The sequence below is a fragment of the Papaver somniferum genome, chromosome 7 (assembly GCF_003573695.1).
Source record: "Papaver somniferum cultivar HN1 chromosome 7, ASM357369v1, whole genome shotgun sequence".
Lineage (NCBI taxonomy): Eukaryota > Viridiplantae > Streptophyta > Magnoliopsida > Ranunculales > Papaveraceae > Papaver > Papaver somniferum.
Genome location: NC_039364.1, coordinates 11,812,178 through 11,956,356, shown reverse-complemented (window position 1 = coordinate 11,956,356; position 144,179 = coordinate 11,812,178). Strand labels below are relative to the sequence as shown.

General features: G+C 36.9%; 10 protein-coding genes and 2 long non-coding RNA genes across 15 annotated transcripts; 10 read left to right on the top strand and 2 right to left on the bottom strand.

Annotated features, from left to right (window-relative positions):
* Positions 1-6,140: 6,140 nt before the first annotated feature.
* Positions 6,141-9,677, top strand: LOC113295608. 4 transcript variants are annotated; one of them, XR_003332872.1, is made up of 6 exons: positions 6,141-6,394; positions 6,679-6,994; positions 7,347-7,419; positions 7,523-7,676; positions 8,332-8,510; positions 9,074-9,677. It is a non-coding gene; the product is annotated as an uncharacterized LOC113295608 (long non-coding RNA). The 4 variants fall into 4 exon arrangements; XR_003332873.1 differs by lacking the exon at positions 7,347-7,419 and having other exon boundaries at positions 7,551-7,676; XR_003332874.1 differs by lacking the exon at positions 7,347-7,419.
* Positions 9,678-32,856: 23,179 nt separating this feature from the next.
* On the top strand, positions 32,857-33,570 carry LOC113294117 (germin-like protein subfamily T member 2). Its single transcript, XM_026542536.1, has one exon. It carries the CDS (start codon positions 32,857-32,859, stop codon positions 33,568-33,570), a length of 714 nt encoding a protein of 237 aa, XP_026398321.1.
* A 1,425-nt stretch (positions 33,571-34,995) lies between these two features.
* On the bottom strand, positions 34,996-35,551 carry LOC113293118. Its single transcript, XR_003332057.1, has 2 exons — positions 35,515-35,551; positions 34,996-35,419 (listed from the first exon to the last, which is right to left on the bottom strand). It is a non-coding gene; the product is annotated as an uncharacterized LOC113293118 (long non-coding RNA).
* Positions 35,552-41,925: 6,374 nt separating this feature from the next.
* LOC113294116 (germin-like protein subfamily T member 2) lies at positions 41,926-42,735 on the top strand. Its single transcript, XM_026542535.1, has 2 exons — positions 41,926-42,570; positions 42,688-42,735. The coding sequence occupies exons 1-2, from the start codon at positions 41,926-41,928 to the stop codon at positions 42,733-42,735; spliced, it is 693 nt and encodes a 230-aa protein (XP_026398320.1).
* A 12,079-nt stretch (positions 42,736-54,814) lies between these two features.
* Positions 54,815-55,507, top strand: LOC113294115 (germin-like protein subfamily T member 2). Its single transcript, XM_026542534.1, has one exon. It carries the CDS (start codon positions 54,815-54,817, stop codon positions 55,505-55,507), a length of 693 nt encoding a protein of 230 aa, XP_026398319.1.
* A 2,998-nt stretch (positions 55,508-58,505) lies between these two features.
* LOC113294114 lies at positions 58,506-60,207 on the top strand. Its single transcript, XM_026542532.1, has 5 exons — positions 58,506-58,835; positions 59,135-59,234; positions 59,322-59,631; positions 59,774-59,864; positions 59,971-60,207. Exons 1-5 carry the CDS (start codon positions 58,506-58,508, stop codon positions 60,205-60,207), a joined length of 1,068 nt encoding a protein of 355 aa, XP_026398317.1.
* Positions 60,208-63,831: 3,624 nt separating this feature from the next.
* On the top strand, positions 63,832-64,548 carry LOC113294113 (germin-like protein subfamily T member 2). Its single transcript, XM_026542531.1, has one exon. It carries the CDS (start codon positions 63,832-63,834, stop codon positions 64,546-64,548), a length of 717 nt encoding a protein of 238 aa, XP_026398316.1.
* A 30,317-nt stretch (positions 64,549-94,865) lies between these two features.
* LOC113294112 (germin-like protein subfamily T member 2) lies at positions 94,866-95,594 on the top strand. Its single transcript, XM_026542530.1, has one exon. It carries the CDS (start codon positions 94,866-94,868, stop codon positions 95,592-95,594), a length of 729 nt encoding a protein of 242 aa, XP_026398315.1.
* A 1,582-nt stretch (positions 95,595-97,176) lies between these two features.
* LOC113292754 (germin-like protein subfamily T member 2) lies at positions 97,177-98,166 on the top strand. The gene has a single exon (XM_026541622.1). It carries the CDS (start codon positions 97,210-97,212, stop codon positions 97,924-97,926), a length of 717 nt encoding a protein of 238 aa, XP_026397407.1. The 5' UTR covers positions 97,177-97,209; the 3' UTR covers positions 97,927-98,166.
* Positions 98,167-114,048: 15,882 nt separating this feature from the next.
* LOC113294110 (germin-like protein subfamily T member 2) lies at positions 114,049-114,765 on the top strand. The gene has a single exon (XM_026542529.1). The coding sequence runs from the start codon at positions 114,049-114,051 to the stop codon at positions 114,763-114,765; it is 717 nt and encodes a 238-aa protein (XP_026398314.1).
* Positions 114,766-115,856: 1,091 nt separating this feature from the next.
* On the top strand, positions 115,857-116,639 carry LOC113294109 (germin-like protein subfamily T member 2; the record flags this gene model as incomplete). Its single annotated transcript, XM_026542528.1, has 1 exon — positions 115,857-116,639. A coding segment is annotated over one exon (687 nt), but the record flags the coding sequence as incomplete, so codon positions are not given.
* Positions 116,640-125,246: 8,607 nt separating this feature from the next.
* Positions 125,247-135,861, bottom strand: LOC113294108 (probable LRR receptor-like serine/threonine-protein kinase At4g36180). Its single transcript, XM_026542527.1, has 6 exons — positions 135,479-135,861; positions 134,733-134,919; positions 134,502-134,600; positions 126,837-127,130; positions 125,944-126,398; positions 125,247-125,838 (listed from the first exon to the last, which is right to left on the bottom strand). Exons 1-6 carry the CDS (start codon positions 135,859-135,861, stop codon positions 125,247-125,249), a joined length of 2,010 nt encoding a protein of 669 aa, XP_026398312.1.
* Positions 135,862-144,179: the final 8,318 nt, after the last annotated feature.

Genomic DNA, 144,179 nt, shown 5'->3' with positions numbered 1-144,179 from the left:
AGTTGTGATTTTGTTTGATGTCGCATAATGGGTTTTAGGAACTTTTGATGCGTCATTATTGTGATTTACATCTAATGATTTATAAAATCTACTTTTGGCAAATAAAATAGTCAACAAAAGAGCTAGAATTGTTATGAGTCATCATATGAACCAATTGAATGTGATTAGTGGTGAAATCCTAAGTCTCAGTACCTCTCGATATTCGTGACAACCTTGTGAATATATTTTTAGTATTTTTATTCTTAGTTCTTAAATCAAACCTTTACACAATCCGAGTTGAACGAACTTTACTACCACTTTCAAAACTACATCAATGGTGCCGACTAGTTTCTAACTCAAATCTTCGTAGCACCACCTAATGATGTTATCACTATACGTATTATAGTGATATTAGCTAATGTATCTTTCCAATTTTCTCACAATGAAAGTGTTGTACCCCAAAACTCTTGCTACTTTGTTTGAAATAACAGTAAAGTGAATATGTATGATTTTATATGTGTTTTTCCAAAGAAAAACTCAAACTGGAACGTGATACCTGATTTAAAGTTAAAAAAAGCCAACGCGTCGCGTCTTGCTCACTTCATATACCTTTGCCACAATTGTCTTTATTACAGTTGAGACGACAAAAATTATTGCGTATTCGTTCAAAATTACTTTTTAGCCCGCATATATAGAGTCCTGGTTCCTTCGCTGACATTATGCATTAACTTCGTTCGTTCTCTGGTTCAACCGAAAAGATTCTAAAAGACTCCCAGTAAAATAACAAACTTCTTATAAAAGTTAATGCAACCACCCACATGCCTCCAAAACAACCTTCCATATCATTTTAAATATAGTGAAAGAATTGTTCAAAAACTTTAGACAAAACATTTTTTTTTAACGGTAAAAAATTTGGTGTTGGCGAGTTTCTAACTCAGGTCACTTGTATTATCACCCAGTGACTTTACCATTATACTAAAGTGATACTAGTTATGTAGTTTATCAGTTTTATTTCCATTGCTCATAGCATACATGTGTATTTTGTCCCGTTTCATTTGTCTTTGTTTTTCCATGATTTTGATTAATATGTATGCAAATGAGAGATGCATATATGTTTTATACTCCTGGGAAAGAAATCTTAATATCAAAGACTAAAAGTGAATAATAATAAATCAGTTGCTCGTGAAACTGGGTATTGTAACCTCTGGGCTCATGACTCATGAATGTACTTCCACAATTTTTTTTATTGTGTAAACAGAAAAAAGGCAGCACTAATCTAATACTATATATTTTTTGGCATGCAATTTCTTTTTTAAAATTAAAAACAAATATAAAATATTTATTACTAATCTGTGAATATATTAGATAAAAAATATTCGAGCAACGTGATAGCTAGTGATTTCTTCTACTGAATAAAATTGATAGATATTTTTTTCCATGTAAAATGATTTTTATTCTTTTGTAAAACATATAACTTTGTAATGACTCTTTCTTCGCCGATACTGTCCCTACTTAGCCATTGCGATTATCCGGGAGTGTGGGGTTTTCAACGGGCATCGCAACAATATTCTAGCAGAAACTTCTCGGGAGGTTACCCTTCCCTGGACTACTCCTTTTCGAGCACGTTTAACGACAGATTTTGCTGCCAACTCTGGAGCCAATTGTGTTGAAAAGGCCTCTGTATAATGTTGACGTTCCCAGGAGGTCACCCGTCCCTGGATTACTCCCTTTCGAGCACTCTTAACTGCAGAGCTTTCTGCCAACTCTGGAGCCAATTGTGTTGAAAAGACCTCGGTATAATGTAGACGTTCACTGCCTCCTGTATGACAAATATATGGTGTAACCTCCCAGCATACTCACGCACCCGAGCACAAGTGAACCGTCCCTAGTTGTATCCCAACTAACACCGATATTGTTCTCACTTACCTACTGTGGTTATTCAACAGTGTGGGATTTTTAACGGCACCAGGACCATTCCCATCCAGCTTACCTTCCCACTCTCGTCCGGTAACCCGCCGTCGGCTATCGCCACTTATCCACCACGGTTATCCGATAGTGTGGAGTTTTCAACGGGTATCACTTCAGTAATCCAGCAGTATCTTTCCGGGAGGTCACTCATCCTTGGATTGCTTTTTCACGGGCACGTTTAACTGAAGAACGTTTTCCCAACTCTGGAACCAATTGTGATGAAAAGGCCTTGGTATTAGAAAAGAACAAACCATTACTTATATTTCATTCGTCCAACTAATGTTAAACATCGAGGTATTATAAACTAAAATCGTATGTATAGATTATTCAATAAAACAATAAAAATTCTTCCCTAATATCTGGAAAAAAAAAACCAAACCGACTACAAAAATCACCGGAAAGGATAGATTTACAGATCGAAATTCTCATAAAAAATCCCATAAGAGAAATAAAAATAGGGACCTACATTACACTGCACCTATCCCAATGTTACGAACGCTCTTAAAAGCATTGGACCGACACTCAGGATATAATTGTGGAAAGTCTAGCACTTTCCCGTATCTCACCCTAAACATGGGATCCCGTGTTTGCTTCATGGGGTCGGGGAGTTGGGCGGAAAAAGAAAAAAAAAGTAAATTAGTATTTGGGTCGTAAGTTTTGGTATGGTTTAGTATTTGGGTCCTAAGTTTGTCCTTTTTTGATTTTGAGTTGCTCGACCGTCTGTTAACCTCTGGTCAAACAACCCAAACTCAAAAACGAACAAATTTAGGACCCAAAAACTAAACCATACTAAAAATTACGACCCAAACAGTAATTTACTCTTATTTAAAGTTCTCGAATTTAAAATCAGTTCTTACTTTTTTTTTTGTCCCTTTCAAATTGTTGTAACTCTTTGCTCTTTCCATAAAACTTAATTTTCCAATATCAAGTAGAGCCCTAAAACTGTTCACTTGAGGGTAAAACAAACCAAAAATCACACTACATAAAAACAAATGAGAAAGGGGAAATCTAAAATGAGAAAAGTTAACTGCTATCAGTATTAGATTGAATTTCTCTGTTGTATTTCCTTTTCTACAAAATATCAGGTTAACCTTAGAAAAGGCTCGTCATTTAACTCACAATAAGAAAGTTGGTGATATTGCTTGATCTTGTGTGTGCCTTTTCTTTGATAAAATCTCGGTGTCTTCAATTCCTTTCGGTCTATGTTTGTCGACGTCGCGGTTTAATTTGTGATTTTCAATTAACAAAATTTAATTTACGGATGAAGCAAATAAAAAACTACATGTAGTAATAAAAGTCTCTTAAACACCATATATATCATCAAGTATTATACATTTGTGTACGTCTTAAATTTTTTTAATATAAATATGTATCAACGGAAAAAACGTGAATAATATGTAATAGTTGGTGATTAATTTTTCTATTGTTATATCTCTATTAGGGACTCATGAATAACTAATGCATAAACTTCACCAAAATTTTCAATTTTAGGTTGAGTTTGCGATGGAAAAAAATGATTCGATTCGAATGAAAGAAAGAAATAAATTAAAAGAAAATGCATGTTATATGTGCTAGATGTTATAAGGTTACTAAAGGGTAATCAAACACCACATTAAGTTAATAGTCCCAAAGAAAAAACCAAACTGAAATCGTATAAAGTTTGGTGACCTCTTGTAAAATGCATAAATCCCTTCAGCAGTATGATAATCTTATAGGTGGAGTGTATGTACGTGCAGGTGATGCCTTTATGACATGTTATTGTCAAAATTCAATTCCCATTTCTATGAATGTATTTGCACGTCAATATATATGATTCATAAATGTTGTCGGGGGAAGTATGTGATACCTTTTTAGGTTCTTTCGAATTGAATACTTAAAATTTTATGATTTTCTTTAAGCTCATTGCATAGAGTTTAAAGAACTTCCGAGTCATGTATTGCATAGAGAAGTCAGACATATTATTTAAAAGGTAAGGATCTTTTAGCTTTTCTTAGAAATGACGTTATTGTAAACATAAATCTTAAATCAAATCTAGCCATATTTACACCTAAATTCTATCATAAAGATGAAATCTAGCTGTTGAATATCTACATGAGAATCCTAAGATTAGAGTCTAATGTTAGCAAATTTATTTTTCCGGATCTAACGGTTGAATTCTAATCCTAAAAAATATTAAAATCTCATGGCTTCAATTCTAATCACTTTCAAATTATATTGTGGGGCCTAACCTAAAATTTTTTGTAGGTTGGGCCCGCTTATGACAACTCTAGTTTGGCGGATAGGGGATGCTTTGTTGTGATTTAGACATTATGATGTGCTTTTACTTTGTGTGGAATGGTGATCCATTTATATAAATTACTCTTTAATTTATAACAACCAACTGCCGTTATTTTACACTTGTATTTTTAAGCCGGATTCTTTGGGCCGGTCTATATGAATTATTTGAGGAATATCATTATGTGACAGGATAAGATATTTTAAAGTAAAACGAAAAACCTCTTAATCAATTATTTTCCTTAATAGCTAATTTATGCCCGATTAACCGGTGATAATTCCGATGATTAAAAAATGATTAATTAACTTCACCCTGAAATCATCAAAATTTGAAAAAAAAATTGATTTTTTTTTTTTTTGAAAATTATGAACTCTCGATAGATGTTCATGCACCATTAATACCACCAATTTTGGTGAAGGGATTGTAGATATTAATACCAACAACCGACAACAGCAACATAAATGCCAGAATAACTTAAAGATTTCATTTGTAACGATTGCATCAATTAATCATCTTGAAATAATAAGTCAGGCATACAAGCAAGTGAAGCAACCATTTCAATAACAAGTTCATGGACTATATTTATACTGCAGCCACGTCGTTTTGAAAGAAATGAAAAATAAACAGTGGACTTCCTTTTGTAGTATCTCTTTATTCTTTTATATGCAAAAGATTTCGATTATTTTTACTTATATTATTTACTAACAATTGGGTTTTCATAAATCATAGAATTGATTGTATAGGCAGATTGACATTAAAAAAATATATACGAAAAGTGAAGAAAATAAACATAGAGCATCAAAATTTGAATTAAAACATTACTGAGGCGCCTAAAATGTACATTCAACTTGATTTCATATTCCTATTGTTCATTCAACTTTACATCTTCCTCCTTAAAGGATTTGAAAAAAAAAGCTTCCACATTAATATGTTTATACCTCTTCTTCAACTTCACCTAGCAGGTTTATGTGCAGTAAACCTTTGGAATATCAACAATGTACATAACTAATTGGGGATCGTCAGATAAAAATCACACAACATAAGTATATTTGCATCATTAAATAACATGAAATCCAATCAATAAATAGTCGAAACGATCCCCAACCCACTACAAAAGAGAGATTCAAAAGTAAAACTAAATTTGAATTGATACAGAAAATTAAATTAAATCAAATAAAGTTATTGTTATCATATAAAATCCTATATTGAATAATTGGAAAGATTATTTCAAAGATGATAGAGAAATTACACTTTAGGTTGAGAAAAATAATTAAGAACCCTGACTTGAAGATACCCAATCAAATAAAATTAATAACATATTTCTGAAACAAAAATTGAATTAAAAATTATAATTGCAGAAAATTTTCCCTAAAGAAATCGCTGCAAAAACAGTAGAATTTTTTTTTTATTTTGGCTTGGAGGGAGATATTATTCAATAAACATAAAGAAGCGTAAGTGATTCAGTGAGTATAAATCTATTTTTTATCCTGTAATTCAAATTTCAACTTTGCCTAAGAAACTTGCATCCAAAAGTCATTATAATTACAAGAAACCCACGCATATTCTTACTGAAATACAAATTCTAGCACCACACCAAATTACCGGGCCGTTACGAATTTTCCGTTATAAATGGACGTTACAAAAACTTCGTAACAGGCAAAAGCCGTTACTAATGTTTTTAAAATTCTTAATGGAGGGAAGCCATTACGAATGTTTTTCTAGGCGTGCCAGTCACACGCTTGGTCACACTTGGGTCGTAACACCTTTAGAATGTGTGTGCTCCATTCACATGCGTGGCAGTATGTTTCCACCCACGATGGGTTATACTAGAGGATATTTCCTCCATGCGTGTGCCATTCACATGCATGCTTTTAAGGATATCTCAGCAGTTCGACAGATCGGGATTCATTTTCAGTTTCATCACACAAATCGTTGATTGTTGATGAATGAATCCGTATAGATGATGAGGGTGATGGTGTAATTGTTGATGTACGAAGGAGAACCAGTAGGAGTTGTAGGTTCTCTGTGTGAGGTGATGAATCCAGGAGAGAGTTAGGGTTAGGGTTTGTTCTTGAGGTGAAGAAATCATGAAAGGATGATAGATCTGTTGAGAACCCCGATGATTCATGGTGGTCCTGTTAAATCAAGTGTTGATTCAACTCAGCGAAAATGGTAAGTTGATTTAGGGTTTCTCAAATTAACTCTGAGTTGTGTGTAATTGATGTATAAATTGAATAATCTGTGAGGGGTTTGTTCTTGATTGAAGTATGGATGGATATGTTTAGGGTTCATTTTTGGATTTCACAGGGAATTAGGGTTTACTCTTAGCCGAGTAATCAGATTCTTTTTTGAGTAATCGGATTCTTTTTTGTAAGAAATTAGTATTTTGTTTATTGATATGATTGTGTGTGTTTTCATTGGATATTTATCAACTGTTGTTCTTGTTGTTGTTGCAGATGAAGAGGGAAGATAATAAGAAACTAATGTTGCCTTCCGAGGGTATGATGGTGCCGAGGAGGAGGAATAGGAGAATGAGAAATTCAACAGTGTAATTAAGGCGAAGAGATGAGAGGAAAGGGGGAAATTTATGAGATTAAGGGTTTAGGATAAAAAAAGGTGGAATCATTGGGTGGAGGAAGGAGAGAAAAAGGAAGAATTGTGCTATTGGAAGTACAAGTAGAAGCAGAAGTACAATTTAACGTGTTTATAGCGATTGTTGGTTGATCTTGGTTGTAGTTTGTAGAACATGGAGATGAATTCAACCCAAATAAGGTACCAATAATGATTTTTTACTTCATATGATCTATTTTTTCATGTTGTTTCAGGCATCTCGCGATCATTTACATGATTCAACTGTGAACTTAAAGTACAAGTTTACACTTTCATATTGTTGTTGAATGATTTTTTTGTTGATTATAAGACCTCTCAGGGGCTTGCTTAAGAATAAGAAAGATGAATCTAATGATCTAGGTGTTTGTTAATTGAAATTGCATAAGTATTGCACACCAACTGCTCGAAAGCATATCCCAGTGACCAATGTTTTAACTCTCGATTGGTATGAGCTTGCGATGAATTTTCCCCTTGACCTAACTGATTCCAAAAGGATCTTTATATCCAAACATAGGAGCAATGAGCCAAACCCAACGATTTGAAGAAAGGAATTATAATCCTACCACCTATTTTTTGTGAAGAACAAGGTAAGTCGATATGGATGTGTGATTTCTGAATTTGTGTTTTTCAATGCTTAAATCGATTCCCAATAATGAATTTTGTTTTCCTGAACAAATTGCAAAATCTCAGTTTGTTTCTAAATCAGCTGAGATTATAGGGTTCGATTGTGATGGTGGACATACATGATTATAAGATTGAAGGAAGGAGGTTACATAATCCCTAGTGCAACCGTTGTACTTCATTTAGCTCTTAACCTCGCCATAACAGAAGAACCCAGATGAAGGTATCCAAGCTCACTCTATCTATTACAAGATCTTTTTCATTTTTGAGTTCAGGTTGAATCTTATCTTTCCAGTAAAAATTCACTACATGAATAAGCGGATACCACTTCTCTTCGATATGAAAATGGTAAGGTTGAATATGAAAATATAGAAATTAGAGAGGAATTCATAAAGATTTGTATTTTGATTATCAAGAACCGAGATTGAGAATGCCCATTTATAAAGAAGATGTTTCTTTTTGATATTAAGTTTATAATGTGTTTACATGGTGTTGAATTAAGAAAGCCACTATATTCATTCTGATGTAATCTTAGGTTAGCTAAATATGCGTTATGGAATATCTTTTACTGCTTCAGTTCAGCGTATGTTCTAAGTACATTGGAAGACTAATTTGTCGGCTTCCTTTGACCCAACCTATAGCTCTTTATCTTTGGATCATTCTGTTGGGGATTATGGTCATGGAGTGCATATTTCTCTTTTGTTTTACCGTTGAAGATGTATGCATAATTTTTTGCTTGATGTGATGAAGTACAAGCATATTTATGCCAGATCCAAAGTGACATAGTTGTCATATTTAAATGGGTTCAGCTACTTCCCTGATATAGTTGTCTTATTTTTGTTATCTGAGGTTCTGAAGAGAGTTGATTTTTTTACCAGTATCCAGAGGATTTTTGGATTTGATGGAAAGGGCTAGGGTGTGATTACATATTATCAGGTGGCCATAGAGGAGGCTGACAAGATGTTAGATATGAATTTCGAGCCACAAATAAGACATACCCCAACGAGGTGCTAGCCAGACCATGTTATTTCATGTCACCTTTATAATGGAGATACAGGTCAGTCTATGTGTTTATTAAGTTCCCTTATTTGGCTTAACTTTTAATTTAATCTGTGCATAGAAACATTTTAGATGCCGAGGTTCTTCACCTATCAGATTATATATGCTTCTAATCTAAATATATTTGTGTGTGTCTGCATTTATAGCAACTTTAGTATATCTATTTCTCTTCTATACCTAGAATTCTAAGACTACAAAATATATATCAACCATGACAAGACCTTCTCCGTGCCTAGCATAAAAATTTGATGTGAGATTCTTAACTACATGTGAACAACGCAGACGGCCATGGCAATTTAGTTCGCAGTCAATATATTGATAATTAATGCTATAGCAGAACTTCCTCCATTATGCACTGTATGCACTTCATTTCTTATTGCAAATACATCTAACTGTAATTTACTAATTAGTAATTTGATATAGATAATGACTCAACTTCAATTTCTATTATATTGGAAATTTTGGCATTGTGAAGCATATGAGGTTTGTTATCTGCTACCAGCTTTTATTTGATTTTATAACTAGGTTGTTCTTGTTCACAATGTTTTTTATTTTATGAAGGCATGCATAAAATGTATGGCGTATGCGAAGCTGCTAAGAAAATCGGGCAACGTTAGACATTACCATGAATAACTGCATCGGACATACGTGTTGCCGCAAACCACAAAGAGCTTTTCAACCAACTAGCAAAAATGTATTCAGCTTTGCCCGCAAACGGTCTTTTAACCACAAACTCTCTGCAGAACTTGTCATTCATACTCACCGGCCCACCTAGCAACTTTACGCCGTCAGAGGGTCTGCTGATATCATCTGTGGAAACACCCGACACCAAGCCTCTGTCATCAACTGTAGGCCAATAAATCTGCGTCTTAGTCACATTAAGATGTAGACAAAGGGCCGGCCCTTCCTGCTGTACTATCTCCAAGGCCTTAGCCACCATGAGTGTGTCTCCAATCAAGGTCCCGTCGTCCAGGTATCAGGCCTGAAGCTCCAACTGGCGCTATCTAGCAATGCTATGAATAAGAGCATTTGGAAATACATGTTTTTGATTTGATCCATCAAAAATTTGGTGCCTGCGAGTTTTAAACTCAGGTAACTGGTATCATCATCTAGTGACACCGACATCAAACACAACCTTTAATCATATTAATTCAAAAAAAAAAAATCATAGTGAATAACAAAACTCCCTCACCTCCGAAAGACTCTTAAATAAACGTAAATAAGAAGAAAAGCAGGAAAAATGATGCTATTAAAGTTCAACTCATCCATGTTTTATGCGAGGTTTTACTAGTATTGGAAGTGTTATTTCAAATTACTTAATGTCACAAAACAAAGACAGTACATGGTTAAAATAGACGTTAGACTCACGTTTACCGAGGTCGACTGAACTCTTCAGTTGTCTAAGACTCTTAACCATATGGTGGTGTAGCTTTGCTTGTGGTGGCAGATGTGAAAGTATTAAGTATAGAAAGGGGATTGCTTGCTGGGGATTGGATTGGAAGAAAGGGAAAGAAACAAAGAATCGGATTGGAATTTGGAACAGATGGGATAAGGGAAGGTATCCATGAAATGAGGTGGTGGTATATAGTGTTTATTAACACGAGTGTTTGGTGGATAAGGGTGGGCCCACCTATGACAACACTAGTGTTTGGTGGACAAGGGGTGGCTTGGTAAGGTTTGATTTCGAACACGTTTTGACACCAAATTCGTTTCTACATAGACATCCAAATTATTTTTGATATAAAATGAGCAATGTTGATTGTGCATTCTCAAGAAGAATGAATTGTCACGAATCGGTCATGTTATCATCATTGAGCTAACAGTGAGCAAACAAGGCTTCTGGTGTATATAATCGATCGGAATTTATCTGGACATTTGCATGCTATTTTTTTCAAATAAAAATCGAAATTAATCGAAATCCTTTGGTTGGAGCAACAACTAGCTCTATGATTTTTTCTTTTCTTGACGGCAAAGAGCAAAATTTATTAAGAAAAATTTCTGCATCACTAAAGCAGTGATAAAGAAATCGGAGAAAAATTACATGGATGCATAAATTACAGTATCCCAATTACATAAGCAGGTGTAAAGCGAAAATTCCTCAAAATTATCTGTATGTAGCATCCAATTGAATAACAAAGACTTGATCTCCAAAATTATTTGCGTAACAGGTCTACTCAAGTTACAATACAATCTGTTGTTTCTTTCGCTCTCCACACTCCACCAAATGGCAAACGGCAAATACCTCCACAAGTGACTCATCCTCTTCTTACTTTTCTTATTTTTCGAAGCAGTACCAAACCTCATAAGTTATGTTGCAATGTAAGAATAAGTGCGCATTAGTTTCCTCATGAGACCACACACCAAACAATTATCATCTTGAACCATTAGCTCTATGAAATTAGATGTTGTTTTTTCCTTTTTCTGTGTAAATGGCTTTTACTCTTCTGGATGGTGAAAAAATATGATCATGTACGTACTTTTAGCTTAATTCAATGAAAATGATTCTTTGTTTATCGCGTATCTATTTTCATAAAGATAATCTTTAACTTGATAATATGAAAGAGCTCGTTACAGCTACTTTCTTGAAAGAACCAAGAATAAAATATCACTTTAAATAGAAAATAACAACATCATTGGAAAATAAAACAAGAATCTAAAAATAATCTTTAACTTGATAATATGAAAGAGCTCCTTAAAGCTATTTTCTCCAAAGAAAAAAGAATAAAATATCACCCTAAATAGAAAATGATAACGTCAGTTTCCTCCCACATTTCAAAGTATTTCCATCTTAACCCCATTGTTTTTTTCGCCTAGTGATATCCGTGTTGTTGATATACAGAACGTGCACCAAGATGTAAGGGTTGTCACATATACATGTCACTAACGGCAAACATGAGTGATATCAAATTAATCATGGTAACAAATTTGTCATTGCGACTCCATGAACTCATAATTCTTGAACGCACTTGACCACATAAATTCTTTATTTTAAACATGAGCTCAGTTTGTAAACGAAAAAGAGGAGTCGGATTGGAAGATATGACAAAGGGAAGATAAAATCAATGAAATTGGGGGATTTTATATAGTACAAGCTTTAACCCGCTGCATACGCACCGGCATAACCCAGTTGTGACAAACCTCATTTTACTATACCATTTAGTTTAAATTTATCTAAATGTTCGTCATTAACTAAACTGTGGATTGTTTCCCTTGGGATAATTCAATTGTATTTGTAAGTTGGTGAATATTCATGAGTAGTTGAAATGCTTGCATCCCTTTGCTTCATTCTCATCAACATAAGATATCTTTTTCTATTTTCATTTGATCAATAAGGTCAATTAGTTCTACCATCGCTCACATAAAGAAGAGGTTAATTATAACTAATATATGTAGAACTCTTCAAATAACATCGGTAGCTTATTCGGTTTTTTCCCATCCCGAATGAAACTTGCATAATGTTTAAGAACGTCTTTCATGAAAAATTTACTTCTCGAGAATTAACTACAACGCTTTCTGTGATTTTAACTTCTTTGTACCCCTAATATTTTACACCAAAAATGGGCCAACTTAGGCCTAAAAAACTCCTCATGTTAGCCAAGTGTGGACAAATTGGGCCCCAAAAGCATTGTATGTGCAAGCCCATGTGCAAACAAGCCAAAAATGGCTAACTAGGCCACACTAAACACAAATACATCAAAGCCCATGTGGAAAGGCCCAAATCAGGTTAGGGGTGCCACAATCCTCAATAACACGTCAGCTGCCATGTCAATAATAGTGGCCAATCAATAACAGCCACATCAGAAATGAGAGACACGTCAGTGTCCGTATCGATATGCCACGTCATCGGCCATGCTGCCGTGTGATAGACACATTTTTGTGTCCGATTTTTCTCGTATCTATATATTGTTAGGATCATTTTTGTACTTATTATGGTGTTTTATTTATTTGTAGATATTTTTGGACAATAACCATTTTTGGAAAAAATTAGCTCCAAACGTTGTCGGAAAGCACCCGGAGGACACTTGCTATTCGGACCTCGGTTTGGATAAGGGGCACCCACAGGACACCCCTTAAGGCAGTTGCTAAAGGCACCCCTACTCTATATAGCGGGCGCCCCCTTTCTTCACAAATTCAAATTTCAAATTTGGCGGGAAAAAATTAGCATGCATGTAGATTAGGGTTCACATTCTTGGGAAGATTTAAGGAGATTCAATCTCGGATTTTTGTTGGGCTGGACTTCCTAGAGCATAACTGGGTCGGTATATGTGACTGGATCGAATAAATTGGGTTAGATCGATCGGGAGAAGGAAATAGAGGTGTTGTGGTCAAGGGTTGTTGTTGGAGTATTTTTTTCGACAATTCACGGAGATTAAAGGCTAGAAAAGTTTCCCCAACATTCGTAGTTATCTAATAAAAAGTTTGGAAGTATTGGGAGTGGTCAAATACGCGTGAAGAGAGTTTGGCAGAAAGAAAACTCCGAAACTTGTTGTGGAGATAAACCAAGATTTTGGGGGAGATTTAATCGAGTTGTGGCCTATAAAAGGAGATGGGATAAGTCATATAAGAGGTACGAATCCTTTCATAGAAGTTTAGAACACCATAGAGCTCCAGAGATCGAGTTGCAGGAAAATACCTTATTCTACTGCTGCTGCTGAAGAGGAAGAACACGAAGAACATTGACGCACAAGTAACTGTCGCAGAAAACTATCGTTGTTTCGCAGCAGTACCTATGTGTCGTTCATCACACATGTTGCATTAGGTCTTTAACTACTATTTATCCCTGTAACAGTGATTCTGCAACACCAGCAAACTGTTGCGAATCGTCTGTATTATCACTTTTCATCTTTTTAATCATCTTTTGAGCAATAAACAATTATTTTGAGATCATGATTAATATGAGGAGCTAAACCCCATTGCTGAGGCGATTGAGGAAGCTATTTTTCCAACAAAAAGAGGTACAATGTATTTTATTTAATTTATTGCAAATATTATTATGATTATTTGCTTTGAACTATTATTGAATATGATTTTTATTTGAGTGATTGTGATCTATTTTGATGGAGTATGCTTAGTTTATAGACTCTTGATGCTTCATACTTGGTATTTACAATTATTACTTTTGAAAATCTATTAGTTGCAATATTTTAGAATCAAATTAAACGAGAAAATTGCATGAATATAAATATTTGGACCAAATCACTTTGAACTTGGAAAATAGTGGAATCTTAGCCTCGGTGTACTTTTAATATTGATACCAACTTTGTCGGTGTTTGTTATAATTATTAGCGAGTTTTCTATTTAGTTTTGAATTTAAGTCTAAAGTTATCCTTCACAAGTTCGAGAATCAAATCACTTTTTACCACTATCTAGAAACCACATCATCGTGGCACGCGCCACGTCATCGAAATACCCGTTGAAAAATAACACGACATCAATAAATGCCACGTCATCAGTATCGTCCAACCAGAAGCTGCCACGTAAGCGAGAAGAGCACATTCACCAGAACAGGTGGCAATGATGTCAGCAAGATATGACGTCAGCATGGCGTTATCAGGCGTCAGCAAACGATGACGTCAACAGGTTTCAACTGGCGACGTTGACGAAATATTCCTCGAATATTCCGTTACGGTATAATAGCGTTGGCATATCCCTTACACCTTTAGCATATTCTGCTACAGTTTTGACGCCGTTAGGTTTTACCGTCAGTTGCGTTAGCATGACGCCAGCAGATGACGTCACTACGACCTCAGCTCGTCTTCTCCAGTGCTGTTCAACAGCAGGTCGCCGACGCCTTGCCGGCGACGGTCATCTTCTCCGGCGTCGAATCTATCGTCTTAACCGACCATATCCTTCAGCGTACCCCGGCCAGCCAGATTGTCTTGATCCAGCGTAGTGCGTAGCAACTTAATCCCCGTAGTTCTGTTTTGGTGTAGCACGACACAACTTAATTCCATAGTTCCATTTCGGTATATCACGATGTAGTTTTCTGTGAAAAACCTAAAATAACTTAAGCGTCGAAGGGTTTTCTGCAGGTACCCCTCCCCTTTACTGTTCAGCTGAAGATTAATGCAGCAAATCGATTCTCAACAAAATCATCACCAAATTCGTGTTTGGGGTAGAAGAAATTTTACCATACAAACATTGTCCCCAATCAAGGTTTTCGAAAAAAGAGAATCGTGTTTTACAAAATCGAGTTGTGGCAGTAATCAGACAAACTTCACAAAGGGCGGATTCTGTTAGCGATTCCCAACAGCGTAGGAGAAGCGAAGCTGAAAGGAACGAAATGGAGGTTCAGTCAGCCCCAACAGTACCCATTAGAAACAAGCTGGGTCAAAATCGTGCTCATGACAGAGCTCTGGATCATGATCGAGATCGAGATCATGCTCATAAAAGATCCCTGGATCGCGGACGAGATAGTTTCCATGACAGAACTCCAGATCTGAATCAGAGAAGATAAAAATAACCGGTGATCGAAGACGAAGGAATTGACGTTGATGGGGAAAACCCACAGGTTCGACGAAACAGAAAACGTATATTCGGCAGTCCGTCAAGGAGGAAAAACGATCGACAGGACCTGCGAGACGGACGAACTACGACTCATAGCACATAAGAAGAAATGTTGCACAATCGGCTGAACAAGTTGGAGAAAGAGAACGCTCTCCTAAGATTAGAACATGAGAACCAGTCCCGACCTAGGTCTGGAAATTTGAACAACCAGAGGGGTCAGTCTGTATGGCAGTGCCTTGGAAGTCGAGTTAGTCCGCAAGCTGCAGACCGAAACAGAAAAGTGATCGATCTTGATCGGCCAGAGAAAAATCTATTGGTCACTGGAGATATACCTAAACGAAGTCATGTACGACCTCTGCGAGCAGGGACCCAGCCAGCTATAACTCCGCAGACTACAGCCAGAACTTCCACAAGTTCAAAACGTCTCAAGAATGATGAAGATGAGGTTCGAGATCGACACGACTAGAGAGAATTTTCGAACGATTAATATGCTCGTTCGGAGCAAGGCATATATGGAAAAGCACCCACTGGACCCCGAAGGAAAAGAATGATATCTACATCTCATATTTCAGAGGACCCAGATTATGAGCAGGGAGACAGTTCCTTTGATGGAGACGCGAACGCAATAACAGATGCTCGCCTCTGCAAGATGATAGAGAAAGTAATGTCGAAAAAGCGTTCCATAGAAGAAAGGATAGACAGGTTGCACCGAACCGCAGGAGCTCCTTTCAAGCTGAGCATCAGAGAATTCCAACCGCCAATAAATTTTCAAGTTCCAAAGCTGCCAGAATTCGATGAGAAAGAAGATGATCCTGATCAGCATATTTTACACTATGAAACTTCCATGACTCTGTGGTAGTTCATCGATGAATTGATGTGCAAAATGTTTCCACGGTCATTGGCTGGTGGAGCAATAAAGTGGTTCAATCAACTCCCGACACAGTCTATTGGTACTAACCATGAGCTGGTTGGAGAATTTTGCTCTCACTACAAGTACAACAGACGTGATCGGAAGGGATGCCATGCATTGTTCCTTCTAGTAATTCGGAAGGATGAGAGCATCAGACAGTTTACTCGGCGCTTTAAGCAAGAATTGGCCGATGTGGATGGTGCCAACAACCAAGTCGTCATTGAAGCTTACAAGCAGGCATACTAGTACGATCAAAGAGGCGTGTACGGTTCCTTAGTCAAGAGACCACCAAAAACTTTGGAGGAACTGTACGATCGAGCGGAAGAATATGCTCGAGTGGAGGATGACTTCAAAGCCAGATAGTCGAGATATGTTAACAGATCATATAATCATCCAAATGATGGGAGGAAAGAAAAGTCGAAGAACCGTTCAAGCGGGCAGCAAAACGATCGAGGTGAGGTTCGAGAGAAAAACCAAGGAGAACCAATGGAAACTGGATATCAGAAATATCATGATATGAAGCTGAAACCGTTGAACATACATCTTACAGAGTTGTATGAGAAAATAAGCAAGGATTTGAGCCCCCCTCGTCCTTTACCAGCAGAAACACGTGATAAACGTAATAAGAGAAAATACAACAAATTCCATAAAGACCATGGTCACAGGACTGAGAATTGCCTCTCTTTACAGATCGAGGTTCAGCGAATGATAGACGCTGGAAAGATACATGACTATGTGAAAAAAGATTTTGGTAAAGGTCCTGGACAGTTTGGCACATCACATGTGATTAGCGCACATGTGATTAACGTCAGTCACGCTAGGATCCATACAATGACCAGGCGGGCATCGGAAGATGAAACCAGAAGAAAGCTCAGGAAGTTAAAATAATGGTACTTGACAAATCATATCGATCTTATCATTGAAAACAGAGCAGAAATTCAGTAGCTTGGATGCACAAAGATCGAGTTCTCTGAAGCAGACATGATAGATGTATATGCTCCCTACAATGATGGTATCGTTATAACTGCTTGGATTGGAATGTTTTGTGTACACCGATTCTAGTGGATACAGGAAGCTCAGTGAGCGTTCTTTTTTCAGGAGCTTATTCCTATATGAATCTTCCGCACGACTTGATCGAGGAGGATGAAAATACAATTATCGATTTCAGTGGCGAAGTCGCAAAGGCAATTGGAAAAGTGAAGATACCTATAACAGTGGCTGACAAGTCCGTTTTAGGAATTTTTTTGTTTCTTGATTGTCGAGCTCCCTATAATGCGATTGCAGGACGAGACTGGCTACATGATATCGGTGCAGTCACATCATCATATCATCAATGTATGAAGTTTATTTCCTCTGAAGGAGTCGTGAAAGTTAGGAGTGACCAGATAGCCACCCACAGGTGTCACGAGAGTGCTATGGAAGAATACAAGAAGTCAGTAGTTAGCGGGAACCAAATCATGCGAGTCGAGCAACAATAGCAATTACAAAATCCTCTCCCTCCGGAATCATATATAGGAGAGAACGCATCTAAACCCCCAACAGTTGAGAAACTGATCGAGGTCCAGATTGGAGATGAGGAGAACAAAACAACGTTCATAGGGGCAGATCTGCCTGTATATGAACGTGATGGTTTGATTACATTGCTAAGGGCAAACACCGATATTTTCGCATGGAGTTTTGCTGAGATGCCTGGGATAGATCCGAATATATCCTTCCACAGGCTAAATATAAATGAGAAGTTCAATACAGTTCGTCAGAAAATCAGGAATATGGCGCAAAGCAAAAAAGATGGAGTTACTTCAGAAGTCGAAAAGCTGTTGGAAGCAGGCTTTATTCGACCAGTGCAATATCCTCGCTGGCCGTGAAATATTGTACCCGTTCCAAAAAAGAATGGTAAAACTCATGTCTGTATCGATTTTACTGATTTGAATAAAGCATGTCCGAGTGATCCGTACCCGCTGCCACAGATAAGAGATTTGGTGGATGCAACCTCAGGGTATGAGAGACTGTCATTGATGGACAGTTTTTCAGGGTATAACCAAATACCTTTGTTCGAGGAAGATGAAGATCATACTGCGTTTGTGACTGACAGAGGAGTTTATTGCTATACTGTAATGTCGTTTGGGATAAAGAACGCATGGGCGACTTACCAGCATTTGATAGACCATATGTTAAAGGATCGGACTGGGAAGTCGATGGAAGTGTGTATCGACGATATGGTAGTGAAATCTGAGGAAAAGGGGTCACATTTTCTTGATCTGCAGAAGACGTTCAACATCTTGAGGCAATATCATATGAAGCTCAATCCAGCAAAATGTTCATTCGGGCTGTCATCGGGAAAGTAGCTTGGATACTTGATGACGCACAGAAGAATCGAGGCGAATCCGGAGCAAATAAGAGCCATCAGAGAGATGCCATCCCCAAGAACGAATAAGGAGTTCCAGAAGCTAGCAGGACGATTTGCATCTTTAAATCGTTTCATTTCACGCTCTTCGGATCGATTGAAACCATTCTTTGATTTGTTGAAGAAAGCAGTGAATTTTGGTTGGATGGATGAGTGCGAAAAGCTTTCGATGAGATCAAAAAATATTTGTCAACTCCTCCAGTTTTGGTGAGTCCAAAAACTGGACAACCTATCGGAGTTTATTTGGCTGCAAAGGAGAACGATGTAAGTGCAGTGCTGTTTGTCACAGATCCACATGTAAAGCCTGTTTACTTCGTCAGTAAATCTTTGACGGAGGCGAAAACACGGTACAAGAAAATTGAGAAGATAGCACTTGTATTGTTGCATGCATCATGTCGCCTAAAGCGTTATTTCCAAGGGAGGCAGATCGTAGTCTACTCAGAATACCCGCTGAAGAGAATCCTGGAACGTGCTGATAATTCCAGCAGACTAGTTATATGATCCAATTTTTTGGGGGCGTACAAAATCAAGTACGAAACTAGAACTGCAGAGAAGGAACACGCCCTGGCTGCACTGCTAGCAGATTTTCCCGTGGAAGATATAGAAACGGTTGCTGGAGAAGAGGATGAGTTGTTCAAACCCATAGAGTCATCTACTGATCATACTAGGGGCGAGTCCGCAATGAAGGTTGATACACCTGAACCATTATGGACCGTATTTATTGACGTATCATCAAATATCGGTGGAGATGGAGTTGGATGTGTCATCCTTACTCCCGGAGGTTCGAGGATCGAGAAAGCGACCAGGATGGGTTTTCAAGCATCAAACAATGAAGCTGAATATGAAGATGCAATTATTGGTTAAAAGGCTGTCAAACAATTAGATGCGAAGAATGTGAAGCTGGTAACTCATTTTATGCTAGTAGTTAACCTGTTTCTGGGGACCTACAGAGCCAAGGAAGAGAGGATGGCCCTATATTTGGATCATATGAGAGAGTTGGCAATTGAATTCGACCAGTTCTCTATTGGGCAGCGACCACGGCTGGAAAGCAGGAACGCAGATGCTTTAGCATATCTTTCTTCCACGGTCGAAACTGATACCACCCTTTTCGTTGTAGTGGATTTTCAAGAGTTACCTAGCATCTCCGACAACCACTTTGTTCTGGCTCTCAGACACGCTAGTGGCGGCGAGAGGGAAACTACTTCAATACAGGGAGATACCGAGAACGTTGACAACAATATGGATGTTGACAGTCCAGTGATAGATGATTCAAGCAGTCCTTCTGAAAAAACTTCAGACTGGCGTCAACCTTATGTTCGGTATTTGACAACTAGTAAACTCCCAGAAGATGAGCATCTCGCTTCAAAAGTGAATAAGAATGCTTGGAGATATTCAATGATCGAGGGACAGCTGTACCGCAGACCTGTAGCTTTGGAGTCATTTTTTCGGTGCATATCGGCAGAAGAAGCAGATATTGGCGGAGGCTCATGAATGAATATGTGGCAACCATTCTGGAGGGTGCAGTCTCGCGCACAAGATACTTGCCCATGGATACTTCTGGCCATACATGCAGAAAGATGCTAAAGAATACGCACAGAAATGTGTGCCATGCCAAGAGAACGCTCCAATCCCTAAAAGGCCCGCCAACGAATTGCATCCAGTTTTTAGTCCCTGGCCATTCTCTATGTGGGGACTAGACATCGTCGGACCACTTCCTAAATCTACTGGATGCGTTAAATTCGTACTAGCCTCTACTGATTATTTCACCAAATGGTTCGAAGCAGTGGCACTGGTACATGTTACCAGACATGATGTGAAAAGGTTCATATGGGAGAACATCGTCTGCAGATTTGGAATCCCAGACGCGATAGTATCAGACAATGGGAAGTAGTTCGATTCCGGGGTGATCAAAGACTTTTGCAAGAACCTGAGTATTCGCCACAACTTCTCATCTCCTTACTCTGTTCAGAGCAACGGGCAGGCGGAAGCGACCAATAGCGTTATTATGGACAATCTCAAGAAAAGGCTGGAGAAGGAGAAGGGAAAGTGGACAGAAGAATTCCATGGAGTCTTATGGTCCTATCGAACAACCTCAAAAAGATCCACTGGATTTTCACCATTTACACTGGCTTATGGGACAGAGGCAGTCATACCCACCGAGGTACATCTCAAGACTATCAAAACTCGTGCTATCAAATCTGGGAAAAACGACAGCATACTGGCTCTGGATAAAGAGTTGCTAGAAGAACAAAGAGAAACAACCTTACAGCAGTTGGTCCGATACCAGCAGAAAATCAAGCTGAGCTATGATCGTAAAGTCAAAGAACGGTCATGCTTATAATTCGCAACCGAAGTCTGTCATTGCTAAGTTGTTGCTAGTTACAGGAATACCCCTACCCGGTATTGGTTCTGATTCTAATTTATTGGTTCTGGTTCTAATTTAGCAACAGAAAGACATCGTTGCTAATTTTTTGCAACAGAAAAAGAAAAGGTCAAGTCTTTATTGACCTGGTCAAAATCCATTCCCCCCACATTTAGACCCCTGCAGTTACCCAGTTTCCCATATTCATCATTCCACGTATATACAAACTATGTCATTCATTCAATGGACATACACAAATATACAAACTATGACATATTCATTCAATTTCATTTTCACATTCACCATTTTGAAAAATTGATTCTTCAATTGAAGTTAATAAAAAGTATGAGTATTTGATACAAATGTATACCAAGTATCACAACAAACTATGTCATTCATTTAATAGTCATACACAGAAACATACTTAGTTCCTACGTTCAGTGCATAGAAAGTTAGAAATTCCTAAGTTCTTCTAACTTAAATCTCTATAAGGAGATACTACATTAACTTACAAATCTTGCAGCTGCTAAGAGACCTAACGCTATTGTTTTAGCTATTCTCAATAGTCAGCTGCCCGGATTTTCAACACTTCCTCTTAACCTCTTTGCTTCTACCCCAACAATTCCTAATTATATTTTGGCTAAGAACTTCCGGGTTGATGAGAAGGTCATCGCTATCATAAAGTCTAAGTTTGCTCCCAATGGTTCTTTGGATATTTCAACTTGGGAAAATATATAGGCCTCTAAATACTGCTTTTACAAGTTGAATACAGGTAGCATTATTTCTTCAATAATAGTATCGGCCTCCAGATAGACTGTTCTTTGGCTTTTACACCAGATCTGATGTGTGTGCATGTCGAGTCTTGTGTGACAGTCTGTCGAACGTAAGAATCAATAATAAAGCGAAGTATTTTAAGTTTAATCCTTGTAATCACGGGTGGTGGTACAAACCACCTTCCCTACTGGTTGGTGCCGAGGGGGGGAAAAAGCCAAAAGAATATGTCAGGATGAAGGATCACCATGTTCAGATAAAAAATAGAATCTACAATTAAATTCAACCTTAGCACCAATTCAAATGGGATTTCTGAGTCGCCACCATCACCACATTCCGATGTAATTAAAACCCCTTTCCAATCCAAGACAATTCCGATGTAATTAAAACCCCTTTCCAATCCAAGACATGTCTTGTTCTGGGTCACTGATAGTGGTCTTTATATGCTTTTGCACATCCAAATACCAACTCTAGGGATTTTGGTGGGTATTTTTTTAGAACCCCAATGCACCTTATACATACAGGAGTCATGCATGCATTTAAATTATCATTTTCCAAATTTAAACAGCAGTTGAGCTTGGTTTATCACCAATTAGGTGATGCGTCCAATTATGACTATCTAAAGATAGTTGAGAGTACCTCAGTCGTCCATCACAAGTTGGTGATTCGTACGTCTCCCTATTCCTTTTTAGGGTTTTCCTTAGTGACGCATGAGATAAAGACTATGAATCTATGATCACATGTAGTAAGCATATCCCAAGAGACGCACTTATTAATTGCCTTGGTAGGTAATTGACACTGGCCCGGCCGGTGACGCGTCTCCCTATCTATATATTTTTGGTTTTGCACAGTGATGCGTGACGGGGATATGAGTACATGCAAGCATAAGCCACGAGATGCGATCATTAATTGCCTAAGTAATTGAAAATGGAGATCAACAATAAATAGATAGGCTGTGCTTTCTCACCAGCAAAAAAAATCAACCAACTTCTCAACGAAAGCAATGGTCACAGAAAATGGAGACGGGACAATCGAGAGAAACTCCATAGTACATCTACCGTTTCGAATTGTATCAACAATCGATTTCAATAATTAATCTTTTAGTCATGAATAGAATTTTAATTTCTTACACCATGTTCCGTATTTATTATCGAAACGGAAAATGAATTATTTGTCCAAATATTTTTAAAACATGGTTCAAATGGACGAGTAAAAATTAGTATGGGTCAAATGAACCAAAAAAATAACAAGGATGAAACTGGATTCATCCTGGCTTAAACTTAAAAAATAGCGAGGATGAAACTGTATGCATCCTGTGTAAATTAAAAATAAGAAAAAGTATTTGAAAATTGGAAGGATGAAACTGTTTACATCCTGATTATTTTTACATTTTTGTCCATTTAAACAGTATTAAAATCTAAGTGTCCTTGTCATCCAGGAAACATTGGTTTTGGTCTTTTTAACCAATTTTGTGTTATCGAAATTACTACTTTCTTTCAGTGAAGGCGCTGATACATTTTTCTTATATAACTAGCTGGAAATGGGAAGACGTACCTAAATAAATAATGGGATAACATAGTTTTCACAGTAAACTCATAAACATTTCGATACACCAATTTTCAAAGAAACAAAGGCATGGCTGCAAAGTTTAGTATTAAAACTATATCATCTCTCTTCCTACGTCTGTGTTTAACTGTGATCCTGTATTTTAGTTTGTCATGCTTTTCGACTGATCCCGACCCGCGCCAAGACTTTTTTGTTTCTGACTTGAACTCCAACATTATTGTTAATGGGGTACCCTTGCAAGCCGGTGTCTCAAGTTACATCATATGATTTCTTCTTTAGCGGCCTGATGAATGGAGCAAGCACAGCGAATCCTTTTGGGGCTGGATTCAAACTTGGTGATGTGACCGCCTTCCCTGCGCTAAACCACTAACGACTTACCGTAAGCCGAATCGACTTGGAACCAGGTGGAATCATTCCACTCCACACACACCCTCGAGCAAGTGTGGTGAAATATAAAGAGTTGTTTATTATTCCTAGAGGACTGTGCACTTCGTCAGAGAACATTGGACGGGGGAGCCGGTGCCCCTGTAGTAAGAGTTGATACCAGTGACCTGAATTCGAAATTTTCTAGCATCAAATCTTTACCGATCAAAAAACAAAAAGACGTTGGACAGGAGAAGGCTATTGTCTTATCTATTTCAAATGGGTGCTCCTTTATATACCTCCTACAAACACTAACAAAACCCCTTTATCTTGGTACCCCTTATTACGAGATATATCCAGATATATTATGCAGATGCATAATCTGTTATGCAGATGTACCATATCTGTTATGCAAATGCATAATCTGTTACGCAGATGTACCATATTTGTTATTCTAGCATATCTGTTGTATTTGTACATTACTTGGCTTGTACATCAAGTTATTTCCTTCCTGTTTTATCTCTGGTTCTTGTATATAAGACCAGACACATGCATAATTCGTTTACACCTTTTACCTTAATCCAATATACCATGACAAATTCTGTCATGGTATCAGAGGCAGTCAAGATCTAAATCAAACCGTGTTTCCGCTGCAACAAAAAAACGATAACCAGTAACCAGTATCAGAATCATAAAACTCAAAACCCTAGTGTCATATCTTCTTCATCACATCCCAACATGTCACGTGAAGATTATCAACCCATTACTGTGAAGTTTGATGGAACAAATTACAATCACTGGTCTTTCTTAATGAGAAGTTTCCTCAAGGGAAAAGCCATGTGGAAATATATTGACGGCAAAGCTAAGAAGCCTGCAAACGGAGTCGTTATCACTGACAAAGGAAAAGATACAGGAGAAGAAACTGCAGAGAGCTGGGAGATCAATAATCACAAAATATTAACCTGGATAAGCAACACAGTAGTAACATCTATAAGCATGTAACTGACAAGCTTTGAGACTGCCAAAGATGCATGGGAGTTTCTCTCAGAAAGGTATACTCAGATAAACTTTGCTCAACGTTATAAGTTAGAACAGGATATTCGATCTATGAAACAACAGATGGAACAATCTGTCTCAGATTTTCGCTCTGAGATGTCAATCATATGGAACCAGTTAGCACTAATGGAACCGAACTGGACATCTGATATAGAGTTATGGCAAAATTACAGAGAAGAGTCTCGATTAGTTCAGCTCTTAATGGCATTAAGAGATGACTTTGAGACTGTGAGAGCCTCAATCCTCCATCGATCACCTCTTCCGTCTGTCGAAGCCGCATTGTCATAACTCATCACTGAAGAAACTCGGAAAAGAATCAAACCAGACATACCAGCAGTGTTTGCATTCAATTCACGTGCAAACTTTAACACTCATCTCAACTCTCAGAAAACTCATCGTGATTTCTCACAAATCCAGTGCTACAACTGTAAGAAACTAGGCCACCTAGCCAAGAACTGCACCGTGCCATCAGTGCAAAGTGGATCACAAAGCTCAAACACACAAACAATCCAGTAAGGATCAAGCTTCCCAATCCAGTGCAACTACTGCAAGGAACCAGGGCATACAGTAGGAAACTGTACATCCCCTACTTCCAGAAATATGAGAGAACGAAGAAAGTTTAATGAAACTGGATACACATCTGCACTATCCAGTTATGCAGCTGCATCACCATCCAGTTATGCAGCTGCATCCACACCAAACAATCTAGCTGACATACAAGAGATGCTCAAGCAAGCACTCTCAATGGGTAACAATAACTCTACAGCAGCATCTGCACTATCTACTTCCACAAGTAGCTTTTCAAATGGATCCCAAGACAGAGAAGCTTGTTGGGATAGGCCGTAGAGTAGGAAGATTGTATCTTCTCGAAAGACTGATTTCTCCTAGGATGTCAAAGAGTGAGCTTGCCGCAACTGCAAATTCCTTTTCTCAGTCTGTGTCTCCTTTTATGTCATGGCATTCTAAGTTAGGACATGTGTCCTTTTCTCGTCTCACTCATATTATAAATAGTGGATTGTTAGGAACTATTCAGGTTGATAAAGAACCTTATTGCATCTCATGCAAATTAGGAAAACAAACTGCTCTTACTTTCAGTAATAATATAACTCATTCTGTCAAACCTTTTGATCTCATCCACTCAGATGTATGGGGAAAATATCCTATTATCTCTAAGGGAGGAGCACTATATTATGTTACTTTCATTGATGATTTCTCCCGTTTTACCTGGATATATCTTTTCAGTTCTAGATCAGATTTTTTAAAAATTTACACAACCTTTTCTAGAATGATCAAGACCCAATTCGGAAAAACCATCAAAACATTCAGAGCTGATCAAGGGGGAGAGTATATATCAACTCCTTTCAGAGAATTCCTTGCAACAGAAGGTACCTTCTCCAATCATCTTGCACTGAAACTCCACAACAAAATGGTGTTGCAGAGAGAAAACACCGCCATATCATAGAGACAGCTAGAACACAACTCTTGTCAGCGTCAGTCCCTTCTAACTTTTGGGGTGAGTCAGTCCTGACTGCAGTCTACAACATAAACCGTATTCCTTCCATAGTTACAGAAGGAATGTCTCCATATGAACAGTTATACAACAAAAAACCAGATTACTCTGAGCTTCGTGTTTTTGGGTCAACCTGCTTCGTTCTTCTTACTGAGAGAGAAAGAACCAAACTTAGAAAAAAGACTGCTATATGTGTATTCTAGGCTATGGCATAGAACAAAAAGCTTATCGGTGCTATGATACAGAGAGTCAAAGATTACGTATTTCCAGACATGTTACATTCTGGGAGAATATACCCTTTTGGTCTCTTCCCACTAGTAAATATCCAAACCTAGAACAGTTCTCTCATCTAGATCCTTTTGAGGATATGCCTCAGTCCAATTCTCCATCAACATCCATTCAGCTTCCCTCCACAGATGTTACTCTTCTTGAATCTAGTGAAGCAATACAAGAGCACTCTATGGTTAGTCCTGACACAGCTTCTCCAGAAGGGGATCCTATATCTGACAATGTTACTTTACCAACAAGAAATCGTCGACCACCAGTCAGGTTTGCAGACTATCATTGCTCATTATCATCGATTTTATCTGTGCATGCACCAACTTCTTACAGGGAAGCATCTGTACTACCAGTATGGCAACACTCTACGGATGAAGAATTAGTTGCCCACAAAGAAGCTCATACTTGGGATATGGTTGTACTACATCCAGGAAAGTCTGTAATTGGAAGTAAATGGGTATATAAAGTTAAAACTGACTCAGGCGGCAAGATAGTTAGATACAAATCCCGTCTAGTTTCTCAAGGATACACTCAGGAGTATGGTATAGACTATGAAGAAACATTTTCCCCTGTTGCCCGTATGACTACAGTTCGTACTCTTCTTGCTGTTGCTCGAAAATGGAATCTACATCAAATGGATGTGAAAAATGCCTTTCTTCATGGAGATCTTCAAGAAGAAGTGTATATGCGACCTCCACCTGAAATGTCTTACTCACCTAATCAAGTATGTAGGCTCCGTAAACCTCTCTATGGACTCAAACAAGCACCTCGTGCTTGGTTTGAAAAGTTTTCTAATGCTGTTCTACGATTTGGGTTCACTCAAAGTGCATATGATTCAGCCATGTTTACGCGTTCAACAACAAGGGGTATGGTTATTCTACTTCTCTACGTAGATGATATGGTTATTACAGGTGATGACATGAAAGGCATTGATGCTCTTAAAACACATCTTAGTTCATGTTTTGAAATGAAGGATATAGGCTCCTTACGTTACTTTCTTGGTTTAGAAGTTGATCACTCATCTGATGATTGTTTCATCTCTCAAGTAAAATATGCATCATACATTCTTCAACGTGCAGGATTAACGAATAATAAAACTGCAGCCACACCTCTTGAATTGAACAGCAAGCTTAGTCCTTCTGATGGAAAACTTCTTTCTAATCCTACCTTGTACCGTCAGCTTGTGGGAATTCTAAACTACTTAACTATTAGGATACCAGACATCAGTCATGCAGTGCATATAGTTAGTCAGTTCATGGCAGCTCCGCGATCCACTCACTATGCAGCTGTACTCAGAATCTTACGTTATATCAAAGGGACATTGTATCAAGGAGTTACGTTTTCATCCACTTCTGATCTCTGCCTTCGTGCATATTCAGATTCAGATTGGGCAGGAGATATTACAGACAGACGCTCAACTACAGGCTATTGCATATTTTTAGGCAGTTCATTAATATCTTGGCACAGCAAGAAGCAAAACGTAGTTTCCCGCTCTAGTGCTGAAGCAGAGTATAGAGCTCTTGCACACTCAACCTCAAAAATTGTTTGGCTGCGATGGCTTCTAGAAGATATGGGAGTTACTCTGTCAGAACCAACCCCATTGTACTGTGACAACAAGGCTGCTATTCACATTGCTCATAATGATGTTTTCCATGAACGTACAAAGCACATTGAAATTGACTGTCATTTTTTACGTCATCAGTACAAGAAACGGATCATCAACTTATCCTTTGTTTCTTCTGAGCTGCAACCTGCTGATCTTTTTACTAAGGCGCTGTCTTCTGCACGCCTTAAGCTCTTAATTTCCAAACTCAACATGTGCTCTACCCCATGTTGAGTTTGAGGGGAGGTATTACGAGATATATCCAGATATATTATGCAGATGCATAATCTGTTATGCAGATGTACCATATCTATTATGCAGATGCATAATCTGTTATGCAGATGTACCAGATCTGTTATGCATATGCATAATCTGTTGTATTTGTACATTACTTGGCTTGTACACCAAGTTATTTCCTTCCTGTTTTATCTCTGGTTCTTGTATATAAGACCAGACACATGTATAATTCGTTTACACCTTTTACCTTAATCCAATATACCATGACAAATTCTGTCACCCCTTAATCTTATCTACCCACCCCAACAAAATCACTTTCTTGTCCATCTCCATTAATAATCTCATTGAAATCCATTTTGGCCAATCAGGTCTAAACCTAAGTTGAAAAAATAAATAAAAATGATGTGAATTCTGGATTGGGGTTCAAGTGTATAACAATAGTGATGTATATGAAGGTGTATACAGTATATATATTACTTTACTATCGTATGAGTACATAGGAGACACGAAGGTGATTACTGATGAGAAATATGATTGGTATAACGTTGAAAAAGGGAGAGAGTTGTTATCATGGGAAGTATATAGGCTAGGGCAACAGGATTCAGGGTTTTAAACTTCCGAATCAAGGTACAGAGAAGGGGGTAGATTTATCAAAAAATATGGAATTTTTATAAAAATTTTCGCTAACTAATTTTAACGACTTTTTCAACCGCCAAAGGAGTACCACTAACGTTTTTAGGGGTATATAAAGGAAACCCTTTCGAATAGTCAAAAACGCCTATTTTTCACACTTCCTAATAACTTCTTCGCTTCTAACCCCAACAATTCCAAATGATATTTTAGCTAAGAACCTCCAAATTGATGACAAGGTAATCGCTACAATAAAGTCTAAGTTTCGTAATAAGGAAACTAAATTGCTAAAAATCCCGGAGATGCTCCCAATGGTGCTTTAGTTTGTAGGTACAGAAAATATCTTCGCCACGTATGATATGACGAAGGAACGAAATCAACAGTTAAATATTGTTAAAAAGATATTATTACCAAATATCGAGATAAAACATTTATTAAAATGCTCGATAGGTCGTATCCACTGGCAGAAAAATAAATTGAAACTTTTAGCAAAATGGGAGTTATGAAGTACTACCCACTAAGTGAAAACACTGACGAGGTAGTAATGACAAAGAGAACGAAGACATCGAATGAAGAAGATAACTCGTCAAATCTACTTAACAAAGAATACCTAAGCGAAGAAAGAGTGTCTCCCAGCGAAGGAAGATTATCAGACACGAAATAGTGACAACTGTACATATTAGAAGCCGGGGTTATCGCCAATATGATAGTAGCACTTTGTAATGAAAATTGGATTAGTGAAATAAAAGGTAAAATAACGTGAAATGTGTGAATTCTAGCGAAGTAAATATGAGATGTATTACACTTCACTGATCGCTTATAAAAGGAAGCCTTGGGGAAAATTAGAGAGGGTTTGAGTGATTTTGTATAATGAGAGTTATATTGTGAGAGAGATTTCTTCACTTTCATATTAGGGTTTGGGCTGTAAACTTAAGGAAACTTTAATAAGAACATCAGTAATCTTTCACTTCGTTTTTCTAAATTAATACCATGTCTTAGTTTACTTTTTATTTTGATTTTTTGGTAGTTACATTTTGGCACCCAGAAACAGGGATTTGAGTAAGAAAGTTCACTCTCACATGTATCTCGATAAGCTTTTATTCCTTAGTTTTGATGGATGTTCTTCATAAAAGTGTTATTTTGGTGCTTTAATTTGAATTTCATAATATTTTAAGAGTTAGATTTTAATTACTTAGAGGTGTTGGATTCTAAAGGAGGAGTTCAGTCACTGCCATATCAATATATCTTTTCACTATCATCGTCGCCACATCAGCGACAACACGTGTTCCGTGAAAATGATGTTTTGTCAATAAGTTCTTCGTTTTAAGTACGAATTGGGTGATTTTTGGATCGTTGGATTCGCATCTAAAATCCCTACAACATGGAAGCAAAAATTGTTGTGTTATAGAAACTTTTATATGCACTTGGGGCAGCAACATCATCGAGTTCGAGGTTCGTGGATGGCGACATGATCGAGTTCAAGATAAAGATTTCTTAACCCTTCAGTATTTAGACTTGCATCACATCGCAAGCACCTAAAGCCTCACCTTGCATGTAGGCACTAATTCTTGCTCTTATCGCAAGCATAAAATTTCGCCTTGCACATGAGTACAAAAACTTGCACCTTGGCAAGCTTAAAGTCTCGTCTCGACAACGAGCCCGATGCCCGATTTTGGTCCATCTAAAATATCGTCTCACCCGCGAAACTAATGCCCGATGTTGGTCCAAAGAGTCATACTCAACACAAGCAACATCCATCCTTCCCGAGCAGCGAGCGCTACCACCTTGTTACGTTGCGATCAAAAGGTTTGCCACAGCCGAAAGCGAACTTCATTCTACAACTAAAGTCTCGACTAACTCCCGAACGTCACAAGTCCACCACGTGGAAAAAATTCTCGCCCATCACGTGAGAAAATTTCATTGCAGGTTATCACAGTTGGGGGCGTTTTTGTAATATCTTTACAAAAGCTTGGGGGCCAGTTATGTCATCTAAAGTCGACGCAGAAGGAAAAAAAAATTCTTAACCACCAACAAGTTGGAGGTTAAAAGGGGGCGAAGTATGTACCATCAATAACTTGATAGATCCCATTAATCAAGCCCGTTTAGCACGTGAAGGAAGATTCCAAAAATTTCCACAAGCCTTGTTGACCAAGTTGCTTGCACATGAAGTTTGTATCAGAATTAGGGTTACATAAACGTCTCGTGAGTTATAACCCCAAAGGTGTCACTATCCGTCCATAAAAAACCTATCAAAACAAAAGTAACACAAAAACCCTAAAAGTGTTTTTTGCAACCACTAACTACCAGTACTAGCAACCAACACCACATCCACCAACAAATATCACTACCATCACCATAAAAAGTACCACCACCACCAACCACCACCACTAACCAGAAATAGTGTCACCAAAGTTTTGTTTCACCATAAACTTATTGTTTCGTTATTAAAACCTTTGGTTTCATGATAAATAATAGGCAAAAATAAGTTGAAACCAAATTTGGTTTCATCATAAAAATTGATGAATTCAATTTTGGTTTCATCTTAGAATTTGATGAAACTAATTTTGTTTGGGGTTTTTGTATCAATTTTGAGAAATTTGGAATTTTTCTATCAATTTTGTTTAATATGAGGTTTTAATGGATCCCAACATTTGAACATAGTTTTTATACTCCAAATTTTGTCACTTTGGTGTTTTACTACCAGTTCTTTTAGATAAACTTTATAAGTATATGTATCCTAAACCCTAACAGGATATGGAAGAAATACAATTGTATTATGATCATCAATGAAATCACTCCCTATGGGATTCTATTTATGGATGTAGGAATCACTTGCCGAACTACGTTAAATTTTTGTCTCCTTTATCATCTTTAATTTATATTTCCTAGCCCTAATTCACACCATCATCATCAAATCAATTGTGTTTAGTGCCTAAAAGTAATTTTGGATGCAAACATAATAGAGTTAACCGAAGGAGAAAAATAAAACCAAAAGAAAATATCACGAGGAAGGAACACCATGTCCAGATGAAAACATAAAATCCACTATTGTATTCAACCTTACCAGCAAAACCGCCAAAATGAAAATCTCGTAAAGATTTATTGTTTAGTCATAATGCAGTTTGATTCAATCCTGAAGGGGTTTTTGAGTCATCACCACATTCTCATATAAAACCCATTTTCAATCCAACACCTCTATTATAGAAACGGAAAATGGGTTATTTGTCCAAATATTTTTAAAACATGGTTCAAATGGACGAGTAAAAGTTAGTATGGGTGAAATGAACACCAAAAAAATAGGAAGAATGAAACTGGATTCGTCCTGGCTTAAACTTAAAAAAGAGCGAGGATGAAATTGGATACATCCTGATATAAATTAAGAATAAGAAAAAATATTTGAAATGGATAGGATAAAACTGTTTACATCCTGGCTATTTTTACATTTTTGTGCATTTAAACGATATCAAGATGTCTTTTTAATCCAGGAATTGTTGATTTTGATATTTTCAACCAATTTTGTGTTCTCGAAAACGGTCTTTATATGCTTATGCACGGTGGAATACCAACTCGGGGCTTTTGGTGGGTATTCTTAGCACGCCATTGAACCTCATACACACACTCATGCATGCATTTTATCATTTTCCTAATCAATTTCATCAGCAGTTGAGTATAGTTCATCAGCAGTTAGGTGATCCGTCCAATCATGACTATATAAGGGTACGAGAGAGTACCTCACTGGTTCATCACAAGTTGGTGATTCCTCTCTCTACTTTCTTTTTTGGGTTTTGAACACTGACGCATGGGACTAAAAAATAATTAGGTGTATAAATTTTCTTAACATAGAAAACCCAATGGGATTGCTAATCATTTATAAATAGCAAACTTTAAGGCTGTACGTTTCCTCATCAGCCTCTCAAATCAAACCAACTTCATAACGGAAGTAATAGATATAAAAATCGGTGGGGAAAAATGAATGAACACGTTACAGGTGCTCCTCATACACACTAGCTGGAAATGGGTCGATGTTAAAACCATATAAAAAGAGGCATAAGCAAACATAATTATATAGAAAACTCATACACATTTCGAATTTTCGATCTAGAGAAACCTGCTAAGCAATACCCTAAATCTCGAAAAACCACAGCCATGGCTGCTATGTTTTATATCAAAACTACATCGTCATTCTTCCTAGTTCTGTGTTTTACTGTGATCCTGTTTACTTTGTCATGCTTTTCTGCTGATCCCGACCCGCTTCAAGACATTTGTGTTGCTGACTTGAACTCCACTATTCGTGTCAATGGGTTCTCTTGCAAGCCGGAGTCCCAAGTTACATCAGAGGATTTTTTCTTTAGTGGCTTGACAACTGGAGCAAGCACAGCGAATCCCTTCGGGATTGGATTGAAACGTGGTGATGTAACCACCTTCCCTGGGTTAAACACCCAAGGACTTACGGTAAGCCGAATCGACCTCGTACCTGGTGGAATTATTCCACTTCACGTTCACCCTCGAGCAAGTCAGGCTAACCTTCTCATAAAAGGGAAAATATATTTCGGGTTTGTAACTACTACTGATGTTTTATACGCAAAGGTTATGAAACCGGGAGAGTTGAATATTATTCCTAGAGGACTTGTGCACTTTGCAGCCAATGTTGGTCCTGGGAATGCTGTTGTGTTAGCTATTCTCAATAGTCAACTTCCTGGATTTTCAACACTTCCTTTTAACCTCTTTAATTCTACCCCAACAATTCCTGATTATATTTTGGCTAAGAACTTCCGAGTTGATGAGAAGGTCATTGATATTATAAAGTCTAAGTTTGCTCCCAATGGTTCTTTGGCTATTGCAAAAAGGGAGGATATATAGGCATCTAGATACTGCTTTGGGTTTTACACGAGATCTCGTATGTGCATGCCGAGTCTTGTGTAACAGTCAGTCGAATGTAACAGACAATAACAAGCGAAGTATGTTAAGTTTAATCCTTGTAATCACGAACGGTGGCACCAATCACCTTCTCTACTGGAATCCTTACTGTCTATCAGTATATGAGCAGGACTATGTAAATTTCTTTTTTTGCATTATCCCCTTGCTTTATACTGATGAACTATATTTCCTAATCAATTTGGGTTTCCATAAATCTTATGATTGAGTGCATCATGCAATGAGTTTTTAATGAACATGGGGCGAGTATTCATTTTTGGGATGATGAGTGGGGTGGTGAGCAGTCTTTGAAACTTTCTTTTCCTGATTTATTTCTTTTTCAAGAAGAAAAAATGCCATGGTCAGTGATATGATTTCGCCGGAGGGTGCTTGGAATTTGCATTTCTCAAGACATTTGAATGAATGTGAGTTACATGATGTCGCTAATTTACTTCAGCTCATTGGTGAGCCTACAACTACAGAGAATGAAGATTCAAAACGATGCAGATATGGTGATAAATATTCGGTGGCTAGTGCGTACTCGGCGCTTGAAACAGGGGGATTATTAAGTTTTCCAGACAAGCAACTATGGAATTCAAAAGTGCCTTTGAAAATCTCCTTTTTAGTTTGGAATCTCTGTTATAGTGGTGCTCCAACCCTGGATAAATTGTATGACGATGGCTTGGTTCAAGATCCTAATTGTCTCCTATGTGGTCGGATGGTGGAGTCGAATGAACACTTATTCCTGCAGTGCAGTTACGCTTCTGAGGTATGGACTTACTTTCTAAATAGTTTTTGTATGAATTGGGTTTTGTCTACTGATGTCAAAACTAATCTTTGGAATGGGGAGTCAAAAACGCAAAAAAATCCAACAACACGATTATGAAGATTTTGGAGCCTACTTCATTTCACTACGGGAAAAAACATCATTGACCACACAAGATAAGAGTTGCAGTACCCCTACGACAACTCCATTTCATGCATTGTGGAACGGGGGTATTGTAGAAAGTCCAAGTTTTTCTACAATGGATGACAAGTGTTGTAAAGGGTGATGTGATTCATGGTTCGACAATAGTTTGTCAATGTTGTGATTCTCTTTCGATTTTTTTTGATAACCTAACACAACTCTTGCTTGTATTGTAGAACAATCGCGGACAACATAAGTAGTATATCGTAGAAACATATACAACAACAATTACCAGTATTATGAATAATATTTGCACAACACTTGTATGAATTGTCGAACTATCTTGGACAACACCTGGTTATGTCGTGAAGACATTTTTCACAACCTTTGGTATGTGTAGTTGAAATATGGAATACAACTCTTATTAGAAGTTGTGTGCATAAAACTATTTTGAAAAAAAAAAATTATAGCTGAAACCGAATTGCATGAATTGCCGAAAGTATTTCACATTCACATTAACATGCCAGTGTAGCACATTTACATTCATTCAAGTTAACCTACCACTCCAATTGCATTACCTAGCTAACTTCAAATCACCTTGTATGAAAGTGTGTTGCGCAACGAAAGAAAATAAAATGATAGATTCTTTGAACATGACTAAAAATATCATATAAATCGTAAAACACATATTGGCCTTCCCTACAAATATGACAGTAGCATACACGTTCCAGTATGGTAGTCTGGGTTACATTGCTAAATGGAAATGATCCGTTTTTGCTGCACACTCTCTTCTTGGTAAACCTAACACCGATTATGAGAAACATAGTGGTAGATGATACCGTAGAGGCACTGGCTTAGACATGAAGTGTCGTAGTTCTCAACGAAAGCCTACAGGAGAAGAGTGTCATTTAGCAATACAAAGTAACAGTCAAAATTTTATAATACAAAGTAACAGTCAACCTAAGAGTGTCATTTAACAATACCTTACACTGAAACTAACCTTTCCAAGTCCTAGAGAGGGTTCACCGTTATGTTGTGGACGGGGGATGACAATATTCATCAATGTACCTGCAATCGCAAAATGTACGAGTTAGAAACAAATTATTCTGAAGGTCCAAAAGTGTAAACTAGTGGTTTTATTGGGGCGTGAAATCAAATATTTCCAAAGGCTGCGAAACACAAAAAAAAACAAAAGCTCGAATATAAGAAACAAAGACATTAACTTACCAAATTTTCCACCTTCTACCCTCATATCTTCCAAAATATCTTCATACTCTTCATCATCTTTAAGCTCATCTGCAGTAACCACCTCTTTCAGGCATACGACCTTGGTAGCAATGCCACCTCCATTACGGCATTGTATTGCGGCATCTCCATCACCAACTGCAATCCCATTTTTATCTCAAGACTCAGTTTCAGCCATATTCATTTCAACTAAGAAAAAATACAAGAAAGATGAGCTGTAACTGTAGGATCAGTTGCTTGCAACTCTACCTGAATTCCGTCAAGCTCTCTCTTGAACCTCTCCTATGAACTCGCGTAAATCATCTTGGTCCTCACCCTTGTGGTATCATGAGACCTTCAAAACACAAAGTAAATGTAGAACAACCTGTCCTCCAGTAACCAGAAACAAAATATTTTTGTTCTACAGAAAAAAAGTGCAGAACAAATTGTGATCGAAAAACAAAGAAAAGATAACAGCTAACCATCTCTCCTGATTTGGGTAAAAGTCCATGCCACTTGGGAATTGCATGTGCACGCTCCATATAAGCTGCATTTGTTCCACATAAGCTGCATTTATCCGGTCATGTACATTCACATGAAGATTCTAGAAGGATCAAAGCCAAGAAGAGGCCACTGTAAACTTACAAGTGCCGCAACACGCATATCAACCCCTTTCCTTTCCATGGCTTTTGTCAATTCTGCCACCACATCTTGACCGACCTAGTTACACAGATTTTAAGAGTACCAAGATTAGACACTGGTCTAGGAAACACAAGATTGAAATAGCACCCAGGTTAATATCTTTACCGCATCGTCTATTGAGAATCCTTTTGTCCAATTAAGAAGAGTTCCATAAGCAATGGATGCCTGCTTTACCGGGAAAGAGAATGTAAAACCCAATTCCCTCTGCCTACCAGGAGCAAGATGAAATTCTTCACCTTTAACTACTCGTCGTTCCCTTCCACCCAATTGTACACGCAATACACGGAAGTTTGTTCCACCAAGGTCCAGTGCATAAAGTAATCCATGCTCGTCACTAGAAAACAGAACAGAACACATCAGTTAACTGGATAATAATATTTCAAAACTATTCGCGCTCTCAACAACACAATGTAGAGAAATGACTATGTTAAACGCTCCAAACCAGTACAACATATGAAAGTTTTCCCACTTCATTGCTGGTAATAAATTCCATCTTTAGAACGCCAATTCCATCGGTAAGTAGAAAAAGAACCTTAGATTTCAAACCAATTCACTGGCCCTTCCCACATGCAAGTAATGAGACATGAAGTGGGATAATTCTAGTCAAATAAAGAGAGATAAAGGCACTCTTGCAGAAATTGGTAGGTCAAGAATCGTGTATCTAACTCTGATATATGAGGAACTCAGCAAATTGATGGACTAAGCAATCAAATTATCGGCTGAAGCACAAATGTCCGCTAAAGACGAGGCTAAATGAATTAAAATCTATCAGAAAAGAAATAAGAATCACTAGTAGCCATGATATTCAATTGTCAAGTCTCCGTCAACTGTATCCAACTTAAGGAAAATTTCACCCATCTCCAGTTACTCCAGTAAACATCCACACTTACATGATATTCTCTTTTTGTTAGACAAAGAAGTCAAACAATACCATTAGAAGAAAGAAAGCACAAAAAGGAGATTGCTACTGTAACAACACTATTCTTAAAATTTCTATCTGAAATTCCCAAAATTAAAAGTGAAAACTTCCATTCAACATATATAGACCTATAGAAAAACATCAAATCAATCGAATACCAATTTACACATGCAAATTAACTTCCCAAAAATATACCTATCTTTTTTACCACAATTTCAAAGTTCCAAAATGAATATCTCTACAGCAACAAAAAGAAACCCATAGAAATTATAGAAAAAAGGAATCACCTGTTACCCATCAATAGCAAGATTTTCATCAAAACATAAATTTTAGAAATCACCATTAATGGAAAAGCACAAAAAGCAATCACCTTTTCCAATAAAATTAAAAACCCAAAATTCAATATGACTAAAAAAGAAAAGAAAAAAAGAAATTAGAGGTACCGACCCAGTGGGAAGATTATCAACAAAACTGATAAGCATCTTGACCTTACTACCACCACGGCCTCCTTTGCTGCCTCCTCTGCCTCTACCACCACCACGGCCTCTAATTTTTCAAATCAAACATTCCCATCTCTAATCCTTCCCTAAAACCTCAATTTCAATTTCAGTCACTTGATTCAATTACATCCAAGAACCCTAATATCTATTTTGGGAAAGAACAGAAACCCTAGCTTCTCTAATCTTCATTAAAACTCACACATCAATCACTAATTCTTCCTCATCATACTGTGTTCACAAAACCCATCTTTAATTTCTCCATTTATAACTCAATTAACGATTTACTGAGAAAACCCTAGTTCTCGATTCATAACAGGACTCAATCTTCTTCATCATAATTAGCAGACACACCAACTCCTTCTTCTTTTATACATCCTCACGATTTAAATTTCCTCAAGCCATACCTCAATTTCACCTCTCGATTTTCAACTGAAGAAGAGCAGAGAAGAAGAACGAAAAAGAAAAAAGAATAAGAGAGAATAAGAAGAGAAAATGAGTTTCAAAGAAGCCATTGCAATTTGAAAGAACCGATCTACAACTTCCGTAAGTTTTTTTACATAAGAGAGTGATCGAGAAATAGATTCTGTGGTGATTTAGGGTTTTCTTTTGCAAGGGAGGCGGAAGATAAGGTTAGAGACGAAGATAAGAGAGGAAAATGAAGAAACTGTGAGAAATTTTCTTTTGATCTTCTATATACCTATCTTTAAACGGCCAAGATTTGATTAAATATGGTCATACAGATTAGGGATATCTTTGGACGGTGGAGATTTGATTTGAGACTGTCATACGGATCAAGGAAAGTGTGTTTTCTTTGTGTGTTTCTTTGTGCTTTCTCTATGTGCTTCCGGATTGAATTTCGACTAGTCACATAAGTCGTGAAGTAATTTCGACTATCCATACATGTCATGAAGTAGCTTTAGTTCACACCGGAAGACTCGGGTTCTCAGGATACACCATTGAAATCGATAAATATGAAGCTCTTTGTGTGTTTTTTTGTTCTTTTTTTGTGATTTCGATTTGTGCTTTTGTGCTTTATTTTTTTGCTTTCGGTTTATTTTAACTAGGGTTAGCAAGATACATCATCGAAATTGATAAATATAAAGCTCAGTGTCGACTCGAACTTCAAATGTGGCATAATGGCATACAAACTATGAATCGGGAAGCTCCAGGAGGGTTCTGACTTCAAGCTTAGCATAATACATCATCGAAATTGATAAATATGAATCTCAATGTCGATTCGAAATTAGGTATAACGACAAATAAAGTATGAATCATGAAGCTCCAAGAGGGTTCTGACTTCAAACTTGGCATGATACATCATCGAAATCGATAATAAATATAAATCTCAGAATCGATTTAAACTTAAAATATGGTATAAAGACATAGAAACTATGAATCATGAAGCTCCGGGAGAGTTCTGACTTCAAACGTAGCATGATATATCATCGAAATCGATAAATATGAAGCTCAAAGTCGATTCGAACTTCAAATATGGTATAACGACATAGAAAATATGAACCAAGAAACTCTGGGAGGGTTCTGACTTCAAACTTAGCATGATACATCATCGAAATCGATAAATATGAATCTCAATGTTGATTCGAACTTCAAATTCGGTATAACGACAAACAAACTATGAATCATGAAGCTTCAGGAGGGTTCTAACTTCAAACTTGGCATGATACATCATCGAAATCGATAAATATGAATCTCAGAGTCGATTCGAACTTCAAATATGGTATAACGACATAGAAAATATGAACCAAGAAGCTCTGGGAGGGTTCTGACTTCAAACTTAGCATGATACATCATCGAAATCGATAAATATGAATCTCAATGTCGATTCGAACTTCAAATTCGGTATAACGACAAACAAACTATGAATCATGAAGCTTCAGGAGGGTTCTAACTTCAAACTTGGCATGATACATCATCGAAATCGATAAATATGAATCTCAGAGTCGATTCGAACTTCAAATATGGTATAACGACATAGAAACTATGAATCATGAAGCTCTGGGAGAGTTCTGACTTCAAACTTAGCATGATACATCATCGAATCGATAAATTTGAAGCTCAATATCGGTTTGAACTTCCTAAGAACGATGAATTCATTCATCTACAACTAAGATTCCATCGGAATATTCTACGAAACCTTAAACACACCACAAATTTGTTAACTTCAACATTGAACCTGGCTACGAGCTCAAAATCTGGCCGCGAGTAGACTACAATAAGTCGGAAACTGCGTAAGAACGATGAATCCACCCATCTACAAGTAAGATTTCATCGTAATATTCTCCGAAACCTTAAACACACCACAAATTAGACACTGAACCAGGCTCTGAGCTCGATAGTTGGTCGCGAGTGGACTATTATAAGTCCAAAACTTTATAGGAACGATGAATTCACCAATCTACAGATAAGATTCCATCAGAATATTCCATTTACAGGTAAGATTCCTTCGAGATATTCTACGAAACATTGAAAAAATCATATTTCTGCATATTGTATGCGTACCCGGATCCAAGATCGAAACCTGGCCGTCGAATCCCCCAAACCTCATTTTTTCCCACATTCTATATTTTAACTTCAACAACACTTATAAGTGTTGTTATACGTTTCTATTAAAAAAAAAAACTAAACTTGTGAACTGTAAGGATGGTTGATGAGCTAGACATCCATGCATTAGGTTCATGTTCGAATCTCCCCTCTAACGTATTTTTCATTATCATATTTTTGTGTTCTTCAACAACACTTGTGATAATTGTGATAGGCTAAGTCACTACACTTATGAAACAAAGTTGTTATACCTAAATGTCGTCACAACAGTTTTGCTAAAGGAGTTGTCGTTTGTTTTCTTAGCGCAACCCCTTATTCCTAAGAGTTGGTAGTGATGATATACGACAACTCTTCCTTTGAAACCAGTTGTAAAACATAGGACTTTCTACGATGTATAGCGAAGTGTTGTAAATCTCCAGTTGTAGATGTATATTTTTCCCGTAGTGTTTTGCTATCTGGTGGTGTATTTGGAATAAACGGAATGCTAGGCTATACAATAATTTAGCCAAGGTTTCAACTCAATTGATTGCTGATGTTAAATGCTTGTTATTCAATTGGGGTTTAGCTTTTAACATGATTTCTGGTTATAATTTGTCAAATTTTCTATGTAATTGGGATGTAGTTGTGCACTCATCACATAACCTTTTGAGTTTTTGATGTCACTATTTTGGTGACTCAAAATTTTTAATCTAATTTTGCCCTTATTCTGTAAAAAAAAAATGTCTAGAGTTTTGAGTCATTCAATTTTTCCGGCTAACTTTAGGTGTACCCGTGGCATACAAAACCCCTTTTCAATCCAAGACCTTTATTGTTCTGGGGCACTGACTATTCTTATCGTTCTCCAAATTTACGCAGCAGTTGAGCTTAGTTATCAACAATTAGGTGATGCGTCGAATCATGATTCCGGACTATCTAACAATAATTGATACTTGAGAGTACCTCAAGGGTCCATCACAAGTTGGTGATTCGTACGTCTTTCTATTCCCTTTTTTGGGTTTTTCTCAGTGACGCATGGAGCTATGACTGTGATCATAAATAGTAAGCAGACAACAAGAGACCTAAATACGTAATCATTAATTGCCTAGCTAGGTAATTGGCATTGGTCCGGTGATCCGTCTCATATTCTCTTCTTTTGCGTTTTGCACACTGACGCATGATGGGGCTATGAGCACATGCAAGCATGAGCCGTAAGATGCGATCATTAATTGCCTAAGTAATTAATATTTTCCGGTGATGCATAAACTGCACAGTACATCATTTATCGGTTTCCATTTGTATCAACAATCGGTTTCAATAATTAATCTCTTCGTCATGAATAGAGATTTAATTTTTAAACCGTATTCTTACGGTCACTAGCTTAAAAGGGGCAGAGGTTTAAACCTATATAAATAATGGCATAAGCAACAACAATCTTATAGTAAACTCATAAACATTTCGATCTAGAAAGACCTGCTGATCAATACACCAAATCGCATAGAAACAAAGCCATGGCTGCTAAGTTTAGAATTAAAACTGCATCATCATTCTTCCTAGTTCTTTGTTTAACAGTGATCCTGTTTTTCAGTTTATCATGCTTTTCGGCTGATCCCGACCCTCTCCAAGATTTTTGCGTTGCTGACTTAAACTCCACAATAAAAATGAATGGGTACCCTTGCAAGCCGGAGTCTGAAGTCACATCAAAGGATTTCTTCTTTAGCGGCTTGATGAAAGGAGAAAGCACAGCGAATCCCTTTGGGATTGGATTGAAACTTGGTGATGTGACCGCCTTCCCTGCCATGAACACCCAAGGACTTACAGTGAGCCGAATTGACATCATTCCTGGTGGAATCATTCCGCTTCATGTACACCCTCGAGCAAGTGAAGCTAATTTTATTATAAAAGGGATAGTCTATTTTGGGTTCATAAGTACTACTGATGTTTTGTACGCGAAAGTTATGAAAGCCAAAGAGTTGTTTATTGTTCCTAGAGGACTTGTGCACTTTGCAGAGAACGTTGGACGCGGGAACGCTATTGTCTTAGCTATTTTGAATAGTCAACAACCAGGATTTTCAACACTTCCTCTTAACCTCTTTGCTTCTATCCCAACAATTCCTAATGATATTTTAGCTAAGAACTTCCTAGTTGATGAGAAGGTAATTGCTATAATAAAGTCCAAGTTTCGTATCCAAACTAATTAAGTTGCTAAAAATCTAGGGGATGCTCTCCATGGTGCTTTAGTTATTGTAACTTCGGATGATTCACTTTTCTAGTGTGTTCATTTTGAGTCTGGTTACATAGTTTGCCGAATGTTTGAGTAAGTTTTACCAGATCAGAGTCAATACAATAAACCAAGTATTCTAGGCCTAATTCTTGTAATCACGAAAGGGCGGAAGCAATTACTTTTTCTATTGGAATCCTTCTTGTCTTTGACCAGGATCATGTAACTTTCTTATTTGATGTGTAATAAGGACTCATGCATCATCCGCTTGATTTATTTATGAACTAAATTTGGGTTTCCATAAATGTTAGTGTTGCATGTATCATGCAATGAGTTTTTCGTGAACTTGTCTAAAGTTTTTTTGTATGAAAGTTGTAGGGGTAAAATATCGCACACATAGTCATCATGCGAAGTGGTATCATTATAAAGGAGCGAACTACGTTCACGCGTAGCATATCCAAAATGACGGAACTAATGACATCATGAATTCACGAGTAAAGTGTGAGCTCTGTGCGAAGTTCATAGAGTATGTGCGAGAAGATCCAATATAAGCGTGCGAGTACGTCACATGCCAGATCCGAAAATGGGGGCTTTATTAGCTGTCGTCCACTACGTAAAACTCCTATATATAGGACCAACTACCACTGTGTTAGGAGAAAGATCTTCTTGGAGAGTTGAGATAGAACTTTAGGAGAGAGAAAGTTATTTTCTACTCAAGTTAGGATTTTATCTTCCTTCTTTGTATTGATTTCTAAACTTAATAAAATTCCTCCAAGTGTTCTTCATAATGGTTTCATAGTTTGTTCTATAGATTATCTAAGGGGTGTGGTTGTAGGATTTCCTACAACTACATTTTGGCGCTAGAATACAGCTCGGGGAAAGGATTCCACCTTCTTGTGAAAATCTTAAACTGATTTTTCGAAAAGTTCTTATTATTCTTGTTTTCGTGAAAGATTTCGATTGTTTTCGCTCTTTAAGTACACTCATGGAAAACACAGTCTTCATTTAGGAAGGAAGTTTTGGTTTGCATAAATCTGTGAGGAAAGTGTTTTTCCAGGAAACGATGGCGAGGGAAACAACATTAGAAGGAGAAAATGCAATACCAATAAGGAGGAGTAGAAGGATTGTAGGAAGAAGAAGAGGAGAAATCGCAGAGACATCAAGGATGGGAGAGAGGAACAACAGATTTCGACCGCTCAGATCTCAGATCCAGCAGGAACCAAAGGAGAACGACCACAAAAACTATAATGAAGTAAGTGTTCACACTACGAATACAGATACTGAAGATCAAAACGAAGGTAGAACGCAGGAGGAAGAAGCAGTAGGAGAAAATAAGGAGAACATGACCATTGCAGAACTCAGAAAAAGATTGGAAGATGAAAGAAGGAGAGAAGAGGAAATGCAAGCGAACTTGACACGACAAAACAATGAACTACGAGAGGAGAACCACAGATTGTAGGAACAAAGGCCAGAAACTAAATCCAGAACAACACGTGCGAGCTCAAGATCAAGAACAAGTCGAAGTATCTTCAGGCGAAGCAGATATGATCACAGAGAGGATAATCAGAGATAATTTTTAGATAATAATTTGGCTAATAATCTTCAGGTAGGCGACAACATACAGGAGGAACGTGAACGCATATAATATCGATATGTACAGGCGGGTGAGAATGAACCCAGGCTAGTACTTCACATAGAAGATAGACCGGAGCGAAATGGAGAATATAACCGCATCCAAGACGACTCATAATAGGAAAATGACCCAGAACAAGAAAGAACGATACTCCATGGAAGAGAAATGCTGAGACGACAAAACGAGAGAGATAGAGCCGCACAAGAAAACGCAATAGATGAAAGAGAAAGGTGGAGAAGAAGAAGAGAAGAGGCCAAACAACATGAATTAGAGGAGGCTATGCGTCAGGCACGAAAACAAACTGAGGCAAGCACGCTTGAAAAGACCAATGCATCAACAGGAGAATCCATTCTCTAACGGTTAAATTTTAAGAGAAATAGTAGAACTAAAATAATTAATGGCAAGAGGAAAAGATGGAGGAAGAGGGCAGCTAGAAGAGGTGATAGAGGAAGCAGCAAAGACATTCGCACGAAGAATACGATTAGTAACAATACCAAAAAAGTGCACACTACGCACATTTCCTAGCATCTTCGATGGATATACATGTGCAGTCCAGCATATAAAGGCGTACAGATTAGCTTTGCTACAATATGAGGATAACAACCCGGTCTTATGCAAGTATTTTCCGGCGAGCCTCACAGGAGAAGCTTTGAAGTGGTTCGACGGATTGCCACTGGTTTCAATAAGATCATTCCAACACTTTCGGAGTTTGTTCTTGGGACAATACATCAGCAACAATATGCTAAATCCAGGAATTGAGAAAGTATTCATCCTGCGAAGTAGAACGAATGAAAGTCTACGAGCTATGACCACTAGATGGAGGACAATGTGTAGCGACACGGCAGGATGAGTGGATGAAAGCAATTTCCTCCTAGCATACATCAATGCATTATTTCCAACTAACTTGTTGTATACAAAAATATTTAGGATGAAAGACAGAATAACGATGACAGAGTTGCGCGAGTACCAGGAAGAGTACATCGCTCTTGAAGAAAAGCAGAGAGATATGGAGTCTTACCAGTTGCAATTAAGAGCGAAAAGGAAGGAAATGCAAGTCTATTACCAAGAATGGCAAACGCTGTTGCGGGCACTTCGCAGGGAAATAAAGAGAAAATAATCGCAGAAGACCAACAAAATCAGGTAGCAATGAGTAACAAAGATCAAGAAATGTACGAGCAAGAATACATAGAAAGGCAATAAAACAATCATGGAGGAAACAACAAAGTTGCAAGATTCGAAAATCAAGAAGAAGGATACGGGGGAAACAAGAGATACTACAATTAAGGACCAGTAGAACCCATGAAGAAATCAGGATGCCACCTCTTAACATAACAGTGGAAAATTTTTGGGAAGTTATTATAATAATGGAAGAGATAGCACCACCACCTAATCTCGGGCAAGAACCACCATCTGGGAGAAGAAGTAAAAAATTATGTGCTTATCATCGTTTCCACAACCACTTCCTAGCTACAGCACTACCGCCACCACCACAATCAACAAGAGGACAATTATCTGGTATGGACAAAGGAAGAAGCACATTTCTGATGGAAGTGGGAGCGAATGCTAAGTACCTATAATGTAATTCAATGATACACTCATTCAAAAGCATAGAAGACTTCCATGACAATGTGTTGAGTCGAGTGTTTGCAAGGGATGCCGAAGGAAAGGAAGTACTCAACTTAGTAAAGTTTCCAAAACTAGAAGATTGGAAAAAGCAGCAAATTGCATTTAGCGCAGAGGAGGTACCACGAGGTGGTGAACTTCATGAGAATCCTCTTATGGTTAAATTAGAAATCATACCAAGGATGAGAAAGGAAGATGATGAAGGCACGGAAGATGACACATGGGCGAGAATACTAATAGATCCTGAGAGCTGGGTCGACATATTGTTTTATCATGCATACAAGGCAATGGGTGGAAAGGATGAAGAACTGATTCCGTCTACTTATAAAATCTACGGTTTCAACGGATCTACTAACAAGCCCATAGGGAGGTGACTATGCGAATCCCTTTTAAGACAATCTCCACAGAAGTAACCTTTTGTGTCGTGGATGTAGAATCTCCATACAATGCATTAAATGGAAGACCATGGTTACATATCATTTTGGGTCTGACTTTCACATATTATCAGTGTAATAAGTTCCCATTACCCCAAGATGACGGAATCATCAGAGGAGATACTAATGAAGCGAAAACATGCAATGAAATTGATGTTGAGAAAAGTGAAGTGCGTGCGAGTAAAATAAGAAATTAGAAGAATGACGCAGAAGAAGACAGGAGGCGATAAATATTGATGGTCGATTTCATAACCAAGGAAGAAGAAAATGATAAAGGTGCTGAATCATCAATGATAGCAAGTGATGGGAGCAAACAGAAATACGTAGAAGAAGCTAACGCTCCTCAAATTACCTATATGAAATGACATTCGCAAGAGAATATGCGTCATACAAGGCGAGAAGAATTTCAATCAGGAGAATTGGTTATCGGCGAAATACCACCATACTGAAAACAAGGGAATAAGAAGGGAAAGATAACATGGGCTGGACCACATATGTGATGAAGAAAAACGTTGGAAAAGGCATGTATGAATTAATTGAGATGGATGGAACTAATATGGAGAACATGGAAAATCGACTTTATAACAAAAAATATCTAAAGAAGTGTCACAGTTAAAATGATCTAGATAATATTGCTCGTGCGAATGTTATCCTGAAGTATTAATAAATTATTATGTCTGCAAATAAAGGAAGAAAGAGGAAAGCATCATTGTACAAGCGAAAAATATTAAAAGGAAAATTATATTTCTTCTTAAAGAATACGTCTCAAATATAAGCAACAGAAGGAGGCAACGATAAGCCCTCAAAATAAGACCTCACTACGGGGCAATAAAACTAAAACTTCTAACTAAGGAGGCTAGGCATCCAATTGTGGCGTTCACCCTAGTTCGCATTTGTGTAAGAGGCAATATAAATAAGCCCTAACGCGCGTTGTAATTGGGGAAAACCTAGTAATCCATGGCTCGGGAGAAATCCATACAAACCCTGGAACCTGAGTCATGGATATTAGGGGCGAAATAAAATCCCATCTGGTAGAGACTCCTTAGTCGAAAGACTAAGGTACTAAGTTCTCTATCATGGAGTGTAGAAACTCGATCATGGCACCGAGTTACACGGTTCAGCCAAGGGCGTCGAGGGCATCTGGAGCATACCTCGCCGCTCTTGGCAACTACTGGCTATGATACACCCGGTCCTCAAGAAACCCCAATTAGGGTGCGGTCTCGAAAGAGGCCGCGCAAACAACCGGTTGTTGTATCACTGAATGGGAGGATCCCGCTCTAACCTGGTAAGGGTACGCCTCCTTGAAAGGTGATAGACGCATTTATGTGTCTAATTTATCTCAATTGTATACATTGTTAGTGCTCGATTTTACTTATTTGGTTGTTTTATGCTTTTGTAGGTGTTTTTGGAATAATAAGCTTTTGCGGCGAAATGGCTCAAAATGTGGCATTTGGACCTCCGTTGATAACGTACCGGAAGTAACCCAGAAATACCCCGGAGGAACCCCGGAAAAAGTGTTGAAAACATCCCATAAGGATTGCTAAAGGCACCTCTAATTTGGATAAGGGGCACCCCATTTCAGGACATGTACTAAAGGGACACCGGAACTGGATAAGGGGGAGTTCATCTTTATAATTTGAAATAGAAAATGGCGGGAATGCATGTTACAGCAAACCAGATTTTGGTTTGAATTATAGTTCGTGATTTTAAGAGATTAAATCACTGAAATCGATTGTTCTGAGCCTGTTATAGCATATAAGGTTCGTTGAGATTGATTGGACCCAACCAATTGGGCTGAATTTCCCGGGAGAAGTAAAACAGAGTTCAACAAGGATACGTATTTTTCTGATTATTTTCAAAGATTTTGTGAGAGTTTTACGCCAGGATATGGATGTAACTGGTCCTGTTCAAGTCTTAGTTGGAGTTTGGAGAGTTTAGATAACTCGGAAGAGGTCAGAAGATGCATACAGGGAGGATTGAAGAGAGATATTCTCTTAACTGCACGGAGAAGAAATCTTGAATTTATACGAGATATTTGGGGTCTGTGGGATATATAAGAGTTGGTTCAAGTCATAAAGAGGGTTAGAAAGTTTTAGGGAGGTTTTAGAGGGAGTTTCTGCATAGAAGAGAAAATCAAGTTACAACGTGTTCCAGTGCTGCTGCTGCTCGAGGAGGAAGAAGACGAAAAACAGACTCGCAGAGTCAGTCGTTCTTCAACAGTCTTAAAATCAATACCCGAGTGTCGTTATTTTACAGCAGTGGAAATTTATCGTTTATAGACATCACTTTACTTTGTAACAGTGACGTTGTAACGCCTTTACAGCGTTACAAACTTCATGTTTTACTATATTTATTCAATAAAAACACATATTAGCCATGGATACATCTTGTGAGAGTGTTTTTGGGATGAGGAGCTAAACCCATTAGCCGAGACAACGGAGGAAGCCATTGGCACATAATTGACTGGTATAATTCTAATTTTACTATTTATTTACAATATTATTATTTGATTATTTGCATGGGATTGAATTGAAATATTAGTTTTTATTGAATAGTTGTGAATTAATTTGATGAAGCATGCTGGGTTTTAAAAACTTTTGATGTTTTATACTCTTTGATTACAATTATTACTTCAAAAAATATATTCGAGGCAAATATTAGAATTATTTTTAAAGATATAATTGCATGAATATTATTTAGAGTTTACTATTTATTTGGTCAATGGTGGAATCCTAGTCTTGGTATTTTTCTCTAGATCTTTGAATTATTTTATTTATTTGCCTGTTTAATTTAAATCTAAAAAATTATTTTCTTCACAAGTCTGAAAAGACCCCATTTTACCACTATCACTACAATCACTTTGAAAAACCATCAAAACGGCAACCAGGGGGAAGATAAGGGCGACACTCTCCATTAGGGAGATGAATTGTGTCAAAAGACGTCAATATCATGGGACTATAACTTAACCAACAGTATAGACCTGTCATATTGGCGCATAAAAATATCCTGCAGAGGTAATAATACGAAAGATGATAAGGCGAGATCAAAGGGTCATTGTGCGAAAGCGTAAATACCTGCTGCGATTTCGTCGCCCGACAAAAATGAATACCCTGGGGCAAAAATAAGTCATATTAACAGGGAGGCTGATTAAGACCTCTACTCAGGGAGGCTCAATAAGACCTCACAAACAAACACAAAAGACCGCGCCAACATTATTTTTGCAAGATAAAATGGAAGCAGATGCAAAGGTATGAGCAAAACATAAATTACAACCATGAATGATTTTGAATTACAAAGGTATTGTACATAATCAAGGACTTAACAGCAGCAATCGTACTCCCGCGAATAACAGAGGCAAGAATGGGATTATAAACACAACAAGAATATGTTATTCGCGAAAGCACGACATCCTTATGATAAACATGTCAGAGATATAGATAATTCGCATACATATGATAGACTCATGTAAAGATATAATTCGCATACATATGATAGACTCATGCAAATACTGTTATATTCGCACCAGTAAGTTATTTCTGGACTAACATAAATTATTAGAAAGGAAAGTGTTTATCTTTTGGTAAAATAACCAAGAAGAGAATAAAGAAGCATAAGTAAGGAAGGAAGATGACATCCATTAAAAAGCTGAAGAATAACCAATATATGTGCAAAGAGGAAGAAACAACAAAATAAAAAAAAGGACATAAAAGAGGGGGGAAAAGTGGAACTTCAGAATCACGATCTTCCTCATCAGAGTCTCCACACCAACATCACTATCGAAAATATCGGAAGTTTCTTCATTGTCTGAAGGATCCTCAAACTCATAATGTGGTGGAAAGGGAATGTGATGTTTAGAACAGATCTCGCCCACTTCCTTTATAATAGCCCCATCACATATGCGAATAGCATCTTTGGTTAGATTGGAAACGGTGACTTTGATTTTTTTCTTGATTCGGCGGCACTTGTTATTACGAGCTACAAAATTCGCTTCCAATATTTCAATTTTAGCGGAGGACTTCGCCTGTAGACTTTTAATATCTCTCAGATACTTCTTCTTCTTTTCAATAAATTCCTTCTCGGCAACTGCGATGAGATAAGGATAAAGGTCAAAATCGCACGTGAATAAATCAAGAGATAAAAGCAAGGCCAAAGTCATAAAGCAAAGATAATGAGAAACCTTCTTTTTCGGAAATGATGGTTTTAAACAGAGATGCATGGTCAGATTCTAAACTATCATTCGTAGCCAACCCCAGCCTAGCATTATTAAGGACTTTAGCAGCCCATTCAAACTCAACATTATTCTCTATTAGAAGATGAGAGAGAAGTTCATTATCACGAGCGAGAAGAGTATTCTTCTCACTTAGGGAACGATCCCTTTTTATCTGAATCTTGAGTTGAGCTTCGTGAAATTCCTTCAAAGCCTTCGCGCCGTTAGCAGTTATTTGATCTTTCTCTTTAATAAGATTATTCTTTTTTGCTTCTAAAATCCTAATTGTCTCTTTATACTCTCGAGCGCGATGCTGAAAAGTCATATTAGAAAGCAACATCGACCTATGGTCACAAATGAGGGCGTCGTATTTCGAACTCAATTCCTCTAAACTAAGATCCTTAAAACCACGCATAGGAAAATCATTCAAGGAAGCATTAAGACGCTCAAGAAGGGCATCATTATCCTCAGGAAGACTGGCCGCTTCTTCGGTCAAATCATAAATTTTTGCAGGTTTAAGTAATTGAAAATAATATGAAGAGAATAAAAATTCGCAAAGTATAAGGGAGCGAAAAGAAACAAACCTAGTAGACGATTGTTTTTTTGGCGAAGTGTATCTGCCTCTTGTGTCTTACTCGAAAGTTCCCCTTTAATATTCGCACACTCAACCTCCAAGGAATGATTCTTTCTATGCAAGTCAGAGGCAACCGCATGAGAAGCTCGTGCCATCTGCAGTGACAAACGGACAAGAGAATTCAAAATAGTTAAAGTATAAAGAAGAAGCATTAACTCAAACAAACTCCAGTTTACAAGAAAAAGAGAAAACGCACCATTGAACCCATAGCAAAATAGAAATTCTGGAGATATGGCTGAGGCAGATCCTCGCAGGGATTCATGACTCAAATATGGAGCATTGCATATGGAAGGAACCATTTCACAGGTGCGAACTAAATCGTCATCACTAACAACTTCGAAGGAGTGTTTGAAGATGAGAGACAGTTGGGCCATGGGGGAAACTGAAGTAGACTCATCAGAGAATGGTAACTCATTTAGTTGAAGTAATATTTCTTTTCTTCTTGGGATTATCATTCTTATTGACATTCTTCGTAGAGGACTTTGAAACAACCGTCTTTCCTTTGACTTTCGCTTGAAAAAGAACTTGTTCTTCGCCCGCAGAAAGATATTCATTATCAACGCCATCAATACCTAAATCGTCCAACTTTGCACACAAATAAAGATAAGAAATATAAGAAACAATATTGTTAAAATGTGAATAAAAGTATTTCTTACTTCATCAGTGATCGAACGTAGCGCTTCCATTGTGGATGGCCTTCTCTGAACCCTAAAATCTTTCTTCAACTTGGCAACCTGAAGATGGAGAAATTGGTGAAACAAAGAAAAAGAAAAATGAAGTAAAGAAAAATTGGTGAATGAGCGAGCTTAGAATGACATACCACCTTTTCCCTCTCAATCCAACTGAACTCCCATGGAGAACAGACTAAAAAGCCCTCAGGAAGAGGATTTATCGACTTATCGTCACCAAAACCAGTAACATATGGACCTTCGAGAATGACGGGATAAACATTCCAGCGGGTGTCGTCAGATTTTTGTGCGGCGCGATTAGTTGAATCATGAAAATCAACATCTCGCATAATCCTGTCTTTTTGTTCGAGACCATCCTTTATTGCCAATTTAATGGCCCAGCGAGACGATTCACACTTCATGATAACAACGTCATACTGACCGAAGAAACTCTCGACTGTATAATCAGAAGGGTTAATCTCGACGTCAGCATACTCTTCCTTCCAGTAGTCTTTGGGATAAAACGATCCTAATCCAGCCGCACGACGTGCGAACTCCACCATAATCCTAATGGAATCACCACTGAATTGATAGATCGCACGTTTAAACTTTTCATGCGATATGAATTAATAAAACAAAGGAATTCACGGGTTAAAGAGAAGAACGGGAAGACCAGAGAGTGATTTGCCAACTAAGATAATCACTTTACGATTATCCCACTGATCAGACTCAACCCATTTAGGGCTAAGCGTCAAGGTAGGTCCCGATGAAGGAGGAGCATATAACTTAAAGCCTTGGTCCCCAAATTCAACCTTCAATCTCTCAAACTGTTCCACCATTCTCCATCCTGCCTTGTAACCCATTGATATTTCTTAAGAATGGGATTATAAATATAGGAAGATAATCAAGAGGATCAAGATAATTGAGATGATCAAGAAAGCGAGAGGAGACATTAACCGAAAAATTGAAGCATCAGTTGGAAATAAAGCGAAAATAAAATGTGAGGAAAGATCAAGAATCAAGATTGAACAAAAAGAAATAGCAGTAAGAAAAAAAAAGCTGCAGAGATTGAAGAGGAAGGAGAAGAGTAAAAAGAAAAATATAAAAACGAAATAAAGGTTTATAAAGGATTCTGTTTCCCTTTTTTCGAAATATCACGCATCAATGGGTGAGAATATCTGAAGAGATAGTTGAAAGGATTAATCGCGACGTGTCGAGAGGAACACCGATAAGAGTAACACGTGGAACAATCCATCCCGATATCCATAATTATTGTCAGTTAAGGAATATGAAAAGCTGGTAGGGTGCGACAAATGCTATGCAAAGGCGCGATAAGGTGATTAAGAAGAATTTCTCTCATTGCTCTTTCGAGAATAAAGATCGCTAAGAGAAGAGGCAAAATGTAGGGGTAAAATATCGCGCACATAGTCATCATACGAAGTGGTATCATTATAAAAGAGCGAACTACGTTCGCACGTAGCATATTCAAGATGACGAAACTAATGACGTCATGAATTCACGAGTAAAGTGTGAGGTCTGTGTGAAGTTCAAAGAGTATGTGCGAGAAGATCCCATATAAGCGTGCGAGGACATCGCACGCCAGATCCAAAAATAGGGGCTTTATTAGCTGTCTTCCACTATGTAAAATTCTATACATAGGACCAACTACCACTGTGTTAGGAGAGAGATCTTTTTGGAGAGTTGAGATAGAACTTTAGGAGAGAGAAAATTATTTGTTACTCAAGTTAGGATTTTACTTTTTTCTTTGTATTGATTTTTAAACTTAATAAAATTCCTCCAAGTGTTCTTCATAATGGTTTCATAGTTTGTTCTAAAAATTATCTAAGGGGTGTGTGATTGTAGGATTTCCTGCGACTACAAAAGTAAAATCTGACACCTAGAAAAATTGGGCAACCTTAAAGTCATAATCTAACTACATCTAGATATCACGTCTCACTTGTTGAGAATGATGCTGCTCCAAACAATTCAACGTAAAGATATGCTCACTAAATTAACGTTAATCCTGATAGAATCGCTGAAACAAACTATAATTCGGTATTGACTTAATTACGGTTTCATTCGATTATCTTTCCCTGTTCCCCTAACTAGTCCTTCCATTTATATTTCTCTCACTAGCTAACTTCCCAAAGTTCTCTATGAAGTGAACCAAAGGGGAAAAACAAGCCAAAAAGAAATGTCAGGAGGAAAGCTCACTGCCATGTCCAGATGAAGACATAAAATCTGCCACTGAATTCAACCTTACCACCAAAACCCCATAGAGGATTATTATTGAATCATACCTCCGTTTGATTCAATAAAAAAAAAAGAGTTTTTTTGGTTGCCACCATTACAACATTCCCATACAAAACCCTTCTATAATCCGAGACCCGTATTTTGGCGCACTGGATAGCGGTCTGTATATGCTTTTGTACGGTGAAAAACCAACTCTGGTGATTCCATGCCAATTCACCATATATATATATATATATATAAGTCATGCATGCATTTTATATATCGTTTTCCAAATTTAAGCTGCAGTTGAGCTTAGTTCATCACAAGTTAGGTTATCCGTAAAATCATGACTATCTAATGACCGTTGAGAGTACGTCAGAGTCAGGTCCATCACAAGTTGGTGGGGCGTACTTCTCTCAATTCCCTTTTCTGGGTTTTACTCGGTGATCCATGGGGCTATGACTATGATCAGATATAGTAAGCATGTGCCAGGAAACCCAATCATTAATTGCTCAGCTAGGTAATTGACACTGGCTGGGAGATGGGTCTCTTTATTCTCTATTTTTTGGATTTTGCACAGCGACGCATGGGGCTATGAACACATGATAGAAAAAGACGCGATCATTAATACTAGCCGAAAGGGGTTGAAGTTAAACCTATATAAATAATAACATAAGTAACATATTTTTTATAGGAAACACATAAAAAATTCACTTAGAATTCACTCAATTCTCAAAAAAACTAAGCCATGGCTGGTAAGTTTAATTTTAAAACTACATCATCATTCTTCCTAGCTCTGTGTTTAACAGTGATCCTGTTTTTTACTTTGTCATGCTTTTCTGCTGATCCCGATCCACTCCAAGATTTTTGTGTTGCTGACTTAAACTCCACAATTAAAATTAATGGGTACCCTTGCAAGCCGGGGTCTGAGGTCAGATCGGATGATTTCTTCTTTAGCGGCTTGATGAAAGGAGCAAGCACAGAGAATCCCTTTGGGCTTGGATTGAAGAGTGGTAACGTTCACAACTTCCCTGGGTTAAACACCCAAGGAATAACGGTAAGCCGAATCGATGTTGCACCTGGTGGAATCATTCCACTTCACACACACCCTCGATCAAGTGAAGCTAATTTTATCATGAAAGGGAAAGTCTATTTTGGGTTCATAAGTACTACTGATGTTTTGTACTTAAAGGTTATGGAAGCTAAAGAGTTATTTATTGTTCCTAGAGGACTTGTGCACTTCGCAAAGAACGTTGGACGAGGGAAGGCTATTGTCTTAGCCATTTTTAAAAGTCAACATCCCGGATTTCCAACACTTCCTAATAACTTCTTTGCTTCTCATCCAACAATTCCTAATGATATTTTATCTAAGAACTTGCTAGTTGATGAGAAGCTCATCATTATCGTAAAGTCCAAGTTTCGTAACGAAACTAATTGCTGAAAATCCAGCGGGGATACTTTCAATGGTGATATGGTTATTGTAACTTTGGACATCTCTCTAATGTGTTCATTTTTAGTCTGGTTAAATAGCTTGGACTTCTGGACTATTACTTTCTTATTTGGTTTGTAATAAGGGATTCATGCATCGTCCTTCTTTTATTTATGAACTACATTTCCTAATTAATTAATTTGGGTTCTCATAAATTTGTCCGGTAAACTCTAGGTACATGCAGGAGTATTATAATACTTAAGTCAGCGCATAATCCTCTAACGTGTTCATTCACTTTACTTCCTAATTTTCTTTCACATCACCCGTCAGTCCAACCATTTATTTCTGTCACTAATTTCCAAATTTATCCGAGATGGAAGTGAACCGGATGGGAGAAGAAAATCCAAAAGAAAATGTCACGACGAAGGGTCCTGTGTCCAGATGAAAATATAATATCTGCGATTGAATTCAACAATTATTTAGTCATAATGCGGTTTGATTCAATCCAAAGGTGTTTTTGAGTTGCTAGTACCATACAGTCTATCCATACAGAACCCCATTTTAATCCAGGACCAGTATTTTGGGGCACTGGACAGTTGTCTATACAATAAAGGGTTTTGCACAGTTAAATATTAACTCTGGGTCTTTTGGAAGCATGCATTTTTGTCATTTTCCTTATTTTAGCAGGTGATCGAGCTTATTAGTTCGCAGGTTGGTGATGCGTCAAATCATGTCTATCTAAGGATAGTAGAGATCACCTCAGTCAGAAGTTGGTGATCCGGTTCTTTGTTGGAATTTTTTCAGCTATGCACCCATTTGATAACCTGTTTTCTGATATACACCCATTATTTTTGGATATTCTAATATACATCCATTATAACTGAAAACGTTAGCACCCAACATATACAGATCTAGCTGTATATCTGTCGATTGGAATGGACGACTTGGATTTATCTAAGTTACAGAATTACGTGTTTACCCATAACTCAGAAACAAAAGGTTGAGAAGAAGATCGGATTTCATTCTACCATTTCAGTCGTCTTCTTCTCTCTTTCGGCTGCTGCAGGTCTCTATTCATGAGATACGAATTGAGTTTTTGTTACAAAAACGACGATTTCGTAAACTAGAATAAGAATCTAACAAGATTTCAAGACGCTATGAAGAAAAATCCAGAGAAGAAAAAGATGAAGAGGTGGGTTTTCTTGAACTGAAACCCTAATTATTTTGCACCAGTTTTTGATGATTTGTAAGCCCTAATTGATGAACCCATCTCTGTTTTTATTAAGGTTATGAAGATAGATGTTTAATTTTTTAATTTTTTTCATCTTCTCTCGATTTGATTTGGGATTTTATTTTCTAATTTTTTTGATTTGATATGGAGTTTTATTATAGATAGTGCTATTTATTGAATCGATTTTGTTTTAATACAAAAATATTGTTATCTATTGCAGATTGTGTTATTTATTGATTTGATTTCTTTTATATGCAGTGCAATTGTTCCGTGTAGGGATATTAGTGTTCATGTGGTGGATTCTGAATTGTGTCTATCTTTCCCCAACATATGTAGAGACCTGATTAATCTGAAATTGGTTGAGGAATGATGACCCAAATATGTCAGAATACTTAGTGATGGATGAAGATTTTGATAGGTTTTGGAATGAGGCTGTACCTAGATATTGAACTTGAAGTGTCTGCAATTTGTGTTGAAGAGGAGTATGATGCAGTTAATATGAAGCAGTCAGTAGTTGCACAAAAGAAGAATTTGGGTGAATATACAATGGAGTCACCCAGGAGATCACCTAGACTAGCAGCTAAAATGGAAAAATCAGTTCAACAAGTGTGTTATGAACAAATGGGTACTGCAAGAAAGCTTTTTTTTGTAGATTTGCTGAATAAGGTTGAATGTGATGGGTTATCATGTTTGAGTCAGGCTAGTGTTGGTGACAACATGTGGAATGTTGGGAGTAGCAGTCAGCCTTCACAAGTAATTGAAGATGAAGGAAGAGAAACATTCAATCATGATTATTTGACAATGCTTGTGAAAGACCAAACCTTGTTGCCTGATGATTACAATGTGCAGTTAGAAAATGTAGATGTTGATGAATGTCCCTCTGTGGAGGAAATGGAGCCTCCAGTATTGTTTGATAGTGATGAAGATGAGAGGGATTATAGGGAGTTTGGAACTTTTTATGAAGGTGAAGATGACGACAATGATGAAGAGGAGGTTAATGAAAAGCATGGAGGTAATGATGCTCAATCTGAAGAAGAGGAAGATAATGAAAAAACATGGAGGTAATGATGCTCAATCTGATGAAAAGGAAGCTAAAAAACCTGAGTGGTTTCAAAACTTTGTAGAAGAACACAAAGTCCACTTTGAAAAGGAAGAAGAACAACCACAGTTCCCTGTGGATGAAGAGGTGGAACCAGTTGATCCAAGTATTATGCTGGTCGGTACCATATTTGCTAAACAGGAAGACTTTAAAAGGCATTTGAGGGCTTTCTGTGTGTTGAATGAAACTCAGTTTTTGGTCAAATCTAGTTGTTCCAGGAGATTGAAGGTTATATGTAGATTTCATGAGGAATATAAATTTCCTTGGTTTGTGTTTTGTTCAAGAAGGAAAAAAGGTGGTTACATGTCTGGAAGAAAAAAATACATGTGCTGGTTACAAGTCTGGAAGAAAAACATACATGTGCTGGTGATCCATCTGGGATAAATAAGTCTGCAAACAAGTATGTTGTTTGTGACTGGGTAAAGGGTAGGCTTAAGACCATTGCTGGGAAAGTTATTCCAAAGCCAGTACAAATAAAAGAAGACTTTTTTACTCAAACCAACATTGATATACCATATCAAACAGTATGGAAGGAAAAAAATTTAGTTATAGAATCACAGTATGGGAACTATGAAGAAAGTTTCAATAATGTACCAACTTTCTGTAACATGGTGACCAAAACAACTGAAGATTTTGTGGCTAATTAAACATATGTACAAGATGATGATCGTTTTGAAAGAATGACAATCTGTTTTGCAGCAGCACTTCAAGGATTTAAAGATGGATGTAGAGCAGTAATTGGGTTGGATGCTTGCCATCTTACTGGCAAGCATGGTGGTGTGCTAATGGCTGCAACAACACTAGATGCACAAAATGGTTTAGTACCATTAGGGATTATGGTTTGCAGGGCTGAGACCATAGATAATTGGACCCTGTTTCTCCAACATTGGGCTCCACATATCACTGATCATAAGTGTCCAGTTACATTCATATCTTATAGGCAAAGGGATTACATGAAGTTGTGCCTGCACTGTTTGGAAAAACTTCTCATAGATATTGTTATAGGTAATGTACTTGTATCTTAAGTTATTTTTTCAATATGTCTTTCATATGAACTGCAATCTCACCTTTGGAATGCATCCTAAATTTGGCAGGCACTTAAGTAAGAACTTCAAGAAGAAACTCGAAGGCTATGAACTGCAATTTTACCTTTGGAATGCAGCACAATGTTATAAGAAGAAACATTTTTTTTGTAAGTAGTCTCACTTAGTTATAGCTTGTACCATTTATTAAGATTTTAATTTTGTTTTCTGAAATTAAGACTTTAATTTTGTTTTCTGAAATTAAGACTTAGTTATGTTTCCTGTAGGAAAACATGGAACTTTTGAAGAATGAAAATGAGGAAGCTTTTATGTACCTTATGAGGGAAAATTCTGAATCTTGGTCAAGGGATTTTTTTGATAGCACAAGTAAATGTGAACATATGAATAACAACTTTTCTGAGTCTTTTAACTCCATGATATGTAATTTAAGGGACCAACCTATTTGTATGTTAGGAATGATGTATGGAAAATTAGTCATGGGCTTGTTTTATAAGAGGAGGAATGAATGTGCAGGGTGGACAGATGGGCAGTTGGTTCCCACTACAGTTACGTTAATTGAGAAGATGATGAAATTAGCTGGTAAGTTCAAGACAGTTGGATGTGTGGCAGGAAAGATATATTCAGTAACTAACAGGGACACAAATAAAATGCTTACTGTTAATATTATTAATCAAGTATGCAGTTGTGAGCAGTGGCATATGAGAGGATTTCGCTGCCAACATGCAGTTTGTGCTTTGAAGACAATTAGTGCTGATTGGCCAAAGTAAGTGTATTAAGTAAATTTTTGTTGTTTTGTTTTTGTCATCAATTTTTGTAGTTTTTTTTTTGTCTTCAATTTTTGTAGTTTTATTTTTGTCCATTCATTATCTTCAGTCCATTCAATTTTTGTTATTGTGCTTGTGTAGATATTGCAGTCCTTACTTTAGAGTGGAATCATATAGATCCACATATGCACCAGTGGTACATCCTTTAGATGACCCAAAGGACTGGGTAAAGGTAACTTCTTTATTGGTTGTTTTACTTTAAATGCTTTAGGGTTTTATTATATTTTAACTAAAAAAATACTCCCATCTCAAATTGGTTCTTTCCAATCTCTCTCCAGGTAGATATGAAGCTCAATACTCCCATCTCAAGTATATCTGCAGGAAGACCAAGAACTAAAAGGATAAAGTCATATGATGAAGCTAGAGTTGAAGTGAGAACTAAAAGATGCTCCAGGTGCAAGGTAGTAGGTCACAACAAATCAACTTGTAAAGGAGATGAAGTTGGACAAAACCCAAAGGGAAAGAGACCAAGAACTCAAGTAGATGCTGCTGATTTTAGTTTCTCATATCCATGACAACCAAGTAAAGCAAAGAAAGTGAAGAAGACTGCAGGTGAATCATCTAAAGTTGGTGCATCCAAGAGGAAGGTTGCACAAAATGTTTCACAGACTGTTGGACAAACTGTGACACACCCTAAGTATGGATCTGTTTAACAAAATATCACACAATGTATTCAGAACCAGGGGAAGGCTAAGAAGACAAAGAAAAATTGATTTTTTGAATGTTATCTTTTGAAAAACTTTGGATCTGTGTCTTTTTGGGTTGTGTTGATTCGGACATGGAAATGTTTATGTTTTGAACAATTTCAATTTTTCTTTAGATTGAAAAACTCAATTGTTAGTTTTGATTGAAGAAATTTAATATTTCACTGACTGTTGGACAAACCGTGACACACCCTAAGTATGGATTTGTTTAACAAAATATCACACAATGTATTCAGAACTAGGGGAAGGCTAAGAAGACAAAGAAAAATTGATTTTGTGAATGTTATCTTTTGAAAAACTTTGGATCTGTGTCTTTTTGGGTTGTGTTGATTGGGACTTGAAATTTTTTATGTTTTGAACAATTTCAATTTTTCTTTAGATTGAAAACCTCAAGTGTTAGTTTTGATTGAAGAAGTTTAATATAAATTTCCTTTTTATTACATAACTTGTTGCAGATAAGTTTACATATGAAGTTTTCTAAGATCCCTACATATTGTGTGCAGATTCATAACTATTTTTCTTGCAGCAATAAAAACAGCATTTGAAGCCCATCTAAATGCTTGACATTCACTGCACTTGAGGTAAGATATGTCTCTGTTGTGTTCATTCTTCCATGATGATAGCTTGAGTTTTCCTTTGCAGTGTGCCTTGAAGCATGGTTGATTATGCAGTGGACAATCTTTCATCATATGTGCAACTCCACAAGCAGAGAAACTACAATCTGTTGGTAACTTCAACATCAAGCTTTTTGTAGGATCTTTGGCATCATCAAACCATTCAAAATATGTGCAGGTAACATTTGAGCAATTCAAAAACATTTTTCCATTACTATCAGCTGTGGTGGATTGTAGTATTTGCCTTATACCATTACAAGGTACATGTTTGTACCTTGTGTACAGCCATGGACACACTTTTGTCTCATGGTTTCCTTGTTCACAGATTGAACATTCAGTCATGATTTTCTTCTCACTGTTTTTTCTATTGCTAATACTTGATGGGTCTTTTTGGCCTCCATTCATGGATTATTTGTGTGATTGAATGTGGAAAAAGGATTAGGTTTCATCATTGGATCTTATAGCAGTGAAAAACATGAAAATTTAGGGTTGTAATCGTGACCGTTTATTTGAATGCACAAGAAAATCCACCTGTTAACTGAAAGTTTTATTGCAGGTCATGTGGCGTGCACGTGCATGATTTTCTGAGTCGAACAGGTTACCAAATCGGTTGATCTGGACCCAAGTTTAACCCATAAGAAGTTTTCTGTCTTTTTCATGTGATGCCAGATGTGGTGCCAACTACACAGATAACGGCTGTTAGCCGTTTCATTTTAAAAACAGACGGAATTATTGTTTCGTGTGTATATTAGAAATATCCCAAAAAACTGGTGCATATTGGAAAAAAGGTTATCAAATGGGTGTATATCAGAAAAACGCCCTTCTTTGTTCTCTTATTTGGGTTTCCCTGAGTGACGCATGGGCCATGACCACATGCCAGGCTGCCCCATATCTGATGGTAATTAATTTTTAATTTATAGGGTCTTCATTACTGTGTACTGTCTAGTCTTCATGAATTTTCATCCGGGATATAACCAGGTTCAAATTTAAATTTTTAGCCCCAAGCATATGCCAAACAACGACCGGTTCCGGATTTGGCATTTGTTGTTGCCCTATTGATTAATGTAGAAAATATGATTTCAAAGACTTAATAAAAGAACACAAAAGTAAACTCAAACAAAATTTCTCTTAATTAATGTAATTAAAACTCACGGTTTCAAAGTCTATTTATATGTTTACAAACTTGACTCCTAAGTAATAAACACTTTTCTAATTTAATCAAACGCTAACAAAGACTCTTCTAGAATATTCTTACTTAAACAGACTCTAAAACCAGTAATACTTGTAACCCAAGCTAACTTCTAAATACCGTACAACGTGTCAATAATACTTGTTGATCCATTCACTTTATTGTCAGCATTTAATTGTCAATTATTGTCAATAAACAATAATACTTGTTGATCCATTCACTTTATTAATTTTACATGATTTTTATAATTTTGACCCCATTAAAAATAAAATTTCAATTTTATAAAGCATATTTATCCCCACAAGACGTGTAAATTACAAAAATTATAAGCCTAAATTTATGGGATTTTAGAATCAAGTGGGATCGGCCGATCCCATTTATCCATACATCCCTCCGTCCCTGCCTTCTGTCTTCTTCCTGTATCATTGTTTATTCTTCAACAATTAATATAGAAGGGTGGTACTTTTGTTAAATATACTACAAGGTAAAATCTCTCGTTTCTTAGTTAAGAATCAATTGCATCGATTCTTAACTAATCTCTAGCTGCACTTAAGATTGGTATATCTTGGTATCATTGCATGGATTCTTAATTTGTTGCTATAGAGAGGAACCAATTTCGGGCGAACTGCAGTGGCCCCTTTATTACATCCAGCTACGACTATGGTACCTAACTTGATAAATATGGTGACTAAACTTGACCCTTTGTATCTTCTCGGCACGTTTCGTTCATAGGGAACATTGTTATGCACCAAAGTATATCTTTTAGAATTTTCGTAGCGCATTTGAATGGACAAAATCAGCGATGACCTGCCTCAGGCTATAATTCTGTTTGGTAAATTATAAATTCTTTTAAGTAATCATTTGGTGCTTTTTACTCTTCGTTATTATTTAGCACCTGTGCAACATATATAGTCATGCATAGAGTGATGGAACCATGCATATTCCACCCGCAAGTTATATTTATTTTTGTCGTTTGCTCGTTACACTATAGTTCATATCTTTTGGTATCTTCTGAAGGTGGTATCTTTCGCGCCCTTTTTTTTTAATTCCCAGACATAATTTATAAAAAAATTCAAAATAGAGTGGCTCTACCAGCACCATTCAGTCATCACATGCATGGATTTTATCATTTTTCCAAATCTGAGCAGCAATTGAGCTTAGTCTCATCACAAGTTAGGTGATGCGTGGAATCATGAATATAAAAAGGTAGTTGTAAGTACCTGATGAAAGGTCCATCACAAGTTTGGTTAATTAGTTTTGCACATGTCTCTCTCTATTCTTTTTTTGAGTTCCGCACAGTGACGCATGGTCTTAAAAGGTAACTTTGGGTATAAATTTTCTAAGCATAGAAAACCCCCAGCAGGAATGGCTAATCATATATAAATAGCAAAATATAAAGCTGTACGTTTTTATCATCAGCATCTAAAATCAACCAACTTCAACGAAACTAATGGTTATAGTTGGAGCGTAAAAATTAATGAACACGTTAAAAGTGCTCATTATAGACACTAGCAGTAAAGAAGGGCAAAGGTTAAACCTATATAAGAATCATAAATTTTAGAGTAAACGCATAAACTTTTCGATCTACCAGGACCTGCTAATCAAAACAACAAATCTCAAGGAAACAGAGCCATGGCTGCTGTGTGTAGTGTTAAAACTACATCCTCATTCTTCCTAGTTCTGTGTTTAACTGTGGTCATGTTTTTTACTTTGTCATGCTTTTCTGCTGATCCCGACCCTCTTCAAGACATATGTGTAGCTGACTTGAACTCCACAATTCGCGTCAATGGGTTCCCTTGCAAGCCGGAGTCTCAAGTTACATCAGAGGATTTCTTCTTTAGTGGCTTGATGACTGGAGCAAGCACAGCGAATCCTGAACGGTTTGGAGTGCAACGTGGTGATGTATTCACCTTCCCTGGGTTAAACACCCAAGGACTTACGGTAAGCCGAATCGACCTCGCACCTGGTGGAATTATTCCACTTCACGTACACCCTCGAGGAAGTCAGGCTAATTTACTCATAAAAGGAAAACTCTTTTTCGGGTTTATAACTACTACTGATATTTTGTACGGAAAAGTTATGAAGCCTTTTGAGTTGAATATTATTCCTAGAGGACTTGTGCACTTTGCAGCCAACGTTGGACCGGGAAATGTTCTTGTGATAGCTGCTTTAAATAGTCAAAATCCCGGATTCTCAAGAATTCCTTCTAACCTCTTTAACTCTACCCCAGAAATTCCTAATTATATTTTGGCTAGGAACTTCCGGGTTAATGAGAAGATCATCGCTTTCATAAAATCTAAGTTTGATTTCAATGTTTCTTTGGCTACTACAACTAGGGGAAACATATAGGTCTCCCTAGTACAGTGTGTGCGTTTTAAGTACTCTTGTTAATAATAACGCCTAGTATGCTAGGTCTAATCCGTGTAATGACGAATGGGTGGCTAAAACCACCTTCTCTACAAGAATGTTTCCTGGCTATGGGCAGGAATATGTACGTAAATTTCCTATTTGGTTTGTAATAAAGGACTCATGCATGCATCGTCCCCTTGCTTTATATTTATGAATAACATTTCCTAATTAATTTGGGTTTCCATAAATTTATCAAGTAAACTCTAGTAGATACATGAATGCCCCATACTTTCAACGTATATCAACCTTTTACCTACAATTGTTAGATCAGAATTTCTCTCTTGCGTGTTTATTTCATTTTACCTCTCAATTTACTTTCCCATCTCCCTCCTAGCTAGTCCTGCCATTTATTTTATCTCCAATTACCAAAAGTTCTTTAAGATTGAATTCGAAGTGAACCCAATGGAAAAATACAAAGGAATGGTTGTTTTACCCAAGAGATCTTTCTAGGCATAAGCATACCGAAGCTGGGTATGAAGATGTACCTTCTCCAAGGAAAAGTGGTCGTCCTAGAAAGGATCATGACCAAGCGTACAACAAGTCAATTCAAGGGTCTCTACGCCTCTTCTCAAAGTAGGTGAAACCGAGCTGAAGGAAAATGTAGTTTTAGTGGAGACCCAAGCAAGTTTAGAAGGTTAGGAGTTTGTTAAGTAAGTGGGCGCCTAGCAATAAATCCATTTGACAATAAAAGAGACTAACGGTACTAATCCTTCCCCTGGGATCTACAATTGAAATTCAATAAATCAATGCCTTTCGGACAAGTAAAAATTACACAAAATTGGTTAAAAAGACCAAAATCAATAATTCCTAGATGAAGAAGACATCTAGATTTTGATACTGTTTAAATGAATAAAAATGTAAAAATTGTCAGGATGTAAACAATTTCATCCTACCCATTTTCAAACATTTTTTCTTATTTTTAATTTATATCAGGATGCATCCTGTTTCATCCTCGCTATTTTTTAAGTTTAAGCCATGATGAATCCAGTTTTATCCTTGCTATTTTTTTTGTGTCCATTTCACCCAAACTAATTTTTATTCGTCCATTAGAACCATGTTTTAAAAATATTTTGACAAATGACCCATTTTCCGTAAAAATTAATTAATTGAACGAGGTTATTAATTTAGCGAGTTAAAATTTAACTTTGTTAAGTCTAATTAGGATCAGAGAACTATATTATTTTAGAGAAATTAATAAATAATCTAAATATCAAATTAATTTAATTCCAATTGTACATAACATATGAAGAATATTTGAGGGAACTCCTACTCATTAGTCCATATGTTTGACATGATTGTGGATATATAATTATGTCGAGAAAGCTATCTTTTATTTGTTCAGAGAAATTTCATCATTTTGCTGTTTTAGATAAGCCCCCATCCAAAGTTTCTTTAAGTTTTATACCCAAAGCAAATGCTAAAGAAGGTGGCACTGCATTTCCAATTTGCCTATGCTTATTAGTCGTGTTTCCAGCGAACTTGAAACTGTCCCGAAAACCCTGCATAACAAAAAGATAACCGAGGCCTTAGTATTGTGGTCTTATTTCTTGTATTTCACAATTAATAAATGTAATCCAAATTATTATTTATTTTATAAGAATGGAAGATATATTAAGAAAAGAGAAATTTACAAAGGAGTTCTACCAGTGGTAGATTAAAAAATGAGAAAACAACACAATTACATTAAAAGAGCATCCAATTATTAAGAATGGCGCTAGAAAAATTCAGATGAACTCTTTGACCCGATGCATTTGCCCAAACAAGGATCATGGACTTGGCCTCTATACAAGATCAGAATCTGTCTTGAAATTTTAATTGTTCTCGGATATTATTGAACTTCACAACTTAATAAGAAAAAGTGTTACAAGGATGAGAGATCATAATAATAATATAATGAAAGCTGGAAAATAAAACCATGACCTACTAAGGATCTAGCACATTCACGAACCGTAACAATCCTGTCCTGATCAGGGTGAAAACACATTCCAACTTTACCCATAGGTTGAGGGTCAGTGACAGAGGTCGGAAAGTTGCCACTCCAATCTAATCTTCCAAACAACCCCTTCCACAACACAAACAATAAAACAATCATCCACAAGGTTTCAGACTTTCAGTTTTGTTGACTTCACCATAAATAGAGAAGATCCAACATAAGCATGGTGGGCACTGAAACAATCAATTTAGTCAGCTTTATAACATGTTGAGGCCTATACTTGACGTGGGATTAGTTAGAATAAGGTTGCATATAATAAGCTCCAAATCAAAACCCGAAACACAGATAACGCAGTCAAATCTTAAATTATATATGTTCGAATATATATACCGAGATGAATATCGAGATTGTCATGTTCAAGATGAAATGGTCAAGACTCAAGACTCAACATAGCTACCAGAAGATCGACGGATATCAAGTATTAAAGAATATCGACGGAGATCTGATCAACTTTTAAGAATAAAATATCTTGTGTAATTAGGTGGTGTTCTAGATAAGAAAAATATCTAGTTAATTTCATATATTAAAATATATTCTCTAGGAATACGATAATATCTTAATGAATTCTTTATTCACTCTATAAATAGAGACTCTCAATGTAATTGTAATCATCCCAGTGACATCAAAACTGGTGATCAATAATATTTCACTCTTTGGGGTTTTGTCCGTGGACGTAGGTCGAGTTGGCCAAACCACGTTAAATCTCTTGTCCCATTTCATTTTTCTTGAATCGAGGATCCCTCGATACTCTTAATTTATTATGGTATCAGAGCGGGGAAATCCACTCAAACTGCTTCCGCATATCATTTTCATCGATTTTGTTCGGGCAAGAATTTTTGTTTTCTTTCTCGATTTCACTTTGGCACTGTGATTCATCACATATTAGGGTTTCGTGTCTACAAGTTTACTTATTATATCTGTTTTTGATGAGATCATAATTTTTTTTTTCACCATATGGTTCTCAAGTCGAGCTGTGGTCGATAAATCAGTGTCCAAGTTAAACACTTCGAGTCTCTCCGTGTTCAACTTGCGAGGGGATGTTAGAATATATATACCGAGATGAATATCGAGGTTATCAAGTTCAAGATGAAATGATCAAGACTCAACATAGATACCAGAAGATCAACGGACACTAGGCCAAATGTGGGATTTGGTGACGATTTGAAATTCTCTACCATGACGGTTTTAGAAAAAACGTCACAATACATTGTTGGTCAGGTATAGCTGACGGTTCCTAAAGTTGACCGTCACAAATTGTTATCACAAATCATGACGGTTGACATAACCATCACGGAAACTACCTACTGAGACGGTGATTGATGTAAACTATTATAGTTGACCTATCCTACGGTGACACTTATAAACTGTCATGTACATAAAATATATGACGGCAGTTGGTGTCTATGCCGCTCAAATAACGACGGTTTTGGTAGTAAATGTCACAATAGCTTGTAGCAAATTGTGACGGTTTAGGACTAACCCTCACAATAGTTCACAACGACGTTTGCCTATCAAAATCGCTGCAAATAGTGCCTTTATGTATAATGATAAATACACGACAATGCAAGAAAATTTTGACCATAGATATATAAATATATTATTGACCATAAATATATATTATTGACATAAATATATATATATTGCACTAAATATATATTTACATTTTGACCATAAATATATAATTATGTATACATACTAACCATAAATATATATATAGTACTAGCAAGGATATTTTGACCATATATATATATATTTATATTTACTGGGATAGTGGATCCACTAATAATTCTTCCACAAGAATATGGGCATGGACGCACGGTACTCTTTACTAAAAAAAAGTAATTTGTGAGCTATTGGAAAGATCTGTAACAAAGGAAAAAATTATGCCTCGTTCATATCCTCCCTACGATTTCCCATAAAGGATCCTATTATATATACCCACCAGCAAAAACCCTAACTCGATTTTTTAAAAGAAAAAAACCTAATTCAATTTTCTAATTCCCGGCCGCTCTGGCTCCTGTACCATCTACTTCTTCCTCTTCTCATGTTTTGATATTCCTCCACTATTAATCACAAATCCAATCACAAAAAAAAAGCATCGCTTTAGAAAGCTTGTTCTTCTTCATAGTTTCAACTGGTAATTTCAATACGAATAAGGTTTTCATGATTTGTTGTTTTATTTTAATTTTATTGTGTTGATCAGCACAAAGGCCTGAATTTTCTAAGTTGGGATCCCATGGTGATTTTGCAGAAAGACATTTTTGTTTTGTTAGGAAAGGAGACGAAAAAGAAGAAGTTGCGGCCACAGTTGCTAAGTACCCTCATTTATTTCTTACAATATTTCGTTTTTTAGATTTGAAGGATTTTTAATATTGGATGTCTTGATCTTTGCAGATTCAACTTGGTTCTGATTTGTTTTTTTTTATGGTTGAAACGAAAGGGTATGTTGATTCATTTGCATAATTGCTGGTGAATGTTATTAAAAGGTTGTAACATCACTCCAGCGTTTTTATTACTCCAGTTTTATTGAATCAGCTTCCAGGTCTTGCTTTAGTCTCGAGTTTGCTTTTGGTGTAACAGAGACGTGGAATTGATTGATTAATGGACACTTTGATTGAAGGCATCAACAACCCGCGGATGCATTATGCAATTTTAGATCACCGTATGGCGTATGATATATAGTTGATTGGTTGAAAGGGGGAGAAAAAACAATTAGAAAATCAAGGAGTTGCGAATAATCTAGAATCTCAAAATATCTGTATATTATGTATTAGCACTACTAGTAGTAGAATAGGTAATTGCAGTTTATATCTTTTGGTACTCATTTAATCTTGTATTTTTTTTCCTTCATGTTTTATGTAAATTTTGAACTATTAGCAGTGATTTCCATTTAAATCAGTTTAACTCTCTGGTCCATTCTAATCAGGTTGCTAAAATTATGGAACGGAAAACACTAATAACCCGCTAATTTTGATGGTTATGATATATGGTAGTTTTCTACGGAACCAGTTCCTGTAATTGTCTTAACGTCACTGTTAATAAACAAAAGTGTCAGTGAAGGATACGTAAACTGACGGCTATACAAGAAAACCGTACGCTTTTCAACATTATAATGACAGTTTGTCAGGAAAATAGTCATTATAACATCGTTAAGCTGACGTTTTTAATAAGAAACGTCGTGGATGTCTGTTCTAGTGACGGTTTTGACAGTTCATGACAGTTTTGATGGTTAATTGGTAACGGTTATGTGACAGTTCAGAAGCGTCAGTATAAAATGACCCCTACGGTGACACCGCCTTTGGTGGCACTTTCGAATTTCACGTGAACTGTCATGAAATTGATACTGTGACAGTGTTAAAATGTCACCTATGTGGATTTTTCTACTAGTGGGATATCAAGTATCGAAGAATATCGATGGAGATCTGATCAACTTTCTAAGAATAAAATATCTTGTGTAATTAAGTGGTTTTCTAGATAAAGAAAATATCTTGTTAATTTCATATATCTTCTATATTCTAGTTAATTAGGATATATTTTAGTTTATTAAGATATATTCTCTAGGAATATGATAATATCTTAATCAATTCTTTCTTCACTACATAAATAGAGACTCTCAATGTAATTGTAATCATCCCAGTGACATCAAAACTGGTGATCAACAATATTTCACCCTTCAGGGTTTTGTTCGTGGACGCAGGTCGAGTGGACGAATTACGTTAAATCTCTTGTCCCATTTCATTTTTCTTGAATCGATGATCCCTCGATACTCATAATTTATTAATATAAAGATTTGTCCAAGATTGTTGAGCTTCATAAATCTTGCATTCTCCATGCTTAAAAGTACCTTTAAATCTAGCAAGTAGACAGAGACACCTTCCCAACACTCCCATATTGATCTTCTAATAGTGTCGTTGGTAGTTTTACTTCTTCAAATCTCTCTTTTCTCATTTTCAGTGAGTCTGTCCTCTTGGAGACCACTTCATTTACCTCCGATAACCAATGAATAACTCCATAGGAAAACACCTCAGTCTCGATATAATGATTCAACTCATCATTGTCAGATTGAAAGTTGTTCCATGAGTTGAACTTCATAGAAAAAACGTAAACTGACTGCTCTTGTGTAAAAACACTTAACAAGTTTTAATCATCCTTCATCTGATCATAACAAAAACCATTAAAAGCACAGTGGTCATAGTAATAGTCATTATTAATATCCATAATATGTTTTTCGTAATTTTTTGTGTCATCCTCTGCGGATGGGTTCGACATAAAATATAATTTTCACAGAGAATTCCAAAGCACCAAACCATTGCATGAGCCTAACAATATAATCTTGTATTTTGAGGATTTGCAGGGGAATCCATTTCAACAACAGAAGCATTAGAGGATGATGATAACGAATCATAAATTACGAAATTAAAATTATTCTCATCATAACTTTCAATCATTAGATGATGGTTGTAGTTTTTGTAGTAAAGTTAAATTTGTTTTTAACAAAATCAGGATCCGAAATTAGTTGAAACCAGATTTCCGTGGCGAAGGCACTTACAAACAAACGTTGATCTCAGTGGCGAAGGCTTGACAAGTTATTTTGATCTGCACTTCCTTCTTCAACTTCGGTTTTTGGGTTGAGAAAAATAAACCAGATTTCCGGTGCGGACAGAAACTAAAAGGTGTATGAACGGACTTGGAATAGATTTTGTTATCTAGATGTTAAGACTATCTGTTAACATAAACTTTTTTATTTCCAACTGTGGCCATATCAAAATCCTAGTTTATTTCTCTCAACCATACAACCAAAGTTGAAGAAGAAGAAAGTGGAGATCGAAATAATATGCCAAGCTTTCCGGACGAGATTTACCTCAAAATTCTCATGAAGATGCCACTGAAATCAACGTTTATCTGTAAATAGATATGTAAGTTTTGGTTTCAATTCATTTCAAATCCTAATTTTATTAAAAAAAAAATTTTTAACTTTACTACAAAGACCTCAACTTCCATTTTGTAACTACTGAAAATCCAGTAGCACACCCAAACAGGAAATAAACAAGATCTAAGACATAGTAAATATTTTGGATATGAAATTCTTTATTGATCTACAACCCAAGATAGTTAAAGTACAAGTTTTCGATAATTTACAGACTTCGCGGGTTATCTTTCCAGCCGAGTAACCTTACTTCGTCTACCTGATCTCGTGATCGGTATCTTGATGGTCACTTCAATTGATGCGTCGTGTTTTAGGTTCTTTATGCCAGGTACTTCATTTTTGGGATGCCTCCTTGCGTACAATTTTCTCACCTCGTGTCGTTAATCGTTGGCGAGGTGATTCTGACTTTTGATTTGAAAAGTCACTGACTAGGGTCTTGGGAAACGATGCAAGATCTTTGGGTTAGATTCTTCGGACTTATTTCGTGCCTTCCAGTGCGACCATGTGGCGATCCTATTTCGTGTACCTACATTTTATCTTTTCTTATTCTGTTCGAGTCACATGAGAACGGAATAAGAACCGTTTGAAGTTCCTTGGTTGCCACGTTCTCCACCCTCTTGCTTCCACGTGGCCACGTTCTCTTGGCAACCGGCTGCTACCGGTCAGGATTCCTCGAACATGTCAACAACCGGTTTTTCCGGTTATCTTCTTTACACTACTAATATCTCGTTTTAACCTGGTTTTGGGTTTCTTCTCCCTTTTATTCTTTGACTCGAACTCTCGTCTTTACCACTCCTTCTCCTGCTTCCGCCATTGTTGTCATGCTTCTTTTCTTTCAATTTTCTTCGCTTTTCTTCTGTCTTCATCGCCCCAAAGAAAGCTTCAACAGCTACCCCATTCAAAACCTTCGAGGAATTCCAAGCCAACTTTCAGAAGATTGGTTTAACTTTGACCCCCGCTGTCGATTATTTTATAATTCCTTCCATCTCTGCAACTCAAGTCATGAAACTGACTTACAGGTGGATTCAGTTCGATATTTGGTGTGCAGACAAGATGATTGTCACCGCTGGCTAGTTGAGAGTCGCATTATCTTTTCCCCTCTACAATCCTTCTAACCCTGCCTTCCTAGAGATTCTGAATAGGCTCCAGTGTGGGGATTTCCAGCTTTATGGAAATGAAATTCGCATCTCCAACGAGTTTATGTTTCGCTCAAAGAATGGAACCTCGCAAGTTTCGTTAATGGTTGATGAGTATGATCCTCGTGACTATAATTTGGACTCTTTTATGGCCAATTATTCCGCTAGGTTCACAAGATCGAGGAAGCATCAGGAGTGGGGTATTGAGCTTCTCCGAAACACCATCTCTACCCCGTGCGAGATGACCGACTTTGCTCTTCTTGTAACGAAAATTGGATGATGTTTCCTCTGGTGGTAGAGGGACCCTTAGTCTGGGGTGTTGATGAGAAAGGGATTCCTTGCAAGGGTCCTCTTCCCAAGAATTGTTATCTCGCCGGCTGTGATACCTGGAAATTTCATTGGTCCGTGCAAACTAAGGTATTGTTTTGTCTCTTATATATTTATCTTGCTTTATGCTTTGTTCGCTCTCATATACCTTTTCCCTCTTATTTAGTATGAGATGCCTGTTACTGGTCTTCTCAAGGATAAAAACGAAAAGAGTGTTACCGTTAACTCTCATGCTCCCAAACAGGTATCCACTTCATGTGCTACCTTCTTTCCCCCGAAGTTACACTAGATTCTAACCCTTTACTTTTCGTGGGATGATATTCCCCTTGTCAAGAAACATGCTTCTGAGCCAACTAAAGTCCTACGAAAAAGATGTGATTATCATACTCCGCCTTCCCCTTTAGATCAAGTATCTTTACTTCGTCGATAGCCATTACTTCGTGTGTTTCAATCCCGTCATTCTAAAATCGTACTGAATTTATTATTTAGCAGACTGGTACCTCTCATCCCCCTTCTTCTGGCAAGCCTAAAATTCAACATAGAAACTTGGACTTGGCTGGTTTGACCGCAGTTAGGAGCTCTGTTGTTCCTCCGATTTATCATGCTCTTCCTGAGCATCATTCTTCTCGCTCTCACACAAATGCTCCTCCCAAAGTTGTTGATCCTTCTGTTCCACCTCCTTTGATCGTGCATCTTGAGAAATCCTCTGAGGAATCTTCCCCTTGTAAAAGGGAAAGCAAAAGGTTTTGTCCGTGGTGTCTAATCCAATCTACGATCCGGACATGAAGTTCCCGCAAGATATTTAGCATAAAGCTCGTGAAGAACCTTCCACAAGGTCTCGTGCCCCGGAATCTCTGGTGACTTTTAGTGCCGATGACTTTCTCTCTCAGGATTCAACCGTACTGCTGAATGCCTCCATGAACTTGACTCTCCAGCAACATATTGCTTTAATGAACTTCGTGATCTCTTTATACTTCTCTAACTACATCTTCATAGCATTTCGAGATTCGTATCTAAATTCTGGTTTGTCAATTCGCGTGAAGTCAACCGTCACATGACCAACTTAGTGGAGATTCGACTTGTTCGCGAGAAAATGAAGAAGGATTATGCTCAAATCAAGGCCTTGATGAAGGAGATTAACGAAGAGAAGGAATACTCTAGCAAGCAAGAGAAGAAGATGGAGAAGCTTCATAGTAAGTTCTTCCCTTTGTAGATCCATCTCTTACCTTTATCTTCGTGTCAGTTATTTTTTTGTTTTGTTTTTTGTCAAGCTCAATGCATGAAAAGTCAAATGGATGCTTCCGAAGCGTCTGCCTAACTTTAATGTATTCGTGCTGAAAACCTGAATCTTTCGACTCAGAATGATTGTTATGTGACTGAAAATGAGATTTTGAATGAGAAGGTCGAAACCCTTTTCTCGCAAGTAGATCGTATGTCTATCAATTTTTATCGCAACGAGGAATTGAATCATCATCTTCATGAAGAGAATGAACACCTCAGGTTAGAGCTACAACGAGTCAATAATTCTTTCACCACTTCAAGGAATCTTCACTCCTCGTAATTATCTTTGATTAAGAAATTGAAGGAGGATAAGGAACGTACAAGCAAAAGGAAGAATCAATTTGTGGTTGATCTTCGTAAATCTCGTAGCGTCTTTACTGGTTTGAATGAGGAGATCGATTGTTGGAAGAAAAAGGTGGACTATATCCAGGCTCAGCTAGAGATCTCCTCGCGTTCAAAGTCTGTTAAGTATTCTTCTCAAGTCAAGTATGTTGAGCTTTGTAAGAACCATGGTACCCTCGTCATTTATCCTAACAAAGATACTTCAAATTAAGGTCATGATAAAGGTTGGGATGATTCTTATCCCGAGTTATGTACTCAACTCCGAGAGTTGAATCTAGAAGTCTCCAGACTGGACCATTTGTATTATCATATCCAGGAGACTTTGAATACTGCCATCTTACATATGGAAGGTAGTTCTAGTTGCTGGTCAAATCAAATTTCAGGTTTCTGATAAGATTTCAATTTGTCTTTGCATAATCTGAAGATCGCTACAAGAATCAAGTCCTCCACCTCTCTCCTGACAGGGATGAGTCTCGCAACGGCGCTTCTCGCCTTAGAGACGATATCAAGAATTTGAACGCTGATATCAATGAAATGATGGAGGAAACTTCGAAAGTGGAGAAATTATATCGTAAGAATACTCAGAACTACCTGGTATCTTTCTTCAACAGTTTCTGCGATGAGCACGGTATTCCCCATCCCACTTTTCCTCTAGAGATTTTCTCTGACGACGAGCATCCAGTCAACGACATAATTATCTCAAGCGAAGAAAAGGTTTTTTTTGAAGGTGACGAGGAGCAGAAGACCAAAGGGGAAAAAGTCGAAGATGAAAACCCCGCAGATGATTTTGCTTTTACAAGTTTTCCTGGACAACCCTCAAATACTGATGTTGATACTGGTGCTGATCTTAGCGGGCCTAGTGGTGACGTCCCTGAGATAACGGTCACTGATGGCATCCCTCTTCCGCGTCAATCTTAGCTTCTCTTCTTCTGTATTTTAAGTTTCAACCCTAGTTATTTTGGAAATGATTTCATTATCCGGGTGATCTCAAGCTTGGAGAGGAAAAAATCTTTATTTTATATATTTCAAGATGTTAAGTAATATACTTTCGTTAAGTATCTTGATAAAGAGAATTTTCAGCGATGTATCGCACGTTCCTTAACCGTTTCATCAATTATATACTTGCCGATGAAATGCTTAAAAGAATAACAAAATATAAAGTATATACTTGCCTCTTATTATTCTTTGCATTTCCGAGGCATGAAATGGATTAGTTTTATTTCTGAGGCATGAAATAATTCTAGTTTTATTTCACGTGAACTTTGGTCCCTTCTACTCGCCCCAATGTATACTCTTATTTTAGGTTCCTCATGTGCCTTTCGTGTTGTCTTTGACTTTTGATGTTTAAACCTTTCTCCACTGTCCTATGTTACTTGTCGTTGATTCTTTGACATATTTCATGATGATCTTGTTTCTGATCGCCTTAGTGTTTACTGGGTTATAACTGGTAGCGGTTTCAATTCTTCTTCTTATTCATGTTTTTCTTTTCGAGGTATTATTGCGCCTCCTAATTAAGGTCTTATTGTTCCTCATCCTTTTTGAAGGATCTTAATTCGATGAAGTACCAGGCGCTCATTATTCTTTCAAATAGTAATCAATCAACCTCGTCTTAACATTTGTTTCGAACCTTATCTCGCGACAATGTGACAGTCCTAGATATTCCCATGAATGTTAGCCCCATGAAATTGTCATGTTTTATGGTCACACAGCTCCCTAATCTGGAGGGTGCCATCCCTTTGTATTCCCCATGATTTCCCCTTCAAGGAGGTTAACCCTAACATGCATGTTGGTCTCCTCCCATCCAGTTATTACGACATTCAGTTGTTTTCGTGACTTCTTATCCCATTCGCCGATATGGCTTGTGGTTACGAATCACACCAAAAGTGGGGTTTTCTTTGGGATCGAGTGCATCGTGGACAAGAGTTTCCATACGGTCATGGCCGGTAACGCTTCAGAAGTCCCAGGCACCCGCAACTCAACCTAATACGTCGGCGGCTTGGTCATATTTCAGCACCCCTTACTAAAGGACATCATAAAAGAGACCCTCAGCGGATAGGTCTTATCATTTCCCCTAGCTTATTTCTATGAGAGTTGTTCAGGACGTGCGTTAGGACTTCCCTCTTGCACTTTTCCTGCGAACTAGGGTGCACGCCGTGGATTCTCAGCCTTCCTAGAAGAAGGTTTTAAGTTTCCCTAAAAAAAGTGTACTTCTTGGGTCTTATTTGCCTCATAATGCGAGGTCTTACCTTTTCTTGGTTGTGGTTTGCTTTTCTTTGATTATTTCATAAGCATGAGAATTGATTCATCAAAAATATGAAATATAATTGCATATCATTTTGTAAATCTGGTACATTGCTTAAATGATTAATTCATTAAAATATGTACAATCTTCTTGTTTCTACAATATTTCATTGGTCATTAGTGTTCTTCTTCCATGCAAATGTGTTCTGACTTATGCATTTTCAACTCCTTCATCCCTATTTCGTTTCTGATCTTGAAGAATACCGAGAATAAAGGGTGTCTTGTTGACAACGCATAGATGAACGAGTGCACTAAGTCTTCTTCTGACAACCTTCCTTTCAGCTCGCCGCAGATCGTATCCCATCTCGCCACAATACTTCGCAATCTTTCATTTTCCCTTTGTTTTAACGAGAATAACGTCGCTATTTCTGGTTTGCAAGGCTCACTTCTCGCACACTTTTTCATCATTTCTGGACGCCCCTGTAATCTAGATGTTCTTCCGGTTACCGGGACAATGCTTGTTGTTTCTCGCTTACTCATCATCAATTGTTGTTGTCCCATATTCCTTTTCTCTGAATTCTCTCTGCAATTTTCTATGGATCTTTTTAAATCTTCTAGTTCATCTCGCTCCCCTCGTCCTTTCATTTTTCGCCAATACTCTTTATGCCCTTCTGCTACTAATTTCCTTCCCGAAACTTTCTCTCCTCTTTGGGTGTTGTGCTCCACTTGTTTTCCTTTTATGTGATTGTTCTTGATTAAGAGTTTCCCATTTTTTCTTTCTAGCCTTATCTGCTCTTCTTCCTTTAATAGTTCCAACTCCTTGTTTTCGTCGCAAGTGTCTTTTGTCCTGTTTTTTGAACTTAGTGCTTCTTTACCTTCGACGTTTCCCTCAGTCTCTGGTACCGACACCCTTTTATGTTTGGTAACGTTTTCCTTTGCTCCAGCTCGTGGAGTTTGTTTTCCCTTGGCAAAGGGAGTTTCTTTTTCATTTTGCGTTGTTTCGCTTTCGTCTGTAATTTTCCCCTTCTTCATCTTCCCACTTCGCTTTATTGCGGTCCTCCTTTTTAGACTTGACGGTCTGAGTTGATTAAACCACTCCTTACACGCGTCCTTCATGTAGTGTAGTAGCAGTCTCTCGATTCAGACGAAACTACTTTATGGATTATGATATGGTGCTTCTCTCTTTTCGTCTCATCATAAGATCATCTCTTGAGATGATGACACGTGGCAATCATGTATTTTACCCTCAGATATTCCCCAAAATCCTATATAGCCGTTCATTTATATCACATCAACGGCTAAAAAACCCTGCATGAGTTCTACTACTCAGCATCTTGATATACATAGAGTTTCGACAACCTTAAACTGTGTCTAAAAAGTAACCTGTTGAAATGATTAAAACTAATCAAAAGGAGACACAAACAAAGAAGTGGCAGGTCTATTTGGTGTATAGACATTTGAACCTCCACCTGGTTTAACTTTAAGCAAGTTGTTTGGCAGACACTTCACAGTAGAATCAACAATACGTTTAATAGAGGTAGTCATCTGCTGTCTCCAATTAAAACTTCTCAAAGATAAAGATATCTTCAAACAACAGGTAAGGTATAAATTAGGAATTAATTCATGAAGAGAGAAAACTTATCAGACAGTTCTACCCTTTTACAAATATCAACACTACGTTGTACACAATCAAGAATGGTGCATCAAACAAATAGTACTCAAGAAATCAGATAAGAGAAATGAGCAACCACCAAGCGAAGCTGCAGGATAAACTTTATAACATGCTCTCAAGTTGCACAATAAATATTTGTGAACATATTATAACAAAGATAACCTTGACAAATAGTGGAACACATAACTCGACGATTGGACAATATCATAAAAAAACCAATCAATCTTTCTTTTGATAATCATAAGTGTTAGGTATTGCAGCCGTACCGTATATCCTGCTAAAAATCTTAACCATGCGAGGATGGATCGTTACAAGGATGGTTGTAGTTTTTGTAGTAAAGTTAAATTGGTTTTTGACAAAATCAGGATTCGAAATGACTTGAAACCAAGACTTACATGCACACTCACAAACAAACATTGTTTACAGTGGCACCCTCGTGAGAATTCGAGGTATCTTGTCTGGAAGGCTTGACATGTTATCTCGATCACCACTTCTTCTTCAACTTCGATTTTTCGATTGAGAAAAATAAACTAGGGTTCTGAGGCGGCGACAGTTTGAAACTAAAAGGTTTATCAACGGACCGGGGATAGATTTTGAAAAGTATCTATTAACATATATCATTAGGTTAATAAACTTTTTTACTTTCCAACTGTGGTCGTATCAAAACTCTAGTTTATTTTTCTCAACTAGAAAACAAAAGTTCAAGAAGAAGAAAGTTGGGACCGAAATAATATGCCAAGCCTTTCGTAAGACATTTTTCTCTAAATTCTCAGGAGAGTGCCACTTAAATCAACGTTTGTTTCGAAATGCGTATATAAGTCTTGGTTTCAACTCATTTCAAATCCTGTTTTTATTAAAATAACATTTTAACTTTACTACAAAAGACTACGATGACCATCTTTAAATCTTTATGATTGGTTGTCATCGCCCTCGAATGTTGTTGTTGTTGATATGCGTTTCTTCTGCAAATCTTTAAAATGCATAGTTAAATTATTAGACTCATGCAATGGTTTGGTTTGCTTCTGGAATTCTCAACGAAAATAATATTTTATGTGGAACCTAACCACCGAGGAATACAATAAAGTACAAAAATTGAATTCGGATATTAAATGACTATAACTACGACTGCTGTGCTTTATATGCTTTTCGTTACGACCTCGGGACGGATGATTACAATTTTCTATCTTTTCTTACACTTGAGCAGTCAGTCGACAGTTACTCTATAAAGACAACTCAGGGAACATCTTTCAATTCGACAACGATGAGTTGAATCATTATATGGAGGCTGGGGTGTTTTTCAATGGAATTGTTCATTTGTTACTGAAGGTAATACGAGAATGTTGCAAAAGGTGCCTCTGTCTACTTGTTAAATTTAAAGAAACTTTTAAAGCATGGATAATGCAAGATTGTTGGATAATAATCTTCGTTACCGATTCTCCAATAATACAACTCGTGTATTATCCACTGATCTGTTACAATATTTTGTAACACGGTCTTCATCCATGTATTACGTTTCGTAATACCAGCAGAAAAAACAAGAAAAGAAGGATAGAAAGATGATCAATCACAAAACTTAAACAAACTTATTTGGGTGTATTGAGGCGAGTAATCTCTTTTCTTAATACATTTGATGCCCAGTATATAATGCTCTTACAGATTTAGCGGCACATGTCTCCAACATTCAACAATACCTCGCAGCACTTCGAAAACATCGAACAGCGAACGCGAATAGATGTAGCACAAACTCTTCTTTAACTCTTGAAGACACATGCAAACTCTTAAACTTCTAGTACTAGTTTTATAATTCTAAAAACACATACATGAAATGGAGAATATGTGGGGTTTATATAGGTTTATATGTGACCTTTGGAGAAGTCCTTTCATGAAAAGTCACATCCCTTAGTGGAGAGACACATCTCTTGAAAGGGTTTATATGAATAGACATAACACTTTACAAATTGGTTATAACTAACTTAATTTCTATTCAAATTTCCAACAAAGATTATCGAGCTCAAGAACCTTGGACTCATCTTTATACTATAACATTTTAGAGTGCATCAATCACATGCTGAGGCCTATATTTGACGTGGGTTTTGTAAGACGCAAATGCTGTAGTGACAAGTTAAAAGAAAATACCTGTTTTTTAGGAAGACATATTTAATCCGGGCGTTTAGGAATTTTCTGACATCGGATATGATCAGACAAGACCGATGTCTGCTCGAATTTTTTTCTGGAACCAAGACACGGGTTCATTTTCGTACTGTAAAAAACAGAGACAAAGATTAAGAGAACAGGGAAGTAAATGGACTGTTAATAAATAAACATATTTTATGAACTTGATTATAACTCCATCTCAGTCTTAGATGCACCGTTTTGAACAGGTGGGAGATCTCTAATGGTATCTCGCACAATTATTGCACGGAAAGGGGTTCCAGTAATGTACTCTGTGCAGCTACACAATGCACACCTCCTGGCACTGCGATTTTCAGCGGTGGATTATTGAAAACATGCATTGGCTCAGGCCATTCAGGTAGATTCTCTTCTTGAGAAGATGCCCAGATAAACCCCCGCTTTCTAGACTGAGAAATACCAAACGCGCCAGCTTCTAAAACACCAAACCTTACCTATAACATGGGATTTTAGTTTTGATTCTACACACGCAAATTAGGTGAAAGTGCTCAGGGTATAAGAGACAAACAACAGGTACCTGATAACCAATTGCAAAGAGTGAAGCTAAAGCTAGGTGGAATGTCTGTCCTTTCATGAATGACCCGAAGTTCTTCACGTTCTTTAGAAGGTACAACTTAGGCTGAAAGTAACCGGCGAAGAATGAAAATGCTAAGATCTTCTCACACTGGACCTTACTCCATGTACTTTGATTAAATTATTCATTCCATACAAGAAAACATTGTTCACTAAAAGTGTGAAGAGTTTAAATAATATATTACTCCTTTGTGTTTCTGGAAAAGAGTTAATATCAATTTTTCATTTTAGCCTAAGAAAAAAGCCAAATTGGAAAAGTGATCGTTATTTTTTTTCCGGAAATGGAGGTAGTATTAATTAGGCTAAACAAGTTTGTGTACTAAAGCAAATCCCAATGAATTATTTCAGAAATTCTACTAAGAAGTAAACGGTAAACTCAAGAGCTCTGTACTCAAAACATAATAGAGATGTTCAAGCAATAACCTTCGATACAAGATGAGTAAATGGACCTTGTTATGGCTAGGTGTATAGAAACAGTTAGACAGGCACAATGAGAAAACAAACAAGTAGATGCCATCACGAAATGAATTAAACAAACTCTAAGAAACGTAATATAAGTAATACGGAGTACATTCTTGTCGGAAAGCCCTAATAAACCAAGTGTCAGAATCTATGAGGACAAAAGTTACTTCTGGTATACCAGCAAATTAATGGCTTATGCTTACTGTGGTGGGATCCTATTCCCACATTGGTTAGATAGGGCTTAATTGGTAGTTTATAAGTTTATGGGTTCCTCATCTAGTCAACCGGTTTTCGAGTTGAGTTCTACCCATGGGCTTATGACGAGTTTAGAGTTGAATTCTTATAAGAAAATTCACACGAACTAGGGCAAATCACAGATGATAACAAACCCTAACTCTGACTCCAAAAACCAAACATACATATTTATTTATTATATATAGAAAGATATATATAGAGAGAGAGAGAGTTTGGGTAGAGTGAGATTATACCTGAAGGGTCAGCAGCACCGGGGGCGACGATTGGTTTGGGATGCAATAGAGCTGCAGTTCTCATTTTGACAAATGAAAAGAATCCCTAGAAAATCAAAAATGAGTGACCAAATTGAAATATGACCTTAAGAATGTTCGATCTTGGGAGACCGAAAGGAGGAACTGAAATATGGAACCCTTGTTGTAAGATATTCAGTAGATTTACATTATAATTGATAGAGTAGAAGAGAGTGATGGCGGGACTAAGTTTTCGAAAAAGTTTATGATTTCGATAAACATAATTGAAAGGGTTTCACCTATTAGCGATTTAAAAAGGGGTAGTACAAAATAGTTATCTTTTTTTTTTTGGGAAAGTATCCACCAAATCCTATTGTCTAGGGTTTTCACTATTGTCTCCAAATCCTGATTCCCTGAACTTCATCAAGGTGTCCACCAAATCCTGATTATGAAAATCAAAGTTTCTACAACAATGATGGGTTTCCACAACCATAACAGCAACCACAATTCCATGATTACTGTATGATGGAAGAGGGCTGCTGCTCAGCAGTGGTTCCAGTGGGTGTCGTGGCGGTGGAAGTGGCGGCGTTTTGTGGCAGTCAAAATAAGATTGAGCTAATTTTGGGCTAGGGTTTTGCACTAGGGTTAGTTTTCCAACGACTCTGCGTTGGGGCTTGGGTTGTGTATTCGGGTTTTTTTCTTTTTAGCACAAGGGAACTTATTTTGTTATTAGCGTTTGGGTTTTTTACATTTTTTTTGTATTGTATATTCTTCGATCTTAAAAAATTTCACTTCCTAAAAAAAGAAAAAAAAAAAAAACTCCACAATTCATATCAATGGCTTCCCTTGCAGACCGGAGTCTCAAGTTACATCAAATGATTTTTTCTTCAGTGGCTTCATGACTGGAGCAAGCACGGCGAATCCCGAAGGGTTTGTAGGAATTTGGCCTAGATCAGAGAGAGAGAGAGTAGATAGGATACACAGAAGAAATTAGAGACTACGTCTCTGTCAAATTGGTGGTATTTCATTAATAGCAAAGACATGCCTTTATTAGTTTAGCATTTTCAGAAGAGTAATGCTACACTTACAGTCAAAATTTCCAAAAAAATAAACCTAGTGGAGATTGAAGGGCAGTTTAGCAACCTATACGTTGAGATATGTGTGGGCAAAATGTGAGACTCAATCAGTATGTATGTGAATGTATTCTCCGTAAACGTAGCATTAATAGAAAACCAGCAAGAATTTAAGATATCTTTGCTTTGCTCTTTATCTCTTACAGCCATCAGTGTGTTTGAAATTGTTATTGTTGGCTTTCGTTTTTTCTTAATCCGATGATGTCCTCTTGGGTTTCTACTAAGGAAATGGTTGACTCGTATTAATTGATTTTGGTGAATTTAAAATTTGAATCACAGTAATATCCCCATTGTCAAACTGATCATGGTGACTATTAACATCTACGCCCCGTTTAAAATTTCTGATGCCCGATGATTACTTTCTGATTACAGTAGTTGAGATTTAGTATTTTAGGTTTTAAATTTTATTAATCAGTTGGCATGCTATTCGTCATTTACAGACCTACGGAGAATATTCTTGACAACTTATATAAGTAACAACATGCTGAGGCTGGGGATTGGGACCCTATTCAACCTAAGGCAAAGAGCGGTGGAGAGTCTGCGAGGACTGGTAACAAGACGGAGGACAGTATGTAGCGAACTCGCAGGAAGAGTTGATGAGAAAATTTTTATCGTAGCCTTTGTAAACGCCTTAATCCCGACTGACCTGCTGTACAACCAAATATTCATAATCCTCAACTCCTTGACAATGAATGGATGAAGGGAGTACCAAGAGGAGTACATAGTGTTGGAGGAGACGCAGAGGCAAGTCAGCGAAGTAACACCGATCTCAGCGAAGGAAGGAAATTCGAGGTTATTACCAAAAACAGTGCACGTCGTGGAGGATGATCCGAAATAGCTTTGTCAAGCGGAAATCGAGAATGGATCGATCAACAAAGATATGAGGAGTCAAGACGAAGGAATTATGAGCCGCGATGTCATAATGAGGGGTATCAACAAAGAAATAATCGAGGACCTAGATTTGGGGAGCGAAGGCCGAGTGCACTAGCTTTTTAATATGTAAATCTTCCTAGACTCAATACAACTGTGAAAAAGGTAGGAGAAGCGATAGTGTTGACGGATGAGATCCCACCCTCACCAAATTTGGGGAGATAACCACCTATGGGGGTAGGAGTCATGAGTTCTGCATGTATCATCGTTTTCATGGACATCACACGAATGACTTTCGAAACATCAGAAGAATTATACTTCATATGGTAGAACAGGAAAAACTCGCACATTTATAGGAGAATTATGTGCGTCCACCACCACCACCACCTCGTGACAATCAACAAGTGTACCGAATTGAAATATATCGGGGAACCCAAAAGCTGAATTGTAATTCGATAATACATTCAGCCAAGATCATTCAAAATTTCCATGAAAACATACTCAATAGGGTGCATAAGAGGGACTTCGAAGGAAACGATATATTCAGTATCGCGAAGAAGGATCCATTAGAAGAGTGTAAAAAGAGAGAGATAACATTCTCAGCGAAAGACGCACCTGAAGGAGGAACTTCACATACAGACCCATTGGTCGTAACCCTGAGATTTGGGAGATACTCGAAATGGGAGGAAGACCAAGTCAAGAAAGAAAAAATTTGGGCTACAGAATCCTGGTAGATATGAAGAGCTCGGTTGACATATTATTTTACCATGCATTTAAAACCATGGGGTACAAGGATTCTGACCTTGTGCCATCGACATACAACATATATGTATTTAACGGGGTAGCATCAAAGCCAAAGGGAGAACCGGTCGTAAAAAAATTTGCGGGGGAGTTGGAAACGAAAGTTACGGTCTGCGTGATAGATATACACTCTCCTTATAATGTTAGGCCGGCTATGGATACATGGGATAAAAGGAGTTTCTTCGACATATCATCAGGTTATACGATTCCCTATGGCAAGGAGGTAGGAGAGATCAGAGGAGATCTAAGAAGAAATTTAGACCAAAATAAGAAGGTGTGAGAAGCAAAAAGGGCGGAGCAGCTTATGGTATTCACAGTTGGGGTAAGCGAAGGGAAAACTGCGTCCCAAAAGGGTATAAAAGAGGAAGATAAAAATTTGGGTGCCAACGAAAAGGATCACAAGGTGGCTCCGGAAGAGGAAACTCATATTGAAATAAAGCAAAGTGGGAAGACGAAGAAATGGAAAATAGCAGAGGAAGCGAATAAACAAAAAATAAGAACTTCCATTGCCAAGGAAAAAAAACCTCACGAGGTGAACCAAGGGAAAACGCTACCAAACGCAAAAGGATATCAATATCAGAGACTGATGGAAATGTCAAAGGAAAGGGAGCACGAAGTTCAAGAAGCATGACGAAAGACGCTTGCGAAGAAGACAAACATATGGAACGATTAAAGGAAGAACTCTACCAAGAAAGACGAAGGAAAGAATACCTGGTAAGGGAGAGGATAAGGCTAGAAAGACAAAATGAGAAACTCATAATCAAGAACAATTACCTAAAAGGAAAACAAGCGGAGCACAACACCCAAAGAGGAGAGAATGCTTCAGGAAGAAATTTAGTAGTTGAAGGGCATCAAGAGCATTGGAGAGAAATGAAGGGGCGAGGAGAGTGAGACGAACGAGAAGATTTAAAAAGAGCCATAAAAAATAGAAATTGGGAATTCAGATAAAAGGAGTATCGGACACAACTATTAATGATGACCAATAAGTGAGGAGCAACAAACAATGTATCGGCAACCGGAAGAACATCAAGATTGCAGGGACGACCAGAAATGATGAACAAATGTGCGAGAAGTGAGCCCTGTAAATCAGAAATAACGGCGTTACTCTCGTTAAAACAAAGGGAAACAAAATCTTGGGAAGTATTGTGGTGAGATGGGATACGATTTGCGGTGAGTTGAAAAGAAGGTTGTCAGAAGAAGATTTAGTGCGCTCGTTCATCTATGCGCTATCAACAAAGCACCCTTTATTCTCGGTATTGTTCAAGATCAGGAATGAAATAGGGATGAAGGAGTTGAAAACGTATAAGTCTGAACACATTCTTATAAAAGAAGAATACTAATAACCAAGGAAGGATCGTAGAAACCAAAAGATTGTACTTATTTTAATGAACTTATTATTTAAGCAATGTATTATATTTACAAAAGGATGGCAATGATATTTTAGAATTTTAATGAATAAGTTCAAGGATATGAATTCTCATGCTTATGAAGTTATCAAAACAAATAAAACCATCAAAACAAATAAAACCACGACCCAGACAAGGTAAAACCTCGCATTAGGAGGCAAAGAAATCTGAAAGTAAACAGTTTCCAGGGAAACTTAAAACCTTCGCCTAGAAAGGCTGAGAATCTACGGCGTGCACCCTAGTTCGCACAAGAGTGCAAGAGGCAAGACCTAACGCACGTCGCGAACAACTCTCAGAGAGATAAGCTAGGGGAAATGATAAGACCTATCCGCTGAGGGTCCCTTTTATGATGGCCTTCAGTAAGGGGCGAAAAAATATGACCAAGGCGACGACGTACTCGGTTGAGCTACGGGTGTCTGAGACGTCTGAAGCGTTACCATACATGTCCGTATGGAAAGTCTTGTCTACAATGCACTCGATCCCAAAGCAACCTCACTTATGGTGTAACTTCTTAACTATGAGATATATAGGCGAATGGGATAAGAAGTCACGAAAACAACTGAATGTCGTAATAATTGGATGGGAGGAGACCAACACGCATGTTAGGGTTAACCTCCTTGAAAGGGCAATCAGGGGGTATATAAAGGGACGACACCCTCCAGATTAGGGAGTTGTGTGAACAAAAAAAAGACGTCAATGTCATGGGGATTACATTTATGGGAATGGATAGGCCTGTCATATTGTCGTGAGATTGGGTTCAAAAAGAATGTTAAATAGAGGTTGATGGATTATTATTTGAAAGAATAATAAGTGCCTGACACTTCGTCGAATTAAGATCCTTCAAAAAGGATGAGGCGCAATAAGACCTCGAAAAGCAACATACGTATAAGAAACAGAATTAAAATCACTACCAATTATAACCCAGAGTAACACTAAAGGCAATCAGAAACAAGATCATCAGGAAATATGTGAAAGAATAAAGGGCAAGCAAAATAAGTCAGGGGAGAAAGGTTTAAACAACAAATGCAAGGACAACACGATAGGTACCGGAGAGAACTTAAAATAAGAGTATATAATGGGGCAAGTAATAGGGTTCAAAGCTTATGCGAAGTATCAACTAATATTTTTCATGTCTCAGAGCATAAAAGAATAAGAGGCAAGTATATACTTTATGTTTTGTTATTCTTTTGATTATTTCCGCAACTAGTATATACTTGACGAAAGGATTATGAGAGGTGAAATACACTGCTGAAAAATCGCAATATCAAGATGCTTAACAAAAGTATACTACTCAAAAAACATCCATAAATATATAAAAATAAAAGGATTCAAGATGTATTTCCCCCCAACATTGGGAGCACCCAGACTGTGAAATTGTTTCCAAAATAACTAGGGTTGAAATTAAAATATGGAAGAAGAGAGGCTAAGATTGACGTTGAAGAGGTATGCCATCAGTGACTGCTATCTCAGGGACGTCACTACTAGCCCCTCCAAGATCAAACCCAGTATCTGCATTAGAATTTTAGGGTTTTCCCGGAAAACTTGTATAAGCAAAAGCATCTTTGGACTTTTTCTCTTCGGCCTTTTACCCCTTTGATCTTCTGCTCCATGTCACCTTCAGCAAATCCTTCTTCTTCGCTTGAGATGATTCTGTCGTCGAGTGGATGCTCATCGTCAGAAAAAATCTCTAGAGGAAAAATGGGATGAGGAATACCGTGCTCGTCGCTGAAATTGTTGAAGAGAGATACCAGGTAGTTCTGAGTATTCTTACGAGATAATTTCACCACTTTTGCAGAATCCTCCATCATATCCTCGATATCAGCATTCAAATCCTTAATATCGTCTCTAAGGCGAGAAGCCTCGTTGCGAGATTCATCCATTTCATGAGAAAGGTGAAGGACTTGATTCTTATAGCTCTCTTCAGATTCTGCAAAGAAGAAATGAAATTTTATCAGAAACCTGAAATTTGATTTGACCACAATTACGTGCAGCACCTAGAACTACCTTCCATTTGTAAGATAGTAGTGTTTGGAGTCTCTTGGATATCAGAATACAAATGATCCAGTCTGGAGACTTCTAGATTCGACTCTCGGAGCTTAGTGCATAACTCGTGATACAGATCGTCCCAACCTTTACATGATCGAACTTTGAAGTATCTTCGTTAGGATGAATGACGAGGGTACACTTTCTCTTACGAAGATCAACATACTTGATTTGAGAATATGACTTAACGGATTTTGGGCGCGAGGAGATCTCTAGCAGAGCCTGGAGACACTCCACCTTTTTCTTCAAATAATCAATCTCCTCATTCAGACCAGTAACAAAGCTGCGAAATCTACAAAAATCAACCACAACTTGATTCTTCCTGTTGCTTGTAAGCTCCTTATCCTCCTCCAATTTCTTAATCAAAGAAACTGACGAGGAGTGAAGATTCCTTGAATTGGTGAGAGAATTATTGACTCGCTGGAGCTCTAGCTTGAGGTGTTCATTCTCATCATGAAGATGATGATTCAATTCCTCATTGCGAGAGAAATCAATAGAAAAACGGTCCACTTGCGAGAAAAGAGCTTCGACATTCTCATTCAAAATATCATTCTCAGTCACATAACAATCATTCTGAGCCGAGAGGTTCAGGTTTTCAGCACGAATGCCTTCAAGTGAGGAAGACGCTTCAGAAGCATCCATTTGACGTTTTATGCATCGAGCTTGATGAAATACGAAATAAGAAAATAACAGACATGAAGAGAAAGGCAAGAAACAAATTTACAAGAGGAAAAACTTACTCTGAAGCTTCTCCACCTTATTTTCTTTCTTGTTAGAGTATTCTTTCTCTTCGACAAGATCCTTCGTCAAGGCCTTGACTTGGGTATCATCCTTCCTCATTTTCTCGTGAACAAGTAGAATCTCCACTAATCTGGCCATGTGACGATTGACTTCTGCGAACCGGCAAATCCAAATTTAGAAACGGATCTCGAAATGCTATGAACACGCAGTTGGAAAAGTATAAAGGGCTCACTAGGTTAATTAAAGCAGCATGTTGTTGGAGAGTCAAGTTCATGGAGGCATTCAGCAGTACAGATGAATCTTGGGAGAGAAAGTCATCAGCATTAAAAGTCACCAGAGATTCAAGGGCGCGAGACCTCGTGGCGGGATCTTCGCGATCCTTGTGATAAATATCTTGCAGAAACTTCATGTCTGGATCTTAGAGAGGATTAGACACCACAGACGAAACCTTATGCTTCCCCCTTTTTCCAGGGGAAGGCTTCTCAGGGGATTCCTTAAGATGCACAACCAAAGCAGGATGAATGGGAGGATCAACAATTTTGGGAGAAGTAGTTGTATGAGAGCGAGGAGACTGATGCTTAGGAGGAGAAGGATGAGTTGGAGGAACAACAGAACTCTTAATTGCGGTCAAACTAACCAAGTCCAAGGGCATGGGGGGTACCAATCTGTAAAATAACAAGTTCAATGCGATTAGGAGATGATGGGATTGTAACACACGAAGTGATAACTTTCGGCGAATTAAATATACCTGATTTAAAGGGGAAGGCGGAGTATGATAATCACGTCTTTTTCGTCCCTTAGCTGCCTCAGAAACTGGCTGCTTAACTATGGGAATATCATCCTGTGAGAAAAAAGGGGTTAAAATCAAATATTACATCGCGAAAAATAAGGTCACGTGAGATGTAGGTACCTGTTTGGAAGCAGGAGATTCAACAATAAAATCCCTTTCCTTGCGATCCTTGAGAAGACCGGAAGCAGGAATCTTGTGCTGAATAAAAGGTAAAGGGGATATGAGAACAAACAAAACCCAAATAAGGATAAAGGGCTCAGGGACAAAACAGTTACTCGGCTGGCATGAACCATCGAAACTTTCATGGATCACATCCGGCGAGATAACAATGTTAGGGAAGAGGCCCCTGGCGAGGAATACCTTTCTTACCAACACCCCAGACTAAGGGGCACCCTAACACCAGAGGAAACATCATCCAATCTTCGTCACAAGAAGAGCGAAGTCGGTCCTCTCGCCCCGGTTTGAGAGGATCCACATTTAAAATAAGAGCTTTGGACAGGGTAGAGATGGTATTCTGGATGAGCTCAATACCCTACTCATGATACTTTTTTGTGATTGTAAACCTAGCAGATTAATTAGCCACGAAAAGAGTCCACATTATAGTCACGAGATTCGTATTCCTAAGCCGTTAACAGAATTTGCGAAGTGCCATTCTTTAAACGAATTATAAACTCGTTGGAGATGCGAATTGTATTTCCGGAAAGATGGAAATCCCCACACTGAAGCATGTTCAGAATCTCAAGGAAGATAGGGTTAGAGGGATTTTAGAGGGTAAAATATAATACAAATCTTAACTGACCAACGGTGACGATCATTTTTTCTGCAGAACAAATATCGGACTGAATCCACCTATAATTCAGTCCCATGTCTTGAGTTTCAGAGATAGGAAGAATCGAAAGCGGGGGTCAAAGTTAAGCCTATATTCTGAAAGTCAGTTTGGAATTCCTCAAAGGTTTTGAGTGGGGTAATTGATCAAGCTCTCTTTGGGGCCATGAAGACAAAAGAAAAGCGAAAACATTTGAAAGAAAACAAGGATAACAACAATGGAGTATATAAGAGCAGGAGCATTAAATACGTGAGTTCGAAGCAGAGAAGAAGAGGAAGAGGAAACCTAAAACCAGGTTAAAACGAGATATTTATAGTATAAGGAAGGTACCCGGAAAGAAAAGGTTGTCGACACGTTCGAGGAATCCTGACCGGTAGCAGACGGTTACCAAGAGAACTTGGACACATGGAAGCAAGAGGGTGGAGAACATGGCAGCAAAGAAATTTCGAGCGGTTCTTATTCCGTCCTCATGTGACTCTAACAGAATAAGAAAAGGCAAAATGTAGGTACACCACACAGGAAGGCACGAAATAAGTCTGAAGAATCTCACTCAAAGATCTTGCATCGTTCCCCATGATCCCAATCAGTGACTTTTCAAATCAAAAGTCAGAATCACCTCGTCGTTGATTAACGACACGACGTAGGAAGACCTGTACACAAAGAGGCATCCTAAAATGAAGTAACTCGTATAGAGAACTTAAAACACGAAGGATCAATTGGAGTGCCCATCAAGATACCGATCATGAAATCAGGTAGACGAAGTAAGGTTACTTTGCTGGAAAGATAACCTGCGAAGTCAGTGAATTATTGAACAAGAAAAGAGACAGATTTCCCGATAAACTCCCAAAATCGTCAGCGAGAGAATGGGAAAAACTTTATGGAAAATGGTCTGGGCGAAGTAAAAAGCTTACCCACGAGAATAAGATGACATTGGACGAAGTAAAAAGAGTTGTATTCCATTAGGATTGGATGGTCTATAAATAGAGACCTTTGGACAAAGTAAAGAGGGTCGGATTATCGAGGTAGGAGTATCCTTACTTAGAGTGTGAGATTAGGGTTTTCTTATATCCAGAAAACTTGAATTTTCACTAGCTTGAGTGGTTGATCAATAAAGAATTTCTTATTCAAAATATTCGTTATGTCTTAACTCTTGTTTGTTTTGTATTTGGGTGTGTTACTGGATTTCCAGTAGTTACAGAGGAAGTAAATTAATTTTCTTCCAAAATAAAAAAAACACTCTTAAATCTACTAAAAAGAGTAGATTGACATTGTCCCGACTTACGATTGCCTTGAGAGGACTTAGAATACATAATAATGATTCAGGTTTTTGAGTCTCCATCACCACCACACTCCTATATAAAAACTCTTCTCAACCCAAGACCAAGTTATTTTTTAATTCGGAAAATCCAAGAAAAAAGAAAAAAACAACCAAAGTTTTGGTAGAAATTCGATTTGTGGTGATTCACTTAGAGAGGTGCCATAAAAATTTGAATTTTGGTGATTTTTTTTCTTAAAGCAAAGCCAAAGCATCATCATATGCATCCATTTTATCATTTTCCAAATTTAAGCAGTAGCAGGGGAGCTTAGTCTTCAAGTTGGAGATGCGTCAAACCATTTTTCTAATTTAGGCAGTTGTCCAACATCACAGATCACTCCTTCTCTCTATGCTCTATTGGCTAACCCATGAGGGCCACCGACGCATCCTTGCAAACCGCAACTCTTTTTCATTGTATTGACCCGCTCAAAAATGCCAATGTACTTACAAATTAAGGTAGAGAGTAGAGAGACTCAAAGACATGGTATAAAAAGAAAAATCTTTTCATCGCACGCTAATGCTCCATAAACAAACAGTCATGTATGCATCTGATCATTTTCCAAATTTAAGCAGCAGTTGTTCATCATAAGTTAGGTGATGCGCCGAATCATGAGTATCACCCGATAGTTGAGAGTACCTGATGATCAGTGGTTTATCACAAGTTGGTGATGCATACGTCTATCCTCTTTTTTGGGTTTTGCACAGTGACTCATGGGGCTAAAATGATAATTTGGTGTATAAATTTTCTAAGCTCAGAAAACCCAGTAGGATGGCTAATCATCTATAAATGGAAAAACGATAAAGCTGGACATTTTCTCATCAACCTCTGAAATCAACTTAACTCACATGAGTCTCCACGTTGAATGGTCAGAAAACCCACCTCACCATTTACCGGTGAACGTTACCCACCCTTAATATTGCTCAAACACATAATTGGAGAAACGAGAACAAATCCGAACTTTTCTCAAAATACTTCCCAGTTTCCCAACACTTTTCCCCGGAATAAAAAAGAATTATATACCCACGGAAAATAAAAAAGGCTCCAAACCAAACCTAGAAAACTCCACTCTTATCTTTTTTAATCGCCTCTCCTGATCCCTTCTCCCCCTTTTTTCGTTTCGAGTAAAATATGACTGATAACACTGATCCATGCAACACACCTGCATTGTTTATGTTGTTTCCATTAATTCCGATACGAGGGAACTTCTTCTAGGAGGTGAAGAGGAGTCTACAATTGTCTGCCTTAATTTACTATATGTTTGTATTTGGTTAGTAGAGATCTATTTCTCAAATGCCTTAGATTATCTAGGGTTGTGCTATTCCCAAATTACATGGATCTCTTGAGCTTCTATTGACAGATACGGATGGTACAGAATACATAAGGTACAGCTAACCTAACAGTACTTTATAAATTGAATTTGTTAACATAAGTCTTATATACTCATAAATTTTTTTACAATAGTGGACAATTATGGTTGAACATTTCCAGGCAAATAATCTATACACCCATTAAGTTTCTTAACATAAGTCTTATTTTTCATGTTGAAACTGAAATTTCTACTCTGTTATATGGGGTTTTTTCTTATATTTTTTTTGTGTCCCACAGATTTTGTGTCTACAACTAATATGTATTGTTACATGCTACGGTTGGTTGCCCGATGAGCTGTAGATGCGGCAATGGTGTTGATGACCTTATGCATTATCCGTTGTTGGAAATATCTATTGTGCAATTGTGAGTACTATCAAGCACTATCAAGCAGCAAAATAGATAGATTTGGTTGAACAAATAACTTTTTTTCATCTTGACCTTACTTACAGATATTTTGTGTCTTTGCATTTGTATTTTGTTGTGGAAGCATGCACCATGAGGCTTCCTTCATTGATGCCAAAACAATATCCCACTCTGACTTGGTTCTTCTATTTTGTATCAGCAGAAATGCGCGACCAAAAGAAGGATCTGGATGCATATAAAGTTTTGCAGATTATGATTCATGGACCAGATGGTGGAGTATGTATATGTTTCCGAAGTAAAATACAAAATCGGGTCGGTCTACTTGCAGATCTGGATTCATTGTATTTCTTTTATTTCTTTTAGTTTTTTCAGCGGTTCGTTTAGAACCACTGTATAAGTAAAATACAAAATCGGGTCGGTCTACTTGCTTGCACATTCTCCCTCTCTCATCGCATGCATGGATTTTACCATTTTCCAAATTTGAACAGCAGTTGAGCACTTGAGTATAGTTCATCACAAATTAGGTGACCGATAGTTGAGAGCACCTGATCTGAGCCCCATCACAAGTTTGGCTTGCGTATGTATCTATTTATTCTTATCATTATTATGGATTTCGCAAGTTGATGCAATGTGCTAGAAATATAATTTGGTGTATAAATTTTTTTAATATATAGAAAACCCAGTAGGGATGGCTAACCTATAAATAGCAAAATTACATGGCTGTACGTTTTCTCATCAGCCTGTAAAATCAACCAACCAACTTCTCAACTAAAGTAATGGTTATAGAACACGTTATAGAACATGGAGAGGAAGAATGAATGAACACGTTACAGGTGCTCATTGTGGACACTGGCACTAAAGGGGCGGAGGTTAAACCTATATAAGCAGCAAAATGTTCATAGTAAACTCATACAGATTTCGATCTACCTGATCACCTGCTAATCAACATAAAATCTCAATGAAACAGAGCCATGGCTGCTAAGTTTAGTATTAAAACTACATCATCATTCTTCATAGATCTGTGTTTAACAGTCATCCTGTTTTTTACTTTGTCATGCTTTTCTGCTGATCCCGACCCGCTTCAAGACATCTGTGTTGCCGACTTGAACTCCACAATTCATATCAATGGGTTTCCTTGCAAGCCGGAAAGGGAAGTCACATCAGATGATTTTTTCTATAGTGGCTTGATGAATGGAGCAAGCACAGCGAATCCCGAAGGGTTTGGACTAAAACTTGGTGATGTAACCGCCTTCCCTGGATTAAACACTCAGGGACTTACGGTAAACCGAATCGACCTCGCACCTGGTGGAATAATTCCATTTCACGTACATCCTCGAGCAAGCGAAGCTAATTTTCTCCTAGAAGGGAAACTATTTTTTGGGTTCATAACTACTGCTGATGTTTTGTACGCTAAGTTTATGGAACCTGGAGAGTTGAATATTATTCCTAGAGGGCTTGTGCACTTCGCAGCGAACGTTGGACCGGGGAAGGCTATTGTGATAGCTATTTTAAATAGTCAAAATCCCGGAATTGCAAGAATTCCTAATAACCTCTTTAATTCTACCCCAACAATTCCTGATTATATTTTGGCTAAGAACTTCCGAGTTGATGAGAAGGTCATCGCTATCATAAAGTCGAAGTTTGCTCCCAATAGTTCTTTGTCGTCTACTGGAACTTGGAAAGATATATTGGTCTTCTAGTAGTTGCATGCCGAGTACTCATATTAAATAGCCCATCGAATGTTCGAGTAAGTTTAAGTCGCAGAGTGATCAGTATACCAAAGCCAAGTAGGTCTAAACCTTGTAATAAGGAATGGTGACTATAACCACCTTTTCTACGTACTGGAATCCCTCCTGTCTATGAACAAAAGTATGTAACTTTCTAATTTGGTTTGTAATAAGGGACCCATATGTATCGTCCCCTTGCTTTATTTATGAACCGCATTTCCTAAAATTTCTCCGGTAAATTCTTGCTAAATTAAGGTGGCATACTTAAACAACACATCGTCTTATTCTTACCTATAATTTTCATATCATAATTAATCAAAATTTCCTCTTGCATGTTCACTCATACAACAGAAGTTAGACATGACATCTTTTTTTCTTATCCTTGTTACTCCCATTTTTGAGACCTTGTCAACAATTCTATCTTCAACTTGAAAGGACTTCGGTTCATCGGCAACAAACATGGATTCCTTCACTAATTTACAAGAAATTCGCAATATCGGCCGTGAGAAGATAATAGCTAGTTGTGGTCAAAAGAAAATTCTTCCAGACACCTACATTAGTTCAAAAAAACAAAAGAAGGGAAGTTAATTAATTTCCTTCCAAAAAAAAACAAACAAAAGCACTCTGAAATGAAATTAGCTAAAAAGAGTCAATTGACATTGTCCTGACTTAGAATTGCCTTGAGAGGACTGAGAACATATGATAATTATGCATCTTGATTCAGGTTTTTGAGTCTCCACCACCAGTGTCCTATACAAAACCCCTTCTCAATCCAAGACCAAGTCACGTTTTAATTCGAAAAATCTAAGAAAAAGAAGAAAAAAAAAACCAAAGTTAAGGTAGAAATTCGGTTTCTGGTGATTCACTTAGAGAGATGCCATAAAAAATTAAATTCTGGTGATTTTTATCATTTTCCATATTTAAGTAGTAGCACTGGAGCTTAGTCTACACTGCAAGTTGGAGATGCGTCAAACCATTTTCCTAATTTAAACAGTGGTCCAATTTCACTTATCACTCCTTCTCTCTATGCTCTCTTGGTTAGAGGTAGAGAGTACAGACTCAAAGACATGCTATAAAAAGAAAAACCCTTTCTTCGCACGCCAATGAACCATAAGTAGACAGTCATGTAGGGATCTGATCATTTTCCAAATTTAAGCAGCAGTTGAGCTTGTCAGTTCATCACAAGTTCGGTGATGTGTCAAATCATGATTTTCTGCCGATAGTTAAGAATACCTGATTATCAGTGGTCCATCACAAGTTGGTGATGCATACGTCAATTCCCTTTTTGGGTTTTCCACAGTAACGCATGGAGCTAAAAAGATAATTTGGTGCATAAATTTTGTAAACATACAAAACCTAGTAGGGTTAGCTAATCTTCTGTAACTAGAAACACCATAAAGCTGGACGTTTTCTCATCAACCTATAAAATTAACCAAACACGCGACAGGTGCACTAGGTGAATTGCCACGTATGTCATTATGGACACCAGCTAAAAAGGGCAGATCTAAATCTATATAAATAATGTCATAAGCAACTGATTTTTTACAGTAAACTAATAATCATTTCCAAATCTCAAAGAAACAAAGCCATGGAGGCTAAGTTTGGTACCAAAACTACATCATCATTCTTCCTAGTTTTGTGTTTAACAGTGATCCTATTTTTTACTTTGCCATGCTTTTCTGCTGATCCCGACCCGCTCCAAGATATTTGTGTTGCGGACTTGAACTCCAGAATTAAAATCAATGGGTATCCTTGTAAGCCGGAGTCTGAAGTTACATCAGATGATTTCTTCTTTAGTGGCTTGGTGAATGAATCGAACACAGATAATCCCGAAGGGTTTGGACGGAGACCTGGTGATGTTAAATACTTCCCTGGGTTAAACACCCAGGGACTGACGGTAAACCGAATCGACCTCGCACCTGGTGGAATTATTCCACTTCACGTACACCCTCGAGCAAGTGAATCTAATTTTGTCATAAAAGGGTTAGTCGTTTTTGGGTTCATAACTACTAATGATGTTTTGTACGCAAAGGTTATGAAACCTAGAGAGTTGTCTATTATTCCTAGAGGACTTGTGCACTTTGCAGTGAACGTCGGAAAGGGGAAGGCTGATCTGTTAGCTGTTTTCAATAGTCAACTGCCCGGATTTGGAGATATTGCTCTTAACTCCTTTAATTCTACCCCAACAATTCCTGATTATATTTTGGCTAAGAACTTTCGAGTTGATGAGAAGATCATCGCTATCATAAAGTCTAAATTTAGTCCCAATAGTTCTTTGGCTACTGGAACTTTGAAAGATATATAGGTCTCTTCAGTGTGTGTGCCTTTGGAGTCTTGTTGCCTTTGGCTTTATTATTCGAAGAGTCGATATAATAAAGCCAGGTATGCTGGGTGTAATCCTAATGAATGGCGGAAACAAGCACCTTCTCCAAGGGAATCCTTCCTGTCTATCAGCAGGACTATATTACGTAACTTGCTTATGTGGTTTGTAATGAGGGACTCATGCATCGTCCCCTTGCTTTATCTATGAACAACATTTTCCTAATTGATTTGGGTTTCTATAAATTTATTACTCTAGGTACACTATCGATACTGAATTCACATCATCCTCTTACCAACAATTAATGTAAGATCAGAATTTATTACTTAGTCTATGTACAGAATTACAGACTAAGTATTAATGTAGCTCATCTTCTGGCTAAAAAACTCGAGATGAAAATTTAAGCTTTCAGTTTGAGGAAAAGGATTTCTATAATGTTTCCTGCTAACCTATAAATCATTTTGAGAATAATTTTTTTTTGTAAGATCAGAATTTCCCTCTTGTTACGTGTTCACAATTTTTGACGCGATATCTCTACTCCGTGTCACCCAATTTAAAGTCCACCTATTAGACCCAAAAAGGCTATGTACGAGGGCCATGTCAAGATTATTCCTTGGACAACCCTAATCTTGCAAGCTGATTTTCCAGGTTACTTGGCTCAAGGACTTAAATACTTGGTTCAGAGGCTGGTGATAGGGAAAGTCACGACTACTGTCAAAGGATAGTATAATAATTAACATTAGTTCTTTAAGTAATTAACATTGGCAGGTCATCCATAAACGGAAAAAATTTAATCAAGAGATAAACAATTATAAGCTAGCTCAAATACTGTCATGAGTAACTGGGACTCGATCTTCTTGTAGTTTTGTTTGTTGTTTTCTTTTTTATTCAACCTTTGGTACATCTCTTTGTACATCCTTTCCTATTTTAATATATCTTCTTTTTCGATCAATTTTTTTTAAAAGCTAGCTCAAATGACCGAGTTTGATGCCAAATGCGGATTTAAACATTTTGTCACATTCGGAATCCCACAGGCACCAGGAAAGTCCAACTTAGATGAGTTATTAACTAGTGGCTCAGTAACATGTTTAAAGAGCTAAAAAGGTAGTTTGAGACATAAAACTTCTACACATGGAAAACCCCAGAATCTAGAAGGGATGCTTAATTGACTGTAAATAGGTTCTTTCCTCGACCTCTAGCTCAACCAACTCGTCAATGAAAGAAAAGGGGCCTTCTCTGCTTTGTATCTCAATCTCATTTTTTGAATATTTTCCTTCGCATTTTCGTGTTCACAATAAACACGAACATGCAAGTATTTTTTATGGTGAAAATGAAGTTTCTCCATCCGCGTTCCTTCACACCCACACACACAAACAAAACAAAAAAAGCATCTATGATTTCCATGATGACTTCTCCTCTCAAATATTATTGTCATGTCCTTGATATCCCAACGAGCACGAAAATGCGCCTTAATTCTTTAGAGGAAAAGCCATCAAGATAGTAAAGATGGTTCATGCTTTATCTGGTTGTGAAAATCCTGTAAGAGTTTAATACATAGGCATAGGGGTGTAACTTCAGGCAGCCAGGCCGCCCAGCCAAAAACTAAGACAGGCCGCGCAGACCAGGATTAATATTTGTGAGCTCGTAAACAAATTCAGGCGGCATGCCGGGTAAAAGTGGATAATTTGCTACCCAAAGACCGTCCAAAGTCCGTTTTTTATACGGGCAGGCCAGATCGGGCCGGACAGGCCACTATTTTGAATTTTTTTCTTTTTTATTCTAAGTTTAAATTTTCAAATAAACGGTATTAAATTTATTTATTTTTAGTACAGTATCCTTTCCTTTCTAACATTGTATACCGTAAGTGATAGTATTATTTTATATTTAAATTACAATGACAAACTTTTAATTTTAGCTTGTAATAAATAATTAATTAGAGTACAATAAACTTTCTAATAAGAAAATATATTACCATTAATATTTTGAAAAGGTTAATTATAAGTAAAAACAACTATGTATTTTATTTTTCTTGATACAAAATTGACAATTATAAAATGGTAACTTTTAAGTCTTTCTAAGAGGATATTAAATGGTTAATGGCACATAAAAGGCTTTCAGGTCGGGCACCAAGCCGGGTATCAGGTCGGGCATCATAATTAATTGTAAAGCCCGAAACCGCTCATTAAATTAATCCAGGCCAGGCCGGGTGGCCCATGACGGGCCATAACAGGCTTTGGACTACTTCGGATACATACGGGCTCGAACAGGTACAGTCAGGCCGAGTATTTTCGGGTATTATTTACACCCCTAGATAGACAGATTCAACAAGGGATGACAGCCGAGATATTAAAACATCTTTATTAATTTCTAGATGACCATGAGCTACATTCCAATAGTCATTTCAAAAAGGTTTTATACTTTCTTATTTAACTTACATACGAAAGAACCCCAATGAAAGAAAACATATGAATAAAAGGTTCTATACTTTATTAACCTCTATAAAGGTTCTATATTTTATTAATTTTTACTTTCCAATAGTAAACATCCGAATGAAAGAATCATGGATAGGCAAACATATGAATGATGCATCCTTAAGAAACGGCGAACTCTTCACCCACAAGTATTCATTCTTGCACAATTGCATCAAAATATATATGCCTTCACAATTAAGGTCATATGCAACAAAAGTCTTTTCTCTTTTTCTCTTATTCTTTATGCCCCATAAGCATAAGAGATTTATCATGCATCAATGTACTTAAACAAATTCAACAAGATCAAAACCCAATAAACACAAAGATATAATGCAACAAATCCATTTTGTTGCATCAAAGGAAGATAAACAAAACTCGTTGCAATTGCTTCACCGTTGAGAACTTAACTCTATCAAGGCCTAGCCTTTGAGATTCATGTCAAACATAGTTATAAAGCCACTTTATGACCGCTCTAAGTCATCACTTTACTCTGGCATGCTAGTTGCGCTACTTTTGATCAGATCATGCATCATATACTCTTGGATGCTACCAACTAGCATGAATACTGGCCAATGTCTCTTCCAATAGTTTGGATAACTTAGTCCTACAAGAGATAACCTTTACTGGCATTACTTTGTCTAGCAACTGATTAAAATGATGTGTTTGGCATGCGCCATTGCTGTTCTTGCATAGGCCAACCATTGGCCAATCCTTAAATCAATGCATAAGGCATCTCATGACTTATCGTGCATCCTTAGTCCATCCCTCGACAAACTCTGGGTTACGAATATGCAATAGTATCACATAATGTTGCATATGTCAAGCGGCCTTTTTTGTCTCATCCATTATGACGCTACATCGTCGGATATTGCAGCTTCATTGGTTAGGCCACTGACCGCAATGTTGTGCCATCACTTCCCTTCATTGTGCCACCGACTAGATACTCAACTTGGAAACAATGAATAGCCACACAATTGTAGCGGCCGGCTAGCACATTTTAAAGTGCTGAATAGGTAATTCAAGAATTACATTTAAAAAATGGAAAAAATTATTTCCATTCCATTTTTTATTTTATTTTTGTTTATCTTACACTCATAAATAAGATTATATGTATAAATAACTCATAATTAATTACAGGGGTAGTCAAATGGGATTTCTACTGATTTTTTATTTGAGTGACTCCTGAAGATTCTTTGATAGAGTATACTAGAGAGTCTTTGTGACTTATACAGACATAAATATGAGATTTGTAAAGAGTCTATGTGATTTTTAGAGACAAAAAAAAGTGAAATATCTAAGGAAAAATTCAAAAATTCTACCGTTTACTTTATGATGTAAGTTATAATGTTAATAGAAGTATCATGAATACCTAATAAAATATGTGTTTATTGTAAAAATAAATCTCATTTTTAGCATATGCCTAAGTTTTCATTCTCTTTATTCCATCCATCCTAAAATTTATTTGTTATGCTATTTCGCCGCCGGTTTACTGCGCAAATTGCTCGTTTCTTGGTCATCATCCCAAACAAAAAGAAAAAAAATTGGTTTACTCACAAAAATAAATAATCCCAAAATTTTCAAGTCTCTAAAAGTGTCACCTCTTGGGAGAGATTTCTACCATGCTTATTTTCCTAAAAATTTCTCTCGAATTCTCTGAAAACAAATAAATCAATGACTTTCAATTCTTCTTCGAATAACAGGGATATTGGAGTGACTCTTCTAAATTACTAATTTAATAACATGGAGTTTTAGAGAATTTAAGTTACTTAAAAAAAGTCATTAACCAATAATAATAGACATTAGGAGATTCCAAAAATCTCTATGAACCAACAGTAGATCTGGAAACTCTTCGGAAGTCATTGAAAATCTCAATTGACCCTCCCTATTATTTTAAGAGTTTGATTACACAAATAACCTTTTATCTAAATCTAAATCTGAATTTAATTCTAATTTATATTTTACGATAAAAACGTGAATGGTTTCCTAAAAAAAGTGATAAATACTAATCCCAAAATTATCTCCCCCAAAAATCTCTTTTCCCTGTTTATTTTTTACAAAACAAAAATTGTTGTGATAAATCTAACCCAACAAAAACTCCGCAAAAATATTCCTTTGACCTCCCAAAATGTCTCCTTGATAAACCTAAAATTCTTGATGCACATCTAGAAAAAGATGATTATCTTCTTTTTTCTAATTATCATTAATAGATTTAGAAAACTCCAATTCTCACAAAATTGGTGAAATTACCGGTTTTCACTGACTAGATTAATGAAATTTCCAATTTGCAAAATTGGTGAAAATTTCCGTTTTCACCCTTAATAATGTGACGTTGTCAACTAAAATCACACTATTCAGTGAAACTTCAAGTTTTTTGCTCTTAATAAGCGTCAATCTTACTCAATAATAATTACAATTTTCACCTCTAACAATCAGTTGCCATCTATGAGAATCGAACTCACATCATGATGGATAGAAACCGAATGTTTTACCATTTGAGCAAAGATAGCACTGGAAATGCATATTTACTTATGTAGCCATTTAACAGTTTCATTAGGTGAACAATGAAAAAAAATACAAGCTACAATCCCTTTATCCCATATCTTTTTCAATCTCAAACACTACCGGCAAGTTAATATGTGTATGCATATACAACTATCGTATATTTCCAAGTTGCATCGCACTGTTAGATCGTTAACCACATTTTGGACTATCAAAAAATAAGTTGTTAATACAAATAATTTAGACCTGGTTATAAATTTCTTCTAGTGAACAAGCACACACTTGGATTGTTTTTGTTGTATCTTTACCTAGACATAAATAAGAATGTAGATCAGTATATACCTTCGCATATTCTTCTTCTTTTTCCATGATCTCTGCATAACGTATCTCTCTTTCTAATCTTCAATCATTCTTTTACATGATAAAACTAGGCTCACCCAGTGGAAACACATGATGAAATCAATTTCATCCAGTGGTAACACATAGTAAAACCAATTTCATCCAATGATAACACATGATGAAACCAATTTCATCCAATGGTAACACATAAAAAAACTAGGCTCATCCTGTGACAACAAATGATGAAACTGATTTCACCCGTACACATAAATAAACCAATGTCATCCGGTGATAACACATGATGAAACTAGGAAACAAATATCAAAGCATATATTAAGATGGAAAATTCATAAACTAAAACGAAAACCATTTTGAAGTCAAATATAATCAAAAGATAATTAGGGTTTGAAAACTTACCGATTTGAGCGTGTTCTTCAGTTCTAATCCTGTGAAATTGATTTGACAAAAAGTACCTAATTCTTTGAGTTTATGAATTTTGATAAATTTCAATTAAATTAGGGGTTTTTATAATTTGGGAAATTTCAATTAAATTTTTGCAATTAGAAAACTCATTGTGGATGGTGGTGGGGTTAGCGTCGGTGTCGACTATGGTATTAGCTAGGGAAATATAATGATGTCGATGATGATGATGGTGGTGGTGGTGCTGTCGACGATGGTTGTGGAGGAAGATGATGTTGAGGCTAGTGGAAGTGGCAGAGATGGTAATGTGGTGTTGATGGTAGTGGAAGAATATGATGTAGTCGATGGTGCTCATGTTTTGTGGTGGTGGGAGATGGTGGAGGAAGATGATGATAGTTATTGTTTTGATAATGGAGTAAAGGTGGAGACGCTGATGGGAAAAGAGAGCTTGTGATAGCTTTTTTGGATCTGGTTTTAGTTTGTTAATGTATGGAGATGATGGAGAAAACGAGGAGAGATGTAGTGTAATAGAAAGGGGTTTTTCATAATTTTATTTTAATTAGTTCCATCCATTTCACCCATGCCGATAACTTACTCGTCCATTAAGACATGAAAATACATTTATCTGGTCATATGACCCAATTTATCCAAAACTAAAAACAACACTAAAATGACATTTTATTCGTGTTTGAAATTTGACAACATTTATAATAGTTGCTGTGATGGCGTGAAAAACACATGTCCCCTATAGTCACACGCGTAACGATCTGTGTTGTTGAATATGTAATTCTTATATCCAATCCAAGGAGTGGCCAAGTGACCGGCGCTGAATTTGTTTTGGAACGACTATATCATGCCCTTGTACGTTGTTGGGATTACGTACCCTGTACCAATGGAATCACCTTTTTATTTGTGATGTCCATTTGGGAAATAAGGTCTTGTTAACTTGTATCCAGGTTATTTGGAGATGTGACATGAATATGTTCCAGTATGTTGATAACAGTCTGGTTATTCATAATTGGGAAGTTATTTTGCATAACTAAGCTCCTTATGTCCTTTGTTTATTTGTTTCAGTAACCTCTTTGGCATTGTTTTTGTACCGTGCTTTTGGATGATTTTTTTTCTTTAATATAAATCTTTTCTCTTCGAAGTAAAAAAAAAAAATTGTATCCCCATATGCATATTAAGGAATCATTAATATTCATCTTTTGTTTTGGAATTTTATAAATTTTATTGGAGTTGTAGTTATCTTGGAATAAGATTTACATGTTTTTTTATATAAGGTTATTTCATTTACACCCTTATCACAATATAATTTAATATTAACTGACACATTTACTTTGATTGTAATAGGCTACGGATCATTTTTGACAGCAGCAACACTTGATTTTAATGTTTCTTTACAAGTTTTACGAGAAAAACATTTTATCTTAAAGATACATGTTAGGTAAAAGACATGTCCCGCTAAAAATGATCCCTTGGTGAAAAAAGAAAAAAAAATACTTATTATCTTCGGGACGTCCGGGAAGTATGGGCCACTCTCCTAATGGCGAGGCTAACTGGAAGAAAAGCCGTGAAAAGAATGAAAAATTTCAACCGAACCCTGATACAAATTGCCGTGATAGATAGGTGTCGACTAAACGTCTTGAAAAAAGAATTTAATTTTGTCAATGAATTTATCTCTGATAGTTCTAAGTAATGGGACCCAAAAATCAAATCTCAAGGGTATTTTTGTAAGTGTCTCTTTATAGATTATGGTAAGTTTGTTATTAATATTTATCTCGGAATTTGTAGAAAAAAGTTAGAGAAACAAGATAAAAATTGGCTATTATCATGGTGCGTAGGAATAAATTTTAATGGCTCCTTAACATGTATATGGGGATATAACTTAACAAGACCTAATGAATAAAGTTCAGAAAAACCGTCCCTTTATGTTTGGAACCGAACATGAGAATTCCATCATTCCATAAAGTCTAGGAATAACGTAAGTACTCCGTATTTCTATGCTCTATTGGGTTTTGGACAAGGCTGCACATGAACCGTACCGGAATCGGTGAACTGCACCAGAACCAGAAAAAAACCCTGAATCAGATCGGTACCGGAAGAGCAGGTACAGGGAACAAGAATGCAAATGAGAATCGATGTAGGATGAGTACGGGGAATGGTTCTCGCCTATTCCCGGCATGTACCGGACCATAAGCAACGGTGTCTAATAGCCATAGATTTTTAGATTAGAAATAATAATGACCATCGATTTCTATATCTTCACAACACCAAGAAAAACCCTATTTCACTTTCAGTTCTTCACCCTCGACCAACAAAAACCCTATTTTACTTTCAGTTTTTTTGTTAGTACAGGGAAGAGGTTCCAGTGTAGAAAAATAAGACAAGAATGAAAGGAGATCTCGTGTTATTAGAGAAATCACTAGGTATCACCTCGGCCTGCGGTCGAGGCTCAACCTTCTTTTGATTAGCCGACTTATAGATTTAACCAAAACCGTTGTAGTTAAGTGGTTAGGTTGAGTCTCTCTGCCATCCTTTATCCAAAAATCATATTTGGTTTTTGTTATTGATGAAAAAAATCTTATCTAGCTAGGCAAGACCTATTTTCATTGTAAGTATAAAAACAATGTCACAGTATATATGTTGATATAGAAAATTTTATTTATACTAGACCTGAATTTTCTTTACTTGAAATTCTTACTGGTCGAGTATAAATTCAATTCAATTGCTACTCATAATCATTGTAAGTATGAAAAGAATGTTATTGGATAATCAAGACCATCACCACCTTAGTCACCAAGAGTCCAAGACATACTCCCGAAGAAGCAGTATTTGTTTATGTAATAAATTCATATGCTTCCTTATCAATCCATGTTGCGCGTTTATTTTTCGGAACTTGAAATTCTGTGAATACTCATGGCCATGGGAAACATCATTCTAACTTATATTTTTTGATTCTTGGGTTACCTTCTTAGAGATAGATCTGCATGATCAAAGTCTAGCATATGGTGTTTGTTCAACGCCTTCCAAACGTCACCTTCTTACCATCTTTTCTTGTTTTCTTGCACAAACAAAAATGGTTTAATGTACCCTTTATTGAGTTAATTAGAATGAATTTCCTGCAAGCAATATGATAGATTGTTGATTCCATCAAAATCGAAGAAGGTGAATGGTGTTTAATGTACAACTAATTTGACCTAGTATGCCTCTGCGGACAATCTAGTGTCTTAAGTGCAGTCAAGTTTTACTATCTACCAACGACTACCATATACATGATAAAGCATTATTATTCTCTTGGGTGGCCTATATATATTCATGTAATTTGAAGGGGAAATTTCAGCATGTTTATGTTCAATTGGGACTATATATTCATGTAATTTGTATTATTCTTTTGTTTGCTACTTACTTCTCGTAAGAAGTATTTTGTTCTTTCTCCTTGTCCTTCTAATATATCTCTTCTTTATCAAAAAAGAGAAAAAAAACCATATAAGACACAAACTCGGAAGCTCTACTGATTGGTACGGTGTATACCTAAGAAAACAAAAACCGCATATGAACCGGATATAAGACAAAAAATACATTATAGGGTATAGTTTTTTTCTTCATCTCCTTTTACTTTTAAGAATCACTAATAATATGGAAGATTAGAGAAATTTATAGTAACAAGATTAGAGAGTTTGACTCTTATATTTTCACAACTGAAGTAATCAACAATATTGAACTGACAGAAGTACGGCGAGATATTTCTTTGTGAGATCTTGTTAGTTCGCAACTGAACTAGGGTTATTTTTGTATGAACTGATTTCAGGATTTTCGTAAGTGATTTAATGGAAGATGTATAGATTGCTACTAATTATAATTTCATGTGATTTATGGTTTAATTTCGTTGCCAGGAAAGATGGAGGAGAAACATGCAGATAACAAAAACACCAAGTAGAACCAAATGAAAAGACTTTTTTCTATAACCTTTAACGTTTGGGAAAATTGGGAAAATGTCCCAATATGGGGTGCAATGTTGGAAATCTGCCCCAACATTAAAAATAGTTGTAAAAATACCCCATTCCGTTAACTTTGCCATCTAACCCAGTTAAGTCACATGTGTGAGCCCACACACGCGAGAAAATGACAAATATACCCTTTAAAATTCAAGGTTTAGGCTTCAAAACTCATGTTTTTTCGGGGTCAAGGTTTAGAGTTTTGAACCTTAAACCCTGAATTCTGAAGGGTGTATTCGTCTTTTTTTCGCGTGTGTGGGCTCACACGTGTGACTTAACTGGATTTTTGATGGAATGGGACATTTTTCCGAACTTTTAATTGTTGAGAAAAATTTCCAAAATTGCTCCCCGTATTGGGGCATTTTTCCAATTTTCCCTTAACCTTTACCACAGAGTGATTTCACTCTGCTTCAAGTTCGGGTGATAAGCGTTTTAGTTTAGTCAATTTTAGTGTTTTACCATAATTTTTGCAAATTATTTAAAAATTCAATCACGATTACTGGTAGCCGGTAGATCATAGCCAGAATAAACCTTAAGAAAAGAAGAAAAAAAGCGGGGGGTGGGGGGTAAATAAGTCAGGTTAGGAACGGGGAGAAGCTTGTCGTAGGATCGGCATGTGATTAGTTTAAGATTAAGTGGTCAGCCTAACTAATATATATTTGGTCGGGCCAATGAATGATCTCTACCGTCTAACCTAGAACTAATATCGACCGTTCTTTGTCCATCGTAGACACCACCACATTGATATCTTGGGTTTGAATCATTTTGAGTCAGGAATGATTACAAAAATATGAGGATTGCGATTGAAGAAACGGAGAAGACAGAAAGGAAGAGAGAATCAAAGAAGAAATTGGGGGTTTAATTAGAGATTAATAATGTCCTTAAACAATGGGTTTGTGATGGATATGAAACAAATTCAAGAGAACAAAAGGAAGAAGAAGTCGTTTCCGTTCGAATTAAGGATGAGTAAATTCAAGGATGATTGAGAAACTGTTTAACTGGGTACGAATTAAGAGATGGGTTTTGCTCGAATTTCAATCTGATGGCGAGAAAAATGGTTCAGCAGATCAGAGAGATGAGTTGCTGATTGAGATCAAGAACTGGAAGACTCAGATTAACTGAATTTTATGAGTCTGATGAACTCAAGAAGACAGTTGAAGAAGATGAATTTACATCTACAGGCAGGGTTGAGAAGAATGGGGGTGAACTGAATGAGATGTTACTGTTGAAGCTGGCGCAGAGATGGGTTCATGTTGGTGGTAGAGTAATGGAGGTTGAAAAGAAGTTTTTGACCCTGTCTCGTTTGCGAATATATTTTTTTTTTGTTTACAAGCTTCGTACTCAATGGCAGGTAAAAACCCGGTACCGATCTTGTACCGGACCGGTCTTACAGGTACAGATACAACTCTAGGTACATGTACAGGTACAGGTTCTAAAAATGAGGTACCGATTAACTCCAGGTACATGTACCGGGTTCATAAGAATTTCGGGCCGTACCGGTTCATGTGCAGCCCCTGTTTTGCACGGTTCTTTAACTTAAAGAGTTACCCAGGGTGGCCATCAATTTGTTATTATTTTAATTATTTTTCCCAGTGCTCTTCAAATAGTACTGATGAGAACAATTTGGGATCATAATCACAGTTTGGTGATTACAAAACCTTTTATGCCTTCCAAGCCGTACTTCAAGATTGATAGGATGTGGGTTGAGCACAAGGATTTTGTCAGAAAGGTGAAACACTGGTTGGAAGTTATGTTTTTTAATGCTAGTGCAAGTACTATTTTCTTTCTCAAACTACAAAATTGGAAGCACATCATCAAACCTTGGAGAATTCAGGAATTTGGTTCCATTGCTAGAGGTAAAAAGCTCTTACTGGAAGAATTCACGAGTTGAATATTCAAGAGGAAGAAGGGGAGTTATCTCAAAATCAACTGGAAGAAAGAGTTTAATGTAAGTTGCAGTTGCGGAATATAGAAGCTATGGAGGCTCTTAAATGGCTGTTAAGGGAGAAGTAAAATGATTTTAGGTGGGGATATTCAAACACTAAATATTTTCATAGTATTTCTAGCGTAAGGAGGAAACGAAACACAATAGCCAAGCTTCAAGTTGGAGGGGTTGATTGTTTTGATCAAGGTATTATTGTAAAACAACTAGTAGATGTTTGGTCTTGTGATTTTGATACTTTTTAAGTTTGTCTATCCTAGTCTCAATTAGAGCAATTGGGACTCTTATGCCCGTGTAATTCCCTTTGCTTTGTGTAAAGGGTTGTTTTCTTTAATATAACCTTCTTCTTCGAAAAAAAGAGAATCGGTAACGTTAGAAATTTTCCTAGTTTAAACACCCTTGGACTTACAGTAAACCGCATCGACCTCGCATCTGGTGGAGTTACTCCCGTTCACAGACACCCTCGTGCAAGTGAAGCTAATATTGTCATAAAAGGGAAAGTTCTTTCTGGCATTGTAAGTAGTACTGATGTTTAGTACTTAAAGATTCAGAAAGCTGGAGAGTTGTTTATTGTTCCTAGAGGACGAACGTTGGACATCAGAAGGCTGTTTTGATAGCTGGTTCCAATAGTCAACTGCCCGGATTTGCATCGATTCATAATAATCTCTTCGCTTTTACCCAAACAATTCCTAATTATATTTTGTCTAAGAACTTCGGAGTTGGTGACAAGTTCATCGCTATCATAAAGTCTAAGTTTGTTCAGAATGGTTCTTTGGCTATTGCAAATGGGGAAGATATATAGGTCTGTGTAGTGTGTGCATTTCGAGTAGTTTTTCTAAATAATCTGTGGAATGCTCGAGTAATATTCAATCGAAAAGTCAATAATAAAGCCAACTATGCCAGGTCTAATCCATGTAATCACCAATGTTCGCACCAACCACCTTCTCTACGTACTGGAAATTCGCTGTGTATGAGCAGAACTAATGTAACTTTCTTATTTGGTTTGAAATAAGGGACTCATGTATCGTCTCTTTGCTTTATTTATTAATTAGTTAGGGTTTCCATAAAGTTATTCCGTAAAATCTATGTAAACATGTCTCATACTTAATTAAATCAACACATGAAATACTAATATTTTATCCCCTTAATTTAACCTACAATTGTTAGATCACAGTCCCCTCTTCATACGTGTTCATCACCACATTTGAACTTATACATGAACCCCTTTTCAATCCAAGACTTGTATTCAGGGGCACTGAACAATGTTCTTTGTATCTTTTTGCATATTGGAAACCCAATTTTGGGGCATTTGGTGGGTATTTTTAGCATGAAAAGCACCATACATACACAGTTTATCATATTCCAGAATTAAGCAGCAGTCGAGCCTGGTTCATCACAAATTATCACAGGGATCCTATTGCTAATCCTACATTAGCCAACAAAAGGTACAGAAGTCCAAACCAAAAGAAACATATTTCAAAAATCATATTCCGACTCCACCCAGCACGTTGTAAGTTTTTGCTTCTACATGGGCTGTTCACATTTGATCGGATCCAAAAATCCAGCCCCATATTTTTTGAGCAGTCTTTGTGGACTTGTGCGGGTGCGATGTGGTCGGACCATATAATTAAAGTATGTGGTCGGCACCGCCAATCTCGCTAACTAACTCCTCAAATCATGGTTCATGGTCCATCATTATATGTTTCCTCGTCTTGTAAAGTAAAATATAAAATTCCAAAACCGTTTATCCATAGTGTGACACAAAAAAAGTGACATAGAAAGTAGAGAGATGAGAAGAATTCTTATTCAATTATGTATTGAGAAGGGAGAATATAGCCTCTATTTAGGCTAGACACAAGGGTATCTAAGTGAAATAAACGTAAAACCCTATATATTCCCTAAATTACAACCCATGAAATACAGAACATTCCTCCTGATGACCATTGTGTCTAAGTCACAAAAATATATCAATAAAATCAAGAGAGAAAAAAACCTAAAATGTCTGAGACTTATAACAGTGTTAGAGAAAGCTTGACAAGTAAACCCAGTGGGACAAGCCTTGACAAAGGAAAGAGTACAAGACGTTTAAATCCTAATGATGCTCCCCCTGTTGGATACTTCAGCGAAATCTTGGCCTATAAATTATTAAGTAGACGCATTCCAATCTTGTGAACTAATTTGTTGAATGTAAAAGTTCTTAATGCTTTAGTGAAAAGGTCCGCTAGATTGTGAGTTGAACATATTTGTTGGATATCAATCAAACCATCATTTTGTAGATCATGTGAGAAAATAACTTTGGGCTGATGTGCTTTATTCGATTACCTTTAATGAAGCATTCCTTTAGTTGTGCGATGCAAGCAGTAATGTTGGTGAATCTTTAGTTGAAGGAAGTCCACACGATTCTTGAATATGATGTATTACTGACCTTAAACAGATGCTCTCACGGCTTGCTTCATGGATTGCTAGTAGTTCAGAATGATTTGTAGATGTAGATGAGATTGTTTTCTTCACTGATCTCCAAGAATTAGATGTATCTCCAAAAGTAAACAAATACCCAATTTGTTGCCGTCCTTTGTGTGGATCCGAAAGATAACCAGCATTTGTGTACCCATTTAGTTTTGAATTAGATTCATAAGGGTAAAACAGATCTAAATCATTAGTGTCACTAATATAATGTAATAAGTGCTTGATTCCATTCCAGCGTCTTCGAGTTGGAGCAGAACTGTATCTAGCTAACAAATTAACTGAAAATGCAATATATGGCCTTATGCCATTTGCAAGATACATAAGATCACCAATTGCACTTAGATATGACACTTTCGGACTTCTTTACCATTTTTTTTAGGTCGAAATGGGTCTTTTTTCACATCAAGTGATCTCACAACCATAACGGAACTCAGTGGATGTGCTTTTTTCATATAAAATCATTTTAATACTTTTTTTGTATAATTAGATTTATGGACAAATATTCCATTTGGGACATGCTCAATTTGTAAACCAAGATAATACTTAGTTTTACCAAGATCTTTCATCTCAAATTTCTTCTGCAAGTAAGCAGCGGTTTCAGTGATTTCTTTTAAAGTTCCAACAAGATTTAGATCATCAACGTATACTGCAATAATAGCAAATCCAGAATTGGATTTCTTGATGAAAACACATGCAAGGCTTGAGATATGCTTTACAGTTAATCAAGTGTGTCAGTTCATGCAATCTCCTACAACATCTCATCTAACTTCCACTAAAACAATTTTGAGGTATATAAAGGCTACACTTGATCAGGGCTAACTACTTTACAAGGATGTTCTGATGTTTATTGGGCAGGCAACCCTGCTGATAGAAGAAACAAGTGGATATTGTGTATTCAAACTGCAGATATCTTCACAAAAGGACTTTCTTCTCCCAAATTTGAATTTCTCAAAAACAAACTGAAGATTCTTACTCCTCTTCAATTTGAGGGGGGCTAGTAACGCACAAGCTGCACATTTCTTTTATTACAGCTGTTCGCAACTGTTATAACAATTCTGTTATTTTCAGTTACTCTAGAATTGTAACACGTGTTGATCATCCGCTCTTATGGATTCTTCACTATAATTACCTTGTACATATATTTCTTCTGTAAGCTTTTCTGTGTTCAATAATGCAAAATTATTTTTCTTTTCTAAAGTGTAACTAAAACAGTCTTTGGACCATAGCGTATTGTATAATTGCAATTAATTAGGTGTGAGACACAGTCCATGGCATATAACGGAAATATTTAAGTTTGGTATGGATCTTATTTGCTAAAACCCTAGCCTAAAATACATGTATGACAATCCAGAAGGTATGCCCTACAGCGTTTGGCACCCTTGATCATCCGAGTAGGAACTGAAAAAGGCCAATGTATAGAGACCCAAAGACATGGTATAAAAAGAAACACTTTTTCTTAGAAAGCCAATGCCCTATATAGAGTCATGCATGTCCAAATTTAAGCAGAAGTTTTTCTTTTTCTTTTTCTTTTTCTTTCGATACATTATTTAAGCAGAAGGTGTGCTTGGTTCATTACAAGTTAGGTGATGGGTCGAATCATATCTATCTTTGGATATTGAAAGTACATCAGTGGTTCATCACAAGTTGGCGATTAGTCTGTCTATTCTCTTTTTTGGGTTTTGCACAGTGACGCTAGGGGCTATTAGTCGATCCAATGCAATAAGCATATGCCAAGAGACGGAATCTAAAGGCCGATCCTGCTTGCATCGGAGAACCAACTAGAGACGAGTCTATTTCGTTTTGGCATTCTTCATGCATCACACGTCTTTAGAGACACTAGCTAGAACGAGGCAGATGTTATTAAGCCTATAAAAATACTGGAATAAGTAACATAGTTTTTATAGTCACTCATAAAAATTTCGATCTAGCAGAACCTGCAAATCCATACACCAAATCTCAAAGTAACAAATTCATGGCTGCTATGTTTAGGGTAAAAACTACGTCATCATTCTTCCTAGTTATGTTTTTTACTGTGATCCTTTATTTTACTTTGTCATGCTTTTCTGCTGATCCTGACCCGCTTCAAGATATTTGTGTCGCCGACTTGAACTCCCCAATTCGTGTCAATGGGTATCCTTGCAAGCCGGAGTCTCAAGTTACAACAGATGATTTCTTCTTTAGTGGCTTGAGAAATGGAGCAAGCACAGCAAATCCCATAGGGTTTGGAGTGAGACGTGCCAATGCTAGCACCTTCCCTGGGTTATACACCCAAGGAGTTTCAGTAAACCGAGTCGACTTAGCACCTGGTGGAATTAGTGCAACTCACGTACACCCTCGAGCAAGTGAATCTAATTTTGTCATAAAAGGGAAAGTCTTATTTGGGTTCGTAACTACTGCTAATGTTTTGTACTATAAGGTTTTGAGAGCTGGAGAGATTACCATTATTCCAAGAGGACTTGTTCACTTTGCAGCGAATGTTGGAAGAAAGAATGTTATCTACCTAAGCGCTTTCAATAGTGTACTTCCCGGAATTTCACCAATTCCTAATAACCTCTTTGCTTCTACCCCAACAATTCCTAATTATATTTTGGCTAAGAACTTCCGAGTAGATGACAAGGTCATTGCTTTAATAAAGTCTAAGTTTGGTCTCGATGTTTCTTTGTCTCCTGCAACATGGGAAGATATATAGATCTCCCCAGTGTGTGCATGCATGTCTAGTACTTGTTAAATAGTTTGTGGAATGTTTGAGTAAGTATGACTCAAATAGACAGTAATAAATCCAAGTATGCTAGGTCGAATCCTTGCTGTAATGACGAATGGTGGTTACAGCCGCCTTCTCAATGTACTGGAATCCTTCCTGTCCGTGAGCAGGACTATGTAACTTTCTAATTTGGTTTGTAATAAAGTACTTAGGCATCGTTCCCTTGCTTTACTATGAACTACATTTCTTAATTAATTTTGTTTTCCATAAATATATCCGGTAGACTCTAGGTACATGCGTGTGCATACTGAAGCCAACACATCATCCTGATCTTACCTACAATCGTTAGTCCTACTTTTAATTTCTATCACTAATTTCCTCAAGTTCTCTAATGAACCAAAGGGAAACTAAAAAAATTAAGCCAAAAGAAAATTTCAGAAGATCACCATGTCCAGATTAAAACATAATACTCCGCTAGTTATTGAATTCATACACTACCCAGTAGTCTTTATATTCTTTTGCACATTGAAATACCAACTCTGTGGCTTTAGGTGGGTATTTTTAATCATGCCTATGCACCATATACATATAATCGCATGCATTTTCTCATTTTCCAAATCATGACTATGAAAGGACAAATAGTAGAGAGTCCCTCCCTGGTACATCACATTGTTGTTGATTCGTCTGTCTATTCCCTATTTTGGGTTTTGCACAATGACACATGGGGCTAAAAAGATAATATAGTGTATAAGTTTTTAAACATAGAAAACCCCAGTAGTGATGGCTCATCATTTATAAATAGCAAAACTATAAGGCTTTACGTTTTCTTATCAACCTCTAAAATCAAACCAACTTCTCAACGAAAGTAATGCTTATGGAAAACGGAGAGTAGAAATTAATAAACACGTTACAGCTGCTCAATATAGACTAGCTGAGAGCGGCAGAGGTTAAACCTATATAAGGGACATAATATTTACAGTAAACTCATAGACATTTCTATCTGATCTAGCAGAACCTGCTCATCAGCACACCAAATCTCAAAGCAACAATAACATGGCTGCTAAGTTTATTAAAACTCTATCATCATTCTTCCTAGTTCTGTGTTTAACTGTGACGTTCTTTTTCCTTTTTCATGCTTTTCTGCTGATCCTGACCCACTCCAAGACTTTTGTGTTGCTGACTTGAACTCCACAATTATTGTCAATGGGTACCCTTGCAAGCCGGTGTCTCAAGTTACATCAAATGATTTCTTCTTTAGTGGCTTGATTAATGCACCGAGCACAGCGAATCCTTTGGGGCATGGAGTGAGAATTGGTAATGTTAGCACCTTCCATGGGTTAAACACCCTTGGACTTATGGTAAACCGGATCGACCTCACACCTGGTGGAGTTACTCCAATTCACAGACACCCTCGAGCAAGTGAAGCTAATATTGTCCTAAAAGGGAAAGTTCTTTCTGGGTTCATAAGTGCTTCAGATGTTTTATATTTAAAGGTTCAGAAAGATGGAGAGTTGTTTATTATTCCTAGAGGACTTGTTCACTTTGCAACAAACGTTGGACCGCAGAAGGCTGTTTTGATAGCTGGTTACAACAGTCAACTGCCCGGATTTGCATCCATTCCCAGTAATCTCTTTGCTTCTACCCCAACAATTCCTAATTATATTTTGGCTAAGAACTTCCGAGTTGATGAGAAGTTCACCGCTATCATGAAGTCTAAGTTTTCTCCGACTGGTTCTTTAGCTATTGCAAATGGGGATGATATATAGGTCTCTCTAGTGTGTGCATTTCCAGTACTCTTTTTAAATAATCTGTGGAATGCTCGACTAAATTTTCAATCGAAGATTCAATGATAAAGCCAACTATGACAGGTCTAATCCTTGTAATCACCAATGTTCGCACCAACCACCTTCTATGCGTACTGGAAATTTGCTGTCTATGAGCAGAACTATGTTATTATTTGGTTTGGAATAAGTGGTTTGGAATAAGGTACTCTGTATCGTCCCTTTGCTTTATTTCCTAACTAATTTGGGTTTCCATAAATTGATTCCGTAAACTCTACGTAAACATGTCCCGTACACATGAAATACTAATATTTTATCCTCTTAAGTTTACCTACAATTATTAGATCAGAGTTCCCCTTTTGTTACGTGTTCATTGCCACATTTGAACCTATACATGAACCCCTTTTCAATCCACGACCTGTATTCAGGGGCACTGGACAATGTTCTTTGTATGTTTTTGCATATTGGAACACCAATTCTGGGGCATTTGGTGGGTATTTTTGGCATGCAAAGCATGCACGATAAATATACAGTTTATCATATTCCAAATTTAAGCAGCAGTCGAGCTTAATTAGTTCATCACAAATTATCAAAGGGATCCTTTTGCTAATCCTACATTAGCCAAACAAAAGGTACAGAAGTCTAAACCAAAAGGCATATTCCAAAAATCATATTCCAACTCCCGACCTAACACGTTGTAAGTTTTTGCCTCTACATGGGATTTTCACATTTGATCGGATCCAAACATCTAGCCCCATATTTTTGGAGCAGTCTTTAAAAAATTAAAGTCCAAAACTTTTGTCAACTTCCTGTTTTTCTTATTTTTTTTCACAAAAATAATTCATTCACCCGGATTATGATTTGGAGGGGTGGTTTCTAAGTTATTCGTGACAAAAAAAAAAAAAAAGATTATGTGGCGCGACCAGTTCTTAGCCGGAGAGTTTCTGGACTGATCAGCTGATCAAAAAAATAAAACTCCATCGGAGAACCATGTGACCCACCAAATATTAGACTTTTTAAATGGGAGATTCTAGCCGTATAGGGTGGCTTTTTAACGGTACACCAGGAATCTTTGATCTTGAAAATATTGCTCCATAGATAAGCCACGAACTCACGATCTTGTTTTCATAAGCATGTGACTTTTTACCACTCACCACGTTAAAAGTTCGGCGAAAATGCTATATGAACAGCTTTATAACAGCTGAGTGACCGCAAATTTGACATGGCGATCTGATGTGTAATACATGTCAGAATATTTCCTAATTTTTTCGCTAGAAAACTCCTGTAGTTTATTTTTTGGCTAGCCAATTTCTTACTGAATGGACAGTAATCGCCATTTCTTCATAGCTCCGCAACTATCCATTATGATATAGGTTTTTTTTTTTTCTTTTAATGAGAAGATTCAAGTATCAATACCTAACTTGATAAGGAATTAGAAATTTGATTTTGAGATTTCTGATGTGATCCGTTCATAATTCAAATTCCATTGCCGATCAAAATAGATAGAATCAGTATTCCAATCATATCTAAATCCCATGACAATTAAATTTTTGAATTTACTGAAAAGAATCAAAAGTTATTATAGTTTTGAAATCAACTGCTTCAGTTAGCATGAATTAAGATCTAGAATCATTCAGGGATTTTACCTCAATTTAACTTTAAGTTTTGATTACAAGCTCTTGCCGTCGATAAATCTAATCTGACACCCCAAATTTGATTTGTTCTCAACAGCAAACATTACCGAGTAAAAAAAAAATCTCAACAGCAAACATCTTTTTTTTGTTCTCAATAAGTTTTATAAACAATCTCTTAATCTGGAAGAATGATAATTAATCCGGAAGAATGGTAATGATTAATGATGAAGAACCCCGATCAGGCATCATCAACTTTTATATAAATTGATGGAATCTCGATTGCAGTTCGGATTCTCTGATTAAAAATACAATTTGTTGTATCTCTTTATTTCGATTTGGTTAGTTTTTAGCAACATGGATAAAAGAAGAAATAACTCTTGGCCACGTTGTTTGCTACGTCAGAAATCGCTGTCACTCAGCTGTTATGCAGCGGGTCAAGTAGCACGGTTGAAAGTTCGGGGCACCAATCTCGCTAACTAACTCCTAAAATCACGAACTTTGTGACAACTTTCAACCAGCTCAATATTAATTTCCAAAAGTTTTTGTTACTGATCATCAATGAAAAATTCTCTTTACTTATTTTCCTTCCCAAAATAACTAAGAAAGAGTTTCATTTAAAAACTTTCATTCCCGCTTCCTATAACCCATTATTATTATAAGAGTCCAAATCTTGTTGTTCGGTAGCTCACTTCTCTCTCTACGGTTTTCATTCTTCCGGAAACAACTAGGATTTCTGATTTTGAGATCGATCGAAGAAGAAGATGAGGAGAAGTGAAAGAGTACCTAAACTAGTGTACAAAAAACAAGATCCAGAAATGGAGATTGAAGAAGAAAAGAAAGTTTATAAGAAGAAGAAATCTACAACTAAGAAGAAAGTTGTTACTGAGTGTAAAGACAAGAACAATATGAAGATTGAAGAAGAAGAAAAAGAAGATGTGCAATTGCCGGCATGTGAGTTCATCGGAGAACCTATTCCCATGGATGAAGCTAAAAGACTCTTGCCGGAAAGATACTGCCCAGAGATTTGTATTGATATTTTTGCGCGTTTCTGTTTCAGAGATCAAAGAAAAGTTCTAAAGCGTAAGTTAACTAAATCATTGACTGTTTTCTTCTTCCCATCAATTTAAATCATGATTTTATTTCTCTTCAATTTTAGTGATTTTCTTGGGTATTTATTAAGTGATGATGATGAAGAAGAAGTTTTGGTGGTTAAATTGTTAAAAACATAATTTGTGAAAACCCAATAATTAAAGCCCAAATAATCATCTACACTAAGTAAAACCCAATACGAAAATCTTCTAGGCCTTCTTTACATCAAGTATTATCTAGAGAATTCTTTTCTCTAGAATTTTCTTGTAATATCTAAGTTGAGAGTGTAAAGAAGAGTCTAGATAGAACTATCTAGAGAAGTAAGTAGTTGGTCATGAAGCCTATAAATAGGTATAGGATGGAGTCATTTGGGATCATCCAAAAAACAATCAAAAACTCAAGTGAGTAAACAAGAGTTAGTATAGAGTGAGAGCTAGATAGTTAATAGTAAGAGCCAAAGTGCCTCTTTGTAAACAACTAGTGTAAGACCAAGTTGCTACACAAGCCTCTTGTAACATTTTCATTTTCATATTAATCAAAGCCTCACTTTCCAATTAATAAACCTCTCTTTCCAAATCATTTCCATAAAACCCATCACATTTCCGCATTGCGCCAACAAATTTGGTATCAGAGCCAACTTAACCCAGTAATCCTAAAACTCTACCCATGGCAATCAACCAAAGTATTCAAGGTTTCAATTATGCCCAAAGTCTAATTCCAATTTTTGATGATGAGAGTTACGATTATTGGAGTCTACAAATGAAGACATTATTCATTTCACAAAACCTATGGGATTTTGTGGAAGAAGGTTATAAAGTACCAGAGTCAGCAGAAACTCTGTCGTCATGGACTGACGCAGTGAAAAAGGAGTATAACGAAAATAAGAAGAAAGATGCTAAAGCACTACTGTTTCTACAACAGGGCGTAAGCAAAGCTATTTTTCCTCGAATCTCGGTGGCGAATCCCTTTCCCTTAGGGGTCCCTCTAAGGGAAAATCGCGAACTCTTAAGAAACGCTATAAAATATTTTCTCTTAGGGGTCCCTCTAAAATATAGAGCAACCCCTTTCCCATCGATTTTACAAAAGTAGCGAATTTCTTTATATAATGGAATAAAACAATTTAAGAAGTGGAAACTCCACAATGTGGGACTAATAAGTTTATATAGTTTCTTAAAACTACTAAAAATTGGAAACTACACAATGTGGGACTAAAAAGTTTCATTCACAAAAGAAAACAATAAATTATAATTTTTTATTAAAACTTTAAAAAATTATTTTTTTATTAATCGTTTTCCAACACCATTCAAACTTTGCTGCACACGGAGCCTGATTGTCCTGATTCTCCCAAATTGTAGACTCTTTCTTCTTCTTTTTAGATGATTATCTAGGCGCTCCCAAGCTTGGGGTATAAGACTTTTAAACGATGTACCTTCTTTTCTTATTTGGCGTAATATATTTTATCCCTGCATTTAATCATAAGAAGAGGCAAAGCACTACCATTTCCCTTTTAAACGTCATGATTAATTGGTTCGATAATCGATCCAGCATAACTACAGGTCGCTAAAATTACGGTTCCTAATGATGTTCTACCATATTTTTAATTTTAACTCTATCGCCGAAAAACATTTAATTAATTTTTTAAACTTGTATTCCCATAATTACCTCTGTTTTTCGACTTTGAAGGAAGAATTCGAAGTGTTTATTAGAATGAAGATACTTTTATTTTCTAATGCTTACGCATGTTGATGGAAGAGATAAATATGATATCATATGTAAGGGTAAATTTGTACCTGCCTCAGTTATTTTGATTCCTTTGCGTAGTTGTGTGCTTTAAACCGCCCTTTGTTGTTGGTATTTGCTCGAATTTATCGCTCATTTCTGTAACCTTTTCGACTTTCACAGTTTGCATATAATTTGTCGCTTTAAAACTATATCATCTTGAGTTTCTTTGCATTTCACTATTTGATCACCACAAAATTTACTCTTGTATTAATTTCTCAACCGTTACTAGAAACACCACTTGAAATAGATACAAATACCAATTGATAAAAAGGAAAGACACTGTGATGGAGATCAATAGATATTTTTTAATCAATTGAGCTGAGAGTACTTAAGGATGGTTTACATTAGCTGATAATAAAATATGAAGAGATTAGGAACAAAAGGAATCAACTAGATATAAGGTTTGGAGAGCCAACATTAATTAACGGTGAGTGCCATGATGGTCTTGTTAGACACCGGTGATGGTCTTTGAGGGTGACGGTTGTGGAAAGCGATACAAAAGGAAACAACAAAACCGTTATGTTTCAGCCGTTGTTGACTATAAGTCCGATCTGTTGGATCAGGAGTCCGTTTTTCCCAAACGTTTTAGCTTTCCCAATAACAAAAATCATAATTAAGTATGTCAAATTCATCAGTTTGCCAATACCTTCAGGAATCGAACCCGTTAACTTATTATTCGAAAGTTCGACATACTCCATATTCAAACATTCGATTTCTCTTGGAATCTCATCGGATAATTTGTTGCCCCATAAAGTCACAGACGTTAAATATTTTATCAAAAATAAATTCTCCGGGATTTTCCTGCTCAGATTTACCGTCGAAAGATCCAAAACTTGAAGATCCGACAACAATCCGATATCATTCGGAATTTCACCAACTAAGTGATTGAAGGAAAGATTCAAATACTAAAGTTTTGAACCACTCAAGATAGAAACCGGAATTCTCCATGTACATGATTATAAGAAAGGTCAATTTGTATTAAACTTTTTAAATCACATATAAAATTTGGAACGTCTTTTGTAATATTCATATTTGTAAGCAAAATTCTTAAAATAGAATTATTACCCAATTGCAGTGATGAGACTTATCTGAAATCCATGATTCCAAAGTTGATGCAATTTCCAAATTCTTTCTTGAGGTTTAGTAGAATACTCCTTTCTTCATCATCTTCTTGAATTTTTGCGATTTCACTACAAGAATGAGTATAGAAAAGAAGAAAATGATTTTGGTAGGCATTTTTTTCTTCTGAATTATGATTTTGGTAGGCATTTTTTTTTTGCGATTTCACTCAACTTTGGTAGGCATTTTTTTTTAATAAATTGAATTCAATAGATGCTAATTTGAGTGGACTAGATTTAGGTGTATGTGGAAATAACTCAATCACTAACTCTCCAATATGTAATTGTTATTAAACTCTCAACTTGTTTCTAACATTAAGACACTACATATGCTAATTTAATTGTTGAAAATTAATGCAAAGTCTTTATTCAATGCCGGTTCTTTGTGTAGGCCCTAACATTAAATTTGGCACCAGATTACCGTGGGGCGAACGAAAATTCCAGCTAATTCGATCCAAACTGATTTAGCTAAAATCATTCCAGAAAGGATAAAACCGTTCCCAACTGTTTTCTCAATTTTCATTTAATTTTGTTGTAGAATTTGGTCTGTTTAGATCTAATTCAACGTGTTACTAATTTGTATATATTTCCCTCAACTTCAGCCATGCTTTCCTGTAGTGCTAATAAAACTCTTAGAGAAATATCGGATTTTCAGCCACACTTTTCAGTTACTTGTCGGTAGTGCATAGGTCTTTTCACCACGCTTTTCGTATTTGATACCTGTCACTAAGGTTTTTCAGCCACACTTTCACCATGAGTTACTAAGTTCTGAGTGCTGCTCATGACTTCAGCAACGCTTCCACCTTTGTCCTAATAAGAACTTTAAGAGATATTTTGTAAATGGGTCATATGTTTTTTTTCCTAATTAGAGTCTGGATCGTAGAAGATGCACTAGGATCGAAAACTAACTTTGAACGTCTAACTTGTTTACTTAAATGCCCCTATAAAATTGGTAAATGACATAATATTTTGAAACCCGTTAAAAACTTAACAGCAACAAACTGACCCGACCCATATGAAACTTGACCCAGTATATTTTCTTTTAGGGCCGCCGATCCAAAGAATGGGTATCCAGGTTCTCCAGGGACATTTGGTCGAAGATCTTGAGTGTTCTATACCTACTTCGCATTTTGATCACAAAAAAGTTCAAGTAGAGACCTTAAGCATCAAACTACCAAATTCATCAATAAACTACTCAAATTGGCGAGTAGTTACTATGTGATTGAGATTAAATTAGGGGATAAGAAATAAAGTAATGAGCTTAATTAGCATTTGCACAATCTTCCAACAGAAAAATCACCTGCATGAACTCCTACTGTGTTTTTATTTACCTTAATTAGCAATAAACTGATGCTAAAAATTAACATTGCATAAAATCATACAAACAAAATAGGGTTCATATCGAGGGGGAAAGGCACCTGATGATAATGATAGGAATGAATAAGCAGAATTTTAAAAATAATTCAAAAGCAAAGAAAATCTTTTTCTTTTACAACCTCCGTTTCTAAATAATAGGCTATTTTTTATAAATAGATGTTTAAAAAAAATAGGCTAGTTTCCTAATCGGGAAAGTCAAGCAGTACTTTAGTTTTCTAGGATCACTTTTCTCTTGACTTCTTTTGATGACAAGTGTCATTAGACAATTTCACTTTACTTCTTTTGCTGACAAATGTATCATTTCACTTCACTTCTTTTATTGATAAGTGTCATAAAAACCACTTAAGGATTAGTTCTCTTAATTTCTTAATTTTTCTCTAAAAACAAAACCATCCTATTAATTAGGAACGGAGGGAGTATCTATTTATAATCTTCACCTAGAGAACAACCAAACCTTCAACGGTAGTTGCAACAGTCGCAGTGGGCATGCATTTTAACTCTACGGGGTTATTTTCTGAACCTTTTCCAAACAAGTTCCGACTCTGAGATAAAATAAATCAATAAAATGAAGATGGAAAAAGAAGAAAGATGCAAGTGTTTTACGATATCTAAACGGTCAACGCCATTCAACTAATGTTTAAGGTTTTCCAGAATTAAAAATGTCAACTAACACTTTTTAACGGTCAACTGTGAGTTTATGATCCTAGCACATCAAGTGTATATTCTACGACCCAGACCTTAATTACATAGTAAATTTACCACCCATTTACAAAATATCTCGAACTTTAACGCTGGATTTCAGCCGCGCTTATATCAAAGGTCACTTAATCTAAGGGCTACTGTATGGACTTCCAGCCACAGTTTATTTATTGTTACTTACTGTCTGCATCATATTTGGTATCTCAACCACGCTGTCGGTATGGTTTACTTACCTGTCGGTGTCGCTGAGGTCTTTCAGCCACACTTACAGGTGATGAGTGTTGTAGGTGTTTCAACCACACTTTCAATGGCGTCATTTTGGACTTTCAGACACAATTTAGTTAACCACGGATCTACATTTAAATATGTATTAGTTAATAGATTTAGCCACACCTGTAGTGTTACCAGTTTCAGAGTTTTTTAAAAGGATTTTCAGCAACCTTTATAGTTTGTGCTAATTTCTCAGAGTTATTTAGAATTTTCACAACCACACTTTCTTAATTAATTTCAAAGTCTTATTCAGGTCTTTCAGCCACACTTCCATATGCGATAGAAAAGTCATTAGCCACATTTTTCGATTACAAAATTCATTATAAGAAATGATAGTTAGGAAACATATGCAATACTCAAAGTTAAAACCGAAAGAAAGAGAACATTATCACCATCAAATATTATTATAAGCATAATAGTAAAGAAAAACACCTCCAATACTCAAAGTTACAACCTAAAAGAAGAGAATAGTATTACCATCGTGTGTTGTGGATACAATCGATTATTCTAACAACAATAGAATCAATAAACGTCCAATACGGAAACCACCATTTTTGTTTCTTTAGAAATAGAACAAAGAACAAACCCCAAAAACCAACTCCAAACCCCAAGGCAGAGATAGCATACAACAACAACTTGTCTTTTGCATCCTCTTGATCGACTTCATCAAATTCATCATTCCCATCACTAGTATTAGTATTGGAATTACTCTCACAAATTTATTTGGTAGGATATCCACACAATAACTCATTCCCTGAAAAAGCAGAACCATCCAAACTAAGTGTATCAAAATGAGGTTCTCTAGGAATCCTTCCACTCAGGTTATTTGAAGATAAGTTTAGGACAGCAAGAGAATCGATTGTTGTCAGAGCTTGTGGGATATGCCCAGACAATTTAGTAGAACTCAAATCCAGAGAATCTAGCCCTAACAAGTCTGCAATACTTTCTGGGATAGCACCCGAGAAATGATTATGGGACAGATTAAGCGACAAAAGCAATTTTAACAAGCCAATCTCTTTTGGAATGTCTCCATCAAAATTAATGCTCGATAGGTCAATCATTGAACTGTAGTCGGTTAATTTCTTAATTTCTATCATTATCCCTTTGGTTGCGATGTCCAACCGAACATCACCATAACTCTCAGGCAATAAATAGTCGCTAGTATCTCCACTCAAGTTCCCTAAATTGTTAGGAATACGGCCTGAGAAGTTGTTTAGTGATAAATCTAATAGTTGGAGATTTTGCAAATGAATAATCTCTTCCGGTATTGACCCACTGAACTTGTTCGCCTTAAAGAAAAAAAACGAAGGCCTTCAAGTAAACGAAGAGCAGCTGGTATACTACCTTCAAAGTTGTTATCCGCCAAGTTAAGAAGTTCCAACCGGTAAAATTCACTGATGAGGTTAAGAGGAGTACCATCGAGATAGTTGTTGTTTAATTGCAGAAAACTCAAGTATTCGGCTAAATTTAAGCTCCTCCGTAACTTTTCCGGAGAGATTGTTGTGGCCAAGTTTGAGAGTCTCCAGGCTTCCGCAGTACCCTATATTAGAAGGTATCCTCCCAGAAAGCTTGTTGTTAGACAGATCAATAGAGCTAGTAGATGTGAATAAGCCTGGTTCTGTTGGACATATAGTAAACGGAATTGAACCAGAAAGTTCATTACCACCTAAATGGACAGTGGTTGCCTGAGATAGTCTTTTTCCAAATTCTAATGAGATTTCCCCACTGAACTTGTTATTTGACAGATCAAACTCTTCTATACCTTGAGGTGGAAGAGACACTAGACCGTGAAGTTTGTTCTCCCCCACATTTATCTTACGAAGATATTTCAGTTTGAAGAGACGAGAAGGGATAGTTCCTGTTAAACTATTCTGAGACACATCCAATTCTTCAAGATTTGTCAAATTACAAACTTAAATAGGTGAACAAAATATGTCCTCTTTTTTCAAAATAAATAAGTCCTCTTGATTTTATAACCTGTTTGCTTCAAATTAAATATGGTGAACAAAATAAGTAACCGTATAGCAGGTTGAGTACATTATTCTTATTTCGATCGAGTAACCGTATAGCAGAACAAAAATCCATGTCCTATAATTTGTTACACCACAGTAAAGTACGAGATGATGAAAATTCATAAGGTCAACGTCTGTGAATACAAAAACATGTTATATGATAATTAATTTGGGATGGTGATAATTGATAAATAGTAGATATTTCTCCTAAGACGTAAGGCGGGAATACTTCATGCTTTAGCAAAAAAGAACTAATTTCATGGATTCAGTACTTGAGGTGATTGAAGAAAAAGAAACCTTGAAGAACTTATCTTTGGGAACACCTCCATGCATGTGTACGGTACAGATATTAACTTCAGGATGATCTTGTCCAAGAATCAAAACAAGAAACCCTGTAATGATATGCATCCAACCTGGGATGAAGAAGGCAATACGCCAGGCTGAGAATGAAGTGGCACCGAGTTTTCTGATTATCTCGTAAAGCAAAGGCATCAGAAGTTGAGTTGCACCACCACCCATGTTTCCCCACCCTGTGGCAAGATCATTTACTGTCCCAATGATTCTACGATTGAACATAATACTCATCCAGTACTGACAAGAAACAAATGAAGCAATCGAAAACCCAATCATAAATCGGACAGCTATGTACTGTTGGGTATATTACTAATAAAGTAACTGAGAAGAAGATACTTAGCTCAAAATAATGTTGCTGATGTTGCTGCACAGAAAATGTAGAGGCACGTAGACTACGCTGTCCTAAAGGCAATATCGCCTGCCACTCCTCTGAGATGCTACAACAGTTGGCGAGTCACCTCCAGGATACAACTACAGTTAGTACCCCTCAATGTAGCATACAATGAGGGTACCCTTAGAGCTTGACAGAACTTAAAACAGTAGAAGAGATGTTTACAGAAAAACTGAGGGAGAGTAGAAGAGATATTTCTCTGTGGTGTGTATTTTCTGAGATTACAACTACTCTCTTATATAGTGTTTGTGTAGTTACAAACAAGAAAGAAAACCCATGCGTATGACAGAAAAAACTGGTTATGTTGGGTTAAAGATAGTGCAAAAAGTTGTTTTGTCAGGCATGGAGCAGTGTTTGCTGCCAAGCCAAATACGTACATACAAGGGAGCCAGGACAAAACACGTACAAACAAAGAAGCCAAGACAAGCACGTTCAGACAAAGAAGTCAGGACAAAACTCGTGCAGACAAAGAAGCCAAGACAAGCACGTTCAGACAAAGAAGTCAGGACAAAACACGTGCAGACAAAGAAAAGATTCTTCTACTTGTGTGGAAAACACGTACCAAAAATTTCAGCAAAAAGATAGGATCTAATACACCCACACCCACACCCACACGAACCCGAACCCGAGCCCGAGCCCGACCGACCGACCGGACGACGGCGGCGGCGGCGTGCGTGCTTCTGTGCGAAGCACCGCGCGTACGGGAAAGGCAACCTTGCCCTAGTCTAAGCCCCCCCCCAAGCACAAAAGTCTAATGACCCAAGGGCCATGCCCTTATAGCCAACTCTATGGTATTTATGTCTAAAACTCTTTAGATTTTAGTCAATGTGGGACTATTGTTTTATCTATTCAAAAGAAAAAACAATTAATGGGCAATAGGTCTAGGGATCAAAACATAGTCCATGGAAAAATTGGTAATTTTAAAGCGTTTTTTCTAACAATCCCCCACATGAATGATAAAACATATCGACGAAATACGAGAAAACATAATACATCAATATTAGGCTAAGGTGTCCCAGAGATTGAACCTTAACATAGTGAGAGGTTACCGGAACTGCTTGTTGTTTCGGTGAACACAATGTCTTGAACCGTCAACAGTGAGTGCAATTCAGAAATAACAACCACACTTTGATGTCTCAAAGAAAAAGAAAGCTGCCAAGCTCTTGCCGTTGTGCCCGTTTTGGCCGTGGGCTAAATCCCGGACTTAATGAATGTCTCTAGAGAAAAGCTCAAATTCTCATAGGAAGCGGCCCCACTTCCAACATCCACATAGGTGAGTCCATTAAGAGTGTCCTGCCACACTCCGCTTTAAGTAAAGCCATGGAACTCATTAAGATCCTGACAGATCATCCTAAAACATGCAGGCAGCACTATCATATGGTTACACCATAGGGAGGGACAAAGATAGTGCTTTCTCTCGACATCACCAAAAATTAGTTATCTCATTGAACCTTGATCTTGGAGCTCCATTCACAAGGTTGAGTGTCCTTCATGGCGATTTATTCTATGAGCTTGAGTCCCATCCCCTTCGATGTGGATCTAACTACCTCTCTAGATAACCCTTTCGTCAAAGGATCTGCAATATTCTCTTTAGACCTTACAAAGTCTATAGAGATGATGCCAGTAGAGAGTAGTTGTTTCACTGTCTTGTGTCTTCTTCGAAGATGTATAGACTTTCCGTTGTATACACTATTCTTTGCGCATCCAATAGCAGCTTGACTGTCACAGTGGATTGCGATCGAAGACACAGGCTTGGGCCAGAGTGGAATTCCACCCAGGAAACCTCGTATCCATTCAGCTTCCTCTCCAGCTTTCTCCAAGGCTATAAACTCAGACTCCATGGTGGATCGGGCTATACATGTCTGTTTGGTAGACTTCCATGACACAGACGCACCACCAAGTGTGAAGATGTACCCGCTAGTGGATTTGCACTCATCTGAGTCTGATATCCAGTTAGCATCACAATACCCTTCTAGCACAGCAGGATACTTCCCAAAACTTAGGCAATAGTTTGAAGTTCCTCTCAGGTACCGTAGAACTCTGTAGAGAGCATTCCAGTGATCCTGCCCAGGGTTGCAAGTGTACCTGCTTAATCTACTCACAGTATAGGCAATATCAGGTCTTGTACAGTTCATTAAATACATAAGACTGCCAATAACACGAGAATACTCAAGTTGATAAATACCCTCACCCTTGTTCTTTTTCAATTTGCAATTGGGATCATAAGGAGTAGTTGCAGGTTTAGCATTTTCATGATTAAATCTCTTAAGCACAGTTTCAACATAATGAGATTGACTAAGACTATATCCATCAGACATCTTTCTGATTTTCATCCCTAAGATTACATCAGCAGGGCCTAAGTCTTTCATGTCAAAGTTTTCGTTAAGCATGCTTTTAGTGGTATTGATACTATCAAGGTTACTACCTAATATGAGCATATCATCAACATATAGGCACACAATAACATGAGAATCATCCACAGATTTAATGTAAACACATTTATCAGATTCATTAACCTTGAAGCCATTAGATATCATTACATGATTAAATTTTTCATGCCACTGTTTAGGTGCTTGTTTTAAACCATACAAAGATTTTTTCAGTTTGCATACTTTATCTTCAAAACCTTTCACAACAAAACCTTCCGGTTGGTCCATATAAATTTCTTCATTCAATTCACCATATAAAAAAGCAGTTTTAACATCCATCTGATGTATATGCAAATCATAAATAGAAGCAATAGCAATCAGCATCCGGATAGAAGTGATTCTAGTGACCGGTGAATAGGTATCAAAGAAATCTAATCCTTCCTGTTGTTGTACCCCTTAGCTACCAACCTAGCTTTGTGTTTTTCTATAGTTCCATCTGTTCTAAGTTTCCTTTTGAAGACCCACTTGCAACCTATGGTTTTACTACCAGGAGGTAAGTCTACAAGCTCCCAAGTTTCATTTTGTTGAATGGAATCCCACTCATTATTTGAAGCTTCTTCCCAGAAGGGAGCTTCCGGAGAAGTCATAGCTTCCTTATAGGTTTGGGGTTCAGACTCTACCGTAAGAGTCACAAAATCTGGACCGAAACCTTTCTCGGTTCTGACCCTCTTACTTCTTCTAGGTTCGGTTTCAGCATCTAGAGACGGGGGTTGACTAGTCGAAGGAACATCTGAGAGATCATCGCGGACCCTTTTATGAGGTCCAGACCCTAAAGGGAAAATGTGTTCGAAAAACACTGCATCTCTGGATTCCATTATGGTGTTCTCACCAATTACCATGAACCTATAAGCACTAGTGTGCTCAGGATATCCTAGGAAAACACAATCTACAGTTTTAGGTCCTATTTTGGTTTTCTTGGAACGAGGAGTGGCCACCTTGGCCAAACACCCCCACACTTTAAAGTATGCATAGGACGGTTGTCTTCCTTTCCATAACTCATATGGAGTTTTGTCGGATTTCTTAAATGGAACTCGGTTCAAGATATAGCAAGCAGAGAGAATTGCTTCCCCCCACAGGTTCGAAGGTAGCCCTGAACTAGCTAACATAGCGTTCACCATATCTATGAGTGTTCGGTTTTTCCTTTCAGCTACTCCATTCGACTCAGGTGAATAAGGTGCAGTAGTTTCATGAATGATGCCATTAAGTTTGCAGAATTCTCCTATAGGTATCACATACTCACCGCCTCGGTCCGACCTAAGAGTTTTAATAGTAACACCTCTTTGGTTTTCTACTTCAAGTTTATATAATTTGAAAGCGTCTAGGGCTTCATCTTTACTTCTAAGAAGATAAACCTGACAGTATCTTGAGTGATCATCTATAAAAGTGATGTACCATTTTTTCCCACCTCTAGTTGGTGTTGATTTCAAATCTCCCAAATCGGAGTGGATTAGTTCTAGGGGAGTTGTACTACGTTCAACCTTTTTGTTAAAGGGTTTTCTAGCATATTTAGATTCAACACAAATTTCACATTTATGACCTCTGTCAAAGTTTATTTTAGGAATGCAGCCTAATTTAGCAAGTCTTTCAATAGATTTGAAATTAACATGTCCTAGTCTATCATGCCAAACATGTGAGGAGTCACAAACATAAGCAGAAGAAGATGCATTATCATTCAAGTTCAAAGAAAGTACACTAAGCTTAATCATGTTATCAGTGACATATCCTTTTCCTACGAAGTCACCACCTTTAGAGATTACAACTTTGTTAGACTCAGCTACAAATTTAAAACCTTTTCCAAGTAAGATGGTTTCTGAGATAAGATTCTTGCATATGTCCGGGACGTGATACACGTCATTCAATGCGAGAGTTTTTCCTGAAGTGAGCTTCAATTCAACCTTGCCTTTTCCTACCACTTTAGAGGTAGAAGAGTTTCCCATAAACAATTTCTCATCGTCTCCTACTTTGTTATAGGAGGAGAAAGCATTTCTGAACTTACAGACATGCCTAGTGGCTCCAGAATCAAGCCACCAGTCTCTCACATTGGTCACATTAGAGACAAGGTTGACTTCAGACACCATGCCAGTAAAATATCCAGAATCATCTACTACGTTTGCCTTATTTTTCTGTTTAGGATCATTTTTGGTCTTTTTAGGTGCCCTACAGTCCTTGGCCATATGACCAGTTTTCCCACAGTTATAGCAGTCGCCTTTGATGGTGTTTTTGGAGACACCACCCTTTGGCTTAAGATGGTTACCTTTGGAGTTACGCTGTTTGTTACGTTTACCATTTTTGCTGGATTCTCCGTGCCTTTTCTTTGACGCAGCATTATCGTCCAGGACATGAGCTTTGTTTGACATGTCTTTGCTCAGCATCAGGCTCTTGTCTTTGCAGCACAGAAGTTCCTCCACCTGGATCTTTTTCCCCAGCTCCACCATGGTGATTTCACGATTCTTGTGTCGCAGCCTCCTCTTGTACTCGTTCCATGAGGGTGGTAGCTTTTCAATCACTGCAGATACTTGTAGAGATTCATCAATATGCATGCCTTCAGCAAGAATTTCGTTGATGAGTAGCTGGAGTTCGACGAATTGTTCTACAACAGGCTTTTCATCAGTCATCTTATATTCCAGGAACCTAGCCACCAAGAACTTCTTGCTTCCAGCAGCTTCAGCAAGATATTTTTCTTCTAGGGCTTCCCATAAATCAAAAGCAGTAAAATTCTCTTTTGCATTATAAAAGTCGTACAAGGAGTCATCCAGACAGTTAAGAATATGGTTTTTGCACATGTAATTTTTCCTAGTCCACCTATCCAGTCTATCTTCATAACCACGGTCATGAAGCCTTCTTGAGGGTCTTTCTAAGGCAACTTCATCTAGCCTTTGGTCTTTTAAGAAGAATAACATTTTGGACTGCCATCGTTTAAAGTCTTTGCCACTAAACTTTGGGGGTTTGTCTACAGTACTCTTTCCCATGTTGTTACAAAATATAGTAAAGAGGATATTGCCTTTAGATTGTTGGTATATTACTAATAAAGTAACTGAGAAGAAGATACTTAGCTCAAAATAATGTTGCTGATGTTGCTGCACAGAAATGTAGAGGCACGTAGACTACGCTGTCCTAAAGGCAATATCGCCTGCCACTCCTCTGAGATGCTACAGCAGTTGGCGAGTCACCTCCAGGATACAACTACAGTTAGTACCCCTCAATGTAGCATACAATGAGGGTACCCTTAGAGCTTGGCAGAACTTAAAACAGTAGAAGAGATGTTTACAGAAAAACTGAGGGAGAGTAGAAGAGATATTTCTCTGTGGTGTATTTTCTGAGATTACAACTACTCTTATATAGTGTTTGTGTAGTTACAAACAAGAAAGAAAACCCATGCGTATGACAGAAAAAACTGGTTATGTTGGGTTAAAGATAGTGCAACAAAAGTTGTTTTGTCAGGCATGGAGCAGTGTGTTGCTGCCAAGCCAAATACGTACATACAAGGGAGCCAGGACAAAACACGTACAAACAAAGAAGCCAAGACAAGCACGTTAAGACAAAGAAGTCAGGACAAAACACGTGCAGACAAAGAAAAGATTCTTCTACCCGAACCCGACCCAACCGGACGGACGACGGCGGCGGCGGCGTGCGAAGCACCGCGCGTACGGGAAAGGCAACCTTGCCCTAGTCTAAGCCTCCCCCCCAAGCACAAAAGTCTAATGACCCAAGGGCCATGCCCTTATAGCCAACTCTATGGTATTTATGTCTAAAACTCTTTAGATTTTAGTCAATGTGGGACTATTGTTTTATCTATTCAAAAGAAAAAACAATTAATGGGCAATAGGTCTAGGGATCAAAACATAGTCCATGGAAAAATTGGTAATTTTAAAGCGTTTTTTCTAACATGTACCCACCAGGAGATCCAACTAATGCTATGCAAAACACAGCTGGTGCAGAGAACATCATCAAGAACGCACAACCGTACTGTGGCCCTAGTAAATCAGAAACAACTTCCATGACAAACCTGGAAAAGATACTACCTGATTTAGAAGAAACACCAGCATTACCTACATCGCCTTTCTTCAAGTTAAGATTGTCCCTAATAATAGGAACAAGGGGAGCAGCTGCAAATGTTGAGACGAAACAGGCAAACAAATATATCCTTGAGAGATGGAAAGTTCTCATATATGATATATGGATTAGCAAATGAAAAAATCTTAAATGATGTTGCCTTGTTTTCACTGTCTACAGGTAAGTCGAAATTTGGGATGATGTCTGCTTATGCAGAAAAACGACTGCGAGTAACTCCACTATTGGCATCGATCACTGGAAATATTTCACCAGGCATAAAAAAATTAAATGTTTGTTGCCACAAAAAGATGAAAGCCGCCACGATCTTTCAAGGAGAATAACAAGAGAAATGAAATTCTAGATTCGGAGAGAGATATGAGATATGAAAACTTATGATGTTTATTAGTTTCGTAGACATTTGACACTGTCTGCTCACGTTCCTTGAAGACAAAACTAGAAAAGATTCAAATTTACCAACTGGTTATTTGAGTATAATATAATGTGATGACCAAGTTATCATATATCCCTTGGAGGCGATATATATTGCGGCACCAAATTGTCGTATGTCTCTTGGCTCCGATATGCGATATATAATAGTTGCTACAAATATATACTGGTTAATGACATCATAACTCAGAGCTGATTTAAGTCTAGAAGGATCCCGAGCGAATTTGTATAAGGTTTTTTTTTTTTTAACAAAGGAACTTACATATATTAAACAACCAAATATCTTACATCATGAGCTATGTGAGAAACTAACATAGCAGGTGGATGAAACCACCATTCGCCAAACAAATTATGTTTACGGGCTGCCTCAGCTAAAGCATCTGCAGCCTTATTACAGTTTCTGTATACAAACACGCAAAATAAAACCGGGTTATTGTTACAAATATTTACACATTTTCGAAGTAAAGGCATACTTTTCCAGTGAGAAAGAACAGATTGCTGCTACAAATAAGAACTTACAGCAAGATTATCTGTTTCATATATAACATGAGACCAACCATTAACTTTCGCCATTTCCATAGCTTCCAGTAAAGCCCAAGCTTCTGCCTGATGTATGTTGATTTCTCTTTTTACTGTTGCCCTTCCCAGAACATATGCTCCTACATGATTTCGAATTATAATTCCAATACCAGCTAGCAAAGAATTGCTTTATAAGAAGCATCAATGTTTATCTTCAAAAAATTCAGAGGAGGTGGTTTCCAGTGAAGATCTAACTTAGAACAAGTTGTAAGAGAACTATTATGACTCAAAGCAGAAACGCATAAATGATGATAAGCAATGTAAGACTTTATATGATGAATGACTGTGTTAGGATTGGGAGAAAGATGATCAAACACAATTCTACAAATATGCTTCCAGATGAAATGCATTACGCAAATAATAAGGTGGATAGAATCAGCTGACTGATGGATACTAATAGAAGAATTCTTGAGCTTCCAAGTCTGAATCCAAGTTAGAAAAGAAGATTGATGCAGTAAAGAAGAATACATCTGGGGAAAGAAATAATTCCATATTGCTTGAGCAAATGGACAATGCAGCAACATATGATCCAAATCTTCAATCGGACTAGAATTGCACAGAACACATTGCTGATGAGAAGCACCCATATGTTTAAACAGCTTCGCTTTGACAGGGAGAGCATTATGAATACCTTTCCAGAAAAAGAGTTGAACTTGTAAGGTATTTTTAGTTTCCAAAATTTTAACCAAAATTGAGGAGTTAGTCCCATAAAAGCATCAGGAAGCATATCTTTTTCACATAGCAACTTGTATGTTGAAGCAGTGGTAAAAACACTAGTAACAGTGAAAGGCCAGACTAAAGTATCTTGCTGATCTAATTGAACAAGAATAGTTAGAATTGCATTCTCCTGATCTGGATGAAACAGTTGTCGAAGAAGAGAAATATTCCATTGTGCAGTATGTGAATCAATAAGCTCGGTAACCCATTGATGACTATGAGTATTCAGCTCATCCCACTCTTGGATACAATATTTCATATTAGGGATCCAATTTGATTTCCAAATATTGATACGAGTTCCATCCCCTACTTGCCATTTGTATAAGGTTGATTTTCTTATTCCCAATAACATTTTAACAGCGAATAATGAAGATAACGAATTTTCTTTTATTTCTACCCATTATCAAGAACAATTTTTTTTTTGTTAAGCCGGACTTAAACGATGTTAATTTATAATGAATATATATTTATATCTTCGTGCTAATATGTTAGTTTTAATCTTAGATATTGATCGTAGATATTAGGATGTGTTCAAGATCAACTAATTCTACGGAATTAGCTGCTTTCTGTGTACATAATATTTTTTTGTCCGGTGAAAAAGCCTGGCTTAGCTTAATTCAATGAAATCAATTCCTTGTTTTCCAAGAACCTCTTTGCATTAAAATCACACTTTTCCAATGTCAAAGGGAACCATAAGCCTTGGATCCTATTTTCTTGAAAGAAAAAAATACGAAAAATGGGTCATTTGTCCAAATATTTTTAAATCACGGTTCAAATGGACGAGTAAAAAATAGTAAGGATGAATCCTAGCTTAAATTTAAAAAATAGCAAGGCTGAAACTGGATACATCCTGTGTAAATTAAAAATAAGAAAAAATATCTGAAAATGGACAGGATGAAACTGGTTACATCCTGCCTATTTTTACATTTTTGTCCATTTAAACAGTATCAAAATCTAACTGTGGGTGAAATTGTTAATTTTGGTATTTTTAACCAATTTTGTGAAAAAAATAAGAATAAAAAATTGCATTAATAAAAATAAAATAGAATGAGAAGGGGGAGTACATAATGAAAAAATAACACAACAAGAAAGTTTGTGAGATCTCTTGACCTTTGTGTATGACTTCTGGTTGATTGAATCAAGATTCTTAAGCATTCCTCATTGTATCGGATTAATTTACTGACCAACAAAATGAAAACCTATCTATATCATGACAATTTAGTTAAACTTCAGTCATTACACCGGTAAATTTACGTTATTGGTTTTCTCCCGCATTCAAAGTGTTTTATTTTAACACTATATTGTTGTCTTCGTTTTTGTATGCGCTTTTTCTATTATACGTACCAGATATCCCCTAAGAAGAGAGGTGATTCTTTTTCTACGAAAAAACGTGAATGGTATAAAATAGTTGGCAATGCATTTGTCATTGTAACTCCAAAGACTCATGGTTTATTAAAGCACATGATCAGACATACGTATTTCATTATATTATAAGGATGTTATTATAATAACTCTGTTATTAAACTGTTATTGGGCTTACCAAATATCACACGAAGTTACCAATACCTAGAAAAAACCAACCTCCAATAATAGTTATTTTTAAAACTCCTTTATAGTTTATTAACCCCAGAACCCTAATGACGTACTGGGTGAATATCTTATTAGAAAACTATCTACATTTTGAGTAGGGCTATCAGTGGGTACTCATTATCCGGAACCGAAAACGGAACCGGAACCGGTTGAATAGGATCCGCTTACGAGTTTTAAAATTGGTCCCATTAACAAGTTAGGACCGGATGGGTAATTACCTAATTGGACCGGAATTTTAACGGGTCCAAACGGGTAACACCTGACGGGTACCCGCGAGTAATGGGTGTCCGGCCATTCTTTTTTTTATTCCTTTTTTTGCAAAATTACAAATATTTTACTAGTTTGGCATTGAATTTTGTTTCATTTTTCATTTCTTCTTAAATTTAATCTTTATTTAGTACATTAATAAAGAAACAATAACAAATTTTTACAGAAATAAGTTTGATTCAAGCCAAAAAAGAGAAATATATCAAATTTTTGAACTTTTTGTGTTTTTTAATACCCAGTGAATACCCGAAATCGATAGGTATCCGGCATTTCAACGGATCCGATTATGGACCCACAAATTTAGGAATCGAACCCGAAACCGTTAGGAACCGAACCCGACTTCTATATATAGGATCTGGGTCCAAGACAAGTGATACCCGGAAGGACCCGGATCTATTGATATCCCTAATTTTAAGGTTCAATTTTGATCTCAAAAATTAAGTAATAGTTCGAAAACTCGTGGGCACATAAGTCTTCGACAAGGTCATGTAAAAGCCATCAGTTTGAGCACAAATTAATCATTGAAGCGTATAAGACACAGATCTAATGTCTCGATAAAATTTTTTATGTTTATTAGGTATGGTACATCCTTGAGACTCGTGAAAATGTAACCCAAATGATATGAAGCACTTCGGACTTACTCCTTGCCTATGCTATATCTCTGGAAGTACGTTTATTAGAAAAGATGTTAGACGCTCTGACTCGAAGTATGTAACGAATTTTATTAGACTTTATTCACATGTTCTCTGTCTAGCTAACAATATTGCACTTTTTTGATGTGGATTTTTTATATCTATGCATATCTAAAAAATAAGTTACAATTTATGTAAAATTGGATAGTAGATAACATATGGATATTATATGACTTTGCTTCAAACAAAGAAAAAAGATATACTACTACAAAGAAAAAAGATATACTACTACTTTCTGTTTTTTATTTTCCGTGAAAAAGAGTATAAAAATCCATAACCCTTCTCACTCTGTAAGACACCTGTAAAATCCACTTAAAAATGAGTAATTTCTTTCCGGAGTAGTTTGCAAAGTTAACACTTAGTATACTTGTAGGTATCACTTTCCTCCGACATGTCAGAGTATTTTCATTTGACCACATTGTATATGGCCATTTGTGCATCAAGATTAGAGTCTATCTTTTATATACTAATGGAGAACGAATATGAGGAATGCAATACGGAAATTGCTAGGGATGAGATGAGACAAAGAGGATGAGAATTGACGATAATAATCAAGAAATAAAAGAAAAGATAATAGAAAACGAATTATAAGATTGATAATAACATTGATTGATAAAAGATTGATTGATTGTCTCTCTAAACAAGAAGGCTTAGCCTTTATATAGGCTAGCATGACCGACTAAAAAGAAAAGAACCTAAACTGGGAAAGTAAAAGTACTTACAAAGCAAGTAAACTAAAACAGACACAAAGGATCAACAATCGTTGTTGATACAGATGTAAGGGATCAACAATGATTGTTGACATAGACCAATTGGATCAACTGGGACAACTGATACATTGAAAACAGGTAGATGTCCTATATCAGTCTCCCCTTCTTGAAAGAAACTCGTCCTCGAATTAATCAGTAAAAAGAACTTGATTTTCTCCAAACATTGCTTTAGAACTCGAGTTGTCATCACATAATATAAGTTCTTTTCCTCCATGGAAGTTGTAGATTCCATATGTAACGGCCTACCACGATCAAATACGAATATCATAGCTGCAGAGATCATAAAACAAATTAGACAAGAAATGTTCCTCAAGTCATCACGAGATGTGTGTAATTTTTCCGCGGTCTAACACAAAATTCAAGTCATTATCGGTGGTTGTAAACCACGCTAGCAATATGCAACACGAGTACGTCAAATGTATTTTGGAAGTTCTGAGCTACACCTTCTAAAGTGCATTCAACTGACTCGTTCCTTCGTTCGTCCAAGAATAACTCAGTGTTGAAGTAGCATCCATTAACCAAATCTTCGTTATAGTTTCTAGCAATAATTAGAAGTGTTCCAACCAACAACGATGCAGTAGCAGGCGGCGAAAAGAACGTGGTATTCCTGGCAAACATGTTAGTAATGGCTACTCATTTTCTTTCTCCTCCTACTCGGTTCACCCAAAACATTTTCTTGTCTAGAAGACTATCCAACTTGTCATTTTTTCGTGTTGATTTTCCACGATCAAAGACAAAAACCACAGTTTGAATTCTCAGTATATTAAAAGTGGACCATACTAGGTACTGGCGCAACAAACATGTATTTTCTATTCCATTGTTGATCCTTCACATGTTCATGCTTGAAATTAGGTTAATGCAACCACTTATCCTCTATTTCATAGCTAAATATCCAAGTATCTTAAGAAACTATACCCGGTTATTGTGAACATTGCATTTCTACCTTAGTAAGTTCTATTTTTGGTTGGAAGTGACCCTGTAGGAAATTAATACTGACCCTGTAACTTGGTAAAAGGTTACTCAGAGATGAATACCCTACTACATACCAAGTTCACTAACACTTGGAGATATTAACTTGACTACCATACCTTGTACTGAATGTGATAAGTGTTGGTTGCAGTGAGCAGTTGTAGCTCGACAGAACTACGACAGGTAGTCTAAGCTTATGGGATCACACTGAAGCTATGTAATACAGTTGTTAAGAAAAAAAATCTCCCATAGTGTGGTCAAAGTTGTCGTCGTGGATGTTATGGTAAATAGTAGAATATTGTTCTAAGCTAAATCATCAAGGAACTGATTATCCCAGGATTATGTAATAAGCACCCCCGAAAAACCAAAAAAGGTTACTCGATTTTCCAGAAACATTGTTATTACAAATATTGCAATTCAAGTTTCCAGGGAAGATCCTTACAAAAAATAAACATAGATTTATTATAATCCATTGAGTATGCGAAATAAAATCTTAGAGCAATAACCTAACACGTTCAAACTTAAAAAATATCTAAAACAATGTAACTGAACTTAATGTAGAAGCTAATATCTATTTTTAAAATAAATAGTTATAGCAAAACCAATCAATAATTTATTCAGATTAGTTTTCATAAAATCATTTGCCTCCCACTCTTCATCATCATCGCAGTCTAACCTCTTTTCAGTATCCGCCGATTTTTTTTAGATGGTGTGTTTGGTTGTTATACTTCCTTGTCATTACTTAATTCATGTTTCCTACCATACTTAGATGTCTACTTTTCCTTATCTTTGGTAGTATGGGTAACATTTCTTTCGTGACATGGAGCCTATAAAGAAATAAATAATATGGTGAGCATGTATTTAAAGTACATATATCTATAATCGAATTAATTGTCCATAACAATATGTCGTAACCTTGTTGTATTGTTCCAGGTAATCTATATGTTCTTTGGCAGTGCGTTTCATCAACTTTTCAGCTGTCTTTCCAATCCCTGTGAATACTGCAGTATCTTTGTCATCCTTTATCCAAATACAATTCATACATATGTATCTTCTAAGGTTTGTATTTTATTTAATAAAAGTTTTATACTCCACAATGAATCATGTCCATGTTTAGTTTTACATTTTCAACAATATTTATTTTGAAAAATACTGAATAGAGCGAAAACTATTATTAAAAAAAGTAATTAATTAAGCTAGGAAACAAAAAATAACGTAAGAGTGAGGTGAGTATGCAAGAAAACATTCTCGAATTTAATTTAAATTATTTCCTACTTTAAATTGTAAATATCTTCAAGAATTAGATTGCAAATATCATGTGTTTCTGCAGAGGAGGCAAAGATTCAGACAATAAGAGAAGCCATGAAGAAAGCTTGGGAGAGAAAAGATCAACAAATAGAGATCGAGAGTGATGCAGAAACTAAATAAGAGGGATTTTTGTGGAGACCATAGAACCCAAACAATGTTATCAGACATCGAATACCTAGTTTGTAGGTTTAGGAAAGTTCTCTTCACTTTTGTTAACCGCATCAAAAATGGGGTTTCCCATAGTGTGGCCCAATGGGAAAAAACAAATCAAACCTGTATGGCTTGGTCTACACCTCTGGTTTGGCTGATGCCATCTCTAAGTGCTGACCGTAGCCCTATGAGACATACATTAGAAGTGTAACTTTGGTATCGGTGATTTACGATTTTTCTTATGAATAAAATAAAATAATAATGATAATAATAATAAAAAAAAAAAGATTATGAAGACCCATCTTCGGACGTGCAATCATGATTTCATCAGTTTAAGCCAACTTATGGCGTCTTTCATCTGTTGAGACATTATTATAACATAGAGCGAATTTCACATTTTTCTCAAAAGAATTAATATCTATTAAAATCTCCTCGAATATACCTGGCGCAGATACCACTATTTTCTAAAAGAGTTTTATCAGTTGTCTTAAAAATACTGCTCCCTAATTGAAAGAGCATATAATTGAATATTATCTTAAGAACACTGCTCTTTAACGGAGAGAGCATAATTGAAAATGCATGTATAAGTAGTTGAGATTAGTGGTTTTGTTTCTAGTGACAACAATCGCATTTCATGTCGAAGATCCCAATGTCTTGAAATACACTTCGTACCTCTTACCTATTATTTTCCAATACCCAAACGGGTTTTGTTATCTTGTGCATGGAATCATTGGCATTGAAAAGTGTAAAAAATACTCCCTCCGTACCTATTATATAGGCGGAATTTTGAATTTTGCTTGTACCACTAGATAGGCGGATTACTATTTCCAAGGTGAATATTTCCATACATGCCCTTATTAATGGTACATAGATAATTGAGTTATTAATTGGACAAGGGGTAAAACATGAAAAAACATAAAAAATTATGAATCCAATGTGCTTTTCTTAATCTAAGAGAGTTTTCTCTCACCGCCTATATAAGTGGTACGGAGGGAGTAGTAAAATACATCAGAGAGAATGGTTCTTTGCATCGCAGAAAACAAGTATTCATGGATTTTTGAACTTCTCTCTCTACATTTGCATTCTCCAATACAAAGAACCATTCTCTCTCATGTATTTTATTATTTTTTACACTATTCAATGCCAATGAGTGACTCTTATCTTGTGCATCCATGCACAAGATAACAAAACTCATTCTTAAAACATGGATATCATTTTCTTGAAAACTGGTTTTTCCGGTGAACTCGTGACACTTGGAATGTCACAAAGATCAACCCTTTAATAGCTATTCAATTCAAAGTTGGCTTCACGCTTATAGACCCTTTTCCAAATAGTATACGGTACACCTATCACTACACCATATTAGCTAATTTCTAACACAGGAATTTGTCATGCTTTTCTTTAAATTCACGGAATAAATAGGTCACAAGTCTTATAACTATTATATAGTGTGATAGAGTTTTTCAAGTGTCATGGTATTTTTGAGGTTATTTTTAAAAAAATTATATCAAACTTATTATTAGTATGAATTATGTGTACTTGATACTACACATCCAAAATTACTAGGTCTGCCCATATTTCTAAGTAAAAAGTGAACCCCAATCAGTGTAACACTTTACCCTTAATTTTCTCACGTATAATCATGAATCACACATTCAAGATAATTATAAAAAAAAACAACTCTCTTAAAAATGTACTTTAATTACACTCTGGGTACACTCCATGTCTATTCGGTCCGGTCAATTAACCCTAGCCAGTTTTTTCTTCCTATGGAACTTTATCATGAAAGTTCTGTAACTCATCCTAGAGTTCTATCACAGATGTTTTCCCATCGAAAAAGAATCATATCATGTCTTCCCGCGATCATCAACTCCTTCTTCCTTATCAGTCAATCGGAGAAACGTCCTTCGATTTCTCTTCATTGTGCTGATTTTTCTTTCGTTAATTTTTTAATCTCACCAACTAGAGATAATTACAATCAGTTTCGAAGAATGATAAGGTGATCGTCTTGCAGTGAATATTTGCTTGTTGTGGTGGTATGATTTCTAATCTCCTTCTTCAATTTGGTATTACCGTATTTATTTTCAACCTAGGGTTTCAAATCAAAAATTAGGGGTTTTAATCAAGTTTTTTAAAATTGGGGGTTCATGGTAAAAATTAGAAGTATGCATGATTCGTACAGGATTGGAATTCCTTTCTGAAAGCAGTCTATAAGGTGTGTTTTAATTTTATGTATTTATGGAACAACTAGAAATTGGATTCTCGTTGGCTCCTGTTCTATGTATGTTTAAATTCATCCATGAAGAAAACTATAGTCGATTAGTAGATGAAAGAGGACTCTTTTTAAGGTTTCCTTCTTTACTCTTGTTTTATTTCTCTTTTTGTTAATGCTACTTGTATTCCAAGATATGTAAACTGTACCCGGTCTTATAAATACGAGCTTTTCAGAACAGCGGCCTAGCGACGGACTCCTTTGGGTGTTTTCTTCGGTCTATATAAAAACAAGATAAGATACAACAACCTATAAGAGAGAAAAGTATTGGGCGATTTTAGGGTTTATATTTTGCTTCTTTTATACCTTCTGCCATGCATCAATCAAACCGATCTTTCCATCAAGATGATGATCTCGAATACATCTTGATTAATTCTAATTCATCTCGTGATGCGACCACCAGTAAAACCCCTGTGATAGCTCCTACTAATCATCAACAGCCTAAACCCTACTTGGTAATCATCTTGCGGTTAGAATCTCTGAAGACGAGTACCTTAAGGGTGTCGATGATTGTAGAAGCAGTATGAATATGATGATTGGTCGCTTGGTTCTTCTCAAAGGAGTTGAGCCATTAACAGTTGAAGACATTAAATCCAAGTTACGAACTGTTTATCCTGCCAGTATCGTTTGGAATGTTTCATCCTTGGGTAAG

Bases quoted from the DNA above. Each gene is read 5' to 3' on its own strand.
- LOC113294117 (XM_026542536.1), top strand. From the start codon at position 32,857: ATGGCTGCTATGTTTTATATCAAAACTACATCGTCATTCTTCCTAGTT.
- LOC113294116 (XM_026542535.1), top strand. From the start codon at position 41,926: ATGGCTGCTAAGTTTAGAATTAAAACTGCATCATCATTCTTCCTAGTT. The intron at 42,571-42,687 runs GTAATTGCTATA...TCACTTTTCTAG, and splicing joins ACTTCCTAGTTGATGAGAAG to TGTGTTCATTTTGAGTCTGG.
- LOC113294115 (XM_026542534.1), top strand. From the start codon at position 54,815: ATGGCTGGTAAGTTTAATTTTAAAACTACATCATCATTCTTCCTAGCT.
- LOC113294114 (XM_026542532.1), top strand. From the start codon at position 58,506: ATGACAATCTGTTTTGCAGCAGCACTTCAAGGATTTAAAGATGGATGT. The intron at 59,235-59,321 runs GTAAATGTGAAC...TTTGTATGTTAG, and splicing joins GGATTTTTTTGATAGCACAA to GAATGATGTATGGAAAATTA. The intron at 59,632-59,773 runs GTAAGTGTATTA...GTGCTTGTGTAG, and splicing joins ATTAGTGCTGATTGGCCAAA to ATATTGCAGTCCTTACTTTA.
- LOC113294113 (XM_026542531.1), top strand. From the start codon at position 63,832: ATGGCTGCTGTGTGTAGTGTTAAAACTACATCCTCATTCTTCCTAGTT.
- LOC113294112 (XM_026542530.1), top strand. From the start codon at position 94,866: ATGGCTGCTAAGTTTAGTATTAAAACTACATCATCATTCTTCATAGAT.
- LOC113292754 (XM_026541622.1), top strand. From the start codon at position 97,210: ATGGAGGCTAAGTTTGGTACCAAAACTACATCATCATTCTTCCTAGTT.
- LOC113294110 (XM_026542529.1), top strand. From the start codon at position 114,049: ATGGCTGCTATGTTTAGGGTAAAAACTACGTCATCATTCTTCCTAGTT.
- LOC113294108 (XM_026542527.1), bottom strand. From the start codon at position 135,861: ATGTTATTGGGAATAAGAAAATCAACCTTATACAAATGGCAAGTAGGG. The intron at 134,920-135,478 runs GTTAAAATTTTG...CTTCTTATAAAG, and splicing joins GGACTAACTCCTCAATTTTG to CAATTCTTTGCTAGCTGGTA. The intron at 134,601-134,732 runs GTAAGTTCTTAT...AACTGTAATAAG, and splicing joins ATGAAACAGATAATCTTGCT to GCTGCAGATGCTTTAGCTGA.